Source organism: Oncorhynchus mykiss, chromosome 21 (assembly GCF_057628025.1).
Source record: "Oncorhynchus mykiss isolate SJ-2025 chromosome 21, ASM5762802v1, whole genome shotgun sequence".
Taxonomy (NCBI): Eukaryota; Metazoa; Chordata; class Actinopteri; order Salmoniformes; family Salmonidae; genus Oncorhynchus; species Oncorhynchus mykiss.
The window spans coordinates 33,449,824-33,592,163 of NC_143042.1; the positions used below are offsets into that span (position 1 = coordinate 33,449,824).

General features: G+C 42.3%; 8 protein-coding genes and 6 non-coding genes across 17 annotated transcripts in view; 3 read left to right on the forward strand and 11 right to left on the reverse strand.

Annotated features, from left to right (window-relative positions):
* Window positions 1-4,699: 4,699 nt before the first annotated feature.
* On the reverse strand, window positions 4,700-4,781 carry trnal-aag (transfer RNA leucine (anticodon AAG)). The gene has a single exon. It is a non-coding gene; the product is annotated as a tRNA-Leu (tRNA).
* A 252-nt stretch (window positions 4,782-5,033) lies between these two features.
* On the reverse strand, window positions 5,034-8,593 carry her8a (hairy-related 8a). The gene is made up of 4 exons (XM_021577704.3): window positions 8,148-8,593; window positions 7,439-7,534; window positions 7,266-7,344; window positions 5,034-6,488 (listed from the first exon to the last, which is right to left on the reverse strand). Exons 1-4 carry the CDS (start codon window positions 8,217-8,219, stop codon window positions 5,860-5,862), a joined length of 876 nt encoding a protein of 291 aa, XP_021433379.1. The 5' UTR covers window positions 8,220-8,593; the 3' UTR covers window positions 5,034-5,859.
* Window positions 8,594-11,902: 3,309 nt separating this feature from the next.
* Window positions 11,903-25,488, reverse strand: LOC110500372 (lysophosphatidic acid receptor 6). Its single transcript, XM_021577705.3, has 6 exons — window positions 25,371-25,488; window positions 19,331-19,463; window positions 15,249-15,404; window positions 14,945-15,143; window positions 14,239-14,565; window positions 11,903-14,118 (listed from the first exon to the last, which is right to left on the reverse strand). Exons 2-6 carry the CDS (start codon window positions 19,434-19,436, stop codon window positions 13,971-13,973), a joined length of 936 nt encoding a protein of 311 aa, XP_021433380.3. The 5' UTR covers window positions 19,437-19,463; window positions 25,371-25,488; the 3' UTR covers window positions 11,903-13,970.
* Window positions 25,489-27,962: 2,474 nt separating this feature from the next.
* Window positions 27,963-28,034, forward strand: trnaw-cca (transfer RNA tryptophan (anticodon CCA)). The gene has a single exon. It is a non-coding gene; the product is annotated as a tRNA-Trp (tRNA).
* Window positions 28,035-28,643: 609 nt separating this feature from the next.
* On the reverse strand, window positions 28,644-38,696 carry LOC110500374 (transmembrane 4 L6 family member 4-like). Of its 2 annotated transcripts, none has more exons than XM_021577707.3 (5): window positions 35,973-38,696; window positions 35,442-35,507; window positions 34,580-34,731; window positions 29,146-29,332; window positions 28,644-29,011 (listed from the first exon to the last, which is right to left on the reverse strand). In XM_021577707.3, the coding sequence occupies exons 1-5, from the start codon at window positions 36,165-36,167 to the stop codon at window positions 29,003-29,005; spliced, it is 609 nt and encodes a 202-aa protein (XP_021433382.1). In that variant the 5' UTR covers window positions 36,168-38,696; the 3' UTR covers window positions 28,644-29,002. The 2 variants fall into 2 exon arrangements, with proteins under 2 accessions (XP_021433382.1, XP_021433383.1); XM_021577708.3 differs by having other exon boundaries at window positions 28,644-29,014.
* A 4,345-nt stretch (window positions 38,697-43,041) lies between these two features.
* trnaw-cca (transfer RNA tryptophan (anticodon CCA)) lies at window positions 43,042-43,113 on the reverse strand. The gene has a single exon. It is a non-coding gene; the product is annotated as a tRNA-Trp (tRNA).
* A 9,347-nt stretch (window positions 43,114-52,460) lies between these two features.
* Window positions 52,461-57,617, forward strand: mpdu1b (mannose-P-dolichol utilization defect 1b). The gene is made up of 7 exons (XM_021577706.3): window positions 52,461-52,660; window positions 53,083-53,148; window positions 54,316-54,448; window positions 54,544-54,629; window positions 54,797-54,915; window positions 55,195-55,305; window positions 56,090-57,617. Exons 1-7 carry the CDS (start codon window positions 52,531-52,533, stop codon window positions 56,210-56,212), a joined length of 768 nt encoding a protein of 255 aa, XP_021433381.1. The 5' UTR covers window positions 52,461-52,530; the 3' UTR covers window positions 56,213-57,617.
* Window positions 57,618-76,682: 19,065 nt separating this feature from the next.
* On the reverse strand, window positions 76,683-82,236 carry LOC110500375 (transcription factor Sox-19b-like). Of its 2 annotated transcripts, XM_036957796.2 has the most exons (3): window positions 81,840-82,236; window positions 81,116-81,750; window positions 76,683-79,375 (listed from the first exon to the last, which is right to left on the reverse strand). In XM_036957796.2, exons 2-3 carry the CDS (start codon window positions 81,736-81,738, stop codon window positions 79,129-79,131), a joined length of 870 nt encoding a protein of 289 aa, XP_036813691.1. In that variant the 5' UTR covers window positions 81,739-81,750; window positions 81,840-82,236; the 3' UTR covers window positions 76,683-79,128. The 2 variants fall into 2 exon arrangements, with proteins under 2 accessions (XP_036813691.1, XP_021433384.1); XM_021577709.3 differs by having other exon boundaries at window positions 81,116-82,233.
* Window positions 82,237-103,043: 20,807 nt separating this feature from the next.
* Window positions 103,044-112,521, reverse strand: LOC110500376 (eukaryotic initiation factor 4A-I). The gene is made up of 11 exons (XM_021577710.3): window positions 112,429-112,521; window positions 111,062-111,113; window positions 110,778-110,910; window positions 110,059-110,198; window positions 109,339-109,507; window positions 108,726-108,835; window positions 107,961-108,104; window positions 106,880-107,017; window positions 106,034-106,123; window positions 105,370-105,449; window positions 103,044-104,800 (listed from the first exon to the last, which is right to left on the reverse strand). Exons 1-11 carry the CDS (start codon window positions 112,449-112,451, stop codon window positions 104,656-104,658), a joined length of 1,224 nt encoding a protein of 407 aa, XP_021433385.3. The 5' UTR covers window positions 112,452-112,521; the 3' UTR covers window positions 103,044-104,655.
* On the reverse strand, window positions 105,081-105,223 carry LOC118943025 (small nucleolar RNA SNORD10). The gene has a single exon (XR_005038761.1). It is a non-coding gene; the product is annotated as a small nucleolar RNA SNORD10 (small nucleolar RNA).
* Window positions 107,326-107,461, reverse strand: LOC118943027 (small nucleolar RNA SNORD10). Its single transcript, XR_005038763.2, has one exon. It is a non-coding gene; the product is annotated as a small nucleolar RNA SNORD10 (small nucleolar RNA).
* On the reverse strand, window positions 109,021-109,163 carry LOC118943026 (small nucleolar RNA SNORD10). The gene has a single exon (XR_005038762.1). It is a non-coding gene; the product is annotated as a small nucleolar RNA SNORD10 (small nucleolar RNA).
* Window positions 112,522-113,683: 1,162 nt separating the features above from the next.
* On the reverse strand, window positions 113,684-131,153 carry LOC110500379 (sentrin-specific protease 3). Its single transcript, XM_021577713.3, has 11 exons — window positions 130,730-131,153; window positions 129,172-129,927; window positions 128,735-128,893; window positions 127,979-128,090; window positions 126,942-127,089; window positions 118,768-118,815; window positions 116,990-117,067; window positions 116,589-116,726; window positions 115,229-115,312; window positions 115,051-115,101; window positions 113,684-114,764 (listed from the first exon to the last, which is right to left on the reverse strand). Exons 2-11 carry the CDS (start codon window positions 129,887-129,889, stop codon window positions 114,654-114,656), a joined length of 1,647 nt encoding a protein of 548 aa, XP_021433388.3. The 5' UTR covers window positions 129,890-129,927; window positions 130,730-131,153; the 3' UTR covers window positions 113,684-114,653.
* acox3 (acyl-CoA oxidase 3, pristanoyl) overlaps window positions 130,900-142,340 on the forward strand; it is a 44,463-nt gene continuing 33,022 nt past the window's right edge. The window contains exons 1-13 of one of the 2 annotated variants that reach the window (XM_021577711.3): window positions 130,900-131,191; window positions 131,702-131,855; window positions 132,029-132,262; window positions 132,929-133,003; window positions 133,356-133,445; window positions 133,716-133,859; window positions 134,037-134,125; window positions 134,544-134,640; window positions 135,843-136,025; window positions 139,651-139,773; window positions 139,893-140,013; window positions 140,406-140,528; window positions 140,834-140,947. In XM_021577711.3, the coding sequence (XP_021433386.1) occupies window positions 131,157-131,191; window positions 131,702-131,855; window positions 132,029-132,262; window positions 132,929-133,003; window positions 133,356-133,445; window positions 133,716-133,859; window positions 134,037-134,125; window positions 134,544-134,640; window positions 135,843-136,025; window positions 139,651-139,773; window positions 139,893-140,013; window positions 140,406-140,528; window positions 140,834-140,947 (1,582 nt within the window). In that variant the 5' untranslated portion in view covers window positions 130,900-131,156. Of the gene's footprint in view, window positions 131,334-131,701; window positions 131,856-132,028; window positions 132,263-132,928; window positions 133,004-133,355; window positions 133,446-133,715; window positions 133,860-134,036; window positions 134,126-134,543; window positions 134,641-135,842; window positions 136,026-139,650; window positions 139,774-139,892; window positions 140,014-140,405; window positions 140,529-140,833; window positions 140,948-142,340 lie in introns of both variants that reach the window. The other variant, XM_021577712.3, reaches the window with a different exon arrangement.

Below are 142,340 nucleotides of genomic sequence, written 5' to 3' on the forward strand. Positions count from 1 at the left end.
AGCTAAATTGGGTTAGGGGAAGGGTTAGCTAACATGCTAAGTAGTTGCAAAGTACTTCAAAACATGTAAATATTTGAAAAGTTGCTAATTAGCTAAAATTGCCTGTGATGAGATTCGAACACACAACCATCCACCCATCCATCCTGAACAACTACCCGCCATTTGTTTTTTCCTTAAGTAACCTTCTGTCTTATGTACAGTTGAAGTCGGAAGTTTACATACACTTAGGTTGGAGTCATTAAACCTTGTTTTTCAACCACTCCACAAATGACTTGATAACAAACTATAGTTTTGGCAAGTCAGTTAGGACATCTACTTTGTGCATGACACAAGTAATTTTTCAACAATTATTTACAGACATATTATTTCACTTATAATTCACTGTATCACAATTCCAGTGTGTCAGAAGTTTACATATACTAAGTTGACTGTGGCTTTAAACAGCTTGGAAAATTCCAGAAAATGATGTCATGGCTTTAGAAGCTTCTGATAGGCTAATTGACATCAGTTGAGTCAATTGGAGGTGTACCTGTGGATGTATTTCAAGGCAGACCTTCAAACTCAGTGCCTCTTTGCTTGACGTCATGGGAAAATCAAAAGAAATCAGCCAAGACCTCCGAAAAAAAATTGTAGACCTCCACAAGTCTGGTTCATCCTTGGGAGCAATTTCCAAATGCCTGAAGATACCACGTTCATCGGTACAAGCGATAGTACGCAAGTATAAACACCATGTTGGGACCACGCAGCCGTCATACCGCTCAGGAAGGAAACTCAATCTGTCTCCAATAGATGAATGTTCTTTGGTGCGAAAAGACAAATCAATCCCAGAACAACAGCAAATGACCTTGTGAAGATGCTGGAGGAAACCGGTACAAAGTTTCTATATCCACAGTCAAATGAGTCCTATATCGACATAACCTGAAAGGTTGCTCAGCAAGGAAGAAGCCACTGCTCCAAAACCACCATTAAAAAGCCAGACTACGGTTTGCAACTGCACATGGGGACAAAGATCGTACTTTTTGGAGAAATGTCCTCTGGTCTGATGAAACAAAAATAGAACTGTTTGGCCATAATGACCATCGTTCTGTTTGGAGGGAAAAGGGGGAGGCTTGCAAGCCGAAGAACACCACCCCAACTGTGAAGCACTGGGGTGGCAGCATCATGTTGTGGGGGTGCTTTGCTGCAGTAGGGACTGGTGCACTTCACAAAATAGATGGCATCATGAGGTAAGAAAATTATGTGGATATATATTGAAGCAACATGTCAGGAAGTTAAAGCTTGGTCGCAAATGGGTCTTCCAAATGGACAATGACCCCAAGCATACTTCCAAAGTTGTGGCAAAATAGCTTTAAGGACACCAAAGTCAAGGTATTGGAGTGGCCATCACAAAGCCCTGACCTCAATCCTATAGAAAGTTTGACTGAAAAGTGAAAACTGAAAAGGCGTGTGTGAGCAAGGAGGCCTACAAAACTGACTCCGTTACAGCAGCTCTGTCAGGAGGAATGGGCCATAATACTTATTGTGGGAAGCTTTTGGAAGGCTACCAGAAACGTTTGGCCCAAGTTAAACAATTTAAAGGCAATGCTACCAAGGACTAATTGAGTGTATGTAAACTTCTGACCCACTGGGAGTGTGATGAAAGAAGTAAAAGCTTAAATAAATCATTCTCTCTACTATTATTCTGACATTTCACATTCTTAAAATAAAGTGGTGATCCTAACTGACCTAAGACAGGGAATTTTTACTAGGATTAAATTTCAGAAATTGTGAAAAAAATGAGTTTAAATGTAGTTGGCTAAGGTGTATGTACACCTCCGACTTCAACTGTACCTCTCAGTCAAATCAAATCAAGTTTAATTTGTTACATGTGCCGAATACAACAGGTCTAGACTTTACCGTGAAATGCTTACTTGCTCACAAGCCCTTTCCCAAAAATGCTGAGTTAAAACAGTAAAATATATTTCAAATGAATATGGGTAAAAGTGACTAGGCAATCAGGATAGATAAGAGTAGCAGCAGCATATCTGAAGAGTGCTAAAGTGTGTCTATGTGTGTGTGTGTGTGTCATCAATATGTGTTTGCAATATGTGTTTTCTGTGTATCCATTAAAACAAAGTTATACTGTAGTATAACTTGGGTCAATCGTTTCGGGTATGCAGTGTGAGTGTGTGTGTGTGTGTGTGTGTGTGTGTGTGTGTGTGTGTGTGTGTGTGTGTGAATGTGTGTGTTGGATAGTGGAGGCTGGTGGGAGGAGCTATAGCCTCCACTGGTGTTAGAGTGTCAGTGTGGTATGTGTAGAATTTTTGGGTAGAGTCCAGTGAGTGTGCATAGAGCCAGTGCAAGAACTGTGCATTCGGAAAGTATTCAGGCCCCTTGACTTTTTCCACGCTACAGCCTTCTCCTAAAATAATCAATTTACACACAATACTCCATAATGTCAAAGCTAAAACAGGTTTTTAGAAGTGTTTTCAAATTTATATAAAAAAAAACTTTAATATCACATTTACGTAAGTATTCCGACCATTTACTCATTACTTTGTTGAAGCACTTTTGGCACCGTTTACAGCCTCGAGTCTTCTTGGGTATGACGCTACAAGCATGGCACACCTGTATTTAGTGAGTTTCTCCCATTCTTCTCTGCAGATCCTCTCAAGCTCTGTCAGGTTGGATGGGGAGTGGCGCTGCACAGCTATTTTCAGGTCTCTCCAGAGATGTTCGGTCGGGTTCAAGTCTGGGCTCTGGCTGGTCCACTCAAGGACATTCAGAGACTTGTACCGAAGCCACTCCTGTGTTGTCTTGGCTGTGTGCTTAGAGTCATTGTCCTGTTGGAAGGTGAACTTTCGCCCCGGTCTGAGGTCCTGAGCACTCTGGAGCACATTTTCATCATGGATATCTCTGTACTTTACTCCGTTCATCTTTGCCTCGATCCTGACTAGTCTACCAGTTCCTGTCGCTGAAAAACATCCTCACAGCATGATTCTGCACCGTAGGAATTGTGCCAGGTTTCCTCCAGATGTGACGCTTGGCATTCAGGCCAAGGAGTTCAATCTTAGTTTCATCAGACCAGAGACTTCTCCCCTTCCTCCCCCATTAACGTGCCACTCACCTCCTGTGACCTACACAGAGTAGCTGGACCAGTCAGTTGGTCAAAGTGGTTTGAGGTTTGCTTTTTTTTAACAACTTGTGGTTTAGGCTACTTTATGGAAATTCCATGTTTTATGGATGGATTTTCTTGGTTTTAAGATTAAACACATTTTGGTACTAATTATGTTTGAATTGTTACAAAAATGTCTTACACTATTAGAGCCTACTGTTATAAAATGATGTGACCCACAGTTGCATGGTCACGTGGTGATTTATTATTATCATCAATGCCTTCACGAGTGTGTGTGTGTGTGCCTGCAATCATGCCTGTAGCCTACATGTGTACATGTTTGTGTCTAGACTACATGTCTGAAAGTTGAAAATGAACCTCAAAATATGCATCACATTACTGAGTGAGGCATGGGCCTCCCTAGCCTAGCTAGACAGCAACATTTCCCATGTGTTGCTCATTCAAATGTCACATACCTATCTTCACCCCACGCACCTCCCACTGGACACAGACGTCAATTCAACGTCGGTTCAACGTAATTTCATTGAAATTATGTCGAAACAACATTGATTCAACCAGTGTGTGCCCAGTGGTCTCCCTCCTCCCTCTACATCTGTATCTGATTCCACTGCTCTTTCTCTCGTACAGTCTCTTTCTCTTTCTCTCTCTCTCTCTCTCTCACCCTCACCTTAATACATTCTCTCTCTCAAACACGTACAAACTTCCCCTGCTCTCTCTATACCCTCTCTTCTTACACACTTGTATACAGTATATCTCTCGCTATCTCTCTCTCTCTCTCTCTGATCTCTCTTTGTCTCACACAGATGTGCCAAAGGCCACAGACCCCCGTCTCTCTATACCCTATATTCTTACACATAGTCTTTTTCTCTCACTCTGGTCTCTCTCTATCTTTGGTCTCTGGTCTCTCTCTGTCTGTTATTTCAAGAATGATGGAGCCTATGGAAAAAAGCATTGAGTCTGCTGTACACTCCGTTCTTATAGATATCATTGTATCCCTTGAATTCCACATGTTCAACCACTCAGACAGTGTTTCAGGCTCTCACTCTGTCTCTCATCTCTCAATTCAATTCAAGGGGCTTTACTGGCATGGGAAAGAAATGTTTACATTGCCAAAGCAAGTGAAATGGATAAACAGAAGTGAAACAAACAATAAAAAGTGAACAGTAAATATTACTCTCTCTATATGTGGGGTGAAAACAGTAATATATAGGCCTAATGATTCACATGAGCCTGCTCTTAATTGGGGGAAATGTAAACCAATAGTTTAGCAGAACATTTTGTGAATTTGGAAGTGTGGAAATGTCATTGAAGTGAACGCAGACAAGCAAGAAGTACCTGAAAAGGCCATTAGTAACGCAACAGTGCGACCTAGTGGTAATACATTTTGTCTTCCTCGGACATCATGTTTACTTTGACAGTAACTCCATGCAACTTTTTCTACTATGGATAGATCTATGCATTACAGCATATCTACTTGGAAATGTATCTCCCTGTTTGGAGTGGTTTACGCGGCAATAATCACTGTTTATTTACAGATTTAAAGATAACCTTTTGACGTCACTAAAGTTCCGTCAAAATTGTACCTGACAGCGGTGGGATTCGAACCCACGCCCCCGAAGAGACTGGAGCCTTAATCCAGCGCCTTAGACCGCTCGGCCACGCTATCTTACGTCGACAAACGCACGAGAACGAATGGTATCCTACATAACAACATTACTATATTTATTTTCACATGCACTGGAAATATAATTATATTTTTATGATTTGATATTGATACAAAATAGATGATATTGTCAATTCAGTTGCAATCATTTATTAAATTCTGAAATCATAAACTCCAAATGTTAACCAACTTCACACTTTATTTTGCCTGCTTGAATATGAGACAGGTATAAAAAGATTCACATTTAGGCTACAGTTGTTATACATTTTTTATTTAATTTCGAGACCATACAACACTTCAACTGTCAGCCAATTAACACTTTATTGAGCTGCTTCAATATGAAACAGCCTAGCAACTTCTTGTAATATACAAGGATGAGTTGTTGAGTTTTCATTTTCAAATTTAGCTAGACCTGAATCAATGAATCAATACCAAATCAGTTGTATCAGTTAATGAATCAATCAATTAAAGATGAGTGACAAAATATTCAACAAAAACATTGTGATTCACTTCTAAAACACAAAATATGAACTATTTGAAAAGAGAAGTTTACAACATAGGAAGACAAAAAAAAACAAGAAAACTGTACAAACTTGAAGTAGCTATAATGCGTACTCTTCCCCAATCGCAAACAAATATTTGTATGTCTAAAATGTATAAATGACCAAACATTTAAAAGTGAAAATTAGACCCTATCATGTTGCCATGTGGCTATAGAACTGCTGGCATTGTGTACTATAGCAGAGCACCAGAGCCATGTTCCTAGGGGGCTGGCCCAGTTGCACCACAACACATTGGTTTTAACTTTACATAAGTGAAACTGCAGATACACCTGGATCTGCATTTTCTGAATCCTCAACTAGATCCAGGAAAAACAGAATTGAGCGATCCCATGAGATGGGATTCATAAAACATAAAAGGGCCCTGAGTTTTTCCTTGCCACAGCCTGACTGGGAAAACTCCAGGCCCTAGTCGGCCTACTGCCTGGGCATTTTCCTTGTCAGGTCACGGGGTCAGGACAAAAATCTGGGTACCTAACTTGATGGAAGGTGTGTGTGTGTTTGTCTGTTCCCTGAGGTCTTCACCAAGGCCTCCACATGGAGGGGTCTCCCCCGGGGGGTGAGAAAGGGGACAGGGGGGCGGGGTGAAACACCCCAGGCTGGGGTAGATTGGGGGAGCAAGGAGGGGAGGAGGAGACAGACTTCTGCTGATCCCTCCCATCTCTACCAGAATGTACCTGGCTGCAAAGGGCGTGGAGTGGTGAGCTTCCTATTGGTGGGGGTGATGGCTGCAAGGGGGGCGTGGCATGATGCATCTGTAAACAGCAAGGCTGGAGTGACTGCGCTCCACCTCCAGATGACAGAGAAAGTGGAGACTGGGGTGGGGAGACAGGCCCAGATCCAGACATGGGACTACCACCATTACTACTACCACCACCAATGCAACCACAGTTACTATTACTCATACCAATAGCCCTAGTCGGAGTCCCATTGATACCATTGGTCCCATTGCCACCAGTGTTCCCAGCCCCAGTCTCAGAGCTGATGTGGGGCAAAGACTTGAGCAGGTGGTTGAGGAGCCGGGCCCCCAGTGGCTTGTCCATGCCTGGGCAGCTCTTGAGCAGGTTGTGGACCTCATGCATACATTGAATGTATCCACTGCTGTAGCGCTGCCGGGAGTCAAACCCTATACTGGGACCAGAAGGGGAACCTAGAGAGAGATACGAACACAAGGGGGAAGTGGTGAGGGTTGAACACCAACTCACAGGTTTAGTAGGCCTACAATGTATATTAGTAGCCTAGTGGTTAGAGCATTGGACTAGTAACCGGAAGGTTGCAAGTTCAAACCCCCGAGCTGACAAGGTACAAAATCTTTCGTTCTGCCCCTGAACAGGCAGTTAACCCACTGTTCCTAGGCCGTCATTGAAAATAAGAATTTGTTCTTAACTGATTTGCCTAGATAAATAAAGGTAAAAAAAATATATATATATAGTAGGGTATGCAGTATATTGATGGTATTATGGACTAATGAATATGCAGTGAGCTTTGTGAGCAAGTTTATAGCAGTCAATATAATTTTTTCTTTAAATAACTTGAAATAAAACAAATCAGCTGATATCAACTCGTTAAATGTGTGATCAGGGTAGCGAAGGAGTTTCTTTCCCATTCCCTGGCTTGTTTTTAATCCCAGTTTGTCTCTTGTTGTCAATCATTTGACTGATTTGACCCAATAGGAGATCATTGATATGTAGAGTGAAGGACCCCTATTGGGCGACATTATTCAGTGATTGACAACGCATGATAATCCTGCACATCATGGGAGGTTCCAAGGCTTCCATCACTGTAAGAATTTTAAACAGGTTATGTATGTTCTGTTCGAATTTAGAACAATGTTTTAAGAACGAAAACAGCCAAGTGGACTACTGTCCCCCGAAGTGACGGTGTGTGTGTGTGTGTGTGTGTGTGTGTGTGTGTGTTAGGCACTTACCTGAACCGTGACCCTTCTGCAGACCCTCCATATGTTGCACAGTAACCTCCAGTACATCAGCCTTCTCCAGTTTAGATTGCTGTGTAAAGAGGAGTGATTCAGAAGGAGATGGGAGGAAGAATTTAATTTGCAATTGCACTCTCAAAATATTCTCATCGTGTGTGTGTACTCACATCCAGGTTGTATGCATCCACCATGATTCCTTTCAGTTGTTCCAGACTGCAGTTGATGCGCTCCCGCCTCTTTTTCTCAATTAGAGGCTTCCGCAACTATCAATCAAATCAACAGGCCAATTAATGTATCTGTCTACATATTAACCCAATTGACGCCTTGGCGATTGTTTAAACCTTTACAGTGACCATTTATGATTTTTCAAAGTAAAGGCATAAAGACATAGAAAACCACCCATGTTAATCAATGTTGATCTAAACTAATCAATCCGTTTTGCTGTGGTTTGAAAGGATTTGAATGGATGCAATCAGAAATTGTTGTTACATTTCAGTGGTTTGAATGTAATATTTGGGGAAATGTGATTTTGATACTCAGATCAAGTCTGCAATAGACACTTTGGAATAAGAACACCCTAGCCGAGCCCTCTTTGGCCACCCACCCCCCACCTGCGAATACAAAGTCTGCAAACTCAACCAACTCTCTGCACATTGCATCAATGCATGCATCTTATTATCTGTGGTAGTACAGTATGCATGCTTTTATTTTCATGATGCATGAATGCAATTAAGGGTTTTAACTCCAAAATGGTTTTACTAAGCACAATTCCTGCACAACCCTTTACTTGATGTATTACCCAGTTCCTTAAATGACGCCCAAATGCATCATATCGAAACCTTTTCATATAGGCCAATTTGATTGCAGCAAGCTTACCTTTCGTTCTTCTTTAGCGCTAAAATTCCTCTCGCGCCCATTTCCCCGGTGTCCCATGTTGAAGGCCGTCATCCTCGAGCTGCAAGGCGCACGCACCAAACCACCTGACGAACTGAGAGCTCCACAGTCCACACTATCTGTGTCCTTGTGGGCCCCTCTCTTCTGCAGCTATAGTCCCCCACACAACTCAGTTTACACTGTTTTAGTATTTTATGAGCGAATAGTTCAACAGAGAGGGAGAAAGGAGCACTGGAGTAGGGGTACATACATGTATATATGCATTTTACGCACCACAGCCTCGCGCCCCCAACACCTCCACCCACCAACATTACCATGACAATGTGTGGGTGCTCTCTCTCCCGAACTTTCCCACAGCCCTGCCGTGGGCACGTTTCATGGCACAGGGTCCGATTCTCCCCGCTGTTGTCAAGCGGGAGAATAGGGAGGGTGGGGGAGGGGCGCGTTCGGGTGAAGGGGGTGGGGACGCTTACGGGTTTCGACACGTAGAGCACGGATGGAAAAGGGAGTTCTGAAAGGTGATGCGCAAATAATTTCATCGCTACGTAGAATGTTATGATCGATGATATCGTCTCGGAATTAGGAAGCGATTTTGCGGGTAAGTAACCTGGTCCAGTGCTAAAATTGCCGAACTAAAGGTAATTGACATGATGATAATTCCGTTACAGTTGCCAATGATAACACATCATTACCCTCCATAAAGTGTCACTATAATTTTCTACTTAGTTCATCTATGCCTGTAATCCATGTATTAATAAGAAAACGGCAATCCTCTGTTAAGAAAATGTATTGATTTAGACATAAACAACAGGTAATCGAAGAAACTGCACAAATAACTAGCCTTCAGACATTTCAGCACCCAAACACAAAAGAAAGTCTGACGGGATGAAAAAAAGTTGCACAACAATAGCAGCTAAAGAGACAACACTTATTTTCAATATCGCTATAGGAGAATCCTCAACCTATTATCCCTGTCCCTTCTCCCTGCCACCTTTCTTTTCCCTGCCCCCTTTCCTGAGCTTCTTTACCAACCCCTCCCCCTCTTATTATTGTGTCGTCGTCGTCGTCCCCCCTCTGGACACACTCCAGTGGTTAAGGTCTCCCTCTTTCTTTTCTACCCTATAGTCCGGCCGTAATGACCCCCAATTAACAGAAGAATGGTCTGTGTGCTAAAGCCTTAATGGCTATCTTATTAAGTCCTTCAACCACCCCCCCCCCCCCCCCCCCCCTCCCCTCCTTCAGCTCACTCCTGCACCAGATCAATGTTTTCGGGCGTGCGGGAGGGAATGGTGTTAAATTATTAAGGCCTATAGACTATAGCCTGGTCTGCGACAGTCACGGACTTTGTTCTGAAATTGGTCATCTCTACAAATCGACTATAAAGCATGAACAATTCTAAGTATATTTACAAGGCTTACCTATAGGCCTACTTCCAAGTATAAGTCAGCCTAAGGTAGTTTGTTTGATAACCTACGAGGCTTAGTGGTTGCTGTAATAGATATGGCCTAAATAAACAGTTGTGTTTCTTACTTTGTGTTCGGGGTATCCCCCTTGGGGTGGTTGTTTGGTTGTTTGCACTTTGCAGACTGTGGTAGTGACTTCGTGACCTTTTCTCATCTACAGAGAGATGCGACTGGAGCAACACAGTTCAATAGAGGTCAGATACTTCACACAGATACCTATCTATTGAGGTGCTAATACGAACACACATGCAGGCGCACACACAAGCGTGATTTGCACACGCACACACACACACACACGCAACTTCTTTCAAACTGCACGCAGAGACAAATGGTGTCGACAAGTTCATCTGACTCTGCGGGGTTTGTCCCTTTAACCACTCTCCTGTATTCTCTCACACACACACACTGTCACACAGACCAAGGAGCAGTTTGTCATCAACATACTGGAGAGGCCTGCAGGCAGACCAGAACACATAATGATAACCTTAGTTAAAATGTTAAGTATGCAAAATAAAAAGTTGACTAAAGTGATTCCAATCTCGATTAAAATGCAATGTGGAGCACTGTTTGGAGAGCAGCTGCCAGCCTGCACCCTTTTCTCTCACTTTTAGAAAGCAATTCATCCATTTTAATCCTACTTCATAACACAATGGGTGTGAATACTGAATACTACAAAAGTCAATGGGTGTGAATACTTTCTGAAGGCACTGTATATACACTCCATGGCCATAGGTATGTGGATGCTGCTCGTCGAACATCTCATTCCACAATCATGGGCATTAATATGGAGTTGGTCCCCCCCCCATTGCTGCCATAACAGCATCCACTCTTCTGGGAAGGCTTTCCACTAGATGTTGGAACATTGCTGCGGGGACTGGCTTCCATTCAGCTGCAAGAGCATTAGTGAGGTCGGGCACTGATGTTGGGCGATTTGGCCTGGCTCGCAGTTGTTCCAATTCATCCCAAAGGTGTTCGATGGGGTTGAGGTCAGGGCTCTGTGCAGGCCAGTCAAGTTCTTCCACACCGATCTCAACAAACCATTTCTGTATAGACTTCACTTTTGTGCACGGGGGCATTGTCATGCTGAAAGAAGAAAGGGCCTTCCCCAAACCGTTGCCACAAAGTAAGAAGCACAGAGTCATCTAAAATTGTATTTTATGCTGTAAAATATTTTCCACTGGAACTAAGGGGCCTAGACCGAACCATGAAAAACAGCCCCAGACCCTTATTCCTCCTCCAACTTTACAGTTGGCACTATGGGCAAGTAGCGTTCTCTTGGCATCCACCAAACCTAGATTAGTTTGAGTTTGGAACTCAGTAGTGAGTGTTGCAACCGAGGACAGACCATCTCTACGAGCTAAACGCTTCAGCACTCGGCGGCCCCATTCTGTGAGCTTGTGTGGCCTACCACTTCGCGGCTGAGCCGTTGTTGCCCCTAGACTTTTCCACTTCACAATACCAACACGTACAGTCGACTGGGGCAACTCTAGCAGGGCAGAATTGTTCAAACTGACTTGTTGGAAAGGTGACATCCTATGACAGTGCCACGTGGAAAGTCACTGAGCTCTTCAGTATGGGCCATTCTACTGCCAATGTTCGTCTATGGATACTGCATGATGGTGTGCTTAATTTAATCACCTGTCAGCAACGGGTGTGACTGAATTAGCCAAATCCACTAATTTGAAGGAGTGTTCACATAATTTTGGCCATAATTTTGTTTCTTTAAAAAAAGAACCATTGAAACAGCCTGATTTTTGGGGTGCATGACGCCCTTGGATACAATGCTTCAATATTCTCCGAATGTTTCCCTTCCCTGGCGAATAATGTAGACGGACAAATGAAATAATTACGCACACATTATGAGGAACATCTCTGAATGCAGCAGCGCAATCAGATAAAATTTGACTACCCGAAATACATAGGTTTGACAAGGTGAAGTGTAGATTAAAAAGGCACATGTATATTTTCCTTTTGTTGGCAAAAACTGGATGAATCAACGTTGTTTCCACGTCATTATTATTTAAAAAAAAATCTATGTGATGATGTTGAATCAATGTGGAAAATTGATCGGATTTGAAATAAGTCATCAATGTAAGGGAATTTAGTAATTGTTTTATTTCTTTTTACCTAAATCCAATGACAGGGTGACATTTTTCATTGAATTCACATTGAATTCACATTGAATTCACATTGAATTCACATTCGTTGACAACTTAACCATATGTAAATCAATACTAGATGTTGATTAATAAATGATTGTCTATTTCGCCAATATTTTCTTATTTTTTTGCAAAAAGAGGTAGTGTGTAGTTCCAGTAGTTAGCTACACCGCTACGTGGCAAAAACATAATTAACTACTGAAAACACTTCCAAGATTTAAGTTGAGCTCAATTACCACCAAGCTACAGCAAAATGTAGTTAAATTGCTAGTTGAACTACATGTAATTCACTACTCCACAACACTGGTACTGATGTTTTATTCTCATAAATGCAATGGTGTAACAATGCACCTCTCAGCACCTGAGAGGAAGATGTGAGTTGGGGACATGCAACGCTTCCTTATGTAGCAGTAAAATTATTCAGGCTACTCAAAATCATTCAAGCTTCAGTTACTGTAGATATATTGCTGCATTGCCTTTGCAAATGGTCAGTGTTAAGTTCTCTTCAGGCAGGGAATGTGAGAAAAACACTTCAAAACTTGATCTAGATTTACAAAACAAACATTCTAAATACATTTCATGACGTTACAATATTTTGCCAATTCAAAATAACCGTTTATAAAAGAGCTTACTCATTGTATCATCGTTCAAGATCATTAACATATATTATACAATGGGTGGGTCTAATCCTGATTGCTGATTGGTTAAAACTGCATTCCAGCCGGTGTCTATTCCACAAGTTACCACTGGCTAAATCAATGGCGTTAAAATGGCGTTTACTCTGTTCCACCTGACTGCGCAATCCACTGTCTCATCAGCCCAGCCAGGCACTTTATTAACTCGATCTCCACTATAAAAGTAATCTAGACATTATCGCATATTTCTTTTAGACTAACATTTCATTTTCAACTGTGGAGATTTGTATAAACCTTGCTGTCTTTCTCTCAAACATTTGCAACATTGTTTTAATATTGAATTCCGATCTCCAGCTGTCCCATAGCAATGAATGTGTCGGGAGTCGGGACGAGACAGACAGGCAGGCAGCATTTCTCAGCCAGTCGAAATCCTGAATCAGCTGGCATCATTTGTATGGATATATACAAAGAAATGTCAATTGAAAAAAGGTAAAACGCAATGAAGTGCAGCTAGTTTCCAGTTTTTCCAGCCTCAGTTTGAGGTGATTGTGTTAGCTGTGTTGTTGGCTGGCTCCTCTGAACAACAGTGTCCTGACGAGAGAGCACATCTTCTATGCCAGGCGAAATCGCGCCTCATTAGCTCATTGTTATGGATGTATCCAAATAAATGTCACTAGAAAACAGCTTGAACAAATGAAAATGCAGCTACTTTGCTGTTATTCTGACTGCACTTTTTGACGTGACTGTAAGTTAGCCGTAGTAGGCTTGCTAGCAAGCAAGGGATACACTTCGTGGTGAAGGAAGTTTCCAACCACGGACCGCTTCCTTGTTGAGATTCAATTGGCACGTGCATTTGGGCTGAGTTGCCATCTTAGAGCAACAGCAATGAGCAAACAGTCGGTGATTGTGTTTGATTGACGTTTCTCGAAAAAGCATGGATTTCAGCAAACAAAGAAAGGCACGCAACTAAAGAGTACAAACATAGACACAAGGTAAGCGTTTCATAATTACAAAATGTTTAAGCATTGACCTGAATTACACAAAGCCTGGCCTCTGTCCACTCTGTTGGTGTATTTCATCAGAAAGTTTAGTTAGCTACTCTTCATCAACCAATTCATGTCAGTGAAAGGCTAAAAAGTCAACAAAACAGGATTCCCAAAGCAAAGACCCAGCAGGAATTAGTAGATCCCGACACCATTTGAGCCATGGACACCTGGGCCTGCATCATTTAGCCTCATGTGTAACATCTGCAAACGTCAATAACCGATGCAGCTCTGTAGACGAGGCAGCTCTGTAGACGAGGCTTCATTGGATAAAAGTTCAATGAGAATCGTATGCCTGTGGATCCTTTTATAAATTCACAATTGTTATAAAGACTCCACATTTGAACTATATTTAAAGTCTTTCAGGTATAGACAGGTCCCATGGATCCCCTCGTGTTGATCCCCTCAGAGCTGTGACTGTTTACAGGGAACATCCATAATGCCCAAATGTTAGACTCCGTCCCCCTAATGTTCAAGAGACTGTTACGCCCTTGATGGAACATCTTTAAAGTATCGACTGGTCCTCTGGATTCCCTGTTGTTCCTCTAAGAGCTGTTCTGACAGAATCCTTATCCATCTTCCTCCTGAACGTCTCTGTTGTGAAGTAGTAGGCTAGTGGGTCCAACATGGCATTCAGACAGGCCACCATTAGGCTGCAATAATAATAATAATAATAATATTTTTAATAACAAAATAATAAGTCATATTAATTCAAATACAACAGACAAGAAATGTACAACATTAATAGATACAGTAAACCTAAAGCTACCTACCTATAGTGGTATGCTGCCAGAAGGGGGCATGTTATCGCCTCCCTATGGACATAGAGGAGGGCCAGAGTCCCATGGTAGGGCAGGAAACAGGTGAGGAATATCACCAGGCTGATGGTGATCATCCTCTGAATCTTCCCAGAGTCGATGAAGTTTGTTTGGGCTATGGAGCTCCTTGTGATGGCCTGGATCAATGCCCAGGAACAGACTAACATCACCAATAAGGGGATGCCGAAGCCGACGGTTAAAGTCGAGGCGACCGCCATGGGCTGCATGGCGTATACTGGGAGGTTCCCGAAACAATTGACCTCAATGTCCTTGGACACCTCTCTAAAGAGAGAGGGTACAGAGAGAGAGGGAGAGAGAGAGGGAAGAGAGGGAGAGAAAGAGAGGGAGAGAAAAAAAGAGAAAGAGAAAGAAAAAGAGAGAAAGAAAGAAGGAGAGAGAGAAAGAGAAGAGAGAATATCAGTGGCTATAGAAATGAAAATATGTTTAGGACTGATGTGATGTTATAGGGCCATGAGATCTCTCTGACCAGGGTCTGTATTCATAAAGCGTTTCAGAGCAGGAGTGCTGAACTAGGATCAGGTCCTCCCTCCCCTGTCCATGTAGTCTTGTTAAGTGTGATCGAAAAGGCTAAACAGATCTTACATCAGCAGTCATGTTAACCTGACCAGGAAAAACTATTGGCCCTAGTTGTATCCTATACCTGCGTTTGGAGATGTAGATGGGGAGGCTGGCGCCTGCCGTGAGCAGCCACACCCCAAGGCAGACCAGCGGGGCTTTCTTACGCCCCTCCTGGACCCAGGACAACATGGGTAGGCACACGGCCATGCAGCGGTCGAAACACATGCAGGTGAGGAGGAATATGCTGCCATACATGTTGACCAGAAGAACCAGGCCCATCCCTGAAATGAATGAATGAATGAAGAAGAAGAAAAATAAGAATATACTTGACTAAATTGACATGTTATAGACCCCAGCCCTGGTAACAACCCCGAGCCAGCCATTACCTTCACACAAGACCTGAGGTAACCCGGACAAGCCCAGATGGTAGTAGATCCTCAGGGGCAGAGTGAGGACCAGGAGGAGGTCTGCGATGGCCAGGTTTGTCATGTAGACCATGGTGTGGGACCACAACTTGGTATAACAGAAGAAGACTACCAGTGCTGTAAGGTTGAACATTGAAAATGGAAAAAAAAAGCTTAAATTGCAACACAGGTGAGTGCTGCGGTTGTATTTTTACAGGCTTTGGTTTTTCCATTCAGCATATGGGGTGCACCGATTGGTGTCACCTTGCTAGTCACTATGTGTTACACCTGTGCTGGCTTGTCCATCTTGTTAGTCAGAAAGTGTTTCACCTGTGCTGGCCCAGGTGCTGTTTAAGAGTGGCTGGCCCAGTGATCCATTTGGTCTGGATAGATGCAAAGAGTTAACGCCTTTAGTTGGCTCTCCCTATTATTATTCTATACAAACAATCCTTTGAAGGAAACTGTTGATGGGGACAGAATAGGGTCGGACCATCAAATAATTTGCATATACATCACTCTTACAGAATTTCCACATGGGAGAGGATATTGGAAATTCTATCAAAGCCTATTGGATGCTAACTTGTTTTTAACCAGGACAGAATAATTTATAACTGACGTTTTCCGACATAACATAGATCCCCTTATTGTATGGGACACTTTTAAATGTGTCTTTAGAGGCCATGCAATCCAATATCAGTTGTACAGGAAGACTCATGTGAAGGCCAAATTACAGAGGAGAAACTTCTTGATGCAATTAAAGCCTTTAAGTCCGGGAAAACGCCAGGGCTGGATGACATACCAGTTAAGGTATGCCAAACCTTTTACGATGTACGCAGAGGACCGTTATTAGCATGTTTTAACCACTCCTATAAAAATGGTAGATTATCAGATACTCAACAAGGTCTGATTTCATTACTAGTGAAAAAGGACCAAGTGGTAAAAATAAAGATCCAGTCCATTTAAAAAAAATGGAGGCCCCTTACAACACTGTTATACAATTGTGGCAAAATGCATAGCGGATAGAATTGAAATGGTATTGTCGGATATTGTTCATCCTAATCAGACAGGTTTTTTTACACAGACGATACAATGGAGATAATATAAGACAAGTACTGGAAACAATAGAGCACTATGAAAAATCTGTGAAACCAGGCCTGGTATTCACATAGCTGACTTTGAAAAGGCTTTTGATAATGTTGACTCAAATGTATTTATAAATGCCTGGAATATTTCCATTTTGGAGAATCTCTTAAACAATGGGTTACATTGTTATTTTAGATTTTTTATTGAACCTTTATTTAAGTAGGCAAGTCAGTTAAGAACAAATTCTTATTTACAATGACGGCCTACGCCGGCCAAACCCAGACGATGCTGGGCCAATTGTGCGCTGCCCTATGGGACTCCCAATCACGGCCGGTTGTGATACAACCTGTATAGTAACCCTAGGTGTGAAATATTAAATAATGGCTACTTCTCAGAAAGTATTAAACTGTCAAGAGGAGAAAAACAAGGTTGTCCACTATCAGCATATTTATTTATTATGGCCAACAAAATGTTAGCTATTAAAATCAGATCTAACAATAATATCAAGCGGCTAGAAATCCAGGGCTTAAAAACAAAGGTGTCATTGTACGTTTTCTTTTAAATCCACAATTTGGATCCCTCCACAGCCTCATAGAGGATCTAAATACCCTTTCTAACCTTTCTGGAATACAACCAAATGATGATAAGTGTCACGTTCTGACCTTAGTTTCTTTGTTTTGTCTTTGTTTTAGTATGGTCAGGGCATGAGTTGGGGCGGGCAGTCTATGTTTGTTTTTCTATGTTGTATTTTGCGTTTGGCCTGGTATGTTTCTCAATCAGAGGCAGGTGTCGTTAGTTGTCTCTGATTGAGAATCATACTTAGGTAGCCTTTTCCCACCAGTGTTTCGTGGGTGATTGATTTCTGTGTCTGTGTGTTCCACACGGAACTGTTTCGGTTTTCATTTCTGTCTTTCAATTTGTTATTTTGTATTTTCGTGTTCAGTGATTTTGTTCAATAAAACATGACGAACACGTACCACGCTGCATATTGGTCCGATCTCTCATACTCCTCGTCAGAGGAGGACGAATCCCGTTACAATAAGTGTAATAATATATTGCATATTGGATCACAAAAAAATCTAACTTTTACATTACTGTGTAGTTTACCAATAAAATGGTCTGACTGTGATGTGGACATATTCGTTATTCAGATCCCAAAATAAATAAATGATCTTACTACAATACCTTTTAATAGAAAGTTAGCAAAAATAGATAAGATCTTGTTACCATGGAAAGGAAAATACCTGTATTTGTGGAAAAATCACCCTGGTTAACTCTTTTGTCATATCCCAGTGTACCTATTTACTTATGGCCTTGCCTACGCCTAGCAACTTGTTTTTTAAATGATATGTGCAAAAAATATTTCATTTGATTTAGAATGGCTACCCAGACAAAACTAAACAGGCTATTTACATAATGAAAATGAATTCGGGAGGGTAGAAATGATTAAATATTAAAGCATTAGACCTCTCACTAAAGGCTGCAGTCATACATAAATCCAAACTAGTTTTCCAGTAGATTATTAAGAAAGACTCACCCTTTGTTCAATAATTGCCCTTTTCCCTTTACAACATTTCACTATTTGAAAATGAAATCATCTCAAAAATATTTGTATTTTTAAAACAAGCCATAGAAAGTTGATTGTAATTTCAGTTTTATCCACCAGAAAAGACAGAACAAATAATACAATAAATATTATGGTTAAATATACTAATTGATTAAAAAAAACATACTTTTTTGGAAAAAAATATTAATCTTTGTCAGTTATATCATAAAGAGGACTGGTGAAGTCATGTCACACATGCAGCTAACAAAAATGTATGGAAATGTCTCCTCTACCCAAAATACAAAATACAACCATCCAATTGCAGAATAACCGCAAAAATGGAAGAGGCAAGTGGAAAGGGGGAAAAAGTAAGGAACTTGTCTGTCAGCCCTGCATTAAAAAACAAAATTGGTGAAATAAAATTGTGTTACATAAAAAAGTATACCAGTGTCATTTTAGGACAAAAAATTGACAGCTGTGCCATACAGATTGCAAACAAATGGGAAGAGATTTTCGATGTACTGATTCCATGGCACATGGTTTATGTGCTGATACACAAAAAGATGCCGGATTCAAAACTTAGAATTTTCCAATTTGAGGGTAGCTGAAGCTGAAAAAAAGATACTGTAACTATTGTAAAATACATTAGTTACAGTATTCGAGCCCTTTGACTTTTTCCACATTTTGTTACATTAGAGCCTTATTCTAAAATTGATCAAATAAAATAAAAATCCTCAGAAATCTACACACAATACCCCATAATGACAAAGCGAAAACATGTTTTTGGACATTTTTGCCAATGTATTAAAAATAAAAACAGGCCTCCCGGGTGGCGCAGTGGTCTAAGGCAGTGCAGTGCTAGCTGTGCCACCAGAGACTTTGGTGGCACAGGCTCTTTCTCGGCCGGCCGCGATCGGGAGGTCCATAGGGCGACGCACAATTGATTTTTAATACATTTGCAAACATTATTTAAAAAAAACTGTTTTTGCTTTGTAATTATGGAGTATTGTGTGTACATTGATGAGGGATTTTTTTTTTAATAAGGCTGTAAAGTAACAAAATATCAAAAGTCAAGGGGTCTGAATATTTTCAGAATGCACTGTATGTGTCTCAGAGAAGGAGGGCTGATTTAGGATCAGTTTTGCATTTCACATCACAATGAATAAGAATACATGGATGGGGAGGGCCTGATCCTACAGTAGATCCATTCTGAGATGCCTGATACATATGACCCGAGGAGGGTTCATTTGTGATGTGATAGATTGTTGGCTCCATGAAAATAAAGGAGAGAGGGCTCTGCTTTATTTTCAAGTTTTCTACCCAGCACCTCGCCTAAATAGGTGTGCGTTTCTTTTTGTTCTAGATCGTTGGCTCCAAGCACCCTTTTATTTCTTTATGCAAGAGGGTAAGAGTTGAGTATGTTTTCTCCTTGTACCTGTGAGATTGAGGAAGAGGCCGAAGGTGAAGACAAGGACGTAGACCCCCACGAAAATAAGGTTAATCTGGGGCTCGGTGCAATTATGGGTGGTGTTGATGGTCATGGTTACCTCGTCTTTGGTGGTGCTTTTCTGCAGAGGGGGAGAGCGTGAGAGAGAGAGAGAGAACGTGCGGGGGATAGCGAGAGAGAGCGAGAATGTCAGTTACATGTGGACATGGCTGGTTTCCTGCTACTTATATGTGAATTCTGTTGTGTCAGGAAGACAGGAAAGAGAGGCAAGACAGATAGAAAGAGAGATAGAAAGAGAGCCAGATCAAACGGTTTCCTTTGAGGTACCTCTACCACAACCACCACCATTTCCTCTGAAGAATCTGTAGTCCCCTATTAACCAGTTGTGTTTGTGTATGTTTGTGTGTGTGCAAGAGAGGTGGTGGTGGGGGGGAGTGACAAAACCAATAAAAGTTGTTTCGTAAGCATGACTCCACAGCAGAGAGGTGTGAAAGTCATCTCTGTCTCTCAATTCAATTCAATTCAAGCAATGTATTGGCATGGGAAACGTGTGTAAGCATTGCCAAAGCAGGTGAAGTAGATAATAAACAAATAGGAAATAAACAATAACAAATTAACAGTAAACATTACACTCACAGAAGTTCCAAAATAATAGATTTCAAATGTCATGTGTGTATATACAGTTGATGTCGGAAGTTTACATACACTTAGGTTGGAGTCCTTAAAACTCGCTTTTCAACCACTCCACAAATGTCTTGTTAACAACTATAGTTTTGGCAAGTCGGTTAGGACATTTATATTTTTCCAACAATTGTTTACAGACAGATTATTTAATTTATAATTCACTGTATCACAATTCCAGTAGGTCAGAAGTTTACATACACTAAGTTGACTATGCCTTTAAACAGCTTGGAAAATTCCAGAAAATTATATAATGGCTGTAGAAGCTTCTGATAGGCTAATTGACATCATTTGAGTCAATTGGAGGTGTGCCTGTGGATGTATTTCAATGCCTAACTTCAAACTCAGTGCCCCTTTGCTTGACATCATGGGGAAATCAAGACCTCAGAAAAACAATTGTAGACCTCCACAAGTCTGATTCATCCTTGGGAGAAATTTCCAAACGCCTGAAGGTACCACGTTCATCTGTACAAACAATAGTACGCAAGTATAAACACCATGGGACCACGCAGCCATCATACCACTTAGGAAGGAGCGGGTTCTGTCTCCTAGAGATAAACATACTTTTGTGCGAAAATTGCAAATCAATCCAAGAACAACAGCAAAGGACCTTGTGAAGATGCTGGAGGAATCAGGTACAAAAGTATCTATATCCACAGTAAAATTAGTCCTATATCGACATAACCTGAATGGCCGCTCAGCAAGGAAGAAGCCACTGTTCCAAAACCGCCATTAAAAAGCCAGACTACGGTTTGCAACTGCACATGTGGACAAAGATCGTACTTTTTGGAGAAATGTCCTCTGGTCTGATGAAACAAAAATAGAAATGTTTGGCCATAATATCTATCGTTATGTTTGGAGGAAAAAGGGGGAGGCTTGCAAGCCGAAGAACACCATCCCAACCATGAAGCACGGGATGGCAGCATCATGTTGTAGGGGTGCTTTGCTGCAGTAGGAACTGGTGCACTTCACAAAATAGATGGCATCATGAGGCAGGAAAATTATGTGGATATATTGAAGCAACATCTCAAGACATCAGTCAGGAAGTTAAAGCTTGGTCGCAAATGGGTCTTCCAAATGGACAATGACCCCAAACATACTTCCAAAGTTGTGGCAAAATGGCTTAAGGACAACAAAGTCAAGGTATTGGAGTGGCCATCACAAAGCCTGACCTCAATCCTGTAGAAAATTTGTGGGCAGAACTGAAAAAGCGTGTGCGAGCAAGGAGGCCTACAAACCTGACTCAGTTACACAAGCTCTGTCAGGAGGAATAGGCCAAAATCCACCCAACTTATTGTAGGAAGCTTGTGGAAGGCTACCCAAAACATTTAACCCAAGTTAAACAATTTAAAAGGCAATGCTACCAAATACTAATTGAGTGTATGTAAACTTCTGACCCACTGGTAATTTGATGATAGAAATAAAAGCTGAGATAAATAATTCTCTCTACAATTATTTGGACATTTCACATTCTTAAAATAGAGTGGTGATCCAACCTGCCTAAGACAGGGCATTTTTACTATGATTGTCAGGAATTGGGAAAAACTTAGCTTAAATGTATTTGGCTAAGGTGTATGTAAACTTCCGACTTCAACTGTATATCTCTCTCCCTCTTCTACGTCTTTCGATTTCTGTCTATCTATGTTCCTATTTATCCCACCATCTCCCTCTCTTACACTTCTTCAAAGCACCCGTTTTACAAGTAGAATGTACTGGTCTTTTACAGAGTTATTGTGCAAGAGGCTCCATTTCCCCAACAGTCTGTCTGTTTATTTTTTGTGTATTCATTTGTATCCCCAGAGGGGTATCCCACAAAGCAAACTAGATCTACTCAGGGTTTTCTAAACCTAACCGGCTTCAGTTAGCTTGACATTCCAGCTCAGGCTTCATCCAAACGTTGACGGTTGTTATTGCTCGTCCACCTGCCACTAACTCTTGAAGGCTTGGAACTGCTTGTGCATGTCGCACGTGGCTAGTCGAATGCTGAATTCTACAGTAAGACAATGCATCAATCCCGAAAAAGTCAAAGTGGGTAACCTATATGAAAATGTACAAGTGGGTAACCTATATGAGTGTGGAAATGTATTTTTGGTATCCCAACTCCTCCTGAGACACCCTCGGAGAGTGGGGTCACAGCTAGGGATCAAAATGAAATAAAAGTTATCTTGCAAATTCAGCAAGCTATGGTGTGAAATAGGCTTTTAGAAGTGCCATCTTTATTTGGTGTGGTTTGGTGTGCTTATCAATGTACAAGAACTGTTTTCCAGCTCCTATTTATATTTATTTTCTATTAAGTTATACAAGTGTTACATTGCACGAAGTTCGAAATGCATTCTGTCAATATTACATGTTTAATGTGATTATTTTAACATGACTATTTTTAAACACAAAAAAAAACTTTTTGATCAATTACATATTCATTCAGTCGTCTCCTTCAAAGGAAGGGGATGATGACGCAATCTTTGCTAAAGGGATGGAATCTGATTTGATTGGTCCTCAACTCGCGCCTCAGTCATTTCATTCAGGGTAAGTGGAGTTAGCCGTGAGTAAGCCTGCCTCAGAGCAGGTTCGTTCTGAAGGATTCGTTGCCATAGAAATTGACCTGAGCCACTTTTGTATGACTTGTTATCCCGAGTTGAACTCAAAGGCGACCAAAGTTACCTCGCTAACTCCTCAAACCTGTTTCATAGGATACCCGTCTGATCGACACTAGACAAAGTCTGCTACCCAAATGGCATCCTATGCCATTTATAGTGCGCTACCAGGGATCTGGTCTAAATTAGTGCACTATGTTGGGAATATCATGCCATTTGGGACGCACATCTATTTTCACTGTTGTTAGTTTTGTATACAAAGAGTCTAACTGCCAAGATGATGAAATCGGGATGGTGAACAGCCAGTCAGTCAGGGAGGAAGTCATTTGAATTCGATTTATTCTTATTCAAATCAAAGTTTATTTGTCACGTGCGCTGAATAGTGAAATGCTTACTTACAAGCCCTAACCAACAGTGCAATAGGTATTTGGTAAACAATAGAAAAGTAAAATGACAGGGGAAATAACAGTAGCAAGACTATATATACGTAGCAAGGCTATATATAAGTAGCAAGGCTATATATAAGTAGCAAGGCTATATATAAGTAGCAAGGCTATATACAGGTGGTTCTGGTACAGAGTCAATGTGCAGGGGCACCGGTTAGTCTGGCTTTTTCTCCCCAACTTTCGTATGTCCAATTGGTAGTTACAGTCTTGTCCCATTGCTGCAACTCCCGTACAGACTCGGGAGAGGCGAAGGTCGAGAGCCACGCGTCCTCCGAAACAAGACCCTGCCAAACTGCACTGCTTCTTGACACACTGCTCGTTGAACCCGGAAGCCAGTCACACCAATGTGTCGGAGGAATAACCTGCGTCGCCTCGTGGGTCTCCTGGTCGCAGCTCGCTGCGACACAGTCCGGGATTGAACCCGGATCTGTAGTGACGCCTCAAGCACTGCAGTGCCTTAGACCGCTTCTCCACTCGGGATGCCCGAAGTCATTATTTAACGCTGTAAAGATTTCCCCCTGACAGATACTGAGCCATATACAGTGAGTGTACAAAACATTATGAACACCTGCTCTTTCCATGCCCACAGACTGACCAGGTGAATCCAGATGAAAGCTATGATCCCTTATTGATGTCACGTGTTAAATCCACTCAAACCAGTGTAGATGAAAGGGAGGATTAAAGAAGGATTTTTAAGCCTTGAGATAATTGAATCATGGATTGTGTATGTGTGCCATTCAGAGGGTGAAGGGGCAAGAGTTTATTTGTATTTTTACAGGTAGAGTGCACGTTAATTAACGTTTCAGTAAAAGTGCCGGTTTTAGCCAGCCGGCTAATTTTCAACCACAGTTCCTGGGCAGGTTATTAACAACAATTACAATAACAATACAGACAAACAATGAGCAGTGATTACATGCAGAGCAACATAAAACAAGCAACACGTAGCACACAGACAGCGCAATAGCACAAAAAGCAACAAAACAAAATACATAAACGCAACAAAAGATTTAAGTGCTTTTGTACGGGGTGTGGTAGTAGGTGCCAGGTGCACTGGTTTGTGTCAAGAACTGCAGCCAACTCGATACAACTGTGGGAAGCATCCCTGTGGAACACTTTCGACACCTTGTAGAGTCCATGCCCCGATGAATTGAGGCTGTTCTGAGGACAACTCAATATTAGAAAGGTGTTCTTAATGTTTTGTACACTCAGTGTAATATTTAAATAGGTTATTGCATTTACCAAAGAGGAACAAAAAGACGTTCTTACAGTGAAAGCGAATGCCTTTATTAATGTCTCATAAAGTCATGGAGACTGTAAAGCATGAGCAGACACTACATGACTGCTATACCGTTGCAAAACAGTTGAGAAATGTAACTTGTTGATATGCTATGTCTCCTAGCATGTATATTTCTTTGAAAATCTATTTAATTCCATTGTAGCCAAGATGTAATTGTTTTCTATGGTCTAGATCAGGGTTCCCCCAACTGGCAGCCCGCAGGGCGAATTTGGCCCCCGAATTCGTATGTTTTCATTAAAATAACATTTTGGGTGTTTTCATTTTTGGACATAAAAGACAAAAAAAAAAACACCAGGAAATCAGCTCCAAGTGATTTAATTTAAGAAATCTGTTCCAAGGTATTCCCACGCATAATAGAGAGACACGACATGATTGTATACACACGTAAGCGAGGTTTGAAATGATTATGCTTTAGTCAAACATTATATCTGTTTGGGTATCTTGTGGTCAATTTGCAGTCACAAATCCTTTGTAATTATGTTCCAGCCCCCTGATCGTCCGCTCAAGAAAAAATCCGTCCGCGGCTGAATCTAGTTGCTGATCCCTGGTCTAGATTGTGTATTTTACTGTCTGTTTGGCACATTTTACTCGAGTCTACATTTGCATATTCAGTCACGTCACTCTCCATTGCAACGGTGTCTGTAACTGTGGAGAATAAAGAAAATATGATACTCTGTGTGAAGCAACAGTTGAGATGTTAATCTGTCAAGTCTTCTCATCTTTTCGCTCTGACTTTTTCTCTTTCTCTCTCTTTCTCGCATCACCTATACTGTAATGTAAATACACACACACACACACACACATTCAGTAGGATCAACACAAAAACACACACATATGAAGTTATCATTCTACCTCATCTGCAGTTATTGATGCTGCCGTTATCGATGCAGTTACAAAGTATCATTGATGTTTGGAAGCATACAGTACCAGTGTTGAGTGAAAATGATGTTGGTACGTACAAATACTATAGTCATACACAGCTAATAGTGATTGCATGGAATGGAACTCACCTGTTGGATGATTCTGTGAGTGGGAGATTCTCTTTCTGAAGTTCTTGAGATCTACAGTAAATCGCGGGTACCTTGGTTCCTCTCTCTTTGAACTGCAGACAAGGTCTGAATCATCAGTCTGCAAAGAAGGAGTAGTCCAACTCTCAATCGCTCTTCTCATTTTCTCTCTTCATCGCTCTCTTCTTTTATTCTCACACCACTCTTTTTTTCTCTCTCTCTCTCTCTCTGCTCTCTTTTTCCATATCTTCTCTCATACTTCTCTCACTCTATATCTGTGTTGTAAATGTATGTCTCTCTGTCTGTGACATTATTGACTGTTTCTTTTCTGCGTTTATAAGGGGAAGCTCTCAATGCATTCACACACACACAGCCTCTCTTTTACGTTTCCTGTCAAGGGCCTGTCATGTCAAATAATGTCCCCCGGCCAAATAGTGTCCCTCTCTACTTCACAATGGGATTCGATGAGTTCTAACTTCTGTTGCGCAAAAGACGGTGATTTTGACGGTAACAACCTGCTGCTCCAGAGTACGGAAAAGACCGGAAAGAGAACACTATTTCTTTACTATATATTTGTCTTCATATAAGAAAATATTGTTAAATAGGAATAAATAATTTAATCTGTTTTTAGATTAATTTTATATTGACATTGCTAGCTATTTACTGTATTTTCCTCAGCGAGTTTTATTTAGCTAACTTTAACTAAGTTTGCTAGCTCTGCTTTCTGTTTATCTAGCTAGCTGATAAAGGAATTTATATGTTTAAAGTAATGACTAAAGGATTCCACCCTGAAATCATATAAATGTATGAAATGTGCTAAGAGTCATAATTCCATAACATGTGTGACTAGACCATTGTATTACTATGTGGTAAGGTGGGACAAGTTAAGAGGGAGAAATGTATTGTTGAGAAAACAGAGGCTGGTAGACTACACATGACCTGACAACAGGAGGACCCTTCCAAGGCCTCTCTTATCTTGGGAGGAAAGGAACGGCGAGAAACTGCCAAGTGATCTGTCTGTCTGTCTGTCTGTCTGTCGAGGGGATTATAAAGACTGTTCAAATTTTGGTTGACTTTAGAACGTTCTCTGAATAAACTACAAACCTTTTGCAGAATCTGAGACTTTGCCTAATTATTATTAAACCCAGGGTCTTACAAACCTCTGGGAATTAGTCAAAGCTTAAATTATTGTTAGTTATCATCATTGGGATTGAAAATTCTTGTGACACTAGCTAACTGTTATTATAGCTGCTTTCTGTTTGTTTGTACCTTGTGTAGCAATATTGATGTTACTCATATTGCTGTTACACAGGAAACGGAAACCAGTTGTTACTTACTTGATTAACGTGCTGGTTAACAACATGCCTAGTAAAGTTTGCTTAACTATATATCTTTGTCTGTCGTGACTACAACACAAATCATTTTTAAACATGGTGGCAGCGGTACTCAAAAGAACCTGGATCTCATCGATGTAACTGAAGAATACATGCCGCGGTAACAGGTGCTCATGGCAAGACGTACAAAAGCCACTACTTATAATGAGTGAAAATCTTCTGAGACCGGGGATGGCAAACTGTCAGCTGGAGAAGTTCAAAGAAAGACAACAGAAGCAGGCAAAGTACTACGACACCTCTGCTAAGGACCTCACAGAGCTGCAACAAGATGACAGGATGAGTGTTCAGCCACGCACAGGACAGAAACAGTGGTGGTAGAGGGCCACAGTAGTCAAACCTGTGGAGCAAAGATCCTACGAGGTGAAGACAGAACAGGGACAAGTCTTCAGGAGGAACAGGCGACACCTGAGGAAGAGCCCACACAAGGTCTGGTAGTAGGGCCATCCGAAGACCTATACACCTGAAAGAATTTGTGTGAAGGTAAAAAATAATAATAATTGATGGGCAGTCAGAGACAGTAAACAAACATTTAGTTCACATTCCAGTTTATTGCAGACATGGACTACAAGCCAAAGTTATGTGGAGTCTGCCTTTGTTGTAAAATTAAAACATTTAAAAAGAACATGTAGCAATATTAATTTTACTCATATTGATGTTACACAGGAAACGGAAACCAGTTGTTACTTACTTGATATCTTACTATATATATATATTTGTCTGTCGTGACTACAACACAAAGCATATTGAAACAGCTTGCACATTAATGGCGTGCCTCGACGACATTTTCTTTTATCTTTCCAAGTGAGAGTGAGAATTATTAGCCTGGCACTGACTTTTACGTGACTGGAAGAGAAGGAACGGACATTTAAATTCACTTGGCAATGCATGCTGTTAATCACGACATAGCTAGATATAACTGTTAATTTGGATTCGGGAGAAAAAAAACTTTTGAATCCAGAAGTAATTATATTTTTGTGTAATGAAGAATGTACATCCCATTTGAACAGAATCGGTATCAAACCGTTTTTAATTTAAACGATATATTGTATATTTTTATATGATTTAGGCTACATTTCGCAAATCGGAAGAACCATTTTGTACAGTTGTAGTTACCAATATAACAAATAAATGTCACAACGTAACTATTTTACTACAACTAACAGGGAGAAGTATAAACCATACAGAGATATATTGCTGTATGGACCTCGTGGCGCAACGGTAGCGCGTCTGACTCCAGATCAGAAGGTTGCGTGTTCAAATCACGTCGGGGTCATGGTATTTTTGCTTAATGGTACAAACACATATGCAGATATCGATCCGACATTTCGTCTTTGAAAAAATTCTAATAGTTCGCCAGATTACAGTTTGTTTATGTGACAAAATAAGCATGTGCAGATAATCATTTTACCAAACCGTTGTGAAATATATTTTCCAAAAATATTGTGTTTAAAGCTGGTGTACAAAACCGAAAGTAAAAGATGCACAAAATAAACGTTAGAACGGGAAGTATAGAAATAACGGATCTACCGCTTCTTAGACTTGCATTCAATGCGAATGACAGATCAATAACTTAAAATTCTATGTAAATTTCGTCGGTTCGCCCAACAAGTGTCTGACTGTATTGCAGGTTTGAATGTCTTACTTATTTCTTCCTCCATACTGTTTCATCTAGGCTACATTTGTAACGGAATCATTCAATAAATGTAATGCTATGACCATGTAATGAATGATAACGATATATGTATGTTCTGTTGAATAATACCCTTCAACTGTGAGCATATTTTACTTACAATTTAATAAAATATTTTCATGAGAAACATTTTGACCAGGAAATGTCAACAAAAAAAATAAACGTCAAAAAGGAGATAAATAATAAACATAATTTGTTTTTTTCACCCAGCATTTATTGCAAAATATAACATAAAATATGCATAGAATTATATTGAAACATGAGAAACATAAGATTTACAGAATGTCATATCAATGAACATAACTACTGATTATTACAGTCACTGATGTGTTTTGAACAGCCTAATACACTAAGCCATTATAAGTCTATTATAAATACCCTTTGTAGGCCATAGAGAAGAGACAGTGAATACGTCAACCTTTCTTCAATAACCATTCATTCCTCTTGACAAATGGGCACAGATGGGTTGTGGTCAGTTCTTCTTTGTGTTCCTCAAGTGGTCAAGTGGTCGTGGTTGAAAAATGGTCACAGTCGATGGTCATCATGGATCATCACGCTTCCTACTGGCAGGAAATAGAGGTCAACGGTTAGGTGAACACCAATCCTCTTTCTTTCCTCCTTCCTTTATTTGTTTATTTCTTTCATCCCCTCTCTTACCACTCCCCCCCCCCCCCCCCCCCCCCCACTATCTCACCTCCCTGCTGCCACAGGTGCCACAGATGCATCCGAACAGTCCGTTGACAATCTGTATTCCACACAGCACCAGCTCCAGACTTGCCACCACCAACAGTGTGGCAAACAACCCAAGGTTAAACTCCACAACACCTTCGGGCTCTATACACTTTGTCCACAGGTCACTGTCGCCCAGGTAACTCCCGTTGCTGCAATGAGGAACAATCAATTATATTAATCTTTTGTCAGAAAGTTCTTTACAGTAGCCAGGACTAGTCCCCAAAGACATAGCAAAAATAAATATACATACAGTACCAGTCAAAAGTTTGGACACACCTACTCATTCAGGGGTTTTTCTTTATTTGAACTATTTTTTACATTGTAGAATAATAGTGAAGACATCAAAACTATGAAATAACACATATGGAATCATGTAGTAACCAAAAAAGTGTTAAACAAATCCAAATCTATTTTATGTTTGAGATTCTTCAAAGTAGCCACCCTTTGCCTTGATGACAGCTTTCCACACTCTTGGCATTCTCTCAACCAGCTTCACCTGGAATGCGTTATTGTCCTGTTGAAAAACAAATGATAGTCCCACTAAGTGCAAGGCAGATCGGATGGCGTATCGCTGCAGAAGGCTGTGGAAACCATGCTGGTTAAGTGTGCCTTGAATTCTAAATAAATCACAGACAGTGTCACCAGCAAAGCACCCCCACACCATCACACCTCCTCCATGCTTCACGGTGGGAATCACAAATGGGGAGATCATCTGTTCATCTACTCTGCGTCTCACAAAGGCACGGCAGTTGGAAACAAAAATATCAAATTTGGACTCATCAGACCAAAGGACAGATTTCCAGCGGTTTATTGGGCCAAGCAAGTCCCATCTTCTTATTTGTGTCCTTTAGTAGTGGTTTTTCTGTAGCAATTCAGGCTGTATCACAACCGCCCGTGATTGGGAGTCCCATAGGGCGGCGCACAATTGGTCCAGCATTGTCCGGGTTTGGCAGATGTAGGCCGTCTTTGTAAATAAGATTTTTTTCTTAACTGACTTGCCTAGTTAAATAAAGGTTACATTCTTTTTATTTTTTTAATTATTTGACCATAAAGGCCTGATTCACACAGTCTGCTCTGAAAAGTTGATGTTTAGATGTGTCTGTTACTTAAACTCTCTGTGAAGCATTTAGTTGGGCTGCAATTTCTGAGGCTGGTATCTCTAATGAACTTATCCTCTGCAGCGGAAGTAACTCTGGGTCTTCCGTTCCTGTGGTGGTCTTCATGAGAGCCAGTTTCATCATAGGGGTTGATAGTTTTTGCGATTGCACTTGAAGAAACTTTCAAAGTTCTTGAAATGATCTTGATTGACTGACCTTCAATTCTTAAAGTAATGATGGACCGTCATTTCTCTTTGCTTTTTTGAGCTGTTCTTGCCATAATATGAACTTGGTCTTTAACCAAATAGGGCTATATTCTGTATACCACCCCTACCTTGTCACAACACAACTGATTGGCTCAAACACATTAAGAAAGAAAACATTTCACATATTAAGTTTTAATAAGGCACACCTGTTAATTGATATGCATTCCAGGTGAAGGTGGTTGAGAGAATGCCAACTGTGTGCAAAACTATCATCAAGGCAAATTGTAGCTACTTTGAAAAATCTAAAAATGTTGATTTGTTTAACACTTTTTTTGTTATTACATGATTCCATATGCATTATTTCTGTCATGTACTGTCATGTTGTCTTGTCTCTGTCCTTTCCCTTCACCCTGTCTCCCTCTGCTGGTCGTGTTAGGTTACCTTTTCTCCCCCGCTTTCCCCCAGCTGTCCCTTGTCTCCTCTAACTACCCATTCACCCCGTTCCCCACCTGTTCCCTTTTTCCCTCTGATTAGGTCCCTATATCTCTCTCTGTTTCTGCTCCTGTCCTTGTCGGATTCTTGTTTGTTTGTGTCATTCATGCCTGAACCAGACTGCCGTCATGTTTGCTGTAACCTTGTCCTGTCCTGTCGGAATCTGCCGGTCCATCTGAGCCTACCTATGTTTGGTAATTAAAGAAGCTCTGTTTAAGTTGATTCGCTTCTGGGTCCTCATTCACGCACCGTAACAGAAGAATCCGACCAAGAATGGACCCAGCGACTTCGGATCCTCTCCACTCAGCCGTCGAGATCCAGGGAGCGATGCTAGGCAGACACGAGCAGGAATTGTCTGCTGCTCGACATGCCGTTGAGACCCTGGCCACCCAAGTCTCCAACCTCACAGAACAGGTTCACCATCTCCGCCTCGATCCACCGGCCACTTCCAGGGCTTTCGAATCTCCGGAGCCCAGAATCAATAACCCGCCGTGTTACTCTGGGGAGCCCACTGAATGCCGCTCGTTCCTCACCCAGTGTGATATTGTGTTTTCTCTCCAGCCCAACACTTACTCCAGGAGCACTGCTCGTGTCGCCTACGTCATATCTCTCCTTATTGGACGGGCTCGTGAGTGGGGCACGGCAATCTGGGAGGCAAGGGCTGAGTGTACTAACCAGTATCAAGACTTTAAGGAGGAGATGATACGGGTTTTTGATCGATCTGTTTTTGGGGAGGAGGCTTCCAGGGCCCTGTCTTCCCTATGTCAAGGCAATCGATCCATAACAGACTACTCTATTGAGTTTCGCACTCTTGCTGTCTCCAGTGGCTGGAACGAGCCGGCCTTGCTCGCTCGTCTTCTGGAGGGTTTCCGCGCAGAGGTAAAGGATGAGATTCTCTCCCGGGAGGTTCCTTCCAGCGTGGATTCCTTGATTGAACTCGCTATTCGCATTGAGCGACGGGTTGATCTTCGTCACCGAGCTCGTGGAAAGGAGCTCGCGCTCTCCGTCGCCTCCCTCTCCGCATCACTACCATCTTCCTCTGCCGGCTCGGGTGCTGAGCCCATGCAGCTGGGAGGTATCCGCATCTCGACTAAGGAGAGGGAACGGAGAATCACCAACCGCCTCTGTCTCTATTGCGGTTCCGCTGGTCATTTTGTCACTTCATGTCCAGTAAAAGGCCAGAGCTCGTCAGTAAGCGGAGGGCTACTGGTGAGCGCTACTACTCCTGTCTCTCCTTCAAGATCCTGCACTACCTTGTCGGTCCATCTACGCTGGACCGGTTCGTCAGCTTCCTGCAGTGCCTTAATAGACTCTGGGGCGGAGGGCTGTTTTATGGACGAGACCTGGGCTCGGGAACATGACATTCCTCTCAGACAGTTAAAGGAGCCCACGGCCTTGTTCGCCCTGGATGGTAGTCCTCTCCCCAGGATTCAGCGTGAGACGCTACCTTTAACCCTCACTGTTTCTGGTAATCATAGTGAAACCATTTCTTTTTTAATTTTTCGTTCACCTTTTACACCTGTTGTTTTGGGCCATCCCTGGCTAGTTTGTCATAATCCTTCCATTAATTGGTCTAGTAATTCTATCCTCTCCTGGAACGTCTCTTGTCATGTGAAATGTTTAATGTCTGCTATCCCTCCTGTTTCCTCTGTCTCTTCTTCACAGGAGGAGCCTGGTGATTTGACAGGGGTGCCGGAGGAATATCACGATCTGCGCACGGTGTTCAGTCGGTCCAGGGCCACCTCTCTTCCTCCACACCGGTCGTATGATTGTAGTATTGATCTCCTTCCGGGAACCACCCCCCCCCCGGGGTAGACTATACTCTCTGTCGGCTCCCGAACGTAAGGCTCTCGAAGATTATTTGTCTGTAGCTCTTGACGCCGGTACCATAGTCCCCTCCTCCTCTCCCGCCGGAGCGGGGTTTTTTTTTGTCAAGAAGAAGGACGGGTCTCTGCGCCCCTGCATAGATTATCGAGGGCTGAATGACATAACAGTGAAGAATCGTTATCCGCTTCCTCTTATGTCTTCAGCCTTCGAGATCCTGCAGGGAGCCAGGTTTTTCACTAAGTTGGACCTTCGTAACGCTTACCATCTCGTGCGCATCAGGGAGGGGGACGAGTGGAAGACGGCGTTTAACACTCCGTTAGGGCACTTTGAATACCGGGTTCTTCCTTTCGGCCTCGCTAACGCTCCAGCTGTCTTTCAGGCATTAGTCAATGATGTCCTGAGAGACATGCTGAACATCTTTGTTTTCGTTTACCTTGACGATATCCTGATTTTTTCACCGTCACTCCAGATTCATGTTCAGCACGTTCGACGTGTCCTCCAGCGTCCCCTCCGCTCAGGCTTTTGTCCAACGTTGCGAGCGCACCTGGAAGAGGGTCAGGTCTGCACTTTGCCGTTATAGGGCGCAGACTGTGAGAGCTGCTAATAAGCGTAGAACGAAGAGCCCTAGATATTGTCGCGGTCAGAGAGTTTGGCTCTCCACTCAGAACCTTCCCCTTAAGACGGCTTCTCGCAAGTTGACCCCGCGGTTCATTGGTCCATTCCGTATCTCTCAGGTCATTAATCCTGTCGCAGTGCGACTTCTTCTTCCGCGATATCTTCGTCGCGTCCACCCGGTCTTCCATGTCTCCTGTGTTAAGCCCGTTCTTCGCGCCCCCGCTCGTCTTCCCCCCCCCCCCCCCATCCTTGTCGAGGGCGCACCTATCTACAGGGTCCGTAAAATCTTGGACATGCGTCCTCGGGGCCGTGGTCATCAGTACCTAGTTGACTGGGAGGGGTACGGTCCTGAGGAGAGGAGTTGGGTTCCCTCTCGGGACGTGCTGGACCGTGCGCTGATTGATGATTTCCTCCGTTGCCGCCAGGTTTCCTCCTCGAGTGCGCCAGGAGGCGCTCGGTGAGTGGGGGGGTACTGTCATGTACTGTCATGTTGTCTTGTCTCTGTCCTTTCCCTTCACCCTGTCTCCCTCTGCTGGTCGTGTTAGGTTACCTTTTCTCCCCCGCTTTCCCCCAGCTGTCCCTTGTCTCCTCTAACTACCCATTCACCCCGTTCCCCACCTGTTCCCTTTTTCCCTCTGATTAGGTCCCTATATCTCTCTCTGTTTCTGCTCCTGTCCTTGTCGGATTCTTGTTTGTTTGTGTCATTCATGCCTGAACCAGACTGCCGTCATGTTTGCTGTAACCTTGTCCTGTCCTGTCGGAATCTGCCGGTCCATCTGAGCCTACCTATGTTTGGTAATTAAAGAAGCTCTGTTTAAGTTGATTCGCTTCTGGGTCCTCATTCACGCACCGTAACAATTTCATAGTTTTGATGTCTTCATTATTATTCTACAATGTAGAAAATAGTACAAATATATAAAAGCCCTGTAATGAGTAGGTGTGTCCAAACATTTAACTGGTACTGTATATTATCTTTGGAAAATCAGTCTTTGACCTCAATGGGACTACCCGGTAAAAAAAAAATATTTTATTTTATTTAACCTTTATTTAACTAGGCAAGTCAGTTAAGAACAAATTCTTATTTACAATGACGGCCTACATAAAATAAACCATAAAAATACAATTTAAAACAAGTAATAAAATACGTAAATAAACTTACTTGTTCAAGAAAGGTCTCCCCCACCCTGGAACAGATGTTGGTGTTTCCGTAAAGAGGCAGACAGGTCCATTGGACAGGCCCAGGGCAGATGTAGCCAGACTGTACAGTGCTCCAACAACCCCAGCAGCAGCAAACCCAATGGACAGGAACATCTAAAGTGTAGCAAGGATAATCCAGAGGTCAGGGGTCAGGAAAAGAGAAGGCTGAGAATGTTGTACATTTCATCTTTGTTGTGTATTTACTACTTAGAAAATAAGATTTATTTGGGCTTCTACAAACTTTGCTTAACTAAAGGTTGAATAAATACATTGGGGCAAAAAAGTATTTAGTCAGCCACCAATTGTGCAAGTTCTCCCACTTAAAATGATGAGAGAAGCCTGTAATTTTCATCATAGGTACACTTCAACTATGACAGACAAAATGAGAGAAGAAAAATCCAGAAAATCACATTGTAGGATTTTAAATTAATTTATTTGCAAATTATGGTGTGTTTGATTTATCTTGTAATGTTATGCTTTTGCCTGTCACAAATTGCTTTATTGTGGAATTACACTAACCATAATGTGGGAGAGTGGTACTTTGTGGGCAGTCATTGGCCACAGACACCCAGTTAATTATTTCCTGGTATTACACCTGTTTCACCAGCAGGGGGTGGTAAAGTCAAGCAATTTCTTCTTTAACCATTATGGCTGTAACTGTCATTGCTCCCCACATAGTCCCAGACCCCTCACCCTCTTATTGTGTCAGGTGTTATGGGCTTAAAGTAGGTACAAGTTCTCTTTAACAACTGATATAGGATCAGATATGAATGGTTAAGGTTGGGATTGGGGGGGAGCAGTAGTTAGAGTGTAGTTAGACTTACCCCACAGCGGTTGGCACAGCAACCATTGCTGCTAGTCAGGTGGATATGGACTGCTGGAATAAGGCACTGAAGAGAGAGTGTGAGAGAGCGAGAGAGAGAGAGAGAGAGAGAGAGAGAGCAAATAGGTAAATAAAACATTTGAGAATACTTTTATCACAACTGTTGGTGTGGAGAGGCATATTTAGAGAGAGCATATTTAAAATGTACATATAGTTAGCAACATCAGGGGAATTAACATTTGGGAACTGTTGGTCACAGTAATGTTACATTATTCCACTTCAATTGTTTTTATCTTGGAAATGACCACACAAACCTGTGATGGTGTGACCAATACTCTAGAATCAGCATGTTTAAACCAGGGTTGGGGTCAATTGCATTTCAGTTCAGTCAATAAGCTGACATTTCTATTCAAATTTGATCAATTTCAATTGAACATTTTCAAACTGACTGGATTGAAATGGAACTGAACTAAAGCCGTAGTCTTTTAAACCAATTAAGTCACATAATAGTCTAACTAAACTTTAAACTCACCATGATTCCTCCGCCGATGACACCTCCCATGTATTTGACCTCGTCGGTGATCCGGGCTCCATTTTCTTCTCTGTCCAACTTGGCGTACATCGTCGACCAGTCGGGGAAGAACGCAATGATGTTACAGATGATTGAGACCCCGGCCAGGACGTAGAGCGAGATCGCAATGACCTTAGAGCACTTTCCTGTACACATGTTGCTAGTTGTACGGTTTCTTCAACGTTGAGGGAGGAAAAAATGTCTTGTTGGTTTCCACGAAAAATGAGATATGGTAGACTTCAGTTACCTCTCTACAGTACCTCCCCCACTGAGAAAAATTCAGAAGATTTCAGGAAAAAATGTCAGAGACAACTCCTCCTGTGCTCTCTTCTCAGCTAGCTACAGAATGGCTCTAGAGGTAGATGCGAAGCTGCTTAAAACCTGGTGGTGGTATCTAGGGTGGAGGTTAGCTTGGTAGAGGAGGGGCTAGTTAGGTGATAAAACTAAACTATAGACCACCCCATCATTGACTCCAGTGACCAGGGCCGTGCACCGACCTTTGGAGTGGCAAGTGCTAACATCTGCATTGTAGGCTTACTTAAAAACAGTTGAGTTGAACCCTTCCCTGTCACTGACCATGAGAGACGACATACAACTTAAAAAAGTAGCCTGTGTGCCACTACTCATAATATCGCTAGGTGCCGGTAGCTTCTGCAGCAGCTGGAGGACAAGTGCAGTGCACTCTAGCGTGGGAAAGAAAAAAGGAGAGGAGCGGGGAGGGGAATTTTCCAAGATTAGAATATGAGAGATTACCTAGTTTGATGGGCAATTATTTACAGAAAAGGAAGTAAAATATACTACTAGTATAATAAAAAGGTATTATTTTAAAAATACTACCAATCTGATAGGGCACTTTATTTAGGGCACTTTTCTCATAGGAAGGCGAAAGGTTAGGTGCTCAGGAGCGGCTAGAACCCTATCTGTGAACGTGCCTGCCAGTGACTGCAACACTACATCACCTTTAGTTGGCCTTATTATTGAGTCATAAAACTGGGTTGGGTTTGTCCATCCACATGGAGTCAGGCAGTAGTGGAAAAAGTATGCAATTGTCATGCTTGAGTAAAAGTAAAGATACCTTAAAAGTTGTTAGGGCTATCTGCTGAAAAGGCAGAGCGCGAAATATATATATATATTTTTTTAATATTTAACTTTCAAACATTCACAAGTGCAATAGACCAAATTAAAGCTTGACTTCTTGTTAATTTACCCATCGTGTCCGATTTAAAAAAATGCTTTACAGTGAAAGCACACCATATGATTATGTTAGGTCAGAGCTTAGTCACAAAAAAACACATACAGCCATTTTCCAGCCAAAGAGAGTAGTCACAAAAAGTAGAATTAGAGATAAAAATTAATCACTAACCTTTGATGATCTTCATCAGATGACACTCATAGGACTTCATGTTACACAATACATGTATGTTTTGTTCGATAAAGTTCATATTTATATCCAAAAATCTCAGTTTACATTGGCGCTTTATGGTCAGTAATGTTGTGCCTCGAAAAACATCTGGCGAATTTTCAGAGCCACATCAATTTACAGAAATACTCATAATAAACTTTGATAAGAGACACAAGTATTATGCAGAGAATTATAGATTTACTTCTCCTTAATGCAACCGCTATGTCAGATTTAAAAAAAACTTTACGGAAAAAGCACACCATGCAATAATCAAAGTACAGTGCTCAGACAACTAAACAAGGCAAACAGATATCCGCCATGTTGTGGAGTCAACGGAAGTCAGAAATAGCATTATAAATATTCACTTACAAAGGTGATCTGATGATCTTCATCAGAATGCACTCCCAGGATCCCAGTTCCACAATAAATGTTTGATTTGTTCGATAAAGTCCATAATTTCTGTCCAAATACCTCCTTTTTGTTTGCGCGTTTAGTACACAATCCAAACTCACGACGTGCGGGCAAGTCCTGGCAAAAGTTCAGACGAAAAGTAATATTATAGTTCGTAGAAACATGTCAAACGAAGTATAGAATCAATCTTTAGGATGTTTTTAGCATACATCTTCAATAATGTTTAAACCAGAGAATTCCTTGGTCTGTAGAAATGCAATGGATTCCAAGCTACCTCTCACGTGAATGCGCGTGATCAGCTCATGCCACTCTAGCAGACCTCTGACTCATTCAGCTCCCATTCCCCCCTCACTCACAGTAGAAGCATCAAACAAGGTTCTAAAGACTGTTGACATCTAGTGGAAGCCTTGGGAAGTGCAATATGACCCCATAGACACTGTGTATTCAATAGGCAATGAGTTGAAAAACTACAAACCTCAGATTTCCCACTTCCTGGTTGGACTTTTCTCAGGTTTTCACCTGCCATATGAATTCTGTTATACTCACAGACATCAATCAAACAGTTTTAGAAACTTCAGAGTGTTTTCTATCCAATACTACTAATAATATGCATATATTAGCATCTGGGCCTGAGTAGCAGGCAGTTTACTCTGGGCACACTTTTCCTCCGAATGTGAAAATGCAGCCCCCTATCCCAAACAGGTTTTAATAGAAAATGACTTAAGTAAAAGTGAAAGTCACAGTAAAATACTACTTGAGTAAAAGTTGTGGTGGAATATTGACTCAGAAATATAACACATTTACTAGAACTTGTGAATTCAAATTAGACTTTAATACAAGGTAGCAAAGCCGAGCCCTTCCACGTAAAGACTATTTTACAAACGTAACAGAGCCGAGCCCCTCCACGTAAAGACTCTTTTACAAACGTAACAGAGCCGAGCCCCTCCATGTAAAGACTCTTTTACAAACGTAACAGAGCCGAGCCCCTCCACGTAAAGACTCTTTTACAAACGTAACAGAGCCGAGCCCCTCCACATAAAGACTCTTTTACAAACGTAACAGAGCCGAGCCCCTCCACGTAAAGACTCTTTTACAAACGTAACAGAGCCGAGCCCCTCCACGTAAAGACTATTTTACAAACGTAACAGAGCCGAGCCCCTCCACGTAAAGACTCTTTTACAAACGTAACAGAGCCGAGCCCCTCCACGTAAAGACTCTTTTACAAACGTAACAGAGCCGAGCCCCTCCACGTAAAGACTCTTTTACAAACGTAACAGAGCCGAGCCCCTCCACGTAAAGACTCTTTTACAAACGTAACAGAGCCGAGCCCCTCCACGTAAAGACTCTTTTACAAACGTAACAGAGCCGAGCCCCTCCACGTAAAGACTCTTTTACAAACGTAACAGAGCCGAGCCCCTCCACGTAAAGACTATTTTACAAACGTAACAGAGCCGAGCCCCTCCACGTAAAGACTCTTTTACAAACGTAACAGAGCCGAGCCCCTCCACGTAAAGACTCTTTTACAAACGTAACAGAGCCGAGCCCCTCCACGTAAAGACTATTTTACAAACGTAACAGAGCCGAGCCCCTCCACGTAAAGACTATTTTACAAACGTAACAGAGCCGAGCCCCTCCACGTAAAGACTCTTTTACAAACGTAACAGAACCGAGCCCCTCCACGTAAAGACTCTTTTACAAACGTAACAGAGCCGAGCCCCTCCACGTAAAGACTCTTTTACAAACGTAACAGAGCCGAGCCCCTCCACGTAAAGACTCTTTTACAAACGTAACATTGCCGAGCCCCTCCACGTAAAGACTCTTTTACAAACGTAACAGAGCCGAGCCCCTCCACGTAAAGACTCTTTTACAAACGTAACAGAGCCGAGCCCCTCCACGTAAAGACTCTTTTACAAACGTAACAGAGCCGAGCCCCTCCACGTAAAGACTCTTTTACAAACGTAACAGAGCCGAGCCCCTTCACGTAAAGACTCTTTTACAAACGTAACAGAGCCGAGCCCCTCCACGTAAAGACTCTTTTACAAACGTAACAGAGCCGAGCCCCTCCACGTAAAGACTCTTTTACAAACGTAACAGAGCCGAGCCCCTCCACGTAAAGACTCTTTTACAAACGTAACAGAGCCGAGCCCCTCCACGTAAAGACTCTTTTACAAACGTAACAGAGCCGAGCCCCTCCACGTAAAGACTCTTTTACAAACGTAACAGAGCCGAGCCCCTCCACGTAAAGACTCTTTTACAAACGTAACAGAGCCGAGCCCCTCCACGTAAAGACTCTTTTACAAACGTAACAGAGCCGAGCCCCTCCACGTAAAGACTCTTTTACAAACGTAACAGAGCCGAGCCCCTCCATGTAAAGACTCTTTTACAAACGTAACAGAGCCGAGCCCCTCCATGGAAAAGACTCTTTTACAAACGTAACAGAGCCGAGCCCCTCCATGGAAAAGACTAAGTTCTCATATTACAGAGTCCTGCCTTTATAGTATTCTAACGTATATAGTCCCCTCCCTCTATATGAAAATAGCTTCCCTTGACCTTTCTTTATCATCATTTTCCCATTTCAGTTCTTGCTTGTTAACGCCCACATCTGACAGCTGTATAGGTTGTAATGGTAGCAGGGCCTTGGTCCTATACGGGTCCTATATGTTCCATTCCTTATATGGCCATTCTGTCTTAGCTGTCCAACGTGGACAGCTAAGATGCTGCTAATAATGGAAATGTAATCATAGTCATGAGTATTGCTCCGACGTAATCCCTCCTTTGGGACTAATTAGTCCCAAACAAAAACACACAAATAAATCAAAGGCAAGGGAGCATCAATCATCAAGCACTGGGCAAACGTCCCCCTATCTGGCCTAACGATTGAGACTCCATAAACTCAAAGAAGACCGGATCAAACACCTCCATACCTATACAATAGAAAGAAGTAAAGGATCCAATCTATACAAATACAAAGTAAAATCAAACTGAAAATACAATGTAAAAGCATGAGCATGTAATACATAGCCTTGCCTGAGGTTATCTCAGTTATGTAAAACATAAAGAAAATAAGAAAAACCTTTTAATGTCATTCTAAATATGACACTTAAACAAGATCCTTCCTTGCAGACACCTCTGTAACAACAGTGAAATCACAAATGAAAACACCTGTTAAAGGATTAAGGACATGATCCGTGGACACTTGTCACCGGAATTTCCCTATGTTACCTACAAGTTTAAGTAAACAAAATTCAGAAGTTCTAACTTCCTTTATCCATTGTCAAAGGTAGAAAGGAAATAGAAAAGACATTCCAGAGTAAGTGATTAACAAGGTTATACATATCGCAGAGGTCCAGTTTTCAATCAAGCACATTAGAGTCAGGTGTTTTACTAAAAATAGGAAAACCTTGATCACCATAATCATTGCAATCATATCCTCCTCCTGGAGTAACCCCATTTACCTAAAGCTAAATCCAACCAGTCCCAAGCATGGGTTAAATCCTGCATTGTCCTTAACCTCCTGTCGCAATCCCTTCAGTTTGGGCATAGCTAAAGGAAAAGATCCATCTAGTACAGTGTTATTGGGAATAAAAGTACAACAATCATCTCCAAACATCACACAGACACCACCTTTCTCAGCTAAACGCCAATTTAAAGCTTGTCTATTCTGCTACGTCATTTTGCTAGTCGCCTGTACCTGTTCTCCTAAGGCTGTTCATGTAAAGTCAGTATAGTTAATGAATCTCTGTTGATTATAATTTATCCATTCTAAGTTTGGGAACCTCGATCAGACACTATATCCTCAGGCACCCCGTAGTGCCGGAAGACGTGCGTAAACAAGGCCTCTGCAGCCTGTAGGGCCGTAGGGAGACCAGGCAGAGGGAGGAGACGATAGGATTTAGAGAACCGATCCACAACGACCAGGATCGCGGTGTTACCCTGTGAGGGGGAGATTGGTAAGAAAATCCACCGTCAGGTGCGACCAAGGCCGTTGTGGAACGGGTAAGGGGTGTAGCTTCCCTCTGGGCAGGTGCCTAGGAGCCTTACACTGGGCGCACACCGAGCAGGAGGAAACATAAACCCAAACGTCCTTAGCCAAGGTAGGCCACCAGTACCAACCGCTCAAACAGCGCACTGTCCGACCGATCCCAGGATCACCAGAGGAAGGTGATGGGTGGGCTCAATAGATCAACCGGTTACGGACAGCTCCCACACTACCGGCGCCACCAGGCAGGAGGCTGGGAGTATGGGAGTGGGATCCATGGGCCACTCCACTGTGTCATACAGCCGGGACAATGCGTCTGCCTTCACGTTCTAGGAGCCTGGTCTGTAAGAAAGGGTGAACACAAAACGAGTCTCCTCACTGCCCGGATGTACTCCAGATTGCGGTGGTCAGTCCAGATGAGAAAAGGGTGTTTAGCTTCCTCAAGCCAATGTCTCCACGCCTTTAGAGCCTTTACGACAGCCAGCAGCTCCCGGTCCCCCACGTCATAGTTTCGCTCCGCCGGGCTGAGCTTCTTTGAGAAGAAGGCACAGGGGCGGAGCTTCGATGGCGTACCCGAGCGCTGAGAGAGCACGGCTCCTATCCCAGGTTCGGACGCATCCACCTCCACTATGAATGCCAAAGAGGGATCCGGATGGGCCAGCAAAGGAGCCGAGGTAAACAGAGCCCTCAGGCGACCAAAAACCCTGTCCGCCTCAGCCGACCACTGCAAACTCACCGGGCCCCCCTTCAGCAGTGAGGTAATGGGAGCCGCTACCTGACCAAAACCGCGGATAAACCTCCGGTAGTAATTGGCAAACCCAAGAAACCACTGCACTCCTTTACCGTGGTGGGAGTCGGCAAATTCAGCGCTTGGGTACGCCATTGAAGCTCCGCCCCTGTGCCTTCTTCACGAAGAAGCTCAGCCTGGAAATGTCTTTATTATTTTGGAACTTCTGTGAGTGTAATGTTTACTGTAAATGTGTATTGTTTATTTCACTTTCGTTTATTATCTACTTCACTTGCTTGGTGAAAACCTGAGCTCTTCAGGCTGTGTAACTGTATTAACATAGTTTGGCAGACCCTATATACAGTCTTTAGTTATTTACCCACAGCCTACAAGGCTGAAGAGCTCAGGTTTTCAGTAGAATGGCATATCTACTGTGTCTTAACGGTATTCAATCACAAATATGAACATCTCATAGAATTAGTGGGGGAAGTGATTGTCGGTCAAAACAGTTTGACCCCGACGTGATTTGAACACGCAACCTTCTGATCTGGAGTCAGACGCGCTACCGTTGCGCCACGAGGTCCATGTACAAGTCATGCATTTGTCACTACGTGTCTCTCGCTCGGTCTCTCTCCCTCCCTCGTCATTAAATTCAAGGGCTTTATTGGCATGGGAAACATAGTTCCAAAATAATAAAGACATTTCAAATCTCATATTATGTCTATATACAGTGTTGTAACGACATGCAAATAGTTAAAGTACAAAAGGGAAAATAAATCAACATAAATATGGGATGTATTTACAATGGTGTTTGTTCTTCACCTGTTGTCCTTTTCTTGTGGCAACAGGTCACAAATCTTTCTGCTGTGATGGCACATTGTGGTATTTCACCCAGTAGATATGGGAGTTTATCTAAATGTTTTTTGTTTTTTTCGAATTCTTTGTGGATCTGTGTAATCTGAGGGAAATATGTGTCTCTAATATGGTCATACATTTGACAGGAGGTAAGGAAGTGCAGCTCAGTTTCCATATAATTTTGTGGGCATTGTGCACATATCCTGTCTTCCCTTGAGGGCCAGGTCTGCCTTCGGCTCAATAGCAAGGCTATGTTCACTGAGTCTATACATAGTCAAAACTTTCCTTAATTTTGGGTCAGTCACAGTGGTCAGGTATTCTGCCACAGTGTACTCTCTGTTTAGGGCCAAACAGCATTATAGTTTGCTCATTATTTGTATCGAAATGCTTGTGCTTCTAGTCCGACAGTGCAGTAATATCTAACAAGTAATCTAACAAATTCACAACGGCTACCTTATACACACAATGTAAGGAGATCGAATAAGAATATGTACATATAAATATATGGATGCGCGATGGCCGTGTGGCATAGGCAAGATGCAATAGATGGTATAAAATACAGTATATATTATTGAGATGAGTAATGTAGGATATGTAACATTATTAAAGTGCCATTATTTAAAGTGACTAGTGATACCATTATTAAATCAATTTATTAAAGTGGCCAATGATTTGAGTCTGTATGTTGGCAGCAGCCTCTCTATGTTAGTAATGGCTGTTTAATAGTCAAATGGCCTTGAGATAGAAGCTGTTTTTCAGTCTCTCGGTCCCAGCTTTGATGCACCTGTACTGACCTTGCCTTCTGGGGTGGTTGAGGGCAGGTAGTTTGCCCCCGGTGATGCATTGTGCAGACCACACTACCCTCTGGAGAGCCTTGCAGTTGAGGACGGTGATATAGCCCGACAAGATGCACTCAATTGTGCATCTGTAGAAGTTTGTGAGGGTTTTAGGTGACAAGCCAAATGTATTTTGCGCCTTCTCCACCACGCTGTCTATGTGGGTGGACCATTTCAGTTTGTCCGTGATGTGTACGCCAAGGAACTTAAAACTTTCCACCTTCTCCACTACTGTCCCGTCGATGTGGATAGGGGGGTGGTCCCGAAGTCCATGATCATCTCCTTTGTTTTCCCCCAGTGTTGAGGATCAGCGGGGTGGAGATGTTGTTTCCTACCCTCACCGCCTGGGGGTGGCACGTCAGAAAGTCCAGGACCCAGTTTCACAGGGCGGGGTCGAGACCCAGGGTCTCAAGCTTAATGATGAGTTTGTAGGGTACTATGGTGTTAAATGCTGAGCTGTAGTCAATGAACAGTATTCTTACATAGGTATTCCTCTTGTCCAGATGGGATAGGGCAGTGCGCCGAGTGATGGTGATTGCGTTGTCTGTGGACCTATTGGGGCAGTAAGCAAATTGGAGTGGGTCTAGGCTATCAGGTAGGGTGGAGGTGAAATGATCCTTGACTAGTCTCTCAAAGCACTTCATGATGACAGAAGTGAGTGCTACTGGGTGATTGTCATTTAGTTCAGTTACCTTAGCTTTCTTGGGAACAGGAACAAGGGGGGCCATCTTGAAGCATGTGGGGACAGCAGACTGGGATAGGGATTGATTGAAGATGTCCGTAAATACACCATACACGTAAATACACTTGTTTTAGTTTCTTTCTATAGGAGGGGAGCAACAAGATGGAGTCATGGTCAGATTTATCAAAGGGAGGGCAGGGGGAGCCTTGTATGGATGTTAGAGTAGCAGTGGTCCAATGTTTTGCTCGAGTGGGTGCAACAATAAATATGCTGGTAGAATTTGCGTAACCTTGTTCTGAAACTAGCTTTGTTAATATCCCCAGCTACAATAAATGCAGCCTCAGGGTATATGGTTTCCAGTTTACATAGAGTCCAGTGGAGTTCTTTCAGGGCCGTTGCGGTATATGCTTTGGGGGGGGGGGGTAATGCGGTCGATTGTAAGGAATTCTAGGTCAGGTGAACAAAAGGACTTGAGTTCCTGTATGTTGTTATGATTACACCATGAGTCGTTAATCATGAGGCATACACCCCCGCCCTTCTTCTTACCAGCGAGATGTTTGTTTCTGTCGGCGCAACGCATGAAGAAACCCGGTGGCTGTACCGACTCTGACACCATAACCCGAGTGAGCCATGTTTCCGTGAAACAGAGAATGTTACAATCTCTGATGTCTCTCTGGAAGGCTACTTGTGCCCTAATTTTGTCCACCTTGTTGTCTAGAGACTGGATATTGGCGGGTAGTATGCTCGGAAGCGGTGGATGGTGTGCTCGCCTTCTAAGTCTGACCAGGAGGCCGCTCCGTCTGCCTCTCCTGCTGCGACGACGTTGTATTGGGTTGGCCTCTGGGATTAGAACCACGCTAATACTTTGCACATGAACGGCCGATCATTCTGAAAGAAATTGCAATGTACATATATACGCTTGTATGTTGTTGTTGTCTCTCCTTTGAAAACACTCAATCATCCTTTAGAGATCATCAGAGTCTCTGGTTAACGATCCTAACAGTCACAATGTATTTTGTGGTTGTAGGTGGTTAGAATGGATACTTCAGAGTACCATTCGGAAATGTTCTCATAGAATAAAGGTTTCAGCGGTTGTTGGTTTTCTCGTTCTAGGTTTAAGTAATTTCTAGCTGCAGACTAGTAATTCGTGTCGTCTAGAATTTGCTCTTATTCTGTAGTGATCGATAGTCTCAGAGTTGAACCATTTTCAGCCGTGTAGTCAAAACTACAGCTGTATGGTCTCTGTGGCCTATAGAATTGCAGCCATTCCAACGTGGGGACTCTGTCCCGGAATTCTCTGACTTGTAGCCATTCCAACATGGGGACTCTGTCCCGGTGTTCTCTGACTTAATGTATATTTTGTAGGAAGTGGGTTTTATACTCTGTGGAAGAAGGGGTGGTTCTATGACGCTTATGTGATGTCTGGGCTCACGGGGGTGTGGCCACTGACTAGTTAATCTTTATATGAAAATCCACACTCTCATTTAGAAGGTTGGCATCACGTTACATCTTTTCACAAATAGTTTCATGTTTAATCACAAACGTTTCACAATATTTAGATGTAAACCTGACAGATGGGAAATGGGAAATGGGAAGATGACAGATGGGAAATGTACACCTTAGATACAGTTATGTGTGTTTCCTGTCCTCCATGAGATGACCAAATGAAACACACTCGTCATGACTGTCCGGTAAGTGTCCACGGACCATCCCCAAATTCTCAAAGTGGAAACATTGTTTAATTATTCCAACTTTTGATGTCCAAGGGCCTCTCTGTGTTCCACAGTTTACATTCCAATCTCAAACACTACAGAGCATAGGAGCAGCGTATTTTATGACCGACCATAAAACAGTCGATTTCCCTCTCTCCCACTCTATGAGAGAGAGCATGCTGTAGAGCGGACCCCCCTTGTATCCTGATCCTTCAGATCGTCACAGGAGAGTTATGACAACAGGTAACAAACAGTCCAACCAGGATACCAATGAGCTTTATGGCCCATGTGGCATAAACATCTCACCCTGTCTACCAGCCCATAACTGGTACGTCCTACCAAACACACACCATTCTGCGACTTCTCTCACACACACACACACACACTAAGTAATAGGTTTGTCATAGGTGTGATACTCAGGTAATAATAATAACCTGGTAATATAATAATATAACCATGACGTGGATGGAAAAAGGTGTTCCTCTGATCTTCTTGATACTACCTCTGCCATATCATTCTCATACTCACACACACACAATAATCTGAGCCATTGACGTGGATGGAAACAGAAGTGTTCCTCCAATGGGATGATTAGGTTAGAGGTGGTCCAATATTTCATCAGTCTTTACTAATGACATGCAGCTGCCCTTGAGTAAAGCCAGTGTGTCCTATGTGTGCGGATGACTCAACACGATACAGCTACATGCAGCTACTACAGCAAGTGAAATCACTGCAACACTTAACAAAGAGCTGCAATTAGTTTCAGAATGGAATAAGGAATAAGATAGTCCTAAATATTTCAAAAACTAAAAGCATTGTAATTTGGGACAAATCATTCACTAAACCCTACACCTCAACTAAATCTTGTAATAAATCCTGTGGAAATTGAGCAAGTTTACGGTGACTAAACTGCTTGGAGTAACCCTGGATTGTAAAACTGTCACGGTCAAAACATGTTGATACAAGGGCAGCTAAGATGGAGAGAAGTCTGTCCATAATAAAGCGTTACTCCACCTTTTCAACAGCTCTATCAACAAGGCAGGTCCTACATACAGGCTCTAGTTTTGTCGCACCTAGACTACCGTTCAGTCGTGTGGTCAGGTGCCACAAAAAGGGACCTTGGAAAATAAAAATTGGCTCAGAAGAAGGCAGCACGGCTGGCCCTTAAATGTACACAAAGAGCTAACATTAATAATATGTATATATATTTTTCATGGCAGCTAATGGGGATCCTTAATAAATACAAGTACAATGGCAAGAAAAGGTATGTGAAACCTTTGGAAATACCTGGATTTCTGCATAAATTGGTCATAAAATTGCATCTGAACTTCATCTAGGTCACAACAATAGACAAACACAGTCTGCTTAAACTAATAACACACAAACAATTATAAGTTTTCATGTCTTTATTGAACACACTGTGTAAACATTCAAAGTGAAGGGTGGGAAAAGTATGTGAACCCTTAGATTTAATAACTGGTTCACCCTCCTTTGGCAGCAGTAACCTCAACCAAATGTTTTCTGTAGTTGCCGATCAGACCTGCACAACGGTCAGGAGGAATTTTGGACCATTCCTCTTTACAAAACTGTTTCAGTTCAGCAATTTTCTTGGGATGTCTGGTGTGAACGGCCCTCTTGAGGTCATGCCACAGCATCTCAATCGGGTTGAGGTCAGGACTCTGATTGGGCCACTCCAGAAGGCGTATATGTTGAAGCCATTCTGTTGTTGATTTATTTCTATGTTTTGGGTCGTTGTCCTGTTGCATCACTCAACTTCTGTTGAGCTTCAATTGGCGGACAGATAGCCTAACATTCTCTTGCTAAATTTCTTGATAAACTTGGGAATTCATTTTTCCGTCGATGATAGCAAGCTGTCCAGGCCCTGAGGCAGAAAAGCAGCCCCAAACCATGACGCTCCCGTCACCATACTTTACAGTTGGGATGAGGTTTTGATGTTGGTGTGCTCTGCCTTTTTTTCTCCACACATAGTGTTGTGTTCCTTCCAAACAACTCAACTTTAGTTTCATCTGTCCACAGAATATTTTGCCAGTAGCGCTGTGGAACGTCCAGGTGCTCTTTTACGAACTTCAGACGTGCAGCAATGTTTTTTTGGACAGCAGTGGCTTTTCCCGTGGTGTCCTCCCATGAACACCATTCTTGTTTTTAATGTTTTACGCCTCATCAACAGAGATGTTAACATGTTCCAGATATTTCTGTAAGTCTTTAGCGGACACTCTAGGATTCTAATTAACCTCATTGAGCATTCTGCGCTGTTGCAGTCATCTTTGCAGGACGGCCATTTCTAGGGAGAGTAGTAACAGCGCTGAACTTTCTCCATTTAAAAACTATTGGTCTTACCGTGGACTGATGAACATCAAGGCGTTTAGATATACTTTTGTAACCCTTTCCAGCTTTGTGCAAGTCAACCATTCTTAATCTTATGTCTTCTGAGATCTCTTTTGTTCGAGGCATGGTTCACACCATACAATGCTTCTTGTGAATAGCAAACTTGCATTTTGTGAGTGTTTTTTATAGAGCAAGGCAGCTCTAACCAACATCTCCAATCTAGTCTCATTGATTGAACTCCAGGTTAGCTGACTCCTGACACAAATTTGCTTTTGGAGAAGTCATTAGCCTAGGGGTTCACATACTTTGTCCAACCTATACTATGAACGTTTAAATGATGTATTCAATATAGACAAGAAAAATTCAATAATTTGTGTGTTATTAGTTTAAGCACACTGTGTTTGTCTGTTGTTGTGACTTAGAGGAAGATCAGATCTGACAAATTTGATGACCAGTTTATGCAGAAATCCAGGTAATTCCAAAGGGTTCACATGCTGACCTGTGTGATGTTATTATAGACGTTATTACATTAAATTAACAATCAGCCAAGGTAGTCAAGCTTTTACCATGAATGTGTTTCATTTAAAGGGACTTTGATAAAGAACTACAGTCAACATCATAGACAATTTCCCCCGTACCACCTCAGATATGCAGACAGTATCCCCAAAAAGACTGTTCCACAGTGTGAGTGGATTGTCTGACACAGACTCATCTCCGCGCGAGTAGGATAAGGTTTACCAAAAGTACTTCTTCCCCCTCATTGCAACGGTTAGAAAGGTAGGCTGAGGGTTGGCTGTGCAGGTGTATGTGGATAGTCTGACACAGATTCAGTCCCCTTATCTAAGGTCAGTTTTGCATTTCTTCCCCCACAAGGAAGGTAAGCAGGTGCTGACTGCTGATCCTAGATCTGTGCCTGAAGGAAAACGCTCGTTCCAAATGGCACCCTATTGTTCTGATCAAAAGTAGTGCACTATGTAGGAAATAGGGTACCATTTGGGACACATAGAACTTTATACCAGGAGCGTCCATGTGGCTCCTCCTGGTGGACCCTGATTGGTAACCAATGTCCTGCAATGATGGCATCAGAGGTGCATAGCGCCCCCTGTCAGCTGGCCTCCTGAACAACTGGGTCCTCACTCAGCTCCCTCCAGCTGTCGTCATCGGCGCAACGCTCAAATAGGTTCCCAGCAACAAGCCCGTGCCCATTGTGGTTCCCTTCACCAGAAGGCTCACATCTCGCCCTGTGTGGCTCAGCGTGGGTACTATCGACATCTAGTGGAGAGATTAAGGTATTTCAATGAGTACTGTACAGTAGGTATGTATACAATCAAAGTGTATTTATTCACAAGATACAACAGATGTAAACAGTTCAGCTAAATGCAAATGATGCACTGTAAACTAGGTTATTGATCAAAGTGCTGGTGAATATTCATGGAAAACCATTGAATATAGTTTTTACACATACACACACTTGCACAAACTCAAACCACTATTCAATATGATTACTGAAGCACGCTCACTGCTGTATATGGATACCAGTGGTGGCTGGTAGCACCTTGAAGATGCACTATGCAGAAATCTCACCACCATTTCCAGGTTGCAAAAATGGTTTGCCTAATTTAAGTTTATGTGACAAAACAAGCAAGTATAGTGTAAATAATCATTGTACCATCTAAACCGCTGTGAAATATCTTTTCCATACCCCCAAATATTTTATTTTCAGCTGTTTGAAGCTGGTGTACAATAGCAAAAGTAAAAGAAGCAAAAACTAGACTTAAAAATGGGTAGCATAGAAATAGCCCACATGGAACAGATCTACTGCTTTTTAGACTTGCGTTCAATGAGAATGACAGATCTATAACTCACATTTCTCCAATAGAAATCCCACACAACACTTGTAGGCGATGTCATGGCAAAGTTGGCTAGCTAAAGCCGCGTTCAAGTGCTAGTCAGAACTAGGAAACTCTGACATTTCCAACTTGCTAACTAGTTGTAGTTATAGAGCCCCACAGTGGAGGTGTCGTAATACCCATAAAACCTGGCGGTCAAACAGGGAAACAGAAATCTTTTTTTCTTTCATTCATTTTCCCCCATAGGGTATTTTAGATAAGCTTAAAATAAGGGCTGTGTTTCATGTAGGCTTACCCTGGTGTGAAGTTTTGATAACCATGTAAATCTCTCTTGGACAAGATGACTTTTATTAATAAATTCTGCTCTATTTACGGTCCTGTTCAAAAATGCTAATTAGAATAAAATTAGACATCACGCAAAACTACAAAATCCCGTCAAGCTCCTGCCTATTTATTCATTACTACATTTACCTAACATTAGATAGTTGATCCAGAGATTCTTACCTTTGCCTCGATTAGCAGTCTCGTCCAGATCATCGTGGTATTTGTAGTACTTTATGATAGCCACATTGGCCGTTAATTAGCATTTAATTTTGGGGGGCGTAAATACATTTATAAAAATCACCTTGTCCTAGAGAGGTTCACACGGTTATCAAAATGTCAATTCAGGGTAAGCCTACACAAAACACAGCCATTTTTTAAAAAGTGTTTCTAAAAATCCCCTATGGGAAAAATGTATGGTGGAAAAACGATTGGAACCAGTTCCCTGTTTGACTGCTAGGTTTTATGGATATTATGACTCATACTGCGGTAGTACAGTATTTTGTGTTTCAAGAGCTGAATTCTGGGTATTTTCAGATATAGATGTTATGTGTTAAAGATGCTATAGTCTCAAAAGTCGACAAACGTGTAAAACTTGGTCAAAACTTGTAAAGTGGTGGTCCCATGTATCATGAGCTAAAATAAAAGAGAATTTAATGTTCTGAAATAAAGCTGAAAATGTCCCAGTTCTTCCATGCCCTGCATACTCAGACATGTCACCAATTGAGCATGTTTGGGATGCTCTGGATTGCATACGCGTACGACAGCGTGTTCCAGTTCCCGCCATTAACCAGCAACTTCACATAGCCATTGAAGAGTGGGACAACATTGCACAGGTCATAATCAACTATGCGAAGGAGATGTGTTGTGCTGCATGAGGCAAATAGTGGTCACACCAAATGGTGGTCACACCAGATACTAACTGGTTTTCTTTTCCACACCCCTACTTTTTTTTAAAGGTGTCTGTGCCCAACAGATGCATATTGGTATTCCCAGTGATGTGAAATCCATACATTAGGGCCTAATTAATGTATTTCAATTGACTGATCTCCGTATATGAACTGTAACTCCCTAAAATCCTTGACATTTTTGCATGTTACGTTTATATTTTTGTTCAGTGTATGTGTAACTGATATATGCAAAGGAATACTACATGTTCGTGTTTTTAAATGTATGTCAATTGTAAAGTATTTTGTCTGTAATGGCTTGTTCGTTATGTGTCAGACCCCAGAAAGACTAGCTCTCGCCATTGGCGTCGGCTAATGGGGAACCTAATGAAATCAACAACAACAACAAAAATCAGTGAGCTCCGGAACCATTATCAGTGCATATGTTTCCGTCTAGCGTGAGGGAACGGTTATTATTTGCACACTGTCTACATCACGTCACAGTTCCACAATGGCGAGCCCTGTTATGGAAGAACTTCCAAAGAATTCTGTGTTGGACCCACTGAAGGGGCTCCTGCTCACTTATTTCATGCCAGAATCATGTTACGACGAGTTTTTCCTCAATTTTAACTTTCTGGATGGTAAGTCAAGTTCTTACATAATTGACTGACGTTTGATTGCAAGAGCTAACTTAGCTAGTTAACGTTAGCTAGCCAGGGCTTCAACGTTGAATGGATGAGCTAGCTAGGTATCGTTAGCTTGCAAGACTTGCGTTTTTAATCGATATTTCACAATGTAACTTCTATGTTATCTTTTGCGTATATCCAGTTACTAGATATAAATAAATATATATTGGACGTAGGGATCGTACCCTCTAAACAGGCTAAAAAGACAGAAGAGGAGCTAACGTTAGTAGGTAGTTGGAAGTTTTGTTTTGACAGCGTTCAGAGGCGGGGCTATCTCATGCCAGTGTTCCTCAATAATTCTAGATAGGAGAAGAACGACATATCTATCTGTTCTCTCTGATAATACCCGTTCAATCGACGATTGTTTCTGTCTGCAGTGCCATGTCTAAAGATTGTGCTGAGCAAAGGTCTGGGCATTGGAATCATCCTGGGGTCTGTGATGGGTAAGATTAAGATTCTCTTTCTCCTCTCTCTATCTCGTTCTCTCTATTTCAATTCAAAGGCCTTTATTGGCATGGGAAACGTATGTTTACATTGCCAAAGCAAATGAAGTAGATAATAAACAAACGTGAAATAAACAATAAAACATGAACAGTAAACATTCCACTCACTCTCAATCTTTATCTCTGTCTCTCTCTCCCTATGTGTGCAAAGCATAACTCTCTGCCCCTCGCTTATATACAGGTAACTGCCAAAATAAAGGAAACACTTGAGTAAATGATACAAAGTACTGTACAGGTGTGGTTCCTGAGTTAAAGGCCTCCCTCCGACTGTTAAATATCCATCACTAGCACATTAGAGGCTGCTGCCTATATACAAAGACTTGACATCAATGGCCACTTTAATAAATGGAACACTAGTCACTTTAATAAAGTTGACATATTTTGCATTACTCGTCTCATTTGTATATACTGTATTATATTATATTCATCTGTATTTTAGTGTATGCAGCTTATATATTCTTAATTCAATTCCTGTACTTAGATGTGTGTGTGTTGTGAAATTGTTAGATATTACTGCACTGATGGAGCTAGAAACACAAGCATTTCGCTACCCCCACAATAACATCTGCTAAACATGTGTATGTGACCAATAACATTTGATTAAGCAATTTACATCCCATCATGCTTAGGGTCATGAATAAAAATGCCCAGTTGCCCATTATTTTGGCTACCGTGGCTAGAAGAAGATATGGCAAAGACTTTTAAAGAGGGATCTCAAAGGAGCATAGGGGGTTTAAAGTGTGTGTGTGTGTGTGTCTGTCACCAGATGTCAACGGAATTGATTCTAGAGCAGTGCCTAAGACGGCGTTTTCCACCCCCGTCAAATAAACACAAAATTATGGAATTTATTGTGGAAGAATGGTGCCGCATCCCTCCAATAGAGTTCCAGACACTTGTAGAATCTATGCCAAGGTGCATTGAAGCTCTTCTGTGTACTCATGGGGGCCCAAATCCCTATTAAGACACTATGTTGGTGTTTCCTTTTTTGGGGCAGTTACCTGTAGATGGAAAGATATTTACAATAGAATTTGATCCATCAAGCGCACGTTCAGATAATACATAACATAACCCATATCTCGCTCTCTCCCACTCTCTCTCTCCCCACAGTAAAGCTGCCCCAGATCCTGAAGCTGATGGGGGCTAAGAGTGCAGATGGTCTAAGCTTCAACTCTGTCTTGCTGGAGCTGCTGGCTATTACCGGCACCATGGCCTATAGCATTGCTAACAGCTTCCCCTTCAGGTACTGTGCTAGAGTTGTACACACACACGGAGACATGCACAGACACACACACACAGACACGCACAAGTTAACATATTTGGCGTTTTCTCTTTCAGTGCCTGGGGTGAGGCCCTCTTCCTCATGTTACAGACAGTAGCCATCGGGTTCCTCATTATGCATTATGGAGGCAACACAGTCAAAGGTAAGACACACACACACACACACACACACCTACCTGACGATAAGACTTGACACTCACTACTAACACTTCCTTTTGAGCTTACAATGTACAATTTTACGTCAGCATACAACTAGCTGCCCTCACAAGCAGTGGTTGACGTTCTAATTCTGTGTGTCTGCTCCCTCTAGGTGTGCTGTTCCTGGTGGTGTACTTTGGTCTGGTAGCTCTGCTGCTCTCCCCTGTAACGCCAATGCCTGTGGTCATGGCCATGCAGGCATCCAACATGCCTGCTATCATCATTGGCAGGGTATGTATAACATAATCAACGTGTTATATTGTAACAACAGCGTTCTAACGTTGTTCGAGCACCACATTGGACAATAAGTGTGTTTTAATATTTTCATGTTATTCTCTAGGATTTAATTGTGCTTTAAATAGTTCAACTGTAAAAATGTGCCCCAAAATAAATCAATAATAAAGTTGATTTGTGTTATAAAATGTGTTTTATAGGAGTTATCATTAGTTAACAAATAATGTTATCATTGTATTAATCTGTGATCATGTTTATTTCTCCCTGTGATTGCAGCTTATTCAGGTTGTGACTAACTATCGTAATGGACACACAGGTCAGCTGTCTGCCATCACTGTGTTTATGCTGTTCGCTGGCTCCTTGGCTCGCATATTCACCTCAATACAGGTATATGTGTGTGTACAGTGAATGTATACTAAACATTAGGAAAATCTTCCTAATATTGAGTTGCACCCCTCAATTGGTCGGGGCATGGACTCTACAAGTTGTCAAAAGTGTTCAACAGGGATGCTGGCCCATGTTGACTCCAATGCATCCCACAGTTGCATCAAGTTGGCTGGATGTCCTTTGGGTGGTGGAACATTCTTAATACACACAGGAAACTGTTGAGTGTGAAAACCCAGCAGCATTTCTTGACACAAACCAGTGTGCCTGACACCTACTACCGTACCCCATTCAAAGGCACTTCAAATATTTTGTCTTTCCCATTCACTCTCTGAATTGCAAGCATACACAATCCACGTCTGAATTGTCTCTAGTCTTAAAAATCCTTCTTCAACCTGTCTCCTTCCCTTCATTTACACTGATTTGAAGTTGATTTAAAAAGTGACATCAATAAGGGATCATAGCTTTCACCTGGTCCATCTGTCATGGAAAAAGCAGCTGTTCTTAATGTTTTGTTACTTGTACATTTTTTGTCAATAAGCAGACACTCTTATCCTGAGTGACTTAGTCGGTATGTGCAGCTGTGTGTGAGTAAAGTGTGTGTACTGTATGTGAGAGTGTGGATGCGTCATAAACGGCACACTATTCCCTATATAGTAGGTAATTAGAGCGTCTGCTAAGTGACACCTAAAAGGGTGCCATTTCAGGCAGTCTGTGTGTGATCCTGTCCTAATCCAACATGCCAATAATTTCTACTTTTCACTTCCTGGTTTCTCTCTACCAACAGGAAACGGGTGACTCCCTGATGGCCCTGACCTATGTCATATCCTCTTCCTGTAACGGCCTTATCGCTGCCCAGCTCCTGTACTACTGGAACAGCAGCCCGGCACAGAAGAAGAAGACAGAGTAGATAGACGGGTGCACATGAAATTAGTTGCCTCTAAATTGGCACCCTATTTCCAATATAGTGCACTACTTTTGACCAGGACCCATAAGGCTGTGGTCAAAAGTAGTGCACTATATTGGGAATAGCGTGCCATTTTGGGATGCAGTAGAGAGTATACAGACAGGGTGCAGCTCAAATGGCCCCCTATTCCATATGTAGTGCACTGCTGACCAGGGCCATGGACTCTAATGGTACACTATGTGAAATTGGGTGTCATTTGAGATTTGCACCAATTCACATCTAGAAATGTATACACTCTGCACTCCCCTACTGTAAGCTTAGCTCTGGACCAAACATTCTATTCCCACCACCCAAACCAAGGAACTCTATACTCTATCTGACTTCAATGATACTGTGACTACAGCCCAGTTAGACTAGCTCACAGAGAAATCATTAGTTTTGCCTCAGTGTTTTAGCTCAGGGAAGGGAAGGCTTGACACGCTTATTTCTCCATCCTGAACGCTGATTCTACTAAACGCCACAGAAGTGCCGATATGGTGTAGGGTGAAGTTGCCGCTTGACGCTGATCCTGAGTCAGTTTAGCATTTTTCCCACTTATGGTTAAGGTTAGGATTCTGGGAGGGGAAGCTGATCCTATATCTGTACCTAGGGGAAACTTCAACCCAGAGCTGTCAAAACACCCACTACGGTCAGTTGTTTTTGTCGTACTCCTACACGGGTTGTCCTCGGACCATAATCTAGAATGAAAACGCATTCCAGAACACAACCAGGAAGGTAACTATTCTAGCTATAATCAAGGGGTCAAGCAATAGAGGTTTACTGTGAAATTCTCTGTCTGTGTGTTTAAGTTAAATGTTCGAATTTTAAGTTGTTGAAGCTTTGTTGACTGAGTGTAATCTAAAGCAGCCTGGTCTCAGATCCTTTAATGCTTGTGCCAACTTCATTGCTGTACTTGGTAAACAATGTTTGGCGTGACGAGTTACAAGGATTTGGCATTATTGCACAAACAGGCTGGCACACAGGCTAGATCAAAATAACAACTGAACTAAATGGTTCAAATTATCAGTCCACATGATGTTTGTCTGTGTTTCTTTGTGCATATAGATGCTGTATTTGTTTAATGATAAATCACATATTTTATTGAATTCAATGAATGAGTCCACAATACTAAATAATTCATTCCAATTTGATTCAGAGTAACCTGGGAGCAGAAATTTGGGGTCATTATAGTTTTATGTTGAAGTCCAATTTCTCTGTTTAGTTTTAGTTTACTTGTTGAGATTCAACTTCTCATGTTAAGATGCTGCTTGCGCTTGTATGCGTCAAAAGCGAGTGCTACAGTTCTGAACATGGTAAGAGTTTATTTGAATGCAAAAATGTAATAAAATCTGTTTTGTTTTTGTTGTGACTGCTCAGGTGTCTGTAGTTTTCTCTTATGTTTTCAGAACTCCAGTCCAAGAGAGCCTCTGGGTTGTGCAGGCTTTCATTCCAACCCTGCAGTAACATCCCTGATTTAGCAAGTTATATGATATAATGAAATAAAACTCAACTCAATTATTTTCATTAGGTTTCTTGTTTAAGGAAGGGCTGGAACAAAAGCCTGCATACCCATTGTTCCAAAATGATTGGGTGTCATTCATTTTCACACCACTAGATAGAGACAATTGTTCACCCTCTATTTTGTTCACTCACTACTAGTTCTCCAAAGTACAGGAATTTACACTAAACAAAAATATTCATGCAACTTGCAACAATTTTAGAGATTCTACTGAGTTACAGTTCATATAAGGAAATCAGTAAATTTAAATTATTTATGCCTTAATTTATGGATTTCATATGACTGGGAATACCGATATGCATCTGTTGGTCGCCTAAACCTTAAAAAAAGGTAGGGGTGTGGATCAGATAACCATTTACCTCCTTTAGCGCGACACACATTCTTCGCACAGAGTTGATCCGGCTGTTGATTGTAGCCTGTGGAATGTTGTCCCACTCCTCTTCAATGGCTGTGCGAAGTTGCTGTTGTACACGTTGATCCAGAGCATCCCAAACATGCTCAATGGGTGACATTTCTGGTGAGTATGCAGGCAATGGATGAACTGGGACATTTTCAGCTTCCAAGAATTGTGTACAACTCCTTGCGACATGGGGCCATTATGCTGAAACATGATGTGATGGTGGCATTTGAATGACTATGGGCCTCAGGATCTCGTCACGGTATCTCTGCATTCAAATTAACAGTTTGTGCTGAAATTCTTCAGTTGTGCAAACCCACAATTTCATCAGCTGTCCGGGTGGCTCGTCTCAGACAATCCCACAGGTGAAGAAGCTGGATATGGAGGTCCTTAGCTGTCGTGGTTAAAATTGGTCTGCAGTTGTGAGGCCGGTTGGACGTACTGCCAAATTCTCTAAAATGACATTGGAGGCGGCTTTTGGTAGAGCCATAAACATTAAATTATCTGGCAACAGCTCTAGAGGACATTTCTGCAGTCAGCATGCCAATTACCACATCCTGAAAAATTTGAGACATCTGTGGAATTGTGTTGTGTGACCAAACTGGCCTTTTATTGTTCCCAACACAAGGTGCACTTGTGCAATGGTCATGCTGTTCAGTCAGCTTCTTGATATGCCACACCTGTTAGGTGAATGGATTATCTTGACAAAGTAGAAAAGCTCACTAACAGGGATGTAAACATCAACATCAACAACATTTTAGAGAAATAAGCTTATCGGGTGTATGGAACATTTCTGGGATCTTTTATTTCAGCTCATGGGACCAACAACTTTACATGTTGCTTACATATTTTTGTTCAGTATGGGAAAATTTGTCTCTGCTTATTCTCTTATTATTTGTCCAACAAACTTGATAATTATTTTCCACCTCTTTTGTGATGTAATAAAATGTTTTCTATTTTTCTGCATGCCCTCTTTACCATAACATTATTTGTCACTACCCCCCCCCCCCTCCCCCATTGAATAGACCCTTCTCTCCTTTCCTTTCTCAAGTCCCGTGTGTGTCGTTCCATCGGCCCCCTGCCTCTCTGTCCTCAATCACACTGACATCATCAACACCCCCCGCAACCGAAAAGTCCCACAATTGGACAACGGAAGTTTCTTAAGAAACAACTCAAAACACAATTTTTTGTGTGAACAACAGACTCCAAAAGTTAATTAAACTTGATAGAAGGGTTGTGCTGAAGATATCTGTAAGATACACTTGTTTATTCCCACATTAAGCCACAACAGTGACCATCTTTCTCTCTCTCTCTCTCTCTCTCTCTCTCTCTCTCTCTCTCTCTCTCTCTCTCTCTCTCTCTCTCTCTCTCTCTCTGCAAAGTACATCTTTCTCTTTTCATCCCTTTTCTCTCATCGGTTTCCCTCATGCTTTGTTTATCACTCACTCACCAACTTCTGTCCTTTGTTTCTATGACGGGAACGAAAGAGAGGAGCCAAACCACATGAGAGGGAAGAGAGCGAGTAAAAGGGGTAAGTAGAGAAATTGTTGTCTTGGAAAGAAAGAGAGAGAAACGGCGGTTGTAGCAGGCCAAGGAGTAGGAGAAGCAGGAGGGAGATCGACAGAGGCAGGCAGTTAAGAAAAGGAGTTTGGAGAAAATAAAAATCATTTTTTTCATTGAGAGAGAGGGTGGGGGGGGAGAGAGAGAGGGCCCCGGGAGGCATTTCTGATGGTGATTGTGCAGCGGCGATGGCAAGCTCCGACTTTGTTAGGCCGTATCACCTGTGAGATATAGATGCATCTTGGGAGGTCTGACTGTGCTTTAGAAGAGGCCAGTTTTGTTCCACTGCGCTCAGTTCACACACATACACACACTCATCGCCTCCTTTAATCTCTTTAATGTGTGGGCCAATCTTTATCTACCTGCTGATTGTTAGGCCTGCATTTCCCATCTCCCCCAATCTGGCCATCTGTGAAACACCCCACCTCTGGCAGAACCTGGCGGAACACGCCATTGCCCCACCTCAGCGGTGGTGTTTTGGTGAATGCCTCAGCTGGCTGATAAGGGTAAAGCCCTTTCATCTCCCCAATGGTTTAGTCTGTTTACTCACAGGATTAAGATCAAGTGTAGCAAACTTTTCCTCTTCCTTGTTCATCCTCTAATCACAAAAATGGATGTTTGCACCAGATGTGTTTCAGTAAGAACACACACACACACACACACATGCAAACAAAAACACATACGCATACACGCGGGGTTCCCGAGTGGTGCAGGCTGTATCTCAACCGGCTGTGATCGAGAGTACCATAGGAGCGGCACACAATTGGCCCAGCGTCGTTCTGGTTAGGCGAGGGTTTGGCTCGGGGGGGCTTTACAAGTAGGCAGTCATTGTAAATAAAAATGTGTTCTTAACTGTCTTGTCTAGTTAAATACAAGTTTTTTTTAAATACGCTAGAACTAAAAAGGCTTGTCTCCCAACAACCATCCCACCACTCTCTCTCTTGCTCTCAGACCTGTTGAACTCTCCCACCCCTCTCGCTCTCCCTCTCTCTTTCGGACCTGTTGAACCCCCCTCTCTCTCCCCCTCGCTCTCTCTCTCTCTCTCTCAGACCTGTCTACCTCAGGGTGTGCCTCTACTAGCTCATTAGGGTTACCTGTCACTCTCTCACTCAGAGGTTGGCAAACAGTTCCTCTATGAGCAGCATTATACCCCTGTCGAATGTCTCCTATCTGCCATAGCTATACGCTACAGCTATGTGAGACAGATTTACCCAACCTGGGACACCTCCAGTCCTGACAAAGGCAGCAACACTTTCTATGATCAGTCTGTGAGTGTACATACCACCCATGGTCTTGACAGACTCTGTAAAACGCTGAGCTTGTTTTTGGTTGTTTTGGCTATTATCTGAAAAATAACATCCGTGACACTTCTCAAATACCGGTCATTTTTTATTTCAAATGTTTTTCTCATATTTCAAACCACGCATTCAACAGGTGATTTTTTTTTTTTTTTTACAATGGTCGGCTAATCGATTTCGTCCCATTTATATCCACGATTATATATTTTGACATTTTTCATACAGTATCTACATCGTAATGTTACTGTTCTGTGAAACAAACAACAGTTGTGGGTGAAATCACCCTCGTCATTCCTGTCGGGCTGTGAGTGGGAACTGTGAAGTCTTTTGAAGCTGCGGAGATGCGGAGATGATCCTGTGATGTTTCACCGCAGACTGGAGCCAGACTGACGGACAGTCTTGCCTTATCGTTTGTGAGTTCCTTGAATTAGCTTGGGTGCTGCAAGCAAAGCGGCACTGAATAGTACTATGCTAGGTAGGCAGGTAGGCCTCATGCACATACACACACACACACACACACTATCAGCAGAGATCTTGCTTCTTTGACAGCATTTGTTGAGAGATGTGGGAGGGAGCAAACACACACACACACACACACCTCCCTACCGCAAAAGGGGAAGAAAACCGTCACTGTTTTTCCATAACCTGTTAGGCCTACCTGGTTCACTCAGACCTGCAGTGGTGGAAAAAGTAACCAATTGTAATACTTGAGTAAAAGATACCTTAAAAGAAAATGACTCAAGTAAAAGTGAGTCACTGAGTAAAATACTACAGTAAAATACTACTTGAGTAAATATACTTTTTAAATATACTTAAGTACAAAAGTAAATGTAATTGCTAAAATATGCTTAGGTTTAAAAGTAAAAGTATAAATAATTTCAAATTCCTTATATTAAGTAAACCAGGCAACACAATGTTCTTGTTTTTGAAATATAAGGATAGCCAGGTGCACTCTCCAAAATTCAGGATATAATTTACAAATGAAGCATTCATGTTTCATGAGTCCGCCAGATCAGAGGCAGTAGGGATGAACAGGAATGTTCTCTTGATAAGTGTGTGAATTTGACCATATTCCTGTCCTGCTAAGCATTCAAAATCTAACGAGCACTTTGGGGTGTCAGTGAAAATGTATGGAGTATGACTGATGACTTACATGACCCTTGGACCTATTATATTACGTACTGTTAGGTGTGTAACCATAAAACATGTGAAGAAACCTGTGGTAGACCTAACACTTTATTTAACCTTCTTGATGACTCCCAATGGACCTACCCAAACGGCAGGACATACGAACGCCTTTCCCTGAAAAAACAAAACTGTTGGAGGAATATGTTGCTCATGTCTATGACCAAGGTATTGGATAGCACATCACTCAGTCAGCCCTCATAGCTCCAAAAGCTCCACTGCTAAGTATAGACCTAACAGGGCAGACAAGTAGACGAGAGTGGGGTAAGTTGAGCCAAAGGGTTAGTTAAGCCACTCTTTGTTTCTAGAAAACCATAAACAATATGAATTTTGTGAACAAATATTTAGGAAGAGGTCATGATTTCATAGAGTCTGTGAATTCAGAAACCACATGGAAAAGGTGATTAAGCAAGTTAGAACTAAAAAAACAGATTTTCACAAAGTCAAATGTATTTATTGTGTTATAGGTTTCATGATGCTTGTATCTAAACCAAAGTAAATAGTTCTAAGATTGTCTTGTACATGAGTTGGGTTCTCTATACACTACAATGTGAGTAGTAAAAATATTAGAAAGCACTACTTAAGTTTTTTGGGGTAGGATTATCTGTACTTTACAATTTATATTTTTTGACAACTTTTACTTTACTACATTCCTAAAGAAAATGTTGTACTTTTCACTCCATACATTTTCCCTGACACCCAAAAGTACTTGTTAGATTTTGAATGCTTAGCAGGACAGGAAAATGGCCTAATTCACACACTTATCAAGAGAACATCCCTGGTCTATTCGAGCAGCAACAAGGGATGAAAAAAAAAGACAATGACACTGAAAGAGGTACATTGATTAGAAAATAACATGTACCTGTGCTTAAAATCTCTTATGGATTAGCCCCTTTTTTTACATTTTCACCTAAAATGACATACCCAAATCTAACTTTCTGTAGCTCAGGCCCTGAAGCAAGAATATGCATATTCTTGGTACCATTTGAAAGGAAACACTGAAGTTTATGGAAATGTGAAAGTAATGTAGTATAAGATAACACAATAGATCTGGTAAAAGATAATACAAAGAAAAAAACAACAGTTCTTTTGTATTTTTTTGTACCATCACCTTTGAAATTAAAGAGAAAGGCCATAATGTATTATTTCATCCCAGGTGCAATTTAGATTTCGGCCACTAGATGACCTCAGTGTATGTCTAAAGTTTTAGACTGATCCAATTAACCATTGCATTTCTGTACAAAATGATGTATCAAGACTGCCCAAATGTGCCTAATTTGTTTATTAATAACTTTTCATGTTCAAAATTGTGCACTCTCCTCCAACAATAGCATGGTATTCTTATTATATTCTATAGCTACTGTAAATTGGACAGTGCAGTTAGATTAACAAGAACTTAAGCTTTCTGCCAATATCAGATATGTCTATGTCCTGGGAAATTTTCTTGTTACTTACAACCTCATGCTAATCGCATTAGCCTATGTTAGCTCAACCGTCCTGTGGAAGGGACACCAATGCCGAAGAAGTTTAAAAAAAAAAAGAAAAAAAAAAAAGGTTATGATAGCAGAGAGAAACAACCCACTGGGCACAGATGTCAATTCCATGTTGGTTCAATGTAATTTCTTGAAATTACGTGGAAACCACTTTGATTCAACCAGTGTGTGCCCAGTGGGAAGGTCTTATCTGTTGACATGGAGTCTGAGCATGCTAAACATATCAAGAATCTCGAGGACCAGTTTCATGGGCTTAGTAGCCTCAAATGTTGAGAACTTGCCTTTTGAATTGGCACATAAAAACAACATCCCTGTCTCAGACAACTGGTCAAGAAATTGAAGGGTAAGTGATATTGAAACGATATCTATATCTGAATGTAGGCATACATTTAAGATATACCACAACATTAAACTTTCACCTACTAGCACCATCTCCCACTTACCCCATGAGGCACAATTTTACTCTGTCCCCATGCTCAATTTACCCCATACCTGGGGGTATGGTATGAGACCACTTTTTTTTCGACAAGCTAAGTTTTCAAAACTGTTATGTTTACATGAATTCGGATTATTTCCAGGGATACACAACATCCTGAAATACAGTATATGTAGATACCTTTGGTAGAAAGAATACTGTATTTCCCTTGATGTAGTTATGCTGAATTTAAAACATGGCTCAACGTACCCCACTCTCCTCTACCCATAGAACGTATGCTGTTGTCAGTCATAAAACTGAATCTTATAGCCATCCATGATCAGGCTTCCCCGGTAGCCTCCCTCCACCCCCCCCCCCCCACCCCCCCCAAGCTACCCTGTTTATTACCCAGTTTTATTTGATGTGATTTTTTATAAAATCTTTAACACTGCATTGTTGGAAAAGGACCCGTAAGTAAGCAATTCACTGTTAGTCTACACCTGTTGTCTATGAAGCATGTGACAAAGAAAATTGTATTTTGATTTATTGCGTGACTTGGGGTACTCAGGTGCGAACCTGTGAAAATGCGGCAGATTAGGCATTCAGTGACATTGCAGCCAACCGTGTGTGAGTGCGTGTGTGTGTCATGGCATAGTTTTTGTGTCGTTGCTGCGCCAGAAACGGACGCCCACTCGCTTACCTGTGAGCAAACAACGCAACGAGCAGGTCTTTCAATGACCTGTGCAGAAAGGAGTGGTTGGTTTGTAGTCAGTCACAGACAGTCAGTGATGGGGTATGAGTTTATAGGTTTTGGGGCCTGTGTTTCTGTAGTTAACCTCCCCATGACCAGTGATAAGCCCCTAGGCCCCTTACCTACTGCAATTGTTAGGCCCCCTATCTATTAAAAGCTTATTTAAAATGTGCACATTTTATGTTCTTAAAGGGTCAATCAGCAGTTGCTACATCCATTTTTGTGATATAGACCCATTGATCCTTGAAAAATATAACTTATAAAAGACTCATGAGCTTGGTTCAACTGCCATACCCCGTCAGAACCCAAAATATAAGCTTGTTTTATTCAAATTTTTGTAAACAAAGTAAATGTAGGCTATGTAAACAGCCTCAAAACATGATTAAAAACTATAATTTGTATATAATGGATGGTCAGTCCTTGCATCCATAGCTCTGTCCATTCATTTGAGAGTGGTAACATTTCTCCTGCCCCATCCTTAGCTTTTTACTGAAACAAGGAGAAAACTCAATGCTATTGTTTCTACTGCTGATTGCCGCTTTAATATGTGTGTGGGGTTGGGATACTGTTGCCCAATTTATAGCCACTTGTATTGTCCAAGTAAGCTTGTGTGTAAACCTCAAATAGCGGTTTGGATAAATTATTGGACATGTAAAAACAATATGCACATAAGGCATGAGAAGTTGTGCAATTGCAATTGACTGTGTTCAATTGTATTATAGCATGGGTTTTCTGTGATGCTCAAATCCTTGCCAAGAGCTCTACGTAGGCTATGTGTGCGCACTGTGCGGGCGGGGTTGCAGAAAGGGAGCGTGAGGAAGGTGTTTGCTCTGCCCTGCTTTGCGTGCAAGAGAGGAGTGGTTCGTAGGCTTCAAGGAATGCAGGTAAATAATATGCGCGAGGAGTTTCCATGACGACTTCTGATGTGGTGAGTTTTCCTGCAGCAATGTTGACTAAAGAGAAAAAGTGTTTCTGTTTTTGTGTTTCGATGATTCTCAATCTCCAAGTAGGCCAGTTGGTGCACATTAATGAATTAAAAGCAGGAAAGGTTACATCCCACTGGGCAGAAATTGGTTGAATCAACTTTGTTTCAAAGTAATTTGTCAACCTAGCGTGACATGGAAAATACACTGGATTTGAAAAATCAATCAGTCAGAGATTGTTGTTTTGAGGGTGACAATTCAACCACAGGATTATGTCATCATGGTAACCAAATTTCAACATAGACAAACCTTGTTTATTTATTTTTTTAATTTGTACATTTAAAACAATGTCAGATCTTCAACTTATATCCACTTTCAGAAAAAAAACAATAGACTGGAAAATGTACAGTGCATTCAGAAAGTATCCAGACTCCTTGACTTTTTCCCCCAAAAAATGTTTACGTTACAGCCATTCTAAAATGTATTAAATTGCATTTTTCCCCCTAATCAATCGAAAACAATACACCAGATTTTTGCAAATATATTCAGCTGAAGTCAAGCTTCCCACAATAAGTTGGATGAATTTTGGCCCATTCCTCCTGACAGAGCTGGTGTAACTGAGTCAGGTTTGTAGGCCTCCTTGCTCTCACACTCCTTTTCAGTTCTGCCCACAAATATTCTATAGGATTGAGGTCAGGGCTTTGTGATGGCCACTCCCATACCTTGACTTTGGTGTCCTTAAGCCATTTGCCACAACTATGGAAGTATGCTTGGGGTTATTTGCTTCAATATATCAACATAATTTTCCTCCCTCATGATGCCATCTATTTTATGAAGTGCACCACCCCTCCTGTAGCAAAGCACCCCCACATTGTTTCATAGCCAAAACGAGTTTGTTAACAAGAAATTTGTGGAGTGGTTGAAAAACGAGTTTTAATGACTCCACCCTAAGTGTATGTAAATTTCCAACTTCAACTGTATATAAAAACAACTGAAATAGCACATTTACTTAAATGTTCAGACCCTTTACTCAGTACTTTGTTGAAGCATCTTTGGCAGCGATTACAGCCTTAAGTCTTCTTGGGTATGACGCTACAAGCTTGGGGCTTTGGCTGGGCCACTCAAGGACATTCAGAGTCGTGTCCCGAAGCCACTCTTGCATTGTCTTGGCTGTGTGCTTAAGGTCGTTGTCCTGTTGTCCTGATTTTCATCAAGGATCTCTATGTACTTTGTTCCGTTCATCTTTCCCTCGATCCTGGCTAGTCTCCCAGTCCCTGTTGCTAAAAAAAACATCCCCACAGCATGATGCCACCACCATGCTTCACTGCAGGGATGGTATTGGCCAGTTGATGAATGGAACCTGATTTCCTCCAGACCAAAGAGTTCAACCAAGGTTTCATCAGACCAGAGAATCTTGTTTCTCATGGTCTGAGAGTCCTTTAGGTGCCTTTTGGCAAACTCCAAGCTAGCTGTTGCCTTTTACTGAGGAGTGACTTCCGTCTGGCCACTCTACCATAAATGCCTAATTGGTGGAGTGCTGCAGAGATGCTTGTCCTTCTGGAAGGTTCTCCCACTTCCACAGAGGAACTCTGGAACTCTGTCAGAGTGACCATCGGGTTCTTGGTCACCAAGGCCCTTCTCCCCCAATTGCTGTTTGGCCAGGCGCCAGCTCTAGGAAGAGTCTTGGTGGTTCCAAACTTCTTCCATTTAAGAATGATGGAGGCCACTGTGTTCTTGGGGACATTCAATGCTGCAAACATTTTTGGTACCTCTCTCCAGATCTGTGCCTCGACACAATCCTGTCTGGGAGCTCTATGGACAATTCCTTCGACCTTATGGTTTGGTTGTTGCTTTGACTTGCACTGTCAACTGTGGGACCTTATATAGACAGGTGTGTGCCTTTCCAAATCATGTCTAATCAATTGAATTTACCACAGGTGGAGTCCAATCAAGTTGTAGAAACATCTCAAGGATGATCAATGGAGTATCATAGCAAAGGGTCAGAATAATTATGTAAATAAAGTATTTCTGTTTTTATTTTGTAATGAATGAGCCAAAATGTCTAAAAATGTGTTTTCGCTTTGTCATTATGGGGTATTGTGTGTAGATTGATGATTGAAAAAAATGTAAAATCAATTTTAGAATAAGGCTGTAGCGTAACAAAATGTGGAAAAAGTAAAGTGGTCCAAATGCAATGTATGTCTGTCTATTTACAGCTACCCTCTGGTCTCCTATCCAGGGTTTTAAGATTGGTGCTCTCCGGAATCTTTGGGATGTCCCTTCTCCATTGAAGTTGAAATGTAAAATGGTTAAGGTTTGGGTAGGGGTTAAAAACTTATTTTGGCTGCAATCCCAATACCGGGATCGATATGACAACTACCAGTGAAAATAGAGGGCGCCAAATTCAAACCACAGAAATCTCATAATTACAATTCCTAAAACATACATGTGTCTTATATCATTTTAAAGGTAATCTTGTTGTTAATCCCACCAAAGTGTCCTATTTCAAATAGGCTTTTCAGCGAAAGCACTACAAACGATTATGTTAGGGCTCCACCAAACCACAATAGGCACAGCCATTTTAAAGCGAAATATAGCATTCACAAAAAGCAGAAATAAAGATAAAATTAATCACTAATCTTGAATTATCCATCAGATGACACTCATAGGACTTCAATTTACACAATACATGCATGTTTTGTTTGATAAAGTTCATATTTATATCAACAAATCTGAGTTTACTTTGGCTTATTAGATTCACCAGTTCCAAAAACATCAAGTGATTTTGCATAGCCACATCGTTTCAACAGAAATACTCATCATAAATGTAGATAATAATACAAGTTATACACATGGAATTATAGATATACCTCTCCTTAATGCAACCGCTATGTCAGATTTCAAAAAAAGTTTACAGAAAAAGCAACACATGCAATAATCTGAGACGGCGCTCAGAACAGAAGCCAAATTAGCCGCCATGTTGGAGTTAACAGAAACCAGAAAATACATAATAAATGTTTCCTTACCTTTGATGAACTTCATCAGAATGGAGTCCTAGAAATCCCAGGTCCACAATAAATGCTTGATTTGTTCGAAAATGTCTGTTATTTATGTCCAATTAGCTACTTTGGTTAGCGCGTTTGGTAAACAATTCCAAAGTCACAAAGCGCGTCCACTATAACGTGACGAAATGTCCAAAAGTTCCGTAACAGTCAGTAGAAACATGTCAAACGATGTACTGAATCAATCTTTAGAATGTTGTTTACATATATCTTGAATAACATTCCAACCGGAGAATTAGAATGACTTCAGATGACCGGTGGAACGCAGGTCCTTCCCCTGTGAACGCGCATAGTGAATACATGGTCAACTCGTGGCAGTGGTAACGATTTCCTGTGTCATTCGACCCCCCTTCACATTAGAGACATCAGACAAAGTTCTATTGACTGTTGACATCTAGTGGAAGGCGTATGAAGTGAAGACTCATCCATATCTCGCTGTAATTTCAATGAGAGCTTGGTTGAAAATCTGCCACCCCCAGAAAAAAAAACAGGAAGTGGAATTTCTCAGGTTTTTGCCTGCTATATGAGTTATGTTATACTCACAGACATAATTCAAACAGTTTTAGAAACTTCAGAGTGTTTTCTATCCAGTACTAATAATAATATGCAAATATTAGCAACTATGACTGAGGAGCAGGTCGTTGAATATGGGCACCTCTGTGCACCTTTCATCAAAGCTACTCAATACTGCCCCTGCAGCCATAAGAAGTTAAGGTTAGGGTTAGGGATTAGGGTAGGATCATCCCAAGTACACCGGATAACACTGACCAGGGTTTTAACTAGGCCCAGCCCAGCTTAGCTATGATATTTGTCACTGACTATTACCAATGTGCTATCGTGAGAAACTAAATATATTCACTGTTGCTATAGTAGTCATTCCAAAGTGTACACTCTTGTTTCTTTGGCTGTCCCCATAGGAGAACGCTTGTTGGTTCCAGGTAAGAACCAAAAAGGGTTCTCCTATGGGGACAGCCAAATAACCTTTTTAGGATCTAGATAGCACCTTTTTTTAAAGAGTGTAGGTTTAACAGACTAAACTAAATGTGACCATACTTTATCACACATCATCAATAATGCTATTTAGGCCTACATAGCATTTGAAAGTCATCAACAGTTATTGTTTCAATATAACCAAAGATTCTTCTAAAAAATAGGCAAAATAGGCCTAGGGTTTCAAGCTTCGGTTGATTTAAAATGTTAGGATATTTAGGGAATTGTGAATTGCGAATATTTAGTGAATTGTGTCGATGCATCAAAATATCAACATTTGAAGCAGCTGTATCTTCTGCTTGGATAGTTACAGTGCCTTGCGAAAGTATTCGGCCCCCTTGAACTTTGCGACCTTTTGCCACATTTCAGGCTTCCAACATAAAAATATAAAACTGTATTTTTTTGTGAAGAATCAACAACAAGTGGGACACAATCATGAACGACATTTATTGGATATTTCAAACTTTTTTAACAAATCAAAAATTGAAAAATTGGGCGTGCAAAATTATTCAGCCCCTTTACTTTCAGTGCAGCAAACTCTCTCCAGAAGTTCAGTGAGGATCTCTGAATGATCCAATGTTGACCTAAATGACTAATGATGATAAATACAATCCACCTGTGTGTGATCAAGTCTCCGTATAAATGCACCTGCACTGTGATAGTCTCAGAGGTCCGTTAAAAGCGCAGAGAGCATCATGAAGAACAAGGAACACACCAGGCAGGTCCGAGATACTGTTGTGAAGAAGTTTAAAGCCGGATTTGGATACAAAAAGATTTCCCAAGCTTTAAACATCCCAAGGAGCACTGTGCAAGCGATAATATTGAAATGGAAGGAGTATCAGACCACTGCAAATCTACCAAGACCTGGCCGTCCCTCTAAACTTTCAGCTCATACAAGGAGAAGACTGATCAGAGATGCAGCCAAGAGGCCCATGATCACTCTGGATGAACTGCAGAGATCTACAGCTGAGGTGGGAGACTCTGTCCATAGGACAACAATCAGTCGTATATTGCACAAATCTGGCCTTTATGGAAGAGTGGCAAGAAGAAAGCCATTTCTTAAAGATATCCATAAAAAGTGTTGTTTAAAGTTTGCCACAAGCCACCTGGGAGACACACCAAACATGTGGAAGAAGGTGCTCTGGTCAGATGAAACCAAAATTGAACTTTTTGGCAACAATGCAAAACGTTATGTTTGGCGTAAAAGCAACACAGCTCATCACCCTGAACACACCATGCCCACTGTCAAACATGGTGGTGGCAGCATCATGGTTTGGGCCTGCTTTTCTTCAGCAGGGACAGGGAAGATGGTTAAAATTGATGGGAAGATGGATGGAGCCAAATACAGGACCATTCTGTAAGAAAACCTGATGGAGTCTGCAAAAGACCTGAGACTGGGACGGGGATTTGTCTTCCAACAAGACAATGATCCAAAACATAAAGCAAAATCTACAATGGAATGGTTCAAAAATAAACATATCCAGGTGTTAGAATGGCCAAGTCAAAGTCCAGACCTGAATCCAATCGAGAATCTGTGGAAAGAACTGAAAACTGCTGTTCACAAATGCTCTCCATCCAACCTCACTGAGCTCGAGCTGTTTTGCAAGGAGGAATGGGAAAAAAATTCAGTCTCTCGATGTGCAAAACTGATAGAGGCATACCCCAAGCAACTTACAGCTGTAATCGCAGCAAAAGGTGGTGCTACAAAGTATTAACTTAAGGGGGCTGAATAATTTTGCACGCCCAATTTTTCAGTTTTTGATTTGTTAAAAAAGTTTGAAATATCCAATAAATGTCGTTCCACTTCATGATTGTGTCCCACTTGTTGTTGATTCTTCACAAAAAAATACAGTTTTATATCTTTATGTTTGAAGCCTGAAATGTGGCGAAAGGTCGCAAAGTTCAAGGGGGCCGAATACTTTCGCAAGGCACTGTACATATGTGCTACTAACTTAGTTTGGCTTTAAAGATGCAGTCTGGGATCTTAAGCACAACAAATTTGTAACATATTGTACGAATTGGATTCGTACACTATCATATGAATTGCAATATAGATATACAGTACAAGTCCAACATTTGGACAAACCTACTCATTCAATGGTTCTTTATTTTCACTATTTTCTACATTGTATAATAATAGTGAAGGCATCAAAACTGTGAAATAACACATATGGAATCATGTAATTACCAAAAAAGTGTTAAACAAATCAAAATATATTTTACATTTGAAATTCTTCAAAGTAGCCACACTTTTCCTTGATGACAGCTTTGAACACTCTTGGTATTCTCTCAACCAGCTTCACCTGGAATGCTTTCCCAACAGAGTTCCCAAATATGCTGAAAAATTGTTGGCTGATTTTACTTCAATCTGTGGTCCAGCTCATCCCAAACCTTCTCAACTAGGTTGAGGTCGGGTGATTGTGGACGCCAGGTCATTAGATGCAGCACTCATCACTCTCCTTCTTGGTCAAATAGCTCTTGCACAGTCTGGAGGTGTGTTGGGTCATTGTCCTGTTGAAAAACAAATGATAGTCCCACTAAGCGCAAACCAGATGGGATTTTGTATCGCTGCAGAATGCTGTGGTAGCCATGCTGGTTATTTGTGCCTTGAATTCTAAATAAATCCCAGACAGTGTCACCAGCAAAGCACCCCCACACCATCACACCTCCTCTTCCATGCTTCATGGTGGGAACCACACATGTTGAGATCATCCTTTCACCTACTCTGTGTCTCACAAAGACACGGTGGTTGGAACCAGAAATCTCACATTTGGACTCATCAGACCAAAGGACAGATTTTCACCAGTCTAATGTCCATTGCCCGTGTTTCTTGGCCTAAGCAAGTCTCTTATTCTTATTTGTGTTCTTTAGTAGTAGTTTATTTGCAGCAATTCGACCATGAAGGTCTGATTCACACAGTCTCCTCTGAACAGTTGATGTTGAGATGTGTCTGTTACTTGTTACTTTATTTACTTTATTTGGGCTGCAATCTGAGGTGCAGTTAACTCTAATGAACGTATCCTCTGCAGCAGAGGTAACTCTGGGTCTTCCTTTCCTGTGGTGGTCCATCATGAAAGCCAGTTTCATCATAGCGCTTGATGGTTTTTGCAACTGCACTTGAAGAAACTTTAAAAGTTCTTGACATTTTCACGGATGGACTGACCTTCATGTCTTAAAGTAAGGATGTACTGTCGCTTCTCTTTGCTTATTTGAGCTATTCTTGTCATAATATGGACTTGGTCTTTTACCAAATAGGGCTATCTTCTGTATACCACCACTACCTTGTCACAACACAATTGATTGGCTCAAACACATTACGAAGGAAAGAAATTCCACAAATTAACTTTTAACAAGGCACACCTGTTAATTGAAATGCATTCCAGGTGACGACCTCATGAAGCTGGTTGAGAGAATGCCAAGTGTGTGCAAAGCTGTCATAAAGTTGTTTTGATTTGTATAACACTTTTTTGGTTACTACATGATTCCATGTGTTATTTCAAAGTGTTGATGTTCACTATTATTCTACAATGTAGAAAATAGTAAAGATAAAGAAATGTGAGTAGGTGTGAATGAGTAGGTGTGTCTGAACTTTTGACTGGTACTGTATGTATTATTAAACTATTTTGCAGGACATAACATATCATACAAAATGGATGACGTAGTATACATTTGGATGACGTAATACACAATTGGATGATGTTTTACCTCATGAGCACCACTTTCAAATTACGGGCTGAAAATATACAAAGTTCTGGAGCATCACTTTAATTCCAGTTTGTCTTAATTGATATATTGGATTCATGATCTCCATTTCAACCAAATATCCAAGTTAAATAATAGGACTAAATCAAACTTTTTTTCAAGTGCATCCCACTAGGCAAAGATGTCAATTCAACTTCTATTCAACTTCTATTCCACTTTGGCTCAATGGAAATCTGTTGAAATTATGTAAAAAGCCAGTGTATTCAACCACTGTGTGCCTAGTGGTATTTTAAGTGTGATTTTATTATATTTAGTCCTTTTATTTAGATATTTGGTTGAGATGGAGATGTGAATCCAACATATGAATTATTAATTTGTAGACAAACTGGAATTAAAGCCAGACTAAATCAGTGGCACAGATGGAACCTTCCAAGCAGAAGATACATCTCCTTAATATTTTAATATTTGGTTGCGTTGGCAACCATACAGTTACATTTCAATTTTAAAATACAATAAATAGCCTATTAACAAGTTAATAAATTATATGTTGGATTCACATCTTCAACTCAACCAAAAATAAAAGTTAAAAATGGGATTAAGCCAGTGGCTCAGATGGAATCTATCCAAGCAGTAGATACATTCATTTTAAAAGTTGATATTTGGTTGGCTTGTCAACCAAACTCAATTCAATATTTATTTTGTAATACAGTAAATAGACATTTGGTTGACAACTAAACCAAAAGTCAGACATTGTTTTTCCATTGGAATTTGATTGTGCTTCTAGGCGGTTGACAGCATAGTGATAACACGTTGGAAATTCAATTAACATTTGGCTGTATTTTGAATGGGTGAATATAGGTTTTAATCTCATTGATCAACATCTCAACCAAATATTACTCAATTATCCACGTTGAAATGACGTGGTGTACCCAGTGGGATAGGCCTATGCGGCAAAATGTGTTTATGAGTAAGAGACGTTTCAGACAGTATGAGACAAGGCAAATGTCAACTTGCTCATTGATCAAATAAGAGAGACCCAATTAGACCTACCAGTCGTTGCGCGTGCATTAATTTAAAGCAGGATATATCACAGCAAATGAGTTTCGGCTTATGAGTAAGAAATGTCTCAGCATCAGAAAAAGCAAATGTCAACTTCAACATAAAAAAAAAGAACTGAGCGTATTGTAACCTGCCACCTGAGTCATAGAGAAGACTTTCTGATTACCACAGCTTCTCATAATTCTTTAAAAATCACACCGCCAGCATCTCGCACGCACTTGTTTAGCCCTGGCTCACCAAATCCATGGCAACCACTTGTTGAAGCCTCACTGCCCGTTGCTAAGATATTGAATTTATTCTTCCAGAAAATCATCCTACCCCCATGTCCGCTCACCAAACTCAACAACCCTCGGAACGCACAGGCTGGCCATCATCTAACTTCCGTCATGCAGTCGGACAACAAACTTTTTTAAACCTTTATTTAAATAGGCAAGTCAGTTAAGAACAAATTCTTATTTACAATGACGGTCTACCCCGGTCGATGCTGGGCCAATGGACGATGCCCTGTTGGACTCCCAATCATGTCCGGATGTGATACAGCCTGGATTCGAACTAGGGACTGTAGGACTCCTCTTGCGCTGAGATGCAGGGAGCCCGAGTGGACATTTGTCAATTTATACAGATCAATATACATGAATGCTGTCAAAAGTATGAGCCTACACTTTTAAGTTTAAAAGGGTCCTTGCTACACAGTTCCACCATTCATGCCATCTGGCTAACCATTTGGCGCAAACAAAATGTTATCTTATCTCCCCCTACATACACAACTTCCCAATTAGTGTGTTTCAATTATTGCACCCTTATTTAGGAATAGACCATATTGTTCAAATCTCCAACTGCTTGGCCCAAATTAATATTCCGAGGGGTGCACGCGGTCATGGGCCGGGGCTAGTGTTTTGTGGGCCAATTTACGCACTTTCTTGGCTAGTTTCGCAGCCTTGAGTTCAGAGTTGCCAGGGAAACGACAGGCCGTGTTGGTAGTTAGTTGGGTCTTGAATGTCATATTGAGAGAGGGAGAGATGGTGGGTTTACCCCCCTCCCTTGCCCCACTCCACTCATATCTTCCCCATAGCTCTCCCATCCTCCCCTCCCCTCTACCCTGCGATTAGCCTGCGCAGGCTCTCCGATTTCCATGAGAATGGCGACGGGCGGTGAAAGGGTTAAGCCTGATCTGGAGAGAAGGGGAGATAAAGCCCCCGAATGCAACGCTAATTTTCTGCTCGGCGGGGGGGCGAGAGAAAGGGAACAAAGCTCTCCGGGGGAGTCGCCGAAGACTCCGCGGCTTTACTATGTGCACCTGCGAGCTCAAAAGCTAGGGACAATGTGCCTCCGAAACGGGCAATTATGAGTGGGCCAGCCACCCGCTTTCTCTCCGGAGAAGGGGAGGGGTTGGGCAAGAGGGGGGAGAAGTGAAATTTAAAAGACGGGTAGAAAAGTAAATGATCGACCCTAAATCATTCTAATTCCCCCCGCGCCCCTGTCCCATCTCCCCAAACGTTTTTTTGTCCGCCTCCTTCCGAAGTTTTATTTTAAGCATCCCCAAGCATAATGGTGTCCACCTGTGGTGCCACTGTTTAAACGTAAAACCCGGCTCGTTTTGATTGAGCGCCTGATGTCAGGCCTATGGTTATTTTCTGTAATGATCGAGGTCACTCAAACAGCTGAGTGGCCAAAACTGAATAGGAACAATTGATAACGCGTCGTAAAACATTAGCAGTCACTTTTTTGCTGGTTTTAAAATATTCGATTAAGTAATTGCATTCTTATTTCTCAACTTTGCCTGACAAAATATGCTCCAAATGAGCCCCATATCAAAAACCTTCACCGATGGATGAATCGACCTACCAATCTGACGTGTAATCTACGCATTATGCATACTGGCACAATTGTAGCTTGTGCCAGGAATTTCCAAAGAATAGCCTGTAAATGGTGCGTCATCATTTTGAAAATGCTATACTGATTTACATTTTTTTTTTACAATGGAGTGCACTTCTAAAATGTAAACGTTTAGAGAACAAAAATTGCTTAATGTAAAAAAAACACTGCTGAAAAGATGCAAGGAAAATATATGGAGACCAGAGGATTTAAAAACGTTTTAATACTTGTCATCCATGCCACATATGAAAATGAGTTAAAAATACCCTTAGTATAGGGGCCTTAAATTGTTTATTTATACACAATGCACATCAAATGTTGCAAGACTCTCAAACAAGGATTAGACAACTAAATAAATGTTTAAAAAAAGTTACGTTTACACACTTGGATTGCAATAAAACATTATTCCTTTCATATAAATTATAGTATTTAAACCCAACCAAAAATAAATTTGATTTATTCCCTTTTTTTAATGCAAGTTCTTTAGTGGACTTTACAATACTAAAAAGGGATTGTTAGAACATGACAGTTCCAGAATGGTTGTAGTTTGATGTGGTTCTACCACTTCCACAGCCTAAAAATGTACCCACTTGCAGTTTAAGACTGCAAATAATTCTAAAATTGATTCTAAACTTTTAGCAGCACTGGTTTACTATTCATAAATTAGTTAAGAGGGTGTTGTCAGATGAAACAAAGACAAATTACATTTAACCCTCAAGTCTTGTTACAACAGGAAACTTGAGACAAAACTTTATGCCAACTCCTTTGTCAGTCATTTTGTAGAATTATAAAAAGGAAAGTGGAATGTGTTATCTGAAGACCTTAAGCAGCAGGCAACTGAAATATGAAACCGAGAAGCTGGAGAACATGGAGACACTTATTGTAAAATTAATAGATTTTATTCTCTACCATTAGTTGCCCGGGCAGAATGTAGTAACTGTGCTTGGTTGGATAAGTAGAAATCCAGACAAACAGTTGCCGAGCTAGAGAAAAATCATTCAAATGTATTTTGTAAAGATAAAATTCAATAGAATGCAGCATTTGTATAAAATGTCTTTCAGTTAATTGTATTCTATGAACACAGTTAAAACCTGCAGAATACAACAGGGGTGTCTGAACAATAAACATTATGAACTTGGGACAACTAATAGCATTTACAAAACAAGTTTTTTTTAAAAATGGATGACTAATGCAAACAATTACATTGTCAAATGTAAAACTCATTGCAGCAGCAGGGGGTTATGTTAAAGGACAGCGCAAACTATTAGAGTCATGTTTATTAGTCCAATGTTGATACAGTCCCCAAATGTTTTGCATGTCAGCAGTCAAGATATGATTTTCTAGAGGCAAAGTGTCACTTGCCACATGATACAAAACATCGTGGCAAGTGACCCTTTTCTTCTTGAAAACTTGACTGCTGACATGCAAAACATTTGGGGACTGTATCAACATTGGACCAATGAAAAGAAGAAAGAAAATAGCAAAAGAATTAGTGGATTTTTCCTTCAACTTAAAAAATAAAAGTTGAAGACAAACCAAAATGTATTGGCATGGGGTTTGGACATACAGTACTACTAAACACACCAGTTCATCTCATATACTTGTTTCCATTGGATCCAATGAACTCATACGATTGTCCAGACTATACCATGTCATCCTAGGAAATTGGATTGGCTTTAAAAACAAGCGTGTTTACTCACAAAGCAGTATAAGGCACCAAGTGGCCATACTTGTATATTTAAAAAAATAAGTCACTTCATTCAAGTTATACTCTGTGCATTTCTCCCTTGTCTCCCCATTTCACTGCACTAGCAAGCAGTTAGTTGATTTGAGATGTTCCGAGAGGCCCCATTGGGCCACACAAACAAAACCAGTTAAGGAATCACAATCCTCAGAATCCTTGTGGTGGGTCATGTGATTTGTATGTCACTGGCCTTAGGAGAATAGTGATTGACTGACCCGGTTCCCAGTGTGTTGCGTTCCCGTGGTGGGGCCCCCCCTGTTTCTGCATGTCAAATGGCACCTTATTCCCTTTATAGTGCACTACTTTTGACCATTCCCCATATGGGGAATAGGGTGCCATTTGGGACACCGCCCGTGGCTCCCTCCCGGTTGGTTTAGTTCATGATGATTACCGATCAACTCGAGGGGCGGACTCTACTGTGCCAGTAGGACAATACAGGAGACCGAACACAATGGAACAATTGTGAACATACTACAGTCACGTGCTTTGTGACATACATAGGGGCCTGGGCGTTTTTGAATGGAAGCTTTTGATGTCAAGCTCAGTTTGTCAAAGAGGGGAAAAAAATATGTACACAAACATTTAATCATAATGTCTATGTACAGTACAGCAGTCCATCATAATGTGAAGTTAATTGAGCAGGGTCTCCGTCCAAGAAGTGGATTGGCAACTGAACGAAACAACCTAGTCTTGGGACAGAGGACGGGATGGACGAGGGGGGGGCTCATTATTGTAGTCAAAATGCAGAGGTAGAAAAATAACCTTTTTATATAAAGTCACTTTTTTTATAAACGCAACACGGGACCATAATGAGTGGGTCTGACAATGTTGTGCCCAGCGTGGTGTCCTTGAGCCTCTCCAAGCCAGCACACTCACATTGAGTCCCAGTCACTATCCCCACCAATCCCTAGATATGAGTGAGAGGCACAGTCCCACTGAGATAGTGTTGCTGGACGCTGTAGCCGCCTCTCTGGGAGACCGGGTCAGTGGTGTCCCCTCCAGGGATATACATACTGATCATATCCCGCAGGTCCCCCTGGAGAGGCCCGCGGTGGTGGTTAGGTCCACCAGTCGGGGAGTGCGACACTGGCTCTGGCTTCACCATGGACATGACTGGGTTGGGCTGCTGGTGGCTGCTGCTGTAAGACATGGGGCTGAGGAGGAGAGGGGAGGGGGGAGATGCTGTTATTGACTAAATTATATGAATGTTATGCTACAGTATGCCATGTCGGGCCTTGCCACTAAATTTCAGGTACACACATAGCGCAGACCCGATTAGACTATTCTACATGACATACAATCATGTCTACTCAGTTCAATACAAATCATTTATAATCCGAAACATGTCGTAAAGAACAGACCGATTATGAAGTATCCAATTTTTCAGTTATCTTAAATTTGCAACAAGTTCAATATTTTCTTTGGGATATTAGAGTGGATTTATACTGGGTGCAGACAGACATGCATAGATCTGATGTGAGGGAGAGCCCATGGAATCCACCCTGTGTTTACAAACAGCATGGGATGGGGATTGGGGACAGGACAGGTCCAAACTAGTTAGGCCACCAACTACAGCACCATGAAGCAAACAGCAGATATTCTCAGTTAAAGAAATCATAAACCAACTAAAGATATCACGGTGAGGAATTATTTTACATTGGAAGCATGAAAAAGCGGTGTGAATGTGTTAATTATGCATAAAAAAATGAAACTAAATGAATCACTGGTGTCTCTGCAAGAGGCCTGGGAGAAGGCACTGATGCAGACTAGAGGATTGTGGGTAAAGGACCACACACAAAGCTTTCCCATAGAGTGGGCCTCTACACATGCTCTACAATCCACAGGCCTGAAAACAAGTAAACAACCTACACTTAACCAATTGTATGTTTTTTAAAAATGCAGTACTTTGTGTTATGTTCCAAGTGTGAAACTGTGCGCTGTTATTTTGGCCCGATTTCTTGTTAGAGATTTTTAATCTCGATGAGACTAGCCTGGTAAAATAAGGTAAAAAAAAAAGTACAAAATATTAACCCAAGTTCTAAAGACATAAGGTAGAATGTTGTAATAAATTATAGGTTAAATGACAGGTCAAACTTTAAAAAATATATATATATATTTTATCCTTAAATGTGTAGTATATTTACAATTTCTGAAAAACTAAAATACAAAGTAATCTGAAAAACAACAATTGGGAGAAAGACAAAACAAACGTTATGGCTCTGTGCTGGATGGGTGAGGGTTGTGAGTCATGGCATGGGTTCTAATTCATCTTAGTTTTAAACAGGCAAATCTAGTTAGGCCCCATGTGTTTGTTGCCAATCAGAAGTAAAGTTAAATATTTTATTCCATGTTGGGCGATTAATAATTTATGGTCCATTAAAAACAGCAGGCTATATCCTTTTTTTATGTGATAAACTGCTCTTGCAGTAATTGGGCCTAAAGTAATGTGATTTAACAATAAGTCTTGATTTAGTGCAACATTGATTCTGCAGCAACCACTGGTTTACAGCAGAGAAAGTGGGTGTCTTCAGAATAGCTCAAATCTGATCACAATAACGAGAAGATGGAAATCGGCAAACTTCAGGCTGCCGAGCCACTGCCAAGTTTATAATTGGTTCCAAATCAGATAAGAAACGTTGTCTAGGCTATATAAAATGGTACATGCTTTCAAATGTTGAGGTAAATTAAATATTGAGGGTGACCTTTTCATACAATACGCAATAAACTCAGCAAATGCAGGTGTCAGATTACAAAGGTGGCAACTGGCGAGCGAGCACTGTGATTACTCGTTATCAAAACTGGATTTACATGAAAGCTATAGAACATTGTCCTTCTCAATTAGGCATTAGAATCAGAACATGCGGAATGGAATTTAGAACTGTAGCATATCCTACCTGTAAGTGTTGGCGCCGTTCATATACGTCTGTGCTGCGGTCATGGCCTGGGGGTACTGGAGCGCGGACAGGTCGTAGCGGTGCAGCTGCTGAGTGTAGCCCAGGGCCTCGCTCTGCATCCCGGCGTAACCTCCCGCCGGGCCCCACCCGTAACTCTCCATCCTTGGGCTCCCACCTTGGCCCTGCGCGGCGGCCAGCAGGTTCCCGGCAGAGAGAGGGTACTTTCCCATCTGGTTGTCCTTCTTGAGCAGGGGCTTGGATTTACGGCGTGGTTTGTACTTGTAATCGGGGTAATCCTTCATGTGCACCGCCCTGAGGCGCTTTGCTTCGTCAATGAATGGCCGCTTCTCAGCATCAGTCAGTAGCTTCCACTCCGCGCCCAGCCGCTTGCTGATCTCAGAGTTGTGCATCTTGGGGTTCTCCTGGGCCATCTTGCGGCGCTGGCCCCTAGACCAGACCATGAATGCGTTCATGGGTCTTTTGACCTTGTCCATGGGGTCCCCGCCCGGGGGACACAGGGATTTGGACCCCGGGTGAGAGTTGCCGGTGACCGGAGACATGGCGGTTTGGTGCGACTGCTGTTGCCCAGAGGGCTTCAACTCGTGTTCCATCATGTTATACATAGTTGTCTGGAACTTGTAAAGTGTCTCAGTTCAAAATAAATCAAGTTAAAAATTTAAAAAAATAAAAACGAAGTAAAAAGTCACAGCCGTTTTCACCTTACCTGTCGGCTTTTGGCCGGGTGGTTTTCCGTTCTAGAATGACAAGTGGAAACCGAATGCACAAAGTGTTCCAAATCAACTAATTAGAAGACACACCCGATTCAAACAACGGGGAATAAATTACGAGTCGGTGTGTGAAGCGGTCATTAGGCTACATAAATCAAGCGAGAGAAAACTCAACGATAAAACCTGAGGGATTGTTTGCGCATTTAAAATAAAACAGAATTTAAAACCCCTTCAGTCTGTAAGCCTATTTCTTTCTGCACAGGGTTGCAGACAACCAACCACCTGTAGAGACTCAATTCTGTAAACTGAAGAGTCCTGCGTGATGACAAAAAAAGTGATTCCATTTCAATCGTGCGGTTTTTCAGGAGATAATTGTATTCGAAGGGTCCGGACCAATCCTCGAGCGCGATAGGCTTCCCCGTGCGCGCGCTCATTTGCTTAACTATAGGAGGGGGCGCGAGCTGCATGCGCTGGAGGCACTGAGGAGTGGAGCACTTGTTGATGAGCGATAGAAAGTGTGTGAGGGACGGGGTGCTTTTCAATGAGAAAAAGTAATAATCCCGCACACACTCATTTAAAAGTGTGACTTCTGCTGTAATTATTTGGAATAAAGATTTTAAAATCATGGCCTTTGCAGTTTGGCACACAGCCAGCATGCGCATAAATGGATGTTCATAAAATCGTTTTACTTTTTGTGCTTCCACGATTACGAGCAAAACGGACCAAATGTAAACAAATGATCAAACATGAATACATTTTAACATATTTAATCTACTTTTGTTTTCATCATAATTTTTAAGACAATAATTTAAAGGCTATTTTATACAAGGATACTTTTATTGCGCTTGGAACAAAATTCACACAATCCTAATTCAGTCCACAACAACAGCCACAATGACAAATTACGTTTACCAAATTAGTTTGTTGTGTCTGTGAGCGTGTCTGCTCGTTTTCTAGACGTCTGGCATCGTCTGGCATCGTTCAAACGATTGTTAGCCTATAAAGACGTCCATGACTTCTATACATGGTATTGATACGCTTACAATGGCGCACAGAATCACGGTGGGGTTCCACGAGAACGAGGAAAAGGTCTGTTGGTTCGTCCAAATAGAAGCTTTTCTCATGCTGCAGTTCCAAAGGAATAGGTCTTTGTTAATGTTTCCCAAACCTACGAGGGGCATGCTGTCTCTCTATTTACCCCAGTACCCAACATCATCCTTCCTTTCATACCATTATTTTGAAAGGAAAGGATACAGACCTGTCATCATTCAAGTGATGTCGAGTCTGTAACTACAGGTCTATGCTCCTCTCCAAGCTCCATCTAAAAGTAATACATGGATTAATCGCTAAAGTGGTTAATCTTTGGATAATATAGACCTTGTATACTGTGTATACAGTAAATTGGTGCTTTCATTTTACCAATATATTCAACGCACTTCTAAAGGGATTTTTTGTACTTTGAAACAGCTCATGGTGCTTTCAGGTCACAGTGAAGTTTAGAATCTACTGACAGTCTTTAGTTGCTCTCTGAGGTTTCTAGGATCCAGGTGACCCATGGGAAGAGCTCAGGTGAGAGAGGAGCAATAGGTGAGACAGTTTCTGTGAGTCATCTGGCTGCCAGACGTTATAACCTGTTGGTGTGTTGGTGTGTTCCCCCAATAGGTGAGACAGTTTCTTTGAGAGTAACCTGGCTGACAACACCTGGCTGCCAGACGTTATAACCTGTTGGTGTGTGTATGTGTGTTCCCCCAATAGGTGAGACAGTTTCTGTGAGAGTAACCTGGCTGACAACACCTGGCTGGCAAACGTTATAAATTGCTCTCTCTCTCACTCTCAATGTCTCTCTCTCTCTCTGGGTACCTCAGTGTCTGCAAGAGTTTAAGTGCATGTGCTTGATGGCAGGTGTGTTGAAGAGTGTTTTGTGTGTGTGTGTGTGTATGTGTGTGTGTGTGCAAGTGTGTTAGAGGGAGAGAGTGTGTTTGGTGCAGGTGTACAGTATGTTACATAAGAGTGTGTGTTTGTGTGTGTTCTGTATAGGCCTATGGAGCGCAGGTGTGTGTGATTGTGCATCTTGGTGGGGGCCTACAAGCCTTGGAGTGTGTGCAAATGAGTGAGAGAGTGTGTGTGTGTGTGTGTGTTTTGTATGGTGAGTGGTGTTTGTGTGTTTTAGGCCTTTGGGTTGCAGGTGTGGTGTGTGTGTGAAAATAGTGTGTGTGTTCTGTATGGCGCAGCCAGGTGTGTGATTGAGTGTGTGTGACTGTGTGTGAGTGTATTGTATGGTGAAGCCAGGTGTTGGTCTTCTCTGTTCGTGACTGACAGAAACGCCCAGACGCCAATCACACCGGGGATTGTGGGGCTCCACTCTGCCGTTTCCGTTTCCAAGACAACCCCTTTGGAATCTTTTGCAACACTCCCTTTCTCCTCTCCTCTTTTCCTCTCTCTCTCTCTCTCCCAATCTGTTTCTTTCTTCTTCTTTCTCCTTTTTTTGTACAAAAACAACTCGCCAACTCAGGACCTCTGCCTCAGTCACACACTCTCTCACACACACACACACACACACACACACACACACACACACACACACACACACACACACACACACACACACACACACACACACACACTGTAAATGCACCACCCACCACTTTGCCTAGGCCACTCTTTGTCAATGTTAAAATCCTGTTTTCAAGTCCTTGAAAGTTAAAATCTGCAGCAGCAAGTTGCAACAAGGTTTTCCATTCCTACTGCTTGACAAAAGTCCAAACACTCACACCATTGTCCCGGGCCTTTGCCTCAATACTAATCGACTGGTGCGGCAGCACCTGTGCTATTGTACTATATGTTTACTATTAGAGCTCACTAATCACTTAAATATGGTGTTAGTTCGCATTTCTACACATAGGCTACATCAAATAAAATCATATTTTATTTGTCACATACTTTGTAAACAACAGGGGTAGACTAATAGTGAAATGCTTACTTACAGGTATTTTTCCAACAATGCAGAGTTAAGATAAAGATACAAAAAAAATAGAAATAGAAATAGTGACAAGGAATAAATACACAGTGAGTAACGAATAACAACAAACACCTACACCATTGAGAGCATCTTGACTGGCTGCATCACTGCTTGGTATGGCAACAGCACCGCCCTCGATCACATGGCGCTACACAGGGTGGTGCGGACAGCCTAGTACATCACTGGGGCCTAGCTCCCTGCCATCCAAGACCTTTATATCAGGCGGTGTGAAAGGAAGACCCAGAAAATTGTTAAAGACTCCAGCCACCCAAGCGCCACAGACTGTTCTCTCTGCTTCTGCATGGCAAGCGGTACCGGTGCATCAAATATGACACAAACAGGCTCCTGAACAGCTTCTATCCCCAAGCCATAAGATTGCTAAATAACTCACAGAATGGCTACACAGACTGAGTTGACCCCTGTATTTTATTTTTACATTGTCTCTGCACACTCAAGGACTCTACACACTCACACACAATTACACTCCATCACACACATAACATGCACACACATTTATACTGACTACACAATCGCGCACACACATACACTCACATACAATCATAATTTATGCTGCTGCTACTCTGTTTATCATATATCCTGATGCTTAGTCACCTTACCCCTATACATATCTACCTCCATCACTCTAGTATCCTTGCACATTGTAAATATGGTATTGGAACTGACCCTGTACAGTTGAAGTCAGTAGTTTACATAAACTTAGGTTGAAGTCATTAAAACTTGTTTTTCAACCACTCCACAAATGTCTTTAACATTTTTTTTCCCTACAATTGTTTACAGACAAATTATTTCACTTATAATTCACTGTATCACAATTCCAGTGGGTCAGAAGTTTACATACACTAAGTTGACTGTGCCGTTAAACAGCTTGGAAAATTCCAGAAAATAATGTCATGGCTTTAGAAGCTTATGATAAGCTGATTTTACATCATTTGAGTCAATTGGAGGTGTACCTGTGGATGTATTTCAAGGCCTACCTTCAAACTCAGTGCCTCTTTGCTTGACATCATGGGAAAATCAAAACAAATCAGCCAAGACCTCAGAAAAAACAATTGTAGACCTCCACAAATCCATTTCATCCTTGGGAACAATTTCCAAATGCCTGAAGGTACAACGTTCATCTGTACAAACAATAGCAATAGTACGCAAGTATAAACACCATGGGACCACGCAGCCGTCATAACGCTCAAGAAGAAGACGTGTTCTGTCTCCTAGAGATGAACATACTTTGGTGCGAAAAGTGCAAATCAATCCCAGAACAACAACAAAGGACCCTGTGAAGATGCTGGAGGAAACAGGTACAAAAGTATCTATATCCACAGTAAAACGAGTCCTATATCGTCATAACCTGAAAGGCCGCTCAGCAAGGAAGAAGCCACTGCTCCAAGACCGCCATAAAAAAGCCAGACGACAGTTTGCAACTGCACATGGGGACAAAGATCGTACTTTTTGGAGAAATACCCTCTGGTCTGATGAAACAAAACTAGAACTGTTTGGCCATAATGACCATCGTTATGTTTGGAGGAAAAAGGGGGAGGCTTGCAAGCCGAATAACACCATCCCAACTGTGAAGCACAAGGGCGGCAGCATCATGATGTGGGGGTGCTTTGCTACAGGAGGGACTGGTGCACTTCATAAAATAGATGGCATCATGAGGGAGGGAAATTATGTGGATATATTGAAGAAACATCTCAATACATCAGTCTGGAAGTTGGTCGTAAATGGGTCTCCCAAATGGACAATGACCCCAAGCATACTTCCAAAGTTGTGGCAAAATGGCTTAAGGACAACAAAGTCAAGGTATTGGAGTGGCCACCACAAAGCCCTGACCTCAATCATATAGTTCAGCAGAACTGAAAAAGTGTGTGCGTGCAAGGAGGCTTACAAACCTGACTCAGTTACACCAGTTCTGTCAGGGGGAATGGACCAAAATTCACCCAATTTATTGTGGGAAGCTTGTGGAAGGCTAGCCAAAATGTTTTACCCAAGTTAAACAATTTAAAGGCCATGCTATCAAATACTAATTGAGTGTATGTAAACTTCTGACCCACTGGGAATGTGATGAAAGAAATAAAAGCTGAAATAAATCATTCTCCGTACTATTATTCTGACATTTCACATTCGTAAAATAAAGTGGTGATCCTAACTGACCTAAGACAGGTAATTTTTACTCGGATTAAATGTCAGGAATTGTGAAAAACTGAGTTTAAATGTATTTGGCTAAGGTGTATGTAAACTTCCGACTTCAACTGTATATATCTTCATACTTTCTTGTGTTCTTCTTATTTCTTGTGTGTTTTTGTTCTACCTTATGTTATTTTTAGTGCTACATTAATATTGATTACTGCATTGTTGGGTTTGGATCTTGCAAGAAAGGCATTTCCCTGTACTGTGCATATGACATTAAAAACATTACATTTTTAACTTGAACAATAACGAGTAAAAGTAACATGGCTATATACAGGGAGTACCAGTACCGAGTCGATGTGCAGGGGTACGAGGTCATTTAAGTAGCTATGTACATATAGGTAGGGGGAAAGTGACGAGGCAACAGGATAGATAATAGACAGTAGCAGCAGAATATGTGGTGAGTTTGAATGTGTGTGTCAGTGTGAGTGTGTGTGTGGCGTCAGTATGTATGTGTGCACGTGCTATGTGTGTGTGGGCATATGTAGTGTGTGTGTTAGGATGTCAGTGTAAGTATGTGTGAGTGTGTGGGTAGAGTCCATTGTGTGTGCATAGAGTCAGTGCAAGAGAGTTAGTGCAATAGAGGGTCAATGCAGGTAGTCCGGGTAGCCATTTGATTAACTATTTAGCAGTCTTGTTTCGTATTCCTATAGCTTGGGGCTAGAAGCTGTTCAGGGTCCGGTTTGTTCCAGACTTGGTGTACTGGTACCGCTTGTGCGTTAGCAGAGAGAACCGTCTATGGCTTGGGCCTTCCTCTGACACCGCCTGGTATATAGGTCCTGGATGGCCAACCACTGTAGCACCTTGCGGTCGGGTGCCTTGCAGTTGCCGTACCAAGTGGTGATGGAGCCAGTCAAGATGCCGTCAAAAGTGCAGCTGTAGAACTTTCTTGACGATGCTTAGAAAAAGCAGGGAGTTGTATATCCATGTCCGTTGATAGGATAGTCTCAAACGGAGATCATCTAGTTTGTTCTCCAGTGACTGTACACTTGCCAACAAACCAGGGCTATGGCGGTCTACTTGCTCACCAATGTAGTCAAGACGCAGCCTTGCTTGCCTCTCTTTCGCCGCTGCTTCCGCTTTCGATTCCCGGGGAACAGGGCCTGGTCCGGTTTAAGCAGAACATCCAGAGTTGAAGTAAAAATCTTCATCCAAATCGAGATTAGTGATAGCTGTTCTGATGTCCAAAAGCAGTTTTTCGTGATAGAAAATGATGAGGGAAACATTACAAAGATCAATGTAAAAAAAACACACAAAATAGCAGAATTGGTCAGTAGCCTGTAAGACAGTAGCTATCCACTGCACCGCCATCCTAGTGGTAGTGTGCTTTAGGATGTGAGTAAAGACTACACGGTCTATATACTGTCTGTGACTTTGGCTGTTGTTGTGAACTCAGACTGATCTGAAATCAGTTGGATCACATTTCTCAGTGATTTATGTTACAATTGTAGTGGTTTGTAGCCTATAATGTACCCTTTCAGTTAATACTGTCGGTACAACACAACTATGGGGAGGCGCACTCTTGTGACTTCCATTGAAGAACTAAAATCTTGCCTGACAAGGCCATTGGAATTCGTGACTCGCTGGAAGCCCCGCCTTCCACTGGTGATAAGCATGAGGCTCGGATTCCTTCCTTAAATTCTTCTACTCTTCACCTCGATGTGAGCAGGAACGATTCACGCTACTAAAAACAAACATTTTTGGAACACGAGACTATCTCACTTGGCGCCAACTTAACTGTCCATTTGTGATAGAGGGTGCTCACCCCCTGGACGTTTGTTTTTGTTTTCATAGTTTTCTAATCACAAGCAAATGAAAGAATAACAAATTGTTTGTGATAAGAAAACAGAGTAAGATGGCAAAAAAATGCTTTTAGACGACAAAGGCTAAGCCGGGTACGGGTTTTGCGACCATGTTCCCAGTCATGAGGTTATTTTGTTTCACCTTGAAGCGAGCTCAGGTGGCCCTTGCTTGAACCAGTCCATATTCACATTGCCAACGGCTGCATTCAAACTCCTTGGATAGACAGTATTCTTGAGAAAGCTTGGGGTTACCAATGGCGACCTTCCTTTTCTGGATGCCAGTACCACGGTCAAGTTGCAGGACACATGTAGGGATTTGGAGCTGTGGTCCGAGGAGATGGAACTGGCCTCCCAGCAGGGCAATAGTGAGCCGGCTGACTCAGTCTTCCACGGTGACGCACAGGGCCCAGGTTTGGATGAGGACATGGTGTCCCTTGCAGGCTCAGAGTGTTTCTCAGTTGATGAGGAGGATTTAGTTGCATCGTAGCCATCTCCTCATGCTATGGGTCTAGCTCCGTTGGCTAACACAGGTGTGGCTAATGCTAATCCCACACTACATCCTACATGGTGGCTTACATCTACAGGCAGAGAGGGGGGGACCCGGTCTCTCCCCCTCCTCACATTAGTGTGCTCCCTGTGGCTGTGGAGCGGTGCACACTTTCTCTTGCTTCAGGTGATGCATGTTTTCAGGTACCTCAGCTTAGGTGTGGATCTGCTATTCAGGGGAGGCCCTCTCCCTTAAGAGTGGAGGTTACACCCCTGGGTGGTTACCCAGATATGGAAGAGGTTTGGCAGGGCCGACGGAGATCTTAACACATTGCAAGAAAACATACAGTGTTGTCTGTTTTTCACGGTGAGAGACCTCTGAGTGATCCTTTGGGAATGGATGCTCTGGTGCACCAGTGACCTCGGACCCTCCTTTACGCATTCCCCCCTGTGGAACTGATTCAGCCAACTGTGGAGAGGGTGCGCTGACAGGTCTTATCACTGATTCTTGTGGCTCCACATCGGCCCAGGCAGCCTTAGTTCGCGGATATCATTTACCTGTTGGGCGGGGGGTCCCACTAATACTAGGGATGTGAGAAATTGACAACAGATATACTAGATATTATCTAGCGTGTCCTGTGTTGCATATAATCTGACTGAGCATACAAGCATACAAGTATCTAAGTATCTGACTGAGTGGTGGTAGGAAGCATTGCGCTGTTTATGACTTCAAGCCTATCAACTCCCGAGATGAGGCTGGTGTAACCGAAGTGAAATGGCTAGCTAGTTAGCGCGCGCTGAGCAAGGAACTGAAACGTTAGCTTTCTTACATAGCACATATTGCACTTTTACTTTCTTCTCCAACACTTTGTTTTTGCATTATTTAAACCAAATTGAACATGTTTCATTATTTACTTGAGGCTAAATTGATTTTATTGATGTATTATATTAAGTTCAAATAAGTGTTCATTCAGTATTGTTGTAATTGTCATTATTACAAATTAATAAATTGGATGCCACGGAAGGAGAGTTGTATGGCATTGAGGCTCGTCTGGAGGTTAGTTAACAGTGTCCAAAGAAGGGTCAGAAGTATACAAAATGGTGTCGTCTGTGTAGAGGTGGATCAGAGAATCACCAGCAGCAAGAGCGACATCATTGATGTATACAGAAAAATGAGTCGGCTTGAAAATTGAATCCTGTGGCACACCCAAAGAGACTGCCAGAGGTCCGGAAAACAGGCCCTCCGATTTGACACACTGAACTCTGTCTGAGAAGTAGTTGGTGAACCAGGCGAGGTAGTCATTTGAGAAACCAAGGCTGTTGAGTCTGCCGATAAGGAAGTGGTGATTGACAGAGTCGAAAGCCTTGGCCAGGTCGATGAATATAGCTGCACAGTATTGTATTTTATTGATGGCGGTTATGATATCATTTAGGACCTTGAGCGTGGCTGAGGTGCGCCCATTACCAGCTTGGAAACCAGATTGCATAGTGGAGAAGGTATAGTGGGATTCGAAATGGTCGGTGATCTGTTTGTTAACTTGGCTTTCGAAGACCTTAGAAAGGCAGGGTAGGATAGATATAGGTCTGTAACAGTTTGGGTTTAGAGTGTCTCCCCCTTTGAAGAGGGGATTTGGGTGAAGGAGAAATGGGGGAGGTTTGGGCAAGTTGCTGTGGGGGTGCAGGGCTGTTGACCGGGGTAAGTGTAGCCAGGTGGAAAGCATGGCCAGCTGTAGAAAAATGTTTATTGAAATTCTCAATTATCGTGGATTTATCAGTGGTGACAGTGTTTCCTATCCTCAGTGCAGTGGGCAGCTGGGAGGAGGTGATCTTATTCTCCATGGACTTTACAGTGTCCCAGAACTTTTGGGAATTTTATGCTACAGGATGCAAATTTCTGTTTGAAAAAGCTAGCCTTTGCTTTCCTAACTGCCTGTGTATATTGGTTCCTAACTTCCCTGAAAAGTTGCACATCGCGGGGGCTATTCAATACAAACACAGTACGCCACAGGATGTTTTTGTGCTGGTCAAGGGCAGTCAGGTCTGGAGTGAACCAAGGGCTATATTTGTTCCTGGTTCTAAAAATTTTTTGAATGGGGCATGCTTATTTAAGTGAGGAATGGTGGGGAAAGCACTTTTAAAGAACAACCAGGCATCCTCTACTGACAGAATGAGGTCAATATCCTTCCAGGATACCCGGGCCAGGTCGATTAGACAGGCCTGCTCGCTGAAGTGTTTTAGGGAGTGTTTGACAGTGATGAGGGGTGGTCGTTTGACCGCAGACCCATTACGGACGCAGGCAATAAGGCAGTGATCGCTGAGATCCTGGTTGAAGACAGCAGAGGTGCATTTAGAGGGCAGGTTAGTCAGGAGTATGTCTATGAGGGTGCCCATGTGTACAGATTTGGGGTTGTACCTGGTAGGTTCATTGATAATTTCTGTGAGATTGAGGGCATCTAGCTTAGATTGTAGGACGGCCGGGGTGTTAAACTGTCCCAGTTTAGGTCACCTAACAGTACAAGCTCTGAAGATAGATGGGGGGCAATCAATTCACATATGGTGTCCAGGGCACAGCTGGGGGCAGAAGGTGGTCTATAACAAGCGAAAACGGTCAGAGACTTGTTTCTGGAAAGGTGGACTTTTAGAAGCAGAAGCTAGAATTGTTTGGTCAAAGACCTGGATAGTATGACAGAGCTCTGCAGGCTGTCTCTGCAGTAGATTGCAACTCCGCCCCCTTTGCCAGTTCTATCTTGTCGGAAAATGTTATAGTAAGGGATGGAAATTTCAGGGTTTTTGGTGGCCTTCCTAAGCCAGAATTCAGACACGGCTAGGACATCCGGGTTGGCAGATTGTGCCAAAGCAGTGAGTAAAACAAACTTAGGGAGGAGGCTTCTGTTAACATTCATAAAACCAAGGCTTTTACGGTTACAGAAGTCAACAAATGAGAGCGCCTGGGGAATGGGAGTGGAGCTAGGTGCTGGTAGGATGGGTGTATGGTAGGATGTGAATACAGTGGAGGTAAGCCTAGGCATTGAGTGACGATGAGAGAGGTTTTGTCTCTAGAGACATCATTTAGACCAGGTGAGGTCACCGCATGCGTGGGAGGTTAAACAAACGGGCTAGCTAAGGCATATTTAGCAGGGCTGGAGTCTCTATAGTGAAATAAGACAATAAACACTAACCAAAACAGCAAGGGACAAGACATATTGACATTAGGGAGAGGCATGCAAAGCTGAGTGATCATAGGGACCAGTGGGAGGCTAGGCGAGCTGGAGACACGGCGATTCAGACAGCAGAAGGGCCTTACGGGGGACGTCGCGACGGAAGAAGTCTGTTGTAGCCCCCTCAACGGTTACGTTAGCAGACCAGTCGTGTTGGATTGGCAGTAAAAGGGTCCAGGCCAATTGGCAAAATAGGTATTGTAGCCCAAGAAATTGGCTGATGGTCCTCTTCAGCTAACAGTCCGATATGCTCTAGACAGCTAGTAGGCCGAGGCAAGCTGATGGGCCTTCAGGGGACATCGTAACGGAGGAGCCTGTTGAAACCCCTCGGGCGGATTACGTGGGCAGACCAGTCGTGGTGGAATCGGCGGGGCTCCGTGCTGGGCAGTAAAAGGGATCCAGGCCAATTGGAAAAATATGCATTGTAGCCCAAGGACTGGTTGATGGACCTTTTCAGCTAGCCAGGAGATGGGCATAGCAAAAGGCTAATTCCAGGCTCACTGGTGCTTGCTTCGGGACAGAGACGTCAGCCAAGGGGTAGCCACTCGGATAGCAGCTAGCTAGCTGCGATGATCCAGGATAAAAAAGTTGAGCTTGCGGTAAGAAACCGGAGATGTGGAGAAAGAGCAGTCCGGTATGCTCTGGGTTGAAACGCGCTGTGCAGACTGGCAGGAGTTGACCAGGCTAAGGTTAGCTGATGACTGCTAGCAGTGGCTAACTGACTATTAGCTAGTTAGCTGGCTAGCTTCTGTTGGGGGTTCCAGTTCTAAAGTATTGAAAATAGCAGATCCATACCACATTGGGTGAGGCGGGTTGCAGGAGAGTATGTTGAAACTGAGGTTAAAAATATATATATTTTAAATATATATATATACACGAAGGAAAAAAAATATATATACACGGGACACGACAAGTCGAAGACAAACACGTCTGAACTGCTTCGCCATCTTGGAACAAGAATGAGATGCAACACTTTGCTCTCACAGAGTCACACACAGTATCTGCACATGTGTACGGGTTCGCTTCATGCTGTTCAGTTTCTGCATCGAAGTCATATCACTGATCTACCTTTAAATTACACGCATTTCCCCAGGTGTTTATAGCCTATCGTCTAGTTAGGAATTTTTCTTAATGTTAAGGATCCCAATTTCCTTTAAATGTTTAAACGTTCACACCCCTAGTTGCAACTCCCTTTGCCAGGGACCTGTTGTTCCAGGCACACGGGTGTCGGAGATTTGGTTCCTATGACCCTGGCCCCTGGCCAATCTGATGGCTATAGGTTTGCCTCTGAACATTAAAGCTACTATTCAATCTGCAAGGGCACCCTCCACGAGAGGGGTGTATGCGTATAAGTGGCAGCCGTTTGAGCTCTGGTGCCCTAGATAAAGGACTTGTTCCTTTTCAGTGCTCTGTGAGGGACATCTTAGTGTTCCTACATGAGCCTTTTGAAGCAGGTTCAGGCATCCTCCACTTTAAAAGTGTACATGGTCGCTATATCAGTGTGTCATGTGGGAATTGACGAAGCCACACAGGGTGCCCACCCCCTGGTTGTGCGATTTCTGAAAGGTGTGCGCTGCCTCTAAACCTATTCCGCAAACATAGAATTTGGCTCTGGTTTTGGAGGCGCTGTTTGCGCCCCCCTTTGAGCCTCAGGAGTCAGTGGACCTGAAGATCCTCTCCTACAAGATATCCCTGCTAATGGCTTTTAGCCTCGGCTAAACATATTTGGGACCTCCACGGGTTATCCGTCCACCCTTTCTGTACTCAGATAATTGCTGCAGCCCCCTCAGCACCCCTACTTCCCACGGCAGGGCTTCCAGCGAGGCTCAGATTTCATTGGCCTTGTCAGGCGTGAATTCAGTTCTTCAATCAAAGTTGCGAGAGTGCAACTCCCCATAGTTGGGTCATCTTTATGAAACTGACATTTGACCCCAAAAAATCTCAAGTGTAATTTTTCCCAAAATGACCTCTTGGATCACTGAGATTACTTATCCATTTCATAATAATAATTATTATTGTTTTCAAATCAGATATGCCTTTTACCACAATATCCACAAAATTCTGATTACCGTAACTGACAAAAAAAATGAATAAGCAAATGAATTTCTAATATTTTTTCCCATTGTTCCCCAAATGAAAAGGCCTGACTTGAACATAACACTGAAAATACAAATATTTTAAATGAAAGTATCCAATTATAATAAAATGAAATCAGACTTTTCCCCAGTTTTAGCTTTTTAGTAATTTCAGTAATGATAAGGCCATGTGAGGTAATGGGGTTGTTTGAGAATAAGATCCTCATTCCGAAGGCATATAAACTTTATTTACAAGCTGATTGGAGTTTTTACAGGAACTTGAAAAAGTGTTAGGGTAATGAGACACATGTCCACATATACTGTGTTTGTAAGTAATACATATTATAGTTTCACATACACTTCAACTGGTATACAATTTGTATAATTTATATACAAACTACAGAAACATATTGTAATGAAACAGCAGGGAGCAGGTCTCGAACCCTCGACCTTCGAGCCCGAGGTCCGGCGCGCTATCGACTGTGCCGCAAAAGCATGCTCTTGTGGATAAACCCAGGGTCGTTACAATATTTTGTTTTTTATTCAAATAAGTTAGGTTTTTCTAAAGTAACATTTTATAAAATTAGCCTGGGACCCAAATTAGAAATGCTGTGTGGGTCCCAAGCTTAGGAAAATATGCAACTATACGTAAATATAGGTATATTTCATTGCCCTTAGGCCTAAAAAAAAATGCAATATAGACAAAAACAAATAACAATGAAATAATCCAGAATTTTTTTCATGTTTATTTTTCCCCATTAAAAACACTCTTACATACCTGTGTAGGTTGGAACTGTTGCTGTTAAAATACAATAAATACATTTAATTCTGAACTGGAATAAACAGATTGATCACATCACACAGATGTAGACCAGAAAACACACACATACACACAGTCCTAATCAGAGGTGTGTGGCTGGTTGAAGTTTTCAACAAGCATGTCTATTCTGGGTTCAGTTTTTGACAGTGCAACACTGAGGTGATGCTCAGCATTGACACCGTTTCTGTACTTGAGAACCCTGACTTGCATAGGTATGAGGTGCCAAACTGGGTCTGAACATCTTACTGCTTTCTCAGTCAGGCAGACTGCTTCCTGCTGCAGATCAGCAAATCAGAACTGTGCGAGCGTCCGTCTCAAAAAGCATCTTGCAGTTTATTCCAGTTCAGATTAAAAATGATTACTTGTAACAGCAACAGTTCTAACCTAGACTTGTTTTCAAATATACTTTCTACAGTAAAATGTACAGTAGGCCTGAATTGTTCATCTGTACTGTTTCTTATCAGTAGCTAGTTAGCTTGCTTTGGGTATCGTTAGCAAATAGTTTTGTACCGTTTCAAGGCCAGGGGATTGTTTGAAAGAAACACTCACATCTACTACTATGAGAGATAGTACTCCCTTATTTCTGCTTATCACTTATCATCACCCGTTATAAAATTACAACAATGCCTTGTTAATTGACTTACTTTTCCACTTTCGAAGCAGTTTCCTGAAGCATTCTGCCCTGTTCTGAAATAACTCACTGAGTTTACCGTCATGTTGTGTCTGGATGTTTGTGCCTGGACGTGTCATTTTATTAATTTGTTCGTTTTGAGAAACTCATTATTAAGCACTTCCCCACACAAAAAAACATTGTGGGCGCAGCTAGTTATTTCCCAAAGTTTGTATGAAAGAGACAAAAAGTCATCACTGTATATGCGTTTCATGACGATTGAGCTCAGTCAGAAATTGTGGCTAGCAGGAGTCCATTTCATGACTGAGTTGAGTGATGGTGAGCGGGAATAACAAGTCAGTGGTTTGAACCACAGCGCTGCAGCGTGTGGGTCGCAGAGTGATCTTCAAGAACACTGCAGAAAAAGATCCGGTAAACCACGAAGCACATGGGCATCTCCCTCTACAACCTCTTCTCCAAACTGAGCAGAGACCGCTGATAGAGAGCGCACTGAACCGAGAGCCCAGTTCCACTTGGCCAAATTAATTCAATTAATGAAATAATTATACATTTACGTTGCATGGTGGGTCGCGACCCATACTTTAAGAAACACTGTGTTAGTGGTTTGTAGTCTATAATGTTACTTGGGTTTGTAGTCTACTAATGTTCACATATGCCTAAGGCTAAAATATGACACCATTCTGTATACTTCTGGCCCTTCCTTGGACACTGTGCTATCTAACCTCCAAACGAGCTTCAATGCCATACAACACTCCTTCGGTGGCCTCCAACTGCTCTTAAACTCTAGTAAAACCAAATGCATGCTTTTCAACCGTTCCCTGTCTACACCTGCACGCCCGACTAGCATCACCACCCTGGATGGTTCCGACCTAGAATATGTGGACATCTATAAGTACCTAGGTGTCTGGCTAGACTGTAACCTCTCCTTCCAGACTCATATCAAACATCTCCAATCTAAAATCAAATCTAGAGTCGGCTTTCTATTCCGCAACAAAGCCTCCTTCACTCACGCCGCCAAACTTACCCTAGTAAAACTGACTATCCTACCGATCCTCGACTTCAGCGATGTCATCTAGAAAATAGCTTCCAATACTCGCAGTTTATCACAGTCCAATCCGTTTTGTTACTAAAGCACCTTATACCACCCACCACTGCGACCTGTATGCTCTAGTCGGCTGGCCCTCGCTACATATTCGTCGCCAGACCCACTGGCTCCAGGTCATCTACAAGTCCATGCTAGGTAAGGCTCCGCCTTATCTCAGTTCACTGGTCACGATGGCAACACGCGCTCCAGCAGGTGTATCTCACTGATCATCCCTAAAGCCAACACCTCATTTGGCCGCCTTTCCTTCCAGTTCTCTGCTGCCTGTGACTGGAACGAATTGCAAAAATCGCTGAAGTTGGAGACTTTTATCTCCCTCACCAACTTTAAACATCTGCTATCTGAGCAGCTAACCGATCGCTGCAGCTGTACATAGTCCATCGGTAAATAGCCCACCCAATTTACCTACCTCATCCCCATACTGTTTTTATTTATTTACCTTTCTGCTCTTTTGCACACCAGTATCTCTACCTGCACATGACCATCTGATAATTTATCACTTCAGTGTTAATCTGCAAAATGTTAATTATTCATGCCTTTTGCACACAATGTATATAGACTCGTTTTTTCTACTGTGTTATTGACTTGTTTATTGTTTACTCCATGTGTAACTCTGTGTTGTTGTCTGTTCACACTGATATGCTTTATCTTGGCCAGGTCGCAGTTGTAAATGATAACTTGTTCTCAACTAGCCTACCTGGTTAAATAAAGGTGAAATAAATAAAATAAAATAAAATAGGTTAACCTTTCCTTTAATGATGTTAAACACTCTTGAAACTCATGTCTATACTTGCAGTAGCCTACATGCCTATATAACAACACCCTGTAACCTATCCTATTTGTAGATAATTATTCAGGAACTTTCAAAAACAAGATACAACAAACTACAACAAAACCAAAGTGGATGTATAATATCAAATTTGTCAATAGAGACAATGTAGGGGGATTAGTCTGGTGTTATTGTATAAATCATTCCTCCTTTCTTGTCCATGTGACAGTTTCGGGGTCATTACATATAATTATCCTCACACCTCTGCTTCTCTCTCTCTCTCTCTCAGGGCGTGTTGAGACGCATCTGCCACCCTCAAAGCAGGTGTTGATGGGCGATACATGACGTTGATATCCGCTGAAGCCTACTGTTGATGATTCTAGACCGTAGCGGTAATCTACCGCACTGCTGTGCGCTCCCCGACTACTGTTGCCGCGTTTGCATTGGTGACAAATTAGCTGCACATTTATACATGACAATGCGCAGCGCGACGGGAGGGTAACGGTGAATAGAATAAGGAACGCGTTTAGCCAGTGTGGAGTGTCGAATCTAGCACGTCATTACTAATATGTTAACCCCGAGGGAGGGATAGTGAGAGGTTTTCGCACCTCGGATAATGCGCGATTAGGGCGATCAGGGGCAATTTGGTGATTTGTTGGGGATTAAAATAAATCAATATGGCTTTACCACACTGCGATAAGAGGCTGATAATCACGTATCAACAGCCCAGAAATATTTCTTTTTACCGTGGATATCAAAACATTTATTATAGTACTTTATTAAAAGTGAGTCATTCTCACAAGTGTTTTGGGATATACAGCGCCTTCAGAAAGCATTCACAGCCCTTGACTTTTCCACAGTTATTGTGTTACAGCCTGAATTCGTGTCACTGGCCTACACACAATACCCCATAATGTCAAAGTGGAATGATGTTTTTCGACATTTTTGACAAATTAATAAAAAATGAACATCTGAAATGTGTTGGGTCAATAAGTATTCTCTCCCTTTGTTATGGCAAGCTCAAATAACTTCAGGAGTAAAAATGTGCTTAACAAGTCACATAATAAGTTGCATGGACTCTGTGTGCAATAATAGTGTTTAACATGATTTTTGAATAACTACCTCATCTCTGTACCTCACACATACAATTATCTGTAAGGGTCCTTCAGTCAAGCAGTACATTTCAAACACAGATTCAATCACAAAGGCCAGGGAGGTTTTTCAATGCCTCATAAAGAAGGGCACCTATTGGTAGCTGGGTAATAAAGCAGACATTAAATATCCCTTTGAGCATGGTGAAGTTATTAATTACACTGTGGATAGTGTATCAATACACCCAGTCACTACAAAGATACAGGTGTCCTTCCTAATTTAGTTGCCGGAGAGGAAGGAAACTGTTCAGGAATTTCACCATGAGGCCAGTGGTGACATTAAAACAGTTACAGAGTTTAATGGCTGTGATAGGAGAAAACTGGAGATGGATCAACAACATTGTAGTTACTCCACAATGCTAACCTAAATGACAGAGTGAAAAGAAGTAAGCCTATACATAATACAAATATTGCAAAACATGCATTCTGTTTGCAATAAGGCACTAAAGTCAAACTGCAAAAAATGTGGCAAAGAAATTAACTTTAAATCCTGAATACAAAGCGTTATGTATGAGACAAATTCAACACAACACATCACCTAGTACCACTCTTCATATTTTCAAGCATGGTGGTGGTTGCATCATGTTATGGGTATACTTGTCATCAGCAAGGACTTTTTTAAGGATACAAATAAACGGAATAGAGCTAAGCACTGGCAAAATCCTAGAGGAAAACCCGGTTCAGTCTGCATGCCAACACACACTTGGAGCCAAATTCACTTTTCAGCAGGACAATAATCTAAAACGCAATATCAAATATACATTGGAGTTGCTTAACAAGATGACATTGAATGTTCCTTGACCTAGTTACAGGTTTGACTTAAATCGGCTTGAAAATCAATGATAAAACTTGAAAATGTCTGTCTAGCAATTATCAAAAACAAACTTGACAGAGCTAAGAGAAATTTTCAAAATAATAATGTGCAAATATTTTACAGTCCCGGTGTGTAAAGCTCTTAGAGACTTACCCAGAGGGGGAAAAAAATATTGAATCTATTTTGAATTCAGGCTGTAACAACACAAGAAAATGTGGAATAAGTCAAGGGTTGTGAATAATTTCTTAAGGCACTATATGTAATTCTTGAAAGTTACATTCCTCTTTATGATTTATTTATATTAACCCCCTACAGTCATCAAATAATATTTTCCTCTGACACCCTTTACCAGAGTGGATGTCAGTCACTCAATGTGCATTTAAGAAGCGTAGCATGGCATCATAGCCATTGAGTCCCACTCAGGGCAGGGTATATCTAAACCCTATCTGAGGTTTTATTATCAAATGAATTTGCGCCAAACCAAATAATGAGGATCAAATGCTATGGAAATCACACCCAATAACACTGGGTTTGATGGAAAGGAGGGGAAATGAGAACGAACAGAAATTAAGTGGGATGAAATCAACTAAGAAATGGGGTTAAAAAAGAAAGAAAGATAGATTAGAGGGTCAGAGAAAGAAAACACGACAGAAAGAAAGGAGAGAATAAGAATGGAGGGAGAGAGTTGAAGGAGTGGAGGAGGAAAATGATAAAAAAGGACAGAGGAGAGAGGGAGCTGGCTGAAGAAGAGAAGGGTGGTGTGTTTTTGGTGCTGATGGAGAAGGACATAGAGGGAGGGAAGAAGGGATGGAAAGGAGGGGGGTTGTTCCTCAGTTATCTCTGACAGGCCCATTGAATGGCCCTCTCTTCTCATGCTAATATTGCCTTCAGTCTCCCAGCCATCCGTCACAGCCCAGAAAGACCTTGGCAGGCCCTTTACGAACCTCCCACTCGCATAATCGAGCAGGGGGGAGAGGGAGGTGGCAGTTGGGGGTTACAGACAGATAGACCCAGAGCAGTGAAAGTGGTTCGGGTTAGTCATTGGGCCACCTACACTGTGACTGAGTGTATACGTATAATAACATACAGAAACATAACGTGTGATGAGGTGTCAACCAAATTTAAATGTATCGGGGAGTTGGGAAGTGGAGCACTCAGACCTGTTTGTTTGGGATGGGGAAAGAGGTGGAGTGAGTGAAGGGATGGGGGGAAATGGTGTGTGTGTCCGTCCTGGTGTGTTGAGGAATCTTGAATAAAAATGCCTTTGGGCTTGAGTAGCTGCTGCTATAATTTAGGTTACATACGGACGTTGAGAGAGATGATGGTAGATGAACTAACCAACAGGCTTGCAAAATACCAACAATTAAAACGGCAAGATCATTTAAGGATGGCTGGTGAGTATCAACATGTCTCTGAATGGACCGAGTCATTCCCTCTCCAAAAGAAACACTCACAGACCCAGCAGCACATACATATGGCTTATAGGGTCTTACTGGTGTAGCTAGAGCTAGGCTACACATTCTGATGAACTTTTGCTGACTTGGACTTGTTCACATCTAACAAAACGACATCTTGTGTTCATCAAGCAAAACTACACCTGTAAAGTCCATAGCCAATATGATATCTCCTTTCCCCTTTTTCTTAATGTATAATTGTCACACACGGGATAGCTGCAGTGAAATGTGTTGTTTTACTAGGTCAGCCATAGTAGTACTGCACCCTTGGAGCAAATTAGCAACTGATATATCTCAATAAATCACTTAATCTGAAAAAGAAAAAATCTGACTTTAAAGGTTTGATTTCTGAAAGTATTTTTTACAATGCTTTTATTTCCCACACTACAAAATGGCCAACTGTGACAGGAAACATAAGCCTAGAAAAAGTTAATGATGCCTAAAATGTCAATCTGTTACTATGCATTTTCACCAGACACACTTGCAACAAATCAACCCAACTCGTAAAGTGCCATCTTCATATCACAGGGAAATTACTTAAAGACGTCTGTTACAGAGGCTGTGTTTACACAGGGGGCCCAATTGCTTCAAGACAATAGGTCTAGTAATACCAAAGAATCATGGCAAAGTTCCAGTACCATGCAGGTATCACTGAAATGTAGCAATAAAGTGAATGCTTTACACTGTTTAGATCTGTTAATATGAAGTCTAATCACTAGACACGAGCAACTGGAAACATATCTACTTCCTTAAAGTTGCCATGTTTTAGTCAGCCTCGTTTGACCTTCCTCATAAATATTTACTAAATTCAATGTGTCATTTTGTAGTTAGGCTCGTCTGACCTTTCGGAACAGGATAGTACCAGAGTTAAGGCAAAATCGCAGTGGTCTATTCACAAGAAAGAGATACCATTAGTTCAAAGTAGTTTTAAAGTTCGGTAATCCGACTAGGTTGCCCCCTGGTGGCGAATTTAAACAGTTCTAGTTTTGTAACCCACCAAAAACTGCCATTCCTTTGAGCACTGAACTTCACCCCTATAAAATTGCTTATTCTGTGCCAGCCTGTCCAACCAAATGTGCGTGTAAAGCAGGTTGCTTGGATAAAAACAAATTTCCCTCTCGCATACACCGATTACATACCTTTACTCTTTAGGAAGTCTCACTTTCATTAGGCGTACTTGTCCATAAATCATTCAACTGTCCCAATGTGAAGGTGAATGCGCTTGAACCACAATGGCAATTTATGGTGGAAAATGTCAAGTACCACCGTCACTCAAAAAGCCTAGCAATAATAGAGATTGACAATGAGGCCCTTGATCTACTTCGAGTAGGATTAACTAGTTGATATGTGTCCAGTACAAAGTCAGTCAGGAGTTGAGCATTAGCACTGGCTCACAAAACCAGCTTCATACTGGACAGAAAGAATGGTTTCCACAAATTAATCTGAATCTGGGAGAAGTTGATATAGGGTCTCAATATCCAAAGCATCCATTTAAAGCAAATACTAAGGTTAACCTAAATGTCTGAAATTAGATATGAATGCACATTGTAACCCACCATCACCACTTTAAAGTACAACTTAAAGTATCAAATAAGGTTGTTTGGTATATGACCTCAATGTGAGAAAGTGGATATGAATGCAACTTGAACCATGGTTAACTTGTTAAAAAGGAGAAACACCTTTTATTTAAGACCATTAAAATAAATACTATACAGAACCCAATGTAGAAAAGTTGATACATGGCCTCTGTCTCAAAAAAGGTTAATTTTCATAATCACATTTTAAAAATAGCACTGACAAATCAATAAATTCCCACATCCCTGACACCCAATGACAGCCCATATTTTTTTAGCTGTTGAAAAAAAAAAAAACATGTTATAATATTAATCTCTATATACTCAATCATTTGTAGTTTGGTCCTTTACGTGTAAAGACCCCCCCCCCAACAGTTTGGTGAGGTAGGTTACAAAAGTGACACCACCCTTTCAAATCAGATATCTCTTAAAAAAAAAAAAAAAAAGACCTGTCCTTTTGAAACTCCCACAGCAGGGTTCTTGTGACAGTTCGAAACAGGGTATGGATTGTAAATCCCCTCCATAACCTATTCTGCAGTGAGCAGTCAGTTCCCATGCAGCCCCACCAATAAGCAACAGGTTTCAAACAAAAAAATAATGCTACCTCACAACTTGGGACTATACAGGATAAAGCAGAAATATAAACAAGAGAATAGCACAGCAGAGAGCTCAGACATCAAGAGGAAAACATTTCATACTCATTCATGATTGCGATTTTTTTTCTGCTTTTTTCTATACAATGTTTTTTTTATTTGTTGAAGCCCCTTAAACGAACCTTTAAATACCCACTGAGAATAGGGTTGGATACCAATTTCAGTATACATTGTAATCTTTAGAAGCTGTATTCTGGCAAATGGTAATGTAATAACACATCTCCAAGACCAAAAAGTCCATGGTATAGTTTGTTGCACACTTACTGAAGAACTCAAAACACCCACTGACTGTAGATCAATGATACACTTTACAATAGTAAGAACGGTGCATCCAAAATGGCACCCTATTGCCTACTGTGCATTATAGGGTATGTATGGTGCAGAATCAGACAGCCAGAGCCAGCATAAAAGCAGGTCACACCCCCCCGCCGACATACACAAATGCCACTAAATTGCACCATTGGGGATAGAGTGGATATATCATAACCATAACTTGGATAGTCAGGACAGGGTTGAGTTGGGAGGGGGCACAGAAGCCATTATAGTAATGAATGATGTGGCCTCTAACTATATGGGTTCTTCTTTAACAACCATTATCAATTCTAAACTTCAGTCTGAGTAGCGCGATTGCCCCCATCATGTCAGGGAGTTGAGCTTAAAAACAAACCCATCAAAACAGAACACATTTTTGACTTTAGAAAGACAATGGGAAGGGTTAGGTAGGACTCAAATAAGCTTAACTGCAGACTAAAGGAATGGGCCATAAAGACCGCCCCCACCCCCACAGTTAAGAGAAATTTGAGTTGGGTTAGAATACTAGGTCAAGGATCAGAATCATGGTGAAACAGGATCAGATTGCAGGGGAGGGATCTAGAAGGATCTAATTGTATCCCAGGTAAAGGTGGTAGGGACCAAGGAACCTCATTTAAAGGGGCAGGGGGACGTTTTTGTTCAGTGTTTGATGAAGTGGGAGGTTGGGACGGATATGGAGGGGGGGGGGGGGACCTGGGGCCAAACGAAATCCTCTAGAATGTAGAAACTAGATGAGGTCAGCCACGTTCATTGGCATCTCCTCGACGGTGGTGTTGTAGAACGTCTCAATGTCCCGCAGCGTACGCTTGTCCTCCTCAGTCACCATGTTGATGGCAACGCCCTTACGACCGAAACGACCACCTCGGCCAATCCTGACAGAGGAAGCAGAGGTTAGGTTGGACATTAGGTTCCATCTAAGGTGACATGTAGTTCAAATGCAACTGTGGCAGGTCGATATGACCCTTCATTGAATGTTGTGCTTTGCGCCACTGAAAGAGCTATAGGTTCATGCTATTACATAACAATTAACCATTTACACCCCCCCCCCCCCCCAATTCGTTAGTTAAATCTGGTGAAACCATTGAATGAAACCCGACGGAACACTGAAAGGATTCGCAATTTCAACCAACTAGTATCAAACTACATAACGCTGTATTCAGCCAGTGTGGAATCTGATCATGAGTTCCAGAGCCCTGAGGTTTAGAACACGCCAGCCAACAGAACGCTGACAGGCGGAACTAGAACACTCAGGGGGTTCCAGAGTCAGTTGACACGCATGGATTTCATCATTATACAGCCATAGTTTAGCATGTCAAACACATGGCTGACCTGGTATCAAAGCCATTTGCTTTTACGTCAACTACGTGTGAAGTCAGACATATTCCCACAAAGGACAATAAAGTCTAACGCTTTATGCTGGGAGTCATAGTATTAGTCTCACCTGTGGATGTAGTTCTCCCGGTTGGTGGGCAGGTCATAGTTGATGACCAGTGACACCTGCTGGACATCAATACCTCTGGCCTGGGGGACAAGGAGAGAGATGGGGGGACAGTCAGTCCCAGGTTAAAAGGTGACTAAAGACAGGCTGATGGCATTTGGGACACAGGTCACAGTACAAATAGGCCCAGTTGGCCAGTCAGTAATACCGATGTATAAAAGGTTGAAAATCAAGCGCTGTAAAAGACTACTTTATAGACATTGGAGAAAGCCAAACTATTCTATGGAAATGGAGGATCATGCCAACTAATTCAACCGTTGAGCAATACCATGATACCATCTAGACTAGAGGGATAGGTAGCACTGGAAACATTGTGCAATACTTGCTATTTTGAGTCAGTCAACAGCAAGGAAAGAAAGTTAAATTAGCAAAAGGTTGTAAACTGCTAATAAGTTGTGAGTAGGGACTGTGAGCCCAGTCACTGTGGAGAGCAGATTCTAGATTCTCTACCAGAGACCTTCATTCCAGACACAGCACACAAGCTGGGAGGAGAGTTATCTCTGGACTTAAATTAACAGGAAGTGGGTGGGGAACCATTATAGTGAGACACCATCGCATGGAACAGGGAAACTACTTGAGCTCGATGTCATTGCCGGAAGTGACTTACCAGCAGGTCAGTGGTGATAAGAACTCTACTGGAGCCTGAGCGGAACTCCCTCATGATCAGGTCTCTCTCCTTCTGGTCCATGTCTCCATGCTGGAAGAGGACATAATATACACATCTTATTAGGCATAGGTTATGTGGGTGTAGCTAAATGCTTGGGTTCCTAGCGCCTACAGCATAGTTATATCTAAAAAATATAAAAGTAAAGAGTTTAGGGTGAATAGTAAGCCATTACCATGTTTCGCAGAAAGACTTCAGGTATAGAGGTGATATGAATACACAAACCACTTCAATTATGGCTATGAGATTCTAGACTTGGACATTGAAGAAAATATTACTGTATGATTACAGGAGTTGGACTTGAGGTAACGTCAAACCACTACACAACATGCAAATACTGTGCCCATAGCATGAACCAGCCTATTCCTCACTGAACAGAGTTGACTGGGATGAATATGGACTCCTTCTCTCTTCCCCTGGCAGATATAAGACTCAGCGCCATTAGAGGACACTGCCTTGCCCAGTTGACAGGGGAGATGAGGGCAGAGCATAGATGTATAAAAAGGAGTTATGCAATTTCTATGGGACAGCCTCACATTGACATAGCTATGTTATTTACAATGACCTACCAAAAGCCCTAGTTCAGTTACAGGGATGATTAAAAATAAAAGCCAAAATACCACCAGGTCTAGTAAGAACATAAAGATAAATCATCAAACCAATGCTGTAGCCCAAGTTCACTTCAAGAGAAGTGTTTATACATGCAATGATCCAACTTCTTTAAAGCCTCATTAGCCTCTTACCCAGAGCAGTTTAAGGCCACAGACATTCAAGTTTATCGTCTCTTACCAGAGCAGAGACGGTGAAGTCCCTGGCGTGCATCTTCTCAGTGAGCCAGTCCACCTTCCTCCTGGTGTTTATGAAGATCACAGCCTGGGTAATGGTCAGGGTTTCATAAAGGTCACACAGGGTGTCCAGCTTCCATTCCTAACAGGTGAGACAGAGGAACAGATCAGGGGGATGACAAAGCAATGGAATATAGCGTTGATGCACCAGTTAGGCAAACCCATATTCATGCACAATATGGAGTTAGGGAAGATGTGCTGGGTCATGAGTGAACCCTCTCCAAAGTTCTCACTTTCAATTTACACATCTCAACTTTCTTTTACCTTAGTCTGCAAGCCAACTCAACGTAGCCTTTAATCACTACAAGTCTCATGAGAAGTTATAAATCATCAAAACTAATGCCCAAGAGCCAATAACCATTGCAAGGCATTTGTCCAATAGAGGGGTGTGTTTTCAGGGTGACAGTCAGATCATGCCCCCAGAGCCCTGAGGCCCAGTAACAACCAGCTGACAGAAGGGCAACCCAGGCCACAGGGAGCCCCAGGGGATTCTGGGATCAGTTGACAAGCACAAGTTTAATAAAACAGTCTTTACCTTACTGGCAAGAGAAGTCTTAATGTTGACCGTCCACATTTACACCATGCCTATGGTTCTGTGATGAGCTAAGATGACATGCTACTTAGTGGGGCTTTTGTACCCTTGGTTCAGTAAAAGCAACCGAAAGGTTACAAGACCAAATCCCAGAGCTGGCAAGGTAAAAATGTGTCATTCTACTCCTGAACGCAGTTAACCCACTGTTACTAGGTCGTCATTGAAAATAAGTATTTGTTCTTAACTGACTTGAGTAGTTAAATAGAAGGTAATTTTTTTTTGAGTTCACTTCAATTACCTTTAACCAAATGTTCACATACCAGCTGTCAGAAGATGTGTTTACCATGTAAACGCAATCATTAAAATGAGAAGCAAATGACTGTAGGTACAGTCAAACCAAGCCTTACTCTAAACTCGCCTAAGGTCTACATCTAAATAAATAACAATCCCACCTTCAACTGATCCTAGATCTGTGCCTAAGGGCAACCCTCACCTCTTTCTCAACGTTGATGTAGAACTGGCGGATACCCTCCAGGGTGAGCTCCTCCTTCTTGACCAGGATGCGGATGGGTTCACGCATGAACTTCTTGGTGACCTCCAGCACATCCTGGGGCATGGTGGCAGACAGCAGCACCACCTGGAGGGGTTAGAGGTTAAAGGCCATTAGATAGTAATGTAACATCTGTTAATTCTTACCTCCACTAGCTACTACCTGGTAGCATCCAATTCCCCAAATTGAGCACTCACTTTAGTCACTAGAGGGAATAGGGTGCCGTTTCAGAGAGCAATGGTCAACCACATGGAGGTTAGGCATGTTGAACTCAATCAACATTACCACAAACTTTCTACAACAGTTCAACCTCAGGGAAGAGGCAATGCCAACCTCAATCACATGAGTGACAGGTATGGTTGAGTGTGGTGACTTGTTGCAAACTGACAGCTGTGAAGCAAGTGAATAAGTTGTAAACTGCTATTAAGTCGTGAGGAGGGACAGAGAGCCCAGTCACTGTGGAGAGCAGATTCTAGATTCTCTACCAAAGACCTTCATTCCAGACACAGCACACAAGCTGGGAGGAGAGTTATCTCTGGCCCCCCCATACTATAGGGAGTGGGACAGTTTCAGTGTAACACCACCACTGCATCAAGTTCATACTTCCCTTACGGCAATTAACCATGACAAATGTTTCTAGTAATGTCAACGACAGACACATATGTCAAATGTCTCAAGCTAAAGTCGGTCCTACTCAGATTGACGTACCTGCGTGCTGGTGGGGAGCTTCTGGAAGATCTCGTAGATCTGGTCCTTGAACCCTCGACTCAACATCTCATCTGCCTCGTCCAGCACAAACATCTTGATGTTCTTGGAGGCTGGATGGAGGGAAGGCGTAGTGATGCAACAAGAACTAATTAAACAAGAACTAATTAAACATGCATATACAAATTTAATTCTATCTTTACTGGTAATATCACCACTAGCAATATTAGACAGATGAAATCCCAAATTATTTTTTCCCTACTACTTCACAAAAAAAAGTGCTGAGTCATTGAGTGCTGTATTCAGCCAGTGTGGAATCTGATCACGAGTTCCAGAGCCCTGAGGTTTAGAACACACCAGCCAACAGAACGCTGACAGGCGGAACTAGAACACTCAGGGGGTTCCAGAGTCAGTTGACACGCATGGATTTCATCACTATACAGCTCTATAACCACACCCGGACACTCAAACGCATAAACACCAATTCAAACGGTACAAGCTACATCTGATAATTGAGCACACGCAAAATAAAACATTGTAAAGCCTCACGCCAAGTGTAACTTCAACCCATCGATTGTCAATTAAACGTTTGGTCAACCACTAGCCCAGCACTTACCCAGGTATTTGCGGTTCAACATATCAAACACACGGCCAGGGGTCCCCACCACTATGTGAGGGGCCTCAGCCTGGAGCTTGGTAACCTCGTTACGGACATTGGTCCCTCCTATACAGGCATGGCAGGAGGCTCCCATGTAGTCACCCAGGGCCAGGATCACCTTCTGGATCTATCGAGGAAGGAGAAAAAAAAGAAAAAGCATTAGCTAGAGGGGTATCGTTTTGAGTTCTGATCGGTGATGTGTGTCAGAGGTGCAACTAGAATAACTGAGTTGGTATTGGTTTGAAAGAACGTCAGTTTAAGTGACAAGGTTAATTAATTCCCAATTCATCTGGCATCGGAGTATTGTGAAGCATGTGTAGCCCATTACAGGGAAAAGTCTTTGGCCTGGTTGACTTGTACATGTCAGGTTTGGCCAGTACATTTCTGTTATACGCTATACAAACTGTTATAATGTACAGGTTTTATAGATCTATGCCCATAGCATGAACCAGCCTATTCCTCACTGAACAGAGTTGACTGGGATGAACATGGACTCATTCGCTCTTCCCCTGGCAGATATAAGACTCAGTGCCACTAGAGAACACCGCCTTGCCCAGTTGACAGGGAACATTAGGTTACCACACACAGGAGGCAACGAGTTTAGAATAGTGTGACATTACTTAGTGTAATCTAGTTACATTTCTGTCAAGTAACGTGCCCATTCCCCCCAGGACATACCTGCTGAGCCAGCTCTCTGGTGGGGGCCAGGACCAGGGCTTGGGTGCCCTTCAGCTCCATGTCAATCTGCTGCAGAATGGAAATGGCGAAGGTGGCAGTCTTCCCAGTACCAGACTGAGCCTGTGCAATCACATCATAACCTGGGAACAGGCAGGATGGGAGATTGTCAATGTCAGCTCATTGTATATATAAAAAAATGTGGCATACTATACACACACACACACCCCCCCCCGTTTGCATTTACTATACCATTAACGGCACAGCTATTTTGCGATTACTTGAACACATGCTTTTTACTAGCACGTCAGCTAACAAGCATACACATTTAAGTGTAACGAACCACCCACTACCAGTTTTTAAGAGTTAAATTCTCTGTAAATTAAAGTAAAAATGCACTACATTTGACTGGCCGTTACATCTGTGCCCATAGCATGAACCAGCCTATTCCTCACTGAACAGAGTTGACTGGGATGAATATGGTCTCATTCGCTCTTCCCCTGGCAGATATAAGACTCAGTGCCATTAGAGGACACCGCCTTGCCCAGTTGACAGGGGGCTTTAAGTAAAGCAGAAGTAGTGACTTTAGTTCCCTTGGCTTAAGTGAATGTTAGAGGTCTTTAAGGTGACAAGTTCATGCTTTCTTAAGAGTTTAACTCCCCCATAAGGTTAATAACATTTAGACCCAACCATCTGAAGTGTGAGTGTGGTTGAATACTCACCCTTGATACAAGGGAGGATAGCCCTCTGCTGGATAGCAGAGGGTTTTTCAAAACCATAGGCATAGATTCCCCTGAGCAGCTTCTCGCCCAAGTTCATCTCATCAAAACTGTCCACGATTTCATTCCAGTTGCTCTGTAGAAAGTAGAATATAAACATGACCATACACTTATCCAGTGCAACTTGATGACCTACTGTTTTAGCATCGATAGCTGATAAAACACATCAAGTTGGAATTGGCGCTCTTGAATCGCTTTTCCTTTTCATCCAATTTAGCATTACTCACCTCAATGATCCCATCTGGCTCCATGCCCTCAGGGCCATTATCTCTGGGAGGTCTGAAAAATATATATTTTTTAAATATGACATTAGCAAATTCCATAAGGGACAACAGCAAACAATCCTACACATTTTAACGTAAAGCTGCCTTTAAGCTTGAAGACAAATATCGTTACTTATAGGCTACACTGGACAGGCGATACTGTTCAAGTGAGAAATTGTTTCTGGTGGAGACGTAATTTCTACTAGAAAAAGGATTACAATAAAGTCAGTTAACCGTTTCGTAAGTATTGCTAAACAGACGAATTGCACAATGGAGATTGTGTAGAGTAGAACACGTAGAGAGTGGGCGGGAGGCATTTCCCGGAAAAACGCCCATGGTCGAAAGGCGGCCATTTCTTTTTCAGATATTTCAAGATGGTCGTTTACCAAGGCCCGAATTCCAGTGACGGCTAGCAGCATGCGTAAACGACGATTGAACGTGTAAAATACTTGTTTAAAATTACTTAGATGTTCAAAAACGGACTTAACGTAATATTACAATTGAAAGTAATCTCTGAAAATAATTCTGGTTTACATGCGCTGGTAATCATCATGTTAAGCATTAGCCTGCTAGATAGCAAACGAGGCCCAATGTCGATCACTCCGAGTGAATTGGCAACCAGATCAATATTAAGTCAACAAATCGCGAACATTTTTTAAAACACAATACCTATCCACTTGGGATGTGATAAAAAGGTCAAACAAAACTAGCAATAGCAGGACAATAAGGCCTGCCATTGTCACGCCGGTAACTACGACCATGTGCGTGACATTTCCACCCCCCGCCCTTTGCTCGAGCCATCCTGCTGGACCTGCCCAAGATCTTTCGATAAATAAATTTGACGTATTTTCAGAAGTGAGGCTCACTAAATTCACATTACAACACAGAAAAGCCACAACAGGTACGCCTATTCCGGAAAGGCCTAGGCTAAACCAGGCTCAAGTCAAGTTCGTCACTCACGTGCTTGCCGAGAAGCCGGCACCGCAGCATATCGTACTGAAAATTGGCTAACGTTCCGGCAGCGGTTTTCCAAACATAAAAGTTTAATTCGTACGCTTTCACAACAGAAAATAAAATGCTGTCGATCGATGTTGGTTATATTACGTAATATATATTACGAATAACTCGTTACCTAAAAAAGGCCGAATTGAGGGACCTTTACACATAGGTTACGTTAACTAACTACATATAACGTTAGCATACAGGCTAGCCAGATATCTAACAAGTCAAAGTCAAATAGTATGCGTTACGATAATACATTTTTTCTTTGAAATTACAATTTGATGAATTTTACGCAATACAGTTCTAAAAATGTGCGTTCCTTACTGTACCTGTCTTCATATTCAGCCGACATTATCACAAAGGAAGAGAATGTGGCAGAAACCTTATATATACGTCTACGTGTTGAGCAAACTAGCGATTTCATTGCAGCAGTGCCCTATCAATCAACTCTGACTCCACCCGTTTTGATATATCATTGGCTAACTCATACGTCATTATAAAGTGATTGGCAGCTTAATCGCGTTTATTTACACTAAAGTAGGCGGGATATAATACATAACCCTCCCGTCGCATGTAACTATTGGGCAAAAGCATGCTTGAAGTCAGTTGTCATTGGGTATTTCCTTTGCAACGTTGAACGCGCTCGAACACTGATCTTAGATCAGCGTTTCCGATCATGTTAACAACTTCAACTTTCTAGAATGAGATTTCTGAAACCGATGCAGGAACAGTTTATTTAGCACCACATATCACCAGAGCCATCCCCTGCAAGTCTATACGTCACTCCATTGGGCTCTCGAGGCTCTCGAGTGGCGCAGCGGTCAAGGCACTGCATCTGCATCTCTTCAGTGGAAGAGGCACAATTGGCCCAGCGTCATCCGGGTTTGGCTGGGGTAGGCCATTATTGTAAATAAGAATTTGTTCTTATTAAGTCATACCTAGTTAGATAAACATATTAAAAATATAAATTTAGCAAATTACAGTAATAATTAGATGACATGTCTCCTGCTGTGTTGCAATGAACACGTACTTGTACCCTGAACTTTTTTGGAAGAACATGAGTCATTTACAGCATCACCACCTACCTAGACTTATCTCCATTACTAAAAATAGAGGGTAAACTTATCTAATGACTAACATTGTCTGCTTTGGTAACTCGCGCCATAAAACAGATGTGACGGACAACCTCCACTCTACCTTACCCTCTAATATTGGTTCAAAAAGCAAACCACACTGTGTTAGAATTATAATGACTGGAACTATAGAAGTCAGTATGAGCAATCTACCTTCCACATCCATGTGTAACTACTAGAAGCTAGCACTTGGCCACTACCAGCAGGAAGCAAACTTTTGCTGCTATTACATTGCTCCAACAAAATCTTGAAATATATTTAGTGTCATTTAGGTATGCATGAATAGCTTTGTCTTTTTAGATAGGATCACCCAGACAGCCAAACAAACCCGCACGCACACAACCCAGAACATCTAGATGCCACACCACAGTACTAGAGAAATCATCCTCTTCCTCTATTCACACTAGCTAATAAATACATTATACAAAGCATGAAAGAAATTCAACTTTCATTTCTGTTCCTTGCCATGTACTTGTTTATTCTGACCATAAACCATAAATGCTTTTTAAAAAAAAAGGTATAAAAACAATCAATTATGTTCCATCAAACGTCTGCTCGAAAAACAATATAAAAACAAAACATACCCATCAACAATGTCTCTTTTAGTTAGAGGGGAAAATGTAATACCATAAATGCGTGCCAAATGTCACCCCATTCCTTATATAGTGCACTATTTTTGACCAGAACCTTATGGTCAAAGTAGTGTACTATAAAAGGCATAGAATGCCATTTGGGAATCACGGTTGTTTATAGCCAACATGGTCCAACCAATGACTCCAACAGGACATTGTAAGATCTGGTTTTTATTTTAAATCAAAATAAAAAACATCACTGCCCTCCAAAAAACGCAATGTACAATAAGCATAGCAACATGTTTTTTACTGACAAAGATTTTTTTAAAACAGAAAATAAGTGAAGATTGGTTGTTATTCTCTCTTGTCCGCTTGGGGGGTTCCTGCACCAGTAAGGTGATAAGTCCATTTCACCACCAGAGTATAGTAGACTTGGTTTGCATCCGAAATAGAACCCTATTACCTATATAGTGTACTGCATTTGTCCAGGGCCCATGATCAAAAGTAGTGCACTACATATGGAAATACTGTGCCTTTTGGGATATAATCGAAGACTTGGCCTCTGTCAATCACAAGGTAACAAACATCAAAATTAAAAACTAGGGTCATGGGAGAAGGAAAAAAAAAAAAAAAAGAGGGGACAGATAACGGGGGTCGAAAAGATAAAAGGTCCACTTGTAGTTGTAAAGTCTCTGGATATCAATGTCGTCAAGAGGAAAAAAATGTTTCCTTTGAAAAGTTGTTTCCTTTCTTTCAGTCACTAGCTAGTTTAGAATAGGTCATTATAACCATCCCTCGCTTCCTCAGAATCCCCCACTTCATTGTTAAAAATCCTCAAAGGGCGTGGTGTCACAGCGAGAGCTTGCAGTGACAGAGTTCTTTGTACATGAGTCTCCTCAGTTTGGGCATGTCCTGCTGGCCGAAGCTGAACGGCTGACCCAGGGCTAGAGTCTTGCAGTACTGGAAGGAACACCGACAGGTTAGAAATCATGCTTACCTCTAGTGTTGGACACAAAGGCCCCGAAAGCAACATCCAGGCCCTCTAGCACCAAATTGCTCTACATCCCTATTCAGAAGGCAATGTTAAGCAGTTACAATATTAAAGCTATCCAATCCTAAATCTAAACGAGTGACAAGGTCTTGGGAGTAGGGACTTGGCTTGATTTAGAATTCAGCACACAAGTGTGTAGTACAAGAACAGCTATGGACCATGGCTCTCTGATTTTAAATAAGGACGTGGACCTACCTGAAGAACAAACGCCCCACAGTCACTGTCATTGTTCTGACGGCCCACATTCTGAAACAAACAGTAAATGCACTCAGAAAACACCATCAACAATGTCAAACAAACAAAATCTGTTGTTCATTCATGTAAAGCAATTGTTGTTACACTACGAATCAGAACTGAAGACAAACCGACTCACCATTTTGAAATAGCCTTTCCACCCTGTAAGGAAATCTCTCTGGTCTTTCTTGACAGCCTCCGCCTGCAGATACTTTGCAATATGCTGAGGAGGTGGAAAACAAAAGAGCGAATTTCGCTTAATTTCAAAGACGACCAAATAAACACCCAAACAGACCACTCTGAACAAGGTGAAACAAATCAGGTGCTGTAACAAATAGAAATCAAGATGCCACAACATCCTAAATAAACTCAGCAAAAAAATAAACGTCCTCACTGTCAATTGCATTTATTTTCAGAAAACTTAACATGTGTAAATACTTGTATGAATAAAACAAGATTCAACAACAGACAAACTGAACAAGTTCCACAGACATGTGACTAACAGAAATGGAATAATGTGTCCCTGAACATAGGGGGTTCAAAATCAAAAGTAACAGTCAGTATCTGGTGTGGCCACCAGCTGCATTAAGTACTGCAGTGCATCTCCTCCTTATGGACAGCAGCAGATTTGCCAATTCTTGCTGTGAGATGTTACCCCACTCCTCCACCAAGGCACCTGCAATTTCCCGAACATTTCGGTGGACCTAGCCCTCACCCTCCGATCCAACAGGTCCCAGACGTGTTCAATGGGATTGAGATCCGGGCTCTTTGCCGGCCATGGCAGAACACTGACATTCCTGTCTTGCAGGAAATCAACCATATTGCTCGTTATGTGCGTGGTGGCATTGTCATGCTGGAGGGTCATGTCAGGAAGGGTACCACATGAGGGAGGAGGATGTCTTCCTTGTAACGCACAGGGTTGACATTGACCCTCCACCTCCAAATCGATCCTGCTCCAGAGTACAGGCCTCGGTGTAACGCTAATTCGGTCGACGATAAATGCGAATCAGACCATCACCCCCGGTGAGAAAACTGCGACGTCAGTGAAGAGCACTTTTTGCCAGTCCTGTCTGGTCCAGCGACGGTGTGTGCCCATAGGCAACGTTCTTGCCGGTGATGTCTAGTGAGGACCTGCCTTACAACAGGCCTATAAGCCCTCAGTCCAGCCTTTGAACAAGCATGGGAAACCGTGTTTAAACCCTTTACAATGAAGATCTGTGAAGTTTAGATTTTTACAAATTATCTTTGAAAGACAGGGTCCTGAAAAAGGGACGTTTCTTTTTTTAAATTGAATTTTTTAAAATGTATTTATTTATTTATTTTTACAGAGATTTTTTGTCAGAGAAGAAAAAAGGTATGGCACAAAAGAGAACATTCACTCAGATTTTAGCAAGCAAAATTTCTCTGTGTGACCCATGGTCAGGTCTCACTTGGGAAAGAGGTGTTCTGACCGTAACTGGACTACCAGGTTAAATTAAGGTTAAATATGCATGTCTCACCTTTGGGCAGCGTCGGTTGAGAGTGCGTTGGGAGTCGAAGTAGGTGATTGCCCTACGGGGGATGTCTACGCTGACCAGGGACCAGTGGACCTCCAGGTGGATAGGGATCAGGAGGAGATCCTTCTTGAAGATGTCCACCTGGGAGGGAAGAGGTAGGAACATGTTCAGGCATTGGTGGTTTAAGGCCCGGGTCTCTATGCGTAAGAGATTTTAACCCTGCATTGTATTTGTGACAGGTGCACAAATGTCTATTTGTTCACAATTTGTTGCATATTTAGTCAGAATGCAAATAAACTGACAACATGATTGCTTGATTGAGAAAGGATAATGCAAAGCGGGTATATTGAGGACAACGCAACAAAAAAAACTATTAGATAACAAATATCTTTATGGTTGCTTACATTCTTTGTCCATCGTTTGACTCCATCGTAGCCTTTCGTCCTCAACTTGTCGTAGAAGAAACTGTTGAAGAAGTGAACCTGAGAGAGAAGGAAAAAAAGACATCAGATGCTACAGATGTTCTCCTTCACTGAATATACAGTGGCAAGAAAAAGTATGTGAACCCTTTGGAATTACCTGGAATTCTGCATAAATTGGTCATAACATTTGATCATCTAAGTCACAACAATAGACAAACACAGTGTGCTTAAACTAACAACATATAAATTGAATATTTGTATATTGAATACATAAATTAAAACATTCACAGTGTAGGTTAGAAAAAGTATGTGAACCCCTAGGCTAATGACTTCTCCAAAAGCTAATTGGAGCCAGGAGTCAGCTAACCTGGAGTTCAATCAATGAGACGAGATTGGAGATGTTGGTTAGAGCTGCCCTGCCCTATAAAAATAACCTCACAAAATTTGAGTTTGCTAATCACAAGAAGCATTGCCAGATGTGAACCATGTTTTGATCAAAAGATCTCAGAAGACCTAAGATTACCACTTGTTGACTTGCATAAAGCTGGAAAGGGTTACAAAAGTATCTCAAACATCAAGGTTAAGGCAAATGGTCAATAAATTGAGAAAGTTCAGCACTGTTGCTACTCTCCCTAGGAGTGGCCGTTCTGCAAAGATGACTGCAACAGCGCAGAATGCTCAGTGAGGTTAAGTAGAATCCTAGTGTCAGCTAAAGACTTACAGAAATATCTGGAACATGCCAACATCTCTGACGAGTCTACGATATGTAAAACATTAAAAACAATAATGGTTTTCATGGGAGGACACCACGGAAGAAGCCACTGCTGTCCAAAAAAAACATTGCTGCACGTCTGAAGTTCGTAAAAGAGCACCTGGATGTTCCACAGCGCAACTGGCAAAATATTCTGTGGACAGATGAAACTACAGTTGAGTTGTTTGGAAGGAACACACAACACTGTGTGGAGAAAAAAAGGCATAGCACACCAACATCAAAAACCCATCCCAACTATAAAGCATGGTGGAGGGAGCGTCATGGTTTGGGGCTGCTTTGCTGCATCGGGGCCTGGACAGCTTGCTATCGTTGACGGAAAAATTAATTCCCAAGTTTATCAAGACATTTTGCAGGGGAATGTTAGGCTATCTGCCAATTGAAGCTCAACAGAAGTTGAGTGATGCAAAAGGACAACGACCCAAAACACAGAAGTAAATCTACAACAGAATGGCTTCAACAGAAGAAAATATGCCTTCTGGAGTGGCCCAGTCAGAGTCCTGACCTCAACCCGATTGAGATGCTGTGGCATGACCTCAAGAGGGCAGTTCTCAACAGACATCCCAAGACAATTGCTGAACTGGAACAGTTTTGTTCAGAGGAATGGTCCAAAATTCCTCATGACCGTTGTGCAGGTCTGATCGGCAACTACAGAAAACATTTGGTTGAGGTTACTGCTGCCAAAGGAGGGTGAACCAGTTATTAAATCTAAGGGTTCACATACCACCCTTCACTTTGAATGTTTACACGGTGTTCAATAAAGACATGAAAACATAATTGTTTGTGTTATTAGTTTAAGCAGACTGTCTATTGTTGTGACTTAGATGAAGATCAGATCAAGTTATGAGACATTTCTGCAGAAATACAGGTAATTCCAAAGGGTTCATACTTTTTCTTGCCACTGTACTGTATTCAGGACAAATATTATGGATGTTGTTGAAGTAGTATATCGTGGAAGTATGTTGTATTATACATTTAAAATGATTCCTACCTTCTCGGACACCGAGTCCATCACAAGGTCACCATACATGTTCATGACCTAAAGAAGAGACATTGAATAAACAATGCACAATGCCCTGCTTTTAATCTGTTCAAAAGTAACAGATATTTGCATACAGGGCTCAATCTTAACTAGACATACCCACAAATACAATTTTGCATAGGTCATGCAATATTTCAATGCAGAAAATGCTAAATGTATGCAGAAATTCTGGTTACAAATCAAATCTTAGTCACATGCGCCGAATACAACAGGTGTATTCACCTTACAGTGAAACGCTTACTTAAGAGCCCCTAACCAACAATGCAGTTAAAAAAAAAATACAGATCAGAATAAGAAATAAAAGTAATTAGAGCAGCAGTAAAATAACATTAGCGAGACTATATACAGTCGTGGCTAAAAGTTGAGAATGACACAAATATACATTTTCAAAGTCTGCTGCCTCCGTTTGTATGATGGCAATTTGCATACACTCCAGAATGTTATGAAGAGTGATCAGATGAATAGCAATTAATTGCAAAGTCTGAATCAACTGAATCCCCAAAAAAACATTTCCACTGCATTTCAGCCCTGCCACAAAAGGACCAGCTGACATCATGTCAGTGATTCTCTCGTTAACACAGGTGTGAGTGTTGACGAGGACAAGGCTGGAGATCACTCTGTCATGCTGATTGAGTTCGAATAAGACTGGAAGCTTCAAAAGAAGGGTGGTGCTTGGAATCATTGTTCTTCCTCTGTCAACCATGGTTTCCGGCAAGGAAATACGTGCCGTCATCATTGCTTTGCACAAGAAGTGCTTCACAGGCAAGGATATTGCTGCCAGTAAGATTGCACCTAAATCAACCATTTATCGGATCATCAAGAACTTCAAGGAGAGCGGTTCAATTGTTGTGAAGAAGGCTTCAGGGCGCCCAAGAAAGTCCAGCAAGCGCCAGGACCATCTCCTAAAGTTGATTCAGCGGCGGGATCGGGGCACCACCAGTACAGAGCTTGCTCAGGAATGGCAGCAGGCAGGTGTGAGTGGATCTGCACGCACAGTGAGGCGAATACTTTTGGAGGATGGCCTGGTGTCAAGAAGGGCAGCAAAGAAGCCACTTCTCTCCAGGAAAACCATCAGGGACAGACTGATATTCTGCAGAAGGTACAGGGATTAGACTGCTGAGGACTGGGGTAAAGTAATTTTCTCTGATGAATTCCCTTTTCGATTGTTTGGGGCATCAGGAAAAAAGCTTGTCCGGAGAAGACAAGGTGAGCGCTACCATCAGTCCTGTGTCATGCCAACAGTAAAGCATCCCGAGACCATTAATGTGTGGGGTTGCTTTTCAGCCAAGGGAGTGGGCTCACTCACAATTTTGCCAAAGAACACAGCCACGAATAAAGAATGGTACAAACACATCCTCCGAGAGCAACTTCTCCCAACAATCCAGGAACAGTTTGACGAACAATGCCTATTTGAGTATAATGTGGTACCTTGCCATAAGGCAAAAGTGATAAGTGGCTCGGGGAACAAAACATCGATATTTTGGGTCCATGGCCAGGAAACTCCCCAGACCTTAATCCCATTGAGAACTTGTGGCCAATCCTCAAGAGGCGGGTGGACAAACAAAAACACACAAATTCTGACAACCTCCAAGCATTGATTATGCAAGAATGGGATGCCATCAGTCAGGATGTGGCCCAGAAGTTAATTGACAGCATGCCAGGATGGATTGCAGAGGTCTTGAAAAAGAAGGGTCAACACGGCAAATATTGACTCTTCGCATCAACTTCATGTAACTTTGACACTTATGACATGCTTGTAATTATACTTCGGTATTCCATAGTAACATTGACAAAAATATCTAGACACTGAGGCAGCAGACTTTGTGGAAATTCATATTTGTGTCATTCTCAATACTTTTGCCCACGACTGTACAGGGTGGTACCGGTTAGTTGAAGTAAAATGTACATGGAGGTAGAGTTATTAAAGTGACTATGCATAGATGATAACAGAGAGCGGTGTAAAAGAGGGGGAGGGGGGCAATGCAAATAGTCTGGGTAGCCATTTGATTAGGTGTTCAGCAGTCTTATGGCTTGGTGGTAGAAGCTGTTTAGAAGTCTCTTGGACCTAGACTAGGCGCTCCGGTACCGCTTGCAGTGCGGTAGCAGAGAGAACAGTCTATGACTTGGGTGGCTGGAGTCCTTGACAATTTTTAGGGCCTTCCTCTGACACTGCCTGGTATAGAGGACCTGGATGGCAGGAAGCTTGGCCCCAGAGATGTACTGGGCCATTCATACTACCCTCTATAGTGCCCTTCGGTCAGAGGCCGAGCAGTTGCCATACCAGACAGTGATGCAACCACATGCTCTCCATAGTGCACCTGTAGAACTTTTGAGGAGCTGAGGACCCATGCCAAATCTTGTCTCCTGAGGGGGCATAGGCTTCGCCGTGCTCTCTTCACAACTGTCCTGGTGGACCATGCTAGTTTGTTGGTGATGTGGACACCAAGGAACCTGCTCCACTGCAGCCCCGTCGATGAGAATGGGGGCATGCTCTATCCTCTTTTTCCTGTAGTCCACAATCATTTCCTTTGTCTTGATCACGTTGAGGGAGAAGTTGTTGTCCTGGCACCACACGGCCAGGTCTCTGACCAACTCCCAATAGCCTGTCTCGTCGTTGTCGATCAGGCCTACCAATGTTGTGTCATCAGCAAACTTAATGATGGTGTTGGAGTCGTGCTTGGCCACGCAGTCCTTGGTGAGCAGGGAGTACAGGAGGAAACTGAGTACGCACCCAAGGGGCCCCCTTACCACCTGGTGGCGGCCTGTCAGGAAGTCCAGGATCCAGTTGCAGAGGGAGGTGTTTAGTCCCAGGATCCTTAGCTTGGTGATGAGCTTTGAGGGTACTATGGTGTTGAACGCTGAGCTGTAGTCACTGAATAGCATTCTCACATAGCTGTTCCTTTTGTCAAGGTGGGGTGCAATAGAGATTGCATCATCTGTGGATCTGTTGGGGCGGTATGCAAATTGGAGTGGGTCTAGGGTTCCTGGGATAATGGTGTTGATGTGAGCCATGACCAGCCTTTCAAAGCACTTCATGGCTACAGACGTGAGTGCTACGGGTCGGTAGTCATTTAGGCAGGTTACCTTTGTGTTCTTGGGCACAGGCATTATGGTGGTCTGCTTAAAACATGTTGGTATTACAGACTCAGACAGGGAGAGGTTGAAAATGTCAGTGAAGACACTTGCCAGTTGGTCAGCTCATGCTCGCAGTACACATCCTTGTAATCCGTCTGGTCCTGCGTCCTTCTGAATGTTGACCTGGTTAAAGGTCTTACATCAGCTGCGGAGAGCGTGATCACACAGTCTTCTGGAACAGTTGACGCTCTCATGCATGTTTCAGTGTTATTTGCCTCAAAGCGAGCATAGAAGTAGTTTAGTTCGTCTGGTAGGCTCGTGTCACTGGGTAGCTCTCGGCTGTGCTTCCCTTTGTAGTCTTATGGTTTGCAAGCCCTGCCACATCCGACGAGGATCGGAGCTGGTGTAGTACGATTTGATCTTAGTCCTGTATTGACGCTTGTCTGTTTGAAGGTTCGTCGGAGGGCATAGTGGGATTTCTTATAAGCTTCCGGGTTAGAGTTCCGCTCCTTGAAAGCGGCAGCTCTAGCCTGTAGCTCAGTGTGGATGTTGCCTGAAATCCACGGCTTCTGGTTGGGGTATGTACATACGGTAACTGTGGGGATGATGTCGTCGATGCACTTATTGATAAAGGCAGTGACTGATGTGGCGTACTCAATGCCATTGGAGGAATCCCAGAACATATCCCAGTCTGTGCTAACCAAACAGTCCTGTAGATTAGCATCTGCTTCATCTGACCACCTTTGTTCTAGTCACTGGTGCTGCCTGCTTTCATTTTTGCTTGTAAGTAAGAATCAAGAGGATAGAATTATGGTCAGATTTTCCAAATGGAGGGCGAGGGAGAGCTTTGTACGTGTCTCTGTGTGTGGAGTAAAGGTGGTCCAGAGTTTTTTCCCCCTCTGGTTGCACATTTAAAATGCTGGTAGAAATTTGGTAAAACGGATTTAAGTTTCCCTGCATTAAAGTCCCTGGCTACTTGGAGTGCCAACTCTGCGTGAGCGTTTTCTTATGGCGTAATACATCTCATTCAGTGCTGTCTTAGTGCCAGCCTCTGACTGTGGTATGTAAACAGCTATGAAAAATACAGATTAGAACTCTCTAGGTAGATGGTGTGGTCTAAAACGTATGGGATACTCTACCTCAGGCGAGCAATAGCTCGAGACTTCCTTAGATATCGTGCACTAGCTGTTAGTTACAAAAAATACATAGTTCGCTGCCTTGTCTTGCCAGACGACGCTGCAACGTATAACCAGCCAGCTGTATGTTGAGTGTCGTCGTTCAGCCATGACTCCGTGAAGCATAATATATTACAGTTTTGGTAGTTTCATCTTCAGCGTAAATCATCTATTTTATTGTCCAAAGATTGCACGTTTGCTAGCAGAATGGAAGGAATTGGGGGTGTATTCAATCACCCACAAATTCTCAGAAGGCAGCCCGCCTTCCGGCCCCTTTATCTCTGCCTCCACTTCACGCAAATCTGGGCCTATTCCCGAGAAAGCAGTATATCGTTCACGTCGGGCTCGTCAGACTCTTTAAAAGGAAAAAAAGGATTATGCACGTCCGTGGTGAGTAATCGCAGTCCTGATGTCCAGAAGTTATTTTCGGTTATAAGAGACAGTAGCGGCAATATTGTGTACAAAGTAAGTAAAGAAATAAGTTACAAACAAAGCAAATGCAAAAACAATCGGATGGGGCACATAAAACCTCTGCCTTCTTCTCCGCCACCATTTTACATGAGCAAATATCAAGTTAGAATCCTAGACCCTAGCATGTATGTGACCTTACAGCATGTGAAAAATGTATTAGTGTGGCTCCACAATAATACAATAATTGACTATACATAATACAGATTACAAAATGGTCAAACATGGTACAGTATTTCCTTCGGCGTCATCTATAATACATTACATCTATATACATGCATGCATAAACGGAAAAAAAGTACAGTAGATAAAAAGGACATCTAGGCACATATAGAAACACCTTCATTGGAGGATAGGTGGCAGGCTTTGGCACAGGCATTTTACAGTGCCTTCAGAAAGTAATCATACCTCAACCTTTTGTTGCTACAAACTGGGATTCAAATGGATTTAACTTTTTGTAATCTACATAAAATACTCCAGTGTCAAAGTGGAAGAATAGTATTTTTTATTTATAGAAAATAAAACAAATATTTGATTAGGGACCACCTGAGTTAATCGATACATGTTACGAGTTACCTTTGGCAGCGATTGCAGCTGTGAGTCTCTGTAAGTCTAAGTGCTTCGCACACCTGGATTGTCCGATATTTGCCAATTATTCTTTAAATTCTCAAAGCTCTGTCAAGTTGGTTGTTGATCATTGCGTGACAGCCATTTTCAAGTCAGTTTAATTATGTTACCTTTATTTATCCAGGCAAGTCAGTTAAGAACAAATTCTTATCTTCAATGACAGCCTAGGAACAGTGCCTTATTCAGGGGCAGAACGACAAAATTTTACCTGGTCAGTTTGGGGATTCGATCTTGCAACCTTTTGGTTACTAGTCCAATGCTCTAACCACTAGGCTACCTGCCGCACCCACATACAGTGCCTTGCGAAAGTATTCGGCCCCCTTGAACTTTGCGACCTTTTGCCACATTTCAGGCTTCAAACATAAAGATATAAAACTGCATTTTTTTGTGAAGAATCAACAACAAGTGGGACACAATCATGAAGTGGAACGACATTTATTGGATATTTCAAACTTTTTTAACAAATCAAAAACTAAAAAATTGGGCGTGCAAAATTATTCAGCCCCCTTAAGTTAATACTTTGTAGCGCCACCTTTTGCTGCGATTACAGCTGTAAGTCGCTTGGGGTATGTCTATCAGTTTTGCACATCGAGAGACTGAAATTTTTTCCCATTCCTCCTTGCAAAACAGCTCGAGCTCAGTGAGGTTGGATGGAGAGCATTTGTGAACAGCAGTTTTCAGTTCTTTCCACAGATTCTCGATTGGATTCAGGTCTGGACTTTGACTTGGCCATTCTAACACCTGGATATGTTTATTTTTGATCCATTCCATTGTAGATTTTGCTTTATGTTTTGGATCATTGTCTTGTTGGAAGACAAATCTCTGTCCCAGTCTCAGGTCTTTTGCAGACTCCATCAGGTTTTCTTCCAGAATGGTCCTGTATTTGGCTCCATCCATCTTCCCATCAATTTTAACCATCTTCCCTGTCCCTGCTGAAGAAAAGCAGGCCCAAACCATGATGCTGCCACCATGTTTGACAGTGGGGATGGTGTGTTCAGCTGTGTTGCTTTTACGCCAAACATAACGTTTTGCATTGTTGCCAAAAAGTTCAATTTTGGTTTCATCTGACCAGAGCACCTTCTTCCACATGTTTGGTGTGTCTCCCAGGTGGCTTGTGGCAAACTTTAAACGACACTTTTTTATGGATATCTTTAAGAAATGGCTTTCTTCTTGCCACTCTTCCATAAAGGCCAGATTTGTGCAATAGACGACTGATTGTTGTCCTATGGACAGAGTCTCCCACCTCAGCTGTAGATCTCTGCAGTTCATCCAGAGTGATCATGGGCCTCTTGGCTGCATCTCTGATCAGTCTTCTCCTTGTATGAGCTGAAAGTTTAGAGGGACGGCCAGGTCTTGGTAGATTTGCAGTGGTCTGATACTCCTTCCATTTCAATATTATCGCTTGCACAGTGCTCCTTGGGATGTTTAAAGCTTGGAAAATCTTTTGTATCCAAATCCGGCTTTAAACTTCTTCACAACAGTATCTCGGACCTGCCTGGTGTGTTCCTTGTTCTTCATGATACTCTGCGCTTTTGACGGACCTCTGAGACTATCACAGTGCAGGTGCATTTATACGGAGACTTGATTACACACAGGTGGATTGTATTTATCATCATTAGTCATTTAGGTCAACATTGGATCATTCAGAGATCCTCACTGAACTTCTGGAGAGAGTTTGCTGCACTGAAAGTAAAGGGGCTGAATAATTTTGCACGCCCAATTTTTCAGTTTTTGATTTGTTAAAAAAGTTTGAAATATCCAATAAATGTCGTTCCACTTCATGATTGTGTCCCACTTGTTGATTCGTCACAAAAAAATACAGTTTTATATCTTTATGTTTGAAGCCTGAAATGTGGCAAAAGGTCGCAAAGTTCAAGGGGGGCGAATACTTTCGCAAGGCACTGTACATACACACACAGTCCATGTCCCCATGTGCAGTTTCAAACCGTAGTCTGGCTTTTTATGGCGGTTTTGGAGCAGTGGCTGAGCAGCATTTGACGTTATGTCTATATAGGACCCATTCTACTGTGGATATAGATACTTTTGTACCCGTTTCCTCCAGCATCTTCACAAGGTCCTTTGCTGCTGTTTTGGGATTGATTTGCACTTTTCGCACCAAAGTAAGTTCATCTCTAGGAGACAGAATGTGTCTCCTTCTTGAGCGGTATGACGGCTGCCTGGTCCCATGGTGTTTATACTTGCATACTATTGTTTGTACAGATAAACATGGTACCTTCAGGAGTTTGTAAATTGCTTCCAAGGATGAACCAGAATTGTGGAGGTCCACAACTTATTTTCTGAGGTCTTGGCTGATTTCTTTTGATTTTCCCATGGATGTCAAGCAAAGAGGCATCGAGTTTGAAGGTAGGCCTTGAAATACATCCACAGGTACACCTCCAATTGACTCAAATGATGTCAATTAGCTTATCAGAAGCTTCTAAAGCCATGACATTATTTTCTAGAATTTTCCAAGCTGTTTAAAGGCACAGTCAACTTAATGTATATAAATTTAAAAAAAACACTTTCAGGTTTGTTTATCAGTTGGTCCCACTCGAGTTCATCGCTCACTGAAAGTGCTGATTAAAAAATATTTAGGTAATTTCTAGAATACACTGCGCCTATATGAGTGAGGGGAGTCATATGAATGGAGTTAAAAACAAGGCTGACATGGTATATAAAGATGTACAATTGTAACATCACAAGCCCATAAAAAAATACACGCTTACATAGACGTTCATTTGACAAACTACAAAAGTGTTAGTAAAGGGTCCCACCCACTTGGTCATTGAGCCAATTCTGTCCATACAACGTGCTTAAGTCATCCATGGTGAGGACATGACGCTTGTAGTTGACACGGAACCCTCGCACCATGGCCGTGCCGGACGACCTCTGGTAGGACTGGATTAGGTGTTGGACCACTAGTTTCCTGTTGGAAATAGAAACATGAGATGAGCTTTATGGAACTTTTACAAAAGCTTTTCTGCATTATACAACCTTGTATTTTTGGGAAATATCAGATGGAACTATTAGTCAAGGATTACTTGAACCATAAACATTTGTTTCTCATTAAAACTTTACACGGGGCAACAGCCGGGTCATATTCATTAGTGCACAACATAGCGAAAACAAGCGTTTCTTATTGGAGAGTCCAACTTGTCCATACCGGTTTTCTTCCCTTTGGTTCCCAAGCCCTGGTGATGAACAGGGGGTTCCATCACAGATGGTTTACATCACGATCTTCAATTTGTAACATTTGTGTCTTGTCATAACAAAGACTAATTTCCATGAACATACTCAGAACCTGGGTGATACTAATAACATGTGGGTGGTTTCATCATGTGGGTGGTTTCCATTCCCTTTGCTCCAATTCACTCCGGCAGATTGTGTTGGGAGTGTTAAAAACAACTCATTTGGCGGTCTAAAATTCATAGAATTAGAATGATTCTAATTCTATGTCTGAAATTAGAGTGCTGCGTAGAAGCTAGAAGGAACTACTCTCCAGGACAGATGGACTTGGTTTACATTCCACCTGGCCTTGGCAAAGAGCACCAGGCTTTTTATGGCCAACATTTAAAAGGAACCTCACATTAGGCAGACATCAGGGATATCAGATTGTATAAATATTAGGCTGTGTTGGTGTTGCTCTCTACAAGACATTATGATTCATCTGTGTTTGTACTGTATGTGTGGGCACTGTGTGAGAATGTGCACCTGAGCGTGTATTGCTTTGCATGTCTGTGCGTGTTCGCACATCTGCCTGTGTGTGTGAACGTGTATACTATGTGTGTGTGTGTGTGTGTACACTCTTCTCAGACCTGTGAGGCTGAGAGAAGTTGTCGTTGAAGATGTCTTTTAATTTCTCCACCACGTCGTCAGCGTGGATGGGGATCAGACTGCCGTACTTCTGGAGGGAGTCATCTAGGATCCCTGAGACAACGGGAAAACAATACAGAATGTTGGGAGAGTAATATGGAATCACACTGACTGTAGAGGATTCTGTGACCTTGAGCAGCAAAGGTCAGTCCTATATTCATATCCTGTTGGTAGCAGATGTGTAAAGCTAAACCATACCAACATGTACATCTTACCTCAACTACTTCATACCCCAGTACAATGATTTGAGAAAGGAACAAGCTTAATTTCTTACTTGAACTGGGCCCCGTTTCCCAAAAGCATCTTAAGGCTAAGTTAATCATTAGACCCATTGAGGTCAATTCTATACAATGTAGCAATTTCAATCTCGTCGCATCGCTGCAACTTCCCAACGGGCTCGGGAGGCGAAGGCGCCCAGAACAAGGAGTCGCTAAAGCACGATGAGCCATGTAAAGCCCCCCCCCCCCCGGCCAAACCCTACTCTAACAACGTTGGGCCAATTGTGAGCCGCCCTACGAGTCTCCCGATCAAGGACGGTTGTGACAGCCCGAGATCAAACGCCTCTAGCACTGCCTTACACCACTCGGGAGGCCCCCTGCCCAATTATTTCAATAGCAGGAAATCCCTGAGTTACTTAATTACATAATTTAAACTAGAAAAGGTCATTTTCCGAAGCAAAATGGTATGTTTCAGTTTACCATGCACACATCTCATGTGTTCCTCAGTGAGAGTGACCTCCACAGGTTTCTCTCTGACGATGGAGTACGATGAGGCCTCTGGTTCCTTTCTTCCACTCTCCACCAGACCACCCATCTGACTGGACTGGTAGTCTCCTGAGTAACCATTCAACCGGTTGTCTGCAGGGACGACAAAGGTCTAGTAAGTGAATATTGTGAGATCATTATAGTATAGTTTATATAATGAGATGCATAGTCAGTCATTGAAACATATTAGCCCAGTGCCAACACAAGCGTTCCAATTTTGCCAACAGTGGGTATATTACATAAGAATTCTGTTTTCCAGCAAAAAAATAGGGACTTGAGTGTACCCTCTCAGTTTTTTTGATCATATCAACAGCCCTTTAGAACACTGAGTCTTCAGTTTGTCAGATACACCTTCCATGGGATCATCTCACCTCTTTCAGACCCACCGAGCCGCTCGTCATCTGACAGTGGGCTGCTCAGACCCGGGTCCACTCCCCTCCTCTGGCGGTTGGAATACAAACTATACTGACGCCAACTCCTCACCCTCCTGTGCCCCAGGGTGCCCACCCACTGTGCCCGGTGACGCCAGGTCTTCCAATGCTGGGTGAGACGGAGCCGTAGACCTTCATGAGAGTGGAGCTTCCTCCAGCGCCTCAGCCTGCGCTGCCTGAGCCCGTTGAGCCTGGACTGGATAGGGACACTGGGAAAGTCGATGGCTTCAGGTTCGGCCTGGTTGTTGTCATGATCATCCAGTGGTGATTGCAGCTGGTGATGATGATGATGATTCTGCTCTTGTAGGGATGTGGTGGGGACCATGTGTGGGACCTCCCATACGACCTCAGCCTCCTCTCCTTCCTCTTCAGCCGTCTGTCCTTCCTCCTCATCATCATCATCCCAGCCCTCATCTTCAAAATCTTCCTCATCATTTTCCCCCTCCATCTCCTCGGCCTCCCAGGCTACCCTTTCATTCTGGCCCAGCTTTAGGGGCATGGGGCTGGGAATCTGGTGGGTTGAGGTGGGGTCCATCTCCAGGTGACCCCCGGAGATTGCTATACCACCACCTCCATCCCCACTGTCCTCCTGGCCCACAGCTAGGCCCAGCTGCCCCTGCCAACAGTTCTGTGCTAGGCTGCTACCACTGTCCCTCATGGTCCACGGGCACCCCACGACCTGCGCCAGCTCGTCGCCTGGGGAATGAGTAAGGTGGAGAAATTAGAAACAAATGTCACATCCAATGTTTTTCAGTAGGTAGGACACTACAATAATAAGCAAATATACAACATGCAAAGCAAGTGCATAGAATTCTGCAAGCATGACTGTAACCACATTTGTTTCTGCAACTCATTAGGTCATAAAACTAGTACATTACTTTCCGGTTAGCCCAATTCTTGTAAGCAGCTCAACGCTTCTAAATTTCAACATAGCGTGCATTGATGCATTTACATCCTGTGCCTTGCGAACGCCTTTCATTTTGGTAGTTATTAATTGTAACATTCAGCTGCAAGCTAGCAGGCTGCACTTTATATAAGAAACCTTTGAACTGGAAACAAAAGATAATTATTGACGATGCAGAAAAGTGAATGATATGTCATAATGTATTCAATGTTGCTCTCAGGCGCTGGCAAGGTTGCTAGTTAACTATGCAGTTGATAGCTGTCGTTTGCAGCTAACGTTAGCAGCTGATAACTAGCTAACGTTAATGGGATAGCGGTGAAACATGTTCAGCTTGCTTCGACAGGACCGACGTTTAACTAAATTTAAACTATCAAAAAAAAAAAAAAAAAAACAACACAGCCTAAACATTTTACAGTTTGGCATGCACATTGTATAAGCAATGCATTAGTAACCAATTAAGCGAAAAACGATGCTAGCTACTTAGCAAGGATATAGCTAGCTAGCTACTTCGCAAGCTAACATGAGCTAAATAGCAACATAAACTGCCGGTCGCCTATCGTTTTTGTCTCAAGTAAAATGCAACCCCGCACTCACCGTTAAACTGCAGTTTAGTGCAAATGTACTTCTTTAATACAGTTAAACGTTTGCGTAGTGTTTAAAATAATTTTTGGGACCAAAACAGACGCGACTTTTCTGTTAAACCTCATTCAATGAAGCAGACACTGATGTAGTAAAGAAATCGTCACCACCACTCCCCCCCAGCTAACATTGATCGCTTTCCGGACTTCCGGTTTCAAGAAAATAACATCGCTTTTAACAGAAAGGGATGGCAGTAATACATTTTATTTTTTTTAATGATTTTTATTTTCATTTCCCGTTCAAATACAACTATTGAAATAAATGTTTGATAGTCTATAAGAGGTGCAAAGAAAGAAACAGTGAGGCAAGGCGAATTTATGCTAAAAACCCTCTCGACTGACAACACACCGTCGCAAACCCGTCGCACTGCATCGCGTCATTTATGACCTATCTTAAGCGGTGCAGGGTAAGGTGCAGGTAAGAGTAGCACATTTTCGGCATTTTCTAAGATTTTGCTTCTCACGAAGTTAGAAAAAAATGTGTTATATAAGCTATGGATGTGCTGCATAATAGAACATAGACATTATACGCAGTGGAAGCCGTGAAATTATGACACGCGGTGAGTTCTCATGCAGAACAGAGCTGTGTTTGGTCTATTATGAAAGTTTTTTGTTTATTTGCCTGTTGGTGTCAACAAAATGACACGTTGATGTAGTCTAGGTGATTGTGACAATTAATATTATGAGGGTGACAGCTATTTGCTGGTAGTGCAAGTCTACGTGATGTCATGCATGGTTTTGTCAGAAATTGACCCTTGCTCTACATAGCTGATTGTCTGGAAGGGACTTTTGAACTACACAACACGTGTCCTCCACTGCCATTGCGTGCTCTCTCTCTCTCTGCAGGTTCTTAATAATGTTATCCAGCTAGCTAAGCATCTTGTTCTTTTTATTAAAGTGCCTTACATAATATAATGAGTGTCCACAGCTACACCAAGGCTAAGTACGACCGGAGTGACAAGATGGAGATGGGTCTGCCTGACTTCCCTAGTGGACCTCTGGACATATACAGGAAGAAAGCATCCTTCAACTGGAAAGAGATGGTCATGTTCCTTGAGGGAGAGGACATGCTAGCATTTAAGGTAGGCTTTGTAATGAGCATTAAGGGTAGGCCATGTCAGAGCCTTCTATTTGCAAATAGAAAGCTCTGGGCTATGTAAAGAAAATCTGACAAAGGAAACTGACTGTTTGACCTATTCTTAGAGGAATATCTTACACAAGTCACTTTATAATATTTTCTCCCACAATTCCACAGCAACACGTGTTCCGGATGTTGGAGAATGACCCTATCTTCGCCCGGCAGTCCGGCGAGGACATGTCAACGGAGAGGATGCGTGAGGTCACTTTCAGACGGTGTAAACAGCTGTTCCGGTATGACTTCTTGACACGCGATGACATCATGGCGAACCCGTGGAGGACGGTAGTGCTCAATGACTGTCTGGGCATGTACGATTGGTCATTGGGCGCCAAGTACTTCCTCAACAAAGGGGTGAGTTTATATGGATGGATGGAGGGAGAGAGAGTTAGATAGATAGTGCTCAAGAACTGTCTGGACATGTACATCTGGTCACAGGGGGTTAAGTTCTCCCTCAACAAAGGGATGAGGGTTGTCAGTAGTTACGACCCTAAGTTTTGGTGTTTTATTAGGATCCCCCATTAGCTGCTGCAAAAGCAGCAGCTACTCTTCTTGGGGTCCACACAAAACATGAAAAATGTCTATTAATGTTCTGTATTATGTCAAGAACAGCTCAAGGACAGAACTACATCATTTTTTTAAGGCACACGTAGCCTACATATCAATACACACAAACTATCTAGGTCAAATTGGGAGAGACGTTGCGCCGTGAGGTGCTGCTTTACTTGTTTTTAAAAAAACAGGTTTGCTGTTCATTTGAGCAATATGGAGTGGAGTTCCATGCATTAATGGCTGTATATAATATAATACTGAATTTGTACTGGATTTGGGGACTATGAAAGTGAGTTAACCCGCTCACTTTGATGACCTCCCATACAAGTCTATCTATTGCCTCTAAGCCTTGACCTTTAGTCATATGCATGTTGTTGAACCTCTGTACAGTATGACATTATGCATGTATCTTCTCAAGAGTAATGATATGAGAGGTTACAGTATAATCACATTCATGCTCTGTTTCAGATGTTTGGTGCGACTGTGGCCAACTCCGGATCCCAGAGACACAGCCAGTTTGTGCAGGATACAGAGGACATGATGGTAAACAAACAATCATCAGCATTCACATGAATTGATATCTCCCTTTCAAATGTATTGGATTCAATGTAAACACATCTTAAAAGTGATTTCATTGTTCTTTATAGTGGCAGGTTATTGCCTTTCAGTGTGTTATGTAAATATGCTCTTTGACCTCTATGCTGCTAGCTATGCATAGACTCTCACTAGAATGCTGTAACTAAAATACTACTTCTTACACAAATTGTTATTTAATAGCATTTTTTAATTATACAACAGACAATTTCTCTATTTCAAAAAACATGTATCCCAGTCACACAAAGCTGTTGAAATACAATGTCCTATACTGTACCTGTTGTTGTTTGACTGTCCACAGACGTTTGGATGCTTTGCATTGACAGAGCTGAGCCATGGCAGCAATACCAGAGCTATGAGGACCACAGCCAAGTATGATCCCAGCACACAGGTGGGTGGGACACAGTTCACCGCAAGGCCTCTGACTCCATTAGAACCGTATTCTATACGGAATATTGAATTATTTCATCTGTAGATTTTGAATGTGTCAGTCTCCTTTTTTATTTTAATGCCTTTTGTTTGTATCTTGCAATTCAGCTTTTAGCTGTGTATGTATACACAATCAAATAAGCCTATATATATATATATATATATATATATAAAATATGATCGTTAGTCTGTACTAAGAATACACTATACTCAAGTGAACTCTCTCTTTCAGGAGTTTGTGATCCATTCCCCTGATTTTGAGGCGGCCAAGTTCTGGGTGGGGAACCTGGGGAAGACGGCTACACACGCTGTGGTGTTCGCCCAGCTCTACACCCCCGACGGAGCCTGTCACGGCCTGCACTCCTTCATAGTTCAGGTACAGGGAGCTTATTTAAATGAACCGTTTGCATACATGTACTACTTTGTGTCCTCAGAGTTAGCAATCCTTTATGATTTTCCAAAAACAAATCTTACATTTTAAAACTAAAACATGCTTCTTCTATCTTTGCTGGTGAAACTGTGATATTGTAACCTAAAAGAATGTGTTTGACAGGTCAGGGATCCCAAGACTCTGCTGGCGATGCCAGGAGTAATTGTTGGAGATATGGGCAAGAAGCTCGGCCAGAACGGACTGGACAATGGGTAAGTTCAATACCATATGTTTTATTGCCAATTTAAACGATGCATTTCTCCTCATCACACCACTGCATTCTATGGCATTCAGTCAAAATGAGCACCAGTAAATAATATTACTAAAGAGAGAGTAATATTCATTGTGAACTTTGGTGGGGACACTTCGCAAGACCACCAGAGGGCAGTTGAATCCTACTTTTAAATTACTCTAGAACTTCCACAATGTCCTATGGAACAGACGTTTCAACCATGAGAATGTTCTTTTTAATGAATGTTTTCATATTCTCTTCCAGGGTGTGCAGGATTTCTACAGTACCCGTGCTTAGAACTGGGCTGTACTCTATACATCACCACACTAACTATGATTTGAAATGTATTCCTAAGATAGACCTGCACAATAGTCTGTGCCTTTTGTTTCCCGTACCAGGTTTGCGGTGTTTCACAATGTCCGAATCCCTCGGGAGAATATGCTGAATAAGACCGGTGATGTCACCCCTGAAGGACACTACGTCACACCTTTTAAGGTGAGGAAACACACACACACACATTAATAGCTTTTGTTCCTCTCTGGGAAAAAATATATAAGAAAGGAAGTAGAAATCGCATTTTTTACAACAAACTACGAGTATGACTATGATCAAATATATATATATTCTGTTCTTCTCTGGCTCAGAGAAAAATAGTTTGGCGTTGTAAAGTTCTAGCCTGGATTCCAACTCCAACCTTCTAAATAACTTGGCCAGACTCTACTCAGTCGTGACAGTGATGGGATGTCAAATGAAAACGTATATACAAACATTCCGGTTCGTAGTCTTCAGACAGCCACGCCTGATCTCACAGTAAGACTCTTTAATCTGTTTTTGTTCCAAACAAACATGGATGGGTTTGACGCGACACATGTGAACGCACACACACAAACATGGATGGTTTAGACAAACATGTCAAAAGAAAATACCAGGGCTCTCTGGGTTCTCTTGAATGATGGGAATTGGTCTGAGGAGGCTTCTGAGGACACAACTTGGTCTGAGGGGGCTTCTGAGGACACAACTTGGTCTGAGGAGGCTTTTGAGGACACAACTTGGTCTGAGGAGGCTTTTGAGGACACAACTTGGTCTGAGGAAACAAATGATGACTGGGGGAGGAGGTAGGCCTTAATTGTTCTGTGGTTCGTTGCAGTTTCAAGTTTTATTAGTCATATCTATGGGATACGCATGGTTCACATTGTTCAACGGAATGCTTACTTGCATGTTCCTTCTCGACAATGCAACAACACATAATAAAAGATAAGAATACAAACTTAAAGTAAACGGCTCAGTAGTATAGAATAAGCATTTAAGTATAATACAGGAGTTAGGATTGGATCCCCAGCAAGGCCCTGCATGCTGGTCAAAATTGGTACCTTTTTACTGCTGGTTTAATTGGTAATTCTGAGCTGAAAGGAAGAAGGCGTGAGAAAGAAAGGGTGAGGGAAGGGTTGGAAAATGCTTCTGTACACATGAGAAATGTAAGGGGAGTTAATCATTTGATTTAGTATTTGAGTGGGATTTCCCTCCAGAATCAGATTTTAAGTGAATACTTACTTAGTTTTACACTCTTGCATAAGCCCTATTTTTCAAAATGTATTTAAGGGCTCCCAGAAATAAACTATGAAACTATAGAAAAACTGAATGTTAATATTCTAAAACTCAACATTAATCCCTCCCTCCCTCCTCTCTCTGGCCCCCAGGACCCTAACAAGCGTTTCGGAGCTTCCCTGGGTGCCCTGTCGGGGGGCAGAGTCTCCATCTCCAGAATGGCTGTGGTCAACCTGAAGCTAGCCATGACTGTAGCTATCCGTTTTTCTGCCACCCGACACCAGTTTGGACCTAAAGACGACCAGGAGATTCCTGTCATAGAGTACCAGCTCCAGGTAATGTACAGTTATGGACCTTTCAGTTGGTTAGGTTAGGTTGGTGGACAAATAAAATAAAATTTGATTTGTCACATACACATGGTTAGCAGATGTTAATGCGAGTGTAGCGAAATGCTTGTGCTTCTAGTTCCGACAATGCAGTAATAACCAACAAGTAATCTAGCTAACAATTCCAAAACTACTACCTTATACACACAAGTGTAAGGGGATAAAGAATATGTACATAAAGATATACGAGTGAGTGATGGTACAGAGCGGCATAGGCAAGATACAGTAGATGGTATTGAGTGCAGTATATACATATGAGATGAGTATGTAAACAAAGTGGCATAGTTAAAGTGGCTAGTGATACATGTATTACATAAAGATGCAGTAGATGATATAGAGTACAGTATATACATATATATGAGATGAATAATGTAGGGTATGTAAACATTATATTAGGTAGCATTGTTTAAAGTGGCTAGTGATATATTTTACATCATTTCCCATCAATTCCCATTATTAAAGTGGCTGGAGTTGAGTCAGTGTGTTGGCAGCAGCCACTCAATGATAGTGGTGGCTGTTTAACAGTCTGATGGCCTTGAGATAGAAGCTGTTTTTCAGCCTCTCGGTCCCAGCTTTGATGCACCTGTACTGACCTCGCCTTCTGGATGATAGTGGGGTGAACAGGCAGTGGCTCGGGTGGTTGTTGTCCTTGATGATCTTTATGGCCTTCCTGTGACATCGGGTGGTGTAGGTGTCCTGGAGGGCAGGTAGTTTGCCCCCGGTGATGCGTTGTGCAGACCTCACTACCCTCTGGAGAGCCTTACGGTTGTGGGCGGAGCAGTTGCCGTACCAGGCGGTGATACAGCCCGACAGGATGCTCTCGATTGTGCATCTGTAGAAGTTTGTGAGTGCTTTTGGTGACAAGCTGAATTTCTTCAGCCTCCTGAGGTTGAAGAGGCGCTGCTGCGCCTTCTTCACGATGCTGTCTGTGTGGGTGGACCAGTTCAGTTTGTCTGTGATGTGTACGCCGAGGAACTTAAAACTTACTACCCTCTCCACTACTGTTCCATCAATGTGGATAGGGGGGTGTTCCCTCTGCTGTTTCCTTAAGTCCACAATCATCTCCTTAGTTTTGTTGACGTTGAGTGTGAGGTTATTTTCCTGACACCACACTCCGAGGGCCCTCACCTCCTCCCTGTAGGCCGTCTCGTCGTTGTTGGTAATCAAGCCTACCACTGTTGTGCAAACTTGATGATTGAGTTGGAGGCGTGCGTGGCCACGCAGTCGTGGGTGAACAGGGAGTACAGGAGAGGGCTCAGAACGCACCCTTGTGGGGCCCCAGTGTTGAGGATCAGCGGGGTGGAGATGTTGTTGCCTACCCTCACCACCTGGGGGCGGCCCGTCAGGAAGTCCAGTACCCAGTTGCACAGGGCGGGGTCGAGACCCAGGGTCTCGAGCTTGATGACGAGCTTGGAGGGTACTATGGTGTTGAATGCCGAGCTGTAGTCAATGAACAGCCTTCTCACATAGGTATTCCTCTTGTCCAGATGGGTTAGGGCAGTGTGGTTGAGATTGCATCGTCTGTGGACCTATTTGGGCGGTAAGCAAATTGGAGTGGGTCTAGGGTGTCAGGTAGGGTGGAGGTGATATGGTCCTTGACTAGTCTCTCAAAGCACTTCACGATGACAGAAGTGAGTGCTACGGGGCGGTAGTCGTTTAGCTCAGTTACCTTAGCTTTCTTGGGAACAGGAACAATGGTGGCCCTCTTGAAGCATGTGGGAACAACAGACTGGGATAGGGATTGATTGAATATGTCTGTAAACACACCAGCCAGCTGGTCTGCGCATGCTCTGAGGGCGTGGCTGGGGATGCCGTCTGGGCCTGCAGCCTTGCGAGGGTTGACACGTTTAAATGTTTTCCTCACGTCGGCTGCAGTGAAGGAGAGTCCGCATGTTTTAGTTGCGGGCTGTGTCAGTGGCACTGTATTGTCCTCAAAGCGGGCAAAAAAGTTATTTAGTCTGCCTGGGAGCAAGACATCCTGGTCCGTGACGGGGCTGGTTTTCTTTTTGTAATCCGTGATTGACTGTAGATCTGTGATTGACCTTGCGGAGGGAATAGTTATAGAGCGGGGCAGGGCCTTATATGCGTCGCGGAAGTTAGAATAGCAATGATCCAAGGTTTTTCCAGCCCTGGTTGAGCAATCGATATGCTGATAAAATTTAGGGAGTCTTGTTTTCAGATTAGCCTTGTTAAAATCCCCAGCTACAATGAATGCAGCCTCCGGATATATGGATTCCAGTTTGCAAAGAGTCAAATAAAGTTCGTTCAGAGCCATCGATGTGTCTGCTTGGGGGGGAATATATACGGCTGTGATTATAATCGAAGAGAATTCCCTTGGTAATGCGGTCGACATTTGATTGTGAGGAATTCTAAATCAGGTGAACAGAAGGACTTGAGTTCCTGTATGTTGTTGTGGCCACACCACGTCACGTTAACCATGAAGCATACCCCTCTTCTTACCAGAAAGATGTTTGTTTCTGTCGGCGCGATGCGTGGAGAAACCAGCTGGCTGCACCGACTCCGATAGCGTCTCTCCAGTGAGCCATGTTTCCGTGAAGCAAAGAACGTTAGTCTCTGATGTCCCTCTGGAATGCTACCCTTGCTCGGATTTCATCAACCTTGTTGTCAAGAGACTGGACATTGGTGAGACGAATGCTAGGGAGTGGTGCACGATGTGCCCGTCTCCGGAGTCTGACCAGAAGACCACTCCGTTTCCCCCTTTTACGAAGTAGTTTTTTTGGGTCGCCGGCTGGGATCCATTCCGTTGTCCTGGGTGAAAGGCAGAACACAGGATCCGCTTCGCGAAAGTCATATTCTTGGTCGTACTGATGGTGAGTTGACGCTGCTCTTATGTTCAGTAGTTCTTCTCGACTGTATGTAATGAAACCTAAGATGACCTGGGGTACCAATGTAAAAAATAACACGTAAAAAAACAAAAAACTGCATAGTTTCCTAGGAACGCGAAGCGAGGTGGCCATCTCTGTCGGCGCCGGAAGTATCTCTTTGATTTGATTTGTTGGTGGACATAGGTATAAGCCAGGAGTTTCCCCCCATTTTTCCAGAGACATTCCTGAGGATATGTGTCCCTAATAATCATTCCATTGAAGGTTAAATACGTTTTCTGTGGACCCCAGTGGGGTATGCTACAAAGCAGGATCAATGAGTTAGCCAGCTAATTTGCCTAAATATCCAGAAATAACTTTTTTTAGAAAGATTTACTCAACAACTAAAAATACATGCGTTTAGCTTTCTTAATAAATCAGAAAATCTAAAGTTATTTTGTTTTTTAAAGGTACCCTGTTGTAGGCAGTTAGCCTTGTGGTTAAGAGCATTGGGCCAGTAACGGAAAGGTCGCTGGTTCGAATCCTCCAGTCAACAAGGTGGAAAAATCTGCCGTTCTTGAGCAAAGCAATTAACACCCAACAATAACTGCTCCCCGGGCGCCAATGACGTTGATTAAGGCAGCACTCCACACCTCTCTTATTCAGATGTGTTGGGTTAAATGCGGAAGGCACATTTCGGTTGAATGTATTCAATTGTGCAACTGACTCGGTATCCCTTTGTCTGGTTGCAGCAATGGCGTCTGATCCCTTACCTGGCGGCCGTGTACGCTCTGGACTACTTCTCTAAATCCATCTTCGGGAACTTTGTGGAGTTCCAGATCGGTATGATGATGAAGGACAATAGCGACAGACAGGTAAGGAAGGGAAGGAGGTGGGGACCGAGATGGTGAGAGAGACCAAAGAAGAAATGGGGAGAGCGAAAAAGACACACAAACACCCATAGTTAGTTCTGTGCGGTATGTGTTTTAACTAGGCGGAGCTGGGCAGAGAGATCCATGCCATCTCCTGCTCCAGTAAGCCCCTGGGGTCCTGGACGGCTCAGAGGGGTATCCAAGAGTGCCGTGAGGCCTGCGGAGGACACGGATACCTGGCCAGTAAGTCACACACATAATAATAATAATAATAATAATAATAATAATAATAATAATAAAACCCAGCCTCAACCTTAACTTCATGTCCACATCCTAGTTCAACCCTAACCCCAGCCTCAACCTTAACCCTAACTTCATGTCCACATCCTAGTTCAACCCTAACCCCAGCCTCAACCCTAACCCTAACTTCATGTCCACATCCTAGTTCAACCCTAACCCCAGCCTCAACCCTAACTTCATGTCCACATCCAAATTCAACCCTAACCCCAGCCTCAACCCTAACCCTAACTTCATGTCCACATCCTAGTTCAACCCTTGCCTCAACCACAACCCTAACCCTAATCCACATCAAATCTGTCTCCTAATAATGATGCTGCATGTTGACTCCCTTGTAGTGAATCGTCTGGGGAGTATCAGGGATGACAACGACCCTAACTGTACATATGAGGGAGACAACAACGTGCTCCTGCAGCAGACCAGCAACTACCTCCTCAGCCAACTACACGCCAAACAACAAGGTTAGTGTTAACACCAGGAACACTTTGTTTCATGGCCTGCTTCTAAATGCTTTATAAACCATTATGGAACTGCTTTGTATATCATTACATATCAGTTTCAGAGTAACTGTGAAATCCTAAAGACACTGGGCACATTATTTGTGTGCCATTGAAATATTTCGATTTTACGCATGAGATTGTAATGTTAACTGTTTGTCTCACTGTTTTATGTGCTGGTTTTGTTGCTGTTTTTGTAGATGGAGTGAGGATTGTGTCGCCATAAGCTGCTTATAAATGTCTTATAAACTATTATTTGTTCGTTGTAGATGGAGTGAGGATTGAGTCTCCACTAGAGTCTGTCAACTTCCTGGAAGACTTTGACAGCATTCTGGGGACCAGGTTCACGGCAACGTCGGTGGAGGAGTGCATGGACTCTGCAGGTAACAACACACACACACACTTGTCTCTACAGCTAAAACACACACAACTCTCTCTAGTCACTACACTGCTCCGTGCAGAAATTGCGCATGGCCAGTCAGTTATGTAAGATGCCCAGTGTTGTAATACTACTGGAAAGCTATTTGTCATGATGCCAGAGGTAACACCCACTCTCCAGTTGTCACATCTGGTAGAAGGCAAGCGAAGCCATACTGACCCTCTGAAGGACCACATTCCCCCGCCAGTGCAAGCTGCCCCTGGAAGTGCCTGTTTAAAGTCGTCACAAAATCCCCATCTTTTCTATTGTAATATAGCTCAACCATAGCTTTAATTATAGAGGGCTGGAACAAAATTATCTAAATTCAAAAAAGCAATCTAAACCAACGCAAATAGAACGTGTTGAATCAAACACCGATACGTGCACACACACCGGCTTCAGCTGTGTTTTGCATGCTGCTGTGTGACTGAATGAATGCCCTTCAGAGGTAAAAGCCATCCAGACAGCCTCAGTCTAAGAGGGGGAACAGATAATGTGAACATTGGTTAAAGCCTCTTTCCTCATATGGCACACACATACATATATACACAAACACACACATCTGCAAAACATCTGGTCCATTTATTCACATATACCACAGAGGGTGCCGCTGGTCTACGAGCGACCGAGGTCTACTCTGCCAGCTAATTGGCTGAATTGGAACGAGAAAGGGGGAAAATAAAGGCGGCCATTTTGTGTACCGGATTGGGTCGCTGTCTGTCACCATCGTACTGTTTGTGTTGCCACAGTGAAGGCCAAGCAAATGCGTCTGTCTCATAAGGAGTAGGTGGAGTAACGTTCAAGACACGTGCTTCAGTTGCGTCCAACACTGTGTTAACTGGGTTGGTTGTTAACGCATGCTGGTGACTTACTGTCATTGTTATAGAGATGGTCATCTCGTCCTGTTATGATGGGATGCACGACCTGTGCCGTTCGAATGCAGTCGCCCGACAACGGCACCACCACAGTGCTCCCTAAAGGAGTATCTCATTCTCATCACGTTGATGACCAACTTTTGTTCTTATTTTCTCGCCACCTTTTTGATATTTTTTACTCCTTCAAAAGTGAATTATGTTAAACTTGAAAAATGAAGGTTCCTGTAAACTAACATCATCTGAAAACTAAATCTTAAACTCTAAAGCTCCCCAATTAGGGCTGACCCCATTTAGTCGACTGGTTGATTGTAGGCTGTTGGTTAACCAACATTTCTGTAGTCGAGCAGAAACAAAGAAAAATGTAATGTGGTGTACAAGATGACACCTGTCTGATTCGTGCTGAGTGGACTGATCCATTGTGGAGGGCGTGGGGATGGCAGTCCATCAATCTATGACGTGCCACTGAAATTGTTCTTATGTAAT

What these genes read in the sequence shown, in the direction of transcription:
- LOC110500376 (XM_021577710.3), bottom strand. Translation starts at nt 112,451, where the DNA reads ATGTCGGCTGAATATGAAGACAG. An exon ending in GTTGAACCGCAAATACCTGG is followed by an intron (nt 108,836 to 109,338) that starts GTAAGTGCTGGG and finishes CCCTCCATCCAG; the next exon opens with CCTCCAAGAACATCAAGATG. An exon ending in ACTTCACCGTCTCTGCTCTG is followed by an intron (nt 106,124 to 106,879) that starts GTAAGAGACGAT and finishes GTCCTCTTCCAG; the next exon opens with CATGGAGACATGGACCAGAA.
- her8a (XM_021577704.3), bottom strand. Translation starts at nt 8,219, where the DNA reads ATGACGGCCTTCAACATGGGACACCGGGGAAATGGGCGCGAGAGGAAT. An exon ending in GCGCTAAAGAAGAACGAAAG is followed by an intron (nt 7,535 to 8,147) that starts GTAAGCTTGCTG and finishes TTTGATTGATAG; the next exon opens with TTGCGGAAGCCTCTAATTGA. An exon ending in GCAGAAGGGTCACGGTTCAG is followed by an intron (nt 6,489 to 7,265) that starts GTAAGTGCCTAA and finishes ATCTCTCTCTAG; the next exon opens with GTTCCCCTTCTGGTCCCAGT.
- LOC110500375 (XM_036957796.2), bottom strand. Translation starts at nt 81,738, where the DNA reads ATGTATAACATGATGGAACACGAGTTGAAGCCCTCTGGGCAACAGCAG. An exon ending in AACGGCGCCAACACTTACAG is followed by an intron (nt 79,376 to 81,115) that starts GTAGGATATGCT and finishes TCTCCTCCTCAG; the next exon opens with CCCCATGTCTTACAGCAGCA.
- mpdu1b (XM_021577706.3), top strand. Translation starts at nt 52,531, where the DNA reads ATGGCGAGCCCTGTTATGGAAGAACTTCCAAAGAATTCTGTGTTGGAC. An exon ending in CATCCTGGGGTCTGTGATGG is followed by an intron (nt 53,149 to 54,315) that starts GTAAGATTAAGA and finishes CTCTCCCCACAG; the next exon opens with TAAAGCTGCCCCAGATCCTG. An exon ending in CTGCTATCATCATTGGCAGG is followed by an intron (nt 54,916 to 55,194) that starts GTATGTATAACA and finishes CTGTGATTGCAG; the next exon opens with CTTATTCAGGTTGTGACTAA.
- LOC110500372 (XM_021577705.3), bottom strand. Translation starts at nt 19,436, where the DNA reads ATGACCATCAACACCACCCATAATTGCACCGAGCCCCAGATTAACCTT. An exon ending in ACCTCAGGTCTTGTGTGAAG is followed by an intron (nt 15,144 to 15,248) that starts GTAATGGCTGGC and finishes CATTCATTTCAG; the next exon opens with GGATGGGCCTGGTTCTTCTG. An exon ending in ATCTACATCTCCAAACGCAG is followed by an intron (nt 14,566 to 14,944) that starts GTATAGGATACA and finishes CTCTCTCTTTAG; the next exon opens with AGAGGTGTCCAAGGACATTG.
- LOC110500379 (XM_021577713.3), bottom strand. Translation starts at nt 129,889, where the DNA reads ATGAGGGACAGTGGTAGCAGCCTAGCACAGAACTGTTGGCAGGGGCAG. An exon ending in AACTTCTCTCAGCCTCACAG is followed by an intron (nt 127,090 to 127,978) that starts GTCTGAGAAGAG and finishes TATTTCCAACAG; the next exon opens with GAAACTAGTGGTCCAACACC. An exon ending in GTGGGGCGTTTGTTCTTCAG is followed by an intron (nt 114,765 to 115,050) that starts GTAGGTCCACGT and finishes TGTTCCTTCCAG; the next exon opens with TACTGCAAGACTCTAGCCCT.
- LOC110500374 (XM_021577707.3), bottom strand. Translation starts at nt 36,167, where the DNA reads ATGTGTACAGGAAAGTGCTCTAAGGTCATTGCGATCTCGCTCTACGTC. An exon ending in TCATCGGCGGAGGAATCATG is followed by an intron (nt 35,508 to 35,972) that starts GTGAGTTTAAAG and finishes CTCTCTCTTCAG; the next exon opens with TGCCTTATTCCAGCAGTCCA. An exon ending in GGGAGACCTTTCTTGAACAA is followed by an intron (nt 29,333 to 34,579) that starts GTAAGTTTATTT and finishes TCCTCATTGCAG; the next exon opens with CAACGGGAGTTACCTGGGCG.